Below are 112,459 nucleotides of genomic sequence, written 5' to 3' on the forward strand. Positions count from 1 at the left end.
TAGCCCAAAGAGGCACCGGGGGGGGGGGGGGGGGGGGGCCTTGACCACTGCCACTGCCAGGACACTGTGAGCAGCTCTATGTGCTACGCCAGCCAGCCCAGCCCTCAGCTGGGGTAACCAAGGCAGAAAAGAGAAGCAGGCTTCAGGCTCTGTGCTGCTACTGCTGCTACTACTTTTATGACAAGTTTAGTCCATAGCTGTCTACTGTAGTCACCTGCAGCCTCACACTTGGCCAGTTCTTGAGCTCTGCTCCCCTTAACAGAGTGGGTGAATTGACTGACTACTATAGTTATTAAGGACCAGCAATGAGAAGCGGTCTGGAATTTGTTCCTCGAATGACAAACTTGACAGCCTAATTTTGGAACCTGTCGATTTATTTTTTGGGGTTTTTATTTTTTTTTTTGGGGGGGGTGGGAGGTGCTGTCAAACTAAGGCCATCATAAACTTACCCATAGGATGGTGGCTGTTCTGCTGGCAGCTTGAATAAACACAGTCTATACCAGGTTCTGTTTAGTTCTCTGACTGCTGCAGCTCACTACTAAGAAAATAATTATCACATCACCAAAGCAGATTGTAGAACACCAGTGACACGTTCAGCACAGGAAAAAGAAGATAAGGGCATGCACAGGAATACCATCATCCTTAGACGTTTCTGATGGAAGATTGTGAGCGTCTCAGCCCTTTGTAGATAATGTGGCTGTCATAATTTGGACTGAGTGTCCATGTTCACATTAACTAACTGAGTGTAACTGAATGTTTAAAAGAATCAATATAATTATCGATTAGCCACTTACTGTCTATGACAAGCCTTAGCGTTGTTCTCCTGAACAAAGCATAGTAAGAACGAACTTCCTGTGTTGTGTGTTTATCCCCACCTTTAAATTCCCAGTTAAAGTTTCAGCTCACATGAAGAAACTTTTAGCTTAAGAGACACCCAGCCTCCTTCCCCCAGTCACAAATGATAAAACTAAGAAAGACCCATTCAAATGGATTAGCCAGGAAATAGGGCAAGACCATTGCGCTCCCTCTGAAAAGCAGTAGAGCAAAGAGGCACTGAGAGTCCTGGAGCACAGCTGCCAACCCCTCACCCCTGCACTGCCATTCGAATGGATTTTTAAGCAGGCCCACCTCTGCAAACACACCACTGATTTTTCTCTGCAAGGTTCGTATCGCAGCTTTATTTTGCAATAGCCTTTACTTCACCATGCAACAATGAGGCCCTCCCCTTCCTTGCCCTTAAAGAAAGAGGCATTAATGGCAGGAGAATTGATTTTCCTCCTGCAGAGGCCACACTGTGCCTTTCTATGAATAAAAGTGAGGCAGCTTGCTTGCCCCTTTTTTTTTGTTGTTTTTTTTTTGTTTGGAGGTTTTTTTTTTTGGGGGGGGGGAGGGGAGGGCAGAGGAGGGAGGGAGTTATCCTTGCTACCACGACAGACAGGCTTTATTATAGTTTGATCTTCACTACAGAGGTTCATCACCTCTGCCTCTGCTCATGAACACACTTGACAAACAAAGCCTTGCTTTCTTGCCAGCCAAGTCTACCTTTCTGACCAGCAAAAGACTTGGACCAAGAGCCAGTACACGGTACACGATGGAGATGGATGCAGCACTACTCCTGTTAGTCCCAACAGTCTTACCAGACATCATTTTTTCATCTCTGCTGACCAAGGGGCCTGCAGATCACACCTCTACTTCTCCTCTTCCATGTTAAAAAAACCTTACCATGGAGCGATCCCTGTCAGTGTACCCTTGCAAATTGGCAGCTACAAATGTACAAAAAGAAAAAGGCATCAAACCTCCTATCCCTAGGAGGGAGCTAAAATTTACACGTTTCCTCAGCCTATGTGGAAAACAAGATATGCAGTCATACAAGGCGATACTCTGTGCCACTGTTATGGACGGGAACCTCCTCAGAGGAACGCCTCCTCTCCACCGCGCTGCACACCACACTCGCTCCAGGCCCTTGGTGAGGCCCCCGCTGAATCCAGCTCAACAACCTTTTGGATGCTCAGGAGAGTTGAGCAGACCTCCCCTGCTTTCCCTGGCCTGCTTGGCTTCAAGGAGACATAACCAGAGGAGTACAGGGAAAAGGGAAGGTTCTTCAGATAAATGCAATAGCAGAGGATTTTTTTTTTCTCCTTTGTCACTATGCCTCCTTTTTAAATAGGATACCCATGTGCATGGGCTAAGAACATGAAACGTGGTTTTAAAATACTCATTTTACAAGTAATAAAATAGGATGATACTGGAAGCATTCAGTAAAGTTTTGGCAAACAAAAACCTACAAAGATATCTCTTCACTGGAAAAACAGAAATACTGACTTGGAGAGGAAAAATAACTATGAACTTGTAAATGTAATGCTTTGACCAGAAGTCCGTCCTCTGTCCCAATCACACAGCTATGTTCGGGTGAAGCACCCCTGCCTTAGGAGATCGGTGTTCTTTATCTTGCAGTTCTAGGCTGCTGGGAAAGACCACGACTCACCATAACGTCTCTTTACACTGACAACACTCTCTACAGCGTTTTCTAAGACTGTGATTCTTTCCTGTGTAGGGTTGTTAAGGACAGTAACAACATTGTTATTTGCTCTCCAATAACAGACCTTCCCCTGCTACCACTGCTGTGAACTGGGCACAAACCAGGCCCAGGAAACCCTGTGATGACTCTGCAGCATCCTCCATCTCTAAATCTCATGTCACAAACCGAGAAACAAGGTATCAGGTGTTATTGCCACTATCTGCAGTAAACAACGCCATTTCATTGCACTACTTCCAAGCGTGCATCATGCCAAGGCCCTTCCCACAAGCTTCCTCTGCCCACAGTAAGCACCTCCGTGCTTACAAGAGAGTCCACAGTAAATTGCTCGCAACTGCACCTTTTTGTCACAGCAAAGGCAAAATTTCACCATGCAAGCTTTTGGAAAAAAAGGAGGAAGAGCAGGTTTTTACAGATGTACAATAGTAATAGTAACAGCAAAGGTAAGATACAACAGATGCAACAGTATCCTTGGCTGAAATACCTTTCACATCTAAAAACAATGAAAGAGACTGTCCGCTAATAAAAAAAAGCGTAGAGATGCTGATGTTCATAAAGCTCCTCCACATCAAAAAAGGTACTAGGAGATGGTTCTAGGAGAAGGCTCAGGATGGAGAAAGGCAGAACAGTGATCTGGAAACCACGGAAAACTTTGCAGATAGATAGAGGAGGAAGGGCAATGTGCTTCAAGAGAAGCAGAAGAGAGGTGGCCCCAGGATCTCTTGCATGCTGTAACTAGCCCATGCAGATAATGCAGACGATTGTGGAGCACTACTCACAAAGTTGTCCTTTCTAGCTTCTTTCAAGGCCTATTGACAATTGAAACAATAGGGTGATGTGTTGAAACAATGACAGTGTTTCAGAGCACAATTGCTGTGTGCTTTTCCCCTGAAAGCATCCTCCTCTCTGTCTGGCAGAAAAGCACAACGGCATCTGGAAGCATCTTTCCTCGTTCGGTTCTGCATGCAGCCCCGATCAGCGTCACGATACAGCCCGACCTCCTGTTGGTCACATCTCGCACTGACAAACCCCAGGCCCCAGCGTCCAGAAAACGTGCAGGCTACTGCAGCCACCTACTAGTCTTATACATGATCCATTCATTTGCTCATATCAGTAACTTGGCTGTTGCTGTAACCACGCCCTGTGGGAGTTCGGAAATTCTTTAGCTGAGTTTTGCAAAAAGAGAGAAATTAGACCAACCATAAGGCAGACAAAGGTCATCCAGCAGCACACTCTCTTTCTCCCTTTCTCCAGGACCTTGTTTGTAGATTGCACGCAGGGCACCCAAACCACTGACAACGACGGGAGACAGGACTGGAAAATACTTCAGTAGCAGGCAGAGCGGAGTACAAACAGTATTCAGTGTTACTAGCTATTGCAGCATTATGGAATCGAATGACACCCGGCAGAGAGATGGTTCAGGGAGCCCCGAAGCTCATCGCTCGGCTGAGCTGTTCCCTCAGCAAAGCTCAGCACAGGGGCCGGAGGCCAAAGCCACACAGAGAACGGCAGCTTTTCCTCCTTGTATCTAAGTCTTCCTGAGCTGCTAGGAGTCAAATGGGTAAGCAAGCATTGTGGGGAAGTAGATCGATTACCGAGTAAAAGGTTTCTACCTTCAAGGACTATCAGTCAGCATCTTTCATAAACAGATTCTTCGGATTATCCAAAAAGATTATGTAATGCCCCTTCCATTTATTCCAGTTGCCCACAAAGCAGGATAATCAGAATTGCATTTCAGGAACGTGACATCTTTTCTTCCATTTTCTGCATATTACTGTTGACAAAGAGGGATTTTTACTCACTTTCACTATAATGAGTTCATATTTTAAATAATGAGATTTTCCTATGAAAAACAGAATCTACACTTCACTTTTCTTCCTGATGCTCTGCTAAACCACCTTTTATATCAGCAACCTAAATGACCTATATAAGTATACTTAAAATACAGTATATTTGTTTCATCTTTTGCTGGATTTGCTACCTATTCCGGGTGTTTTCCCTTCCTCTTCTCCTTCCATCCTATTCCCACTACAAATTGACATAGTTATGCTTGTAACACTTCTCTAAGCGTTGCTAAGAAAAAAAGCTTAAATAGGAGGACACTGATTCCAGCAAGCAATATTAAACTTATTATATGATTCAAAGAGGGCTTGTGCTGAGATTCCTGTGCTGCAACCAGCTGGAATTGTGCTTGCTTCTTCATCTCTCTGCGATCACCGTGATTAAAGAGAATTAGCTGAAGGCTTGAATTAAAAGCTATAGTTATGATGAGGGCCATAGAGTCCTTTCCTTACATGGTGTGTTGTCTTTGACAAGATTTCATCCAGAAAGTACTGAGCACTGCTGCTATTAAGGCACTCTGAGATAAAGCGTTCAGGAAGGAAAAGCAGACTGAAACCACCCCTCCTTTTTGATCAGACTTCTGAAACTCCTCAAGATCATTTCCTCTTAGGAAGGCTTAGAATTAAGGTATAGCTGCAACAATGATGTCTTAATACAAAAAGGCATGTGAACTAAATTAGTCAACAAAAGTTTAAAGCCTGCCACCATACAGGGCCTGTCACAGCAGCCCTTCAGGATGCTGAAAATCGCCTGCAGTTAGATCTGCCCCGACGGACCTGAGAGGTGGAGATGTCGCCTGGAGGGATCTGTCCGCCCAGCCCAGCTCCAGCCATCCGCCATCCTCCTACAGGCCCCAGGGTAACACCGCTCAGGCCCCGTCTCATTGCGATGGCCGGAAAGCTGAAGGCAGAAAGCTGAGAGGCCCAAATCGCTCTGTCCCGCCTCCCTTTGCAGTTAAGTGAAACCCAAGATCCTTGAGCAGCGTCTTTGTTCAGCACTTCAGGAAACAACTTCTTCGAGCACTGTTTTCTCCACTTGCTGAAATGCCCCACCACGGTGTCAGACACCGACTCTTTCCCACGTTACTGTAGCCATGGGAGTTTTCAGACCCCGGGGGAGCATTTCAATCACAGCGGGAAATACAAGCTAGAAGCAATAATTTTTGCACTGGAAGAGTCCCCTTCTCTGGGCACTGATCTTTGTGTCCTAAGCAAAAGGGTTTTAGCTCTCAGAGGGGCTCCAAGCTGAACCTGACACCCAGCATCTTTCTTGGTGATAGAAATGGTTTTCCTGCGAAGAGGCAAACCTAGGTTGTTTCTGTTCTCCTCCTCAACTGGACACTCTAGGGGAGGACTTGAGCCAGTTATGTTCACACCTTCTCCAATACCAATCGATGCTATGATACTATCCCAGTCTTACAGGGGACACTGCTATGAAGAATAATGTCACGAACAACTACAAGAGTCACAAGTCTGTGTATGTATCAAGGAAAGCAAACAGGATAGCATGTGATGGCAAGAGACAAACTCAAGTAAGTGATTTTCTTTAAATGCTCATTTGATGTCCCTCCATCCCCAAGTAATTACAGAAAACCTGAGCTTGTTTTTTTCCATCTTAAACATTCCAGTGAAAGAGAGGTGGTTTTCTCTTCCTAAAAAGGACCTCTTCATCTCTTCAAGATTTTTTTTTTTTTTAAATAGGACTTTTGATTCAGGAAATCCCCACAGTAGTGCTGAGAGCAAAGAGTTAACAATTAAGTTGTAATTGTTTTAAAGCAAGCGTGCTGTACCAAGGCTGAACAAAGGGAAAGGAAGGCCAGGGATCTCTCCGAAATGACAGAACGTGGAAGCCTTTGATAAACAAGTATTGACTACCACAGAGGTGACCTACATTTACTGATGCAAAGTAAATGCTGAGCACAGCGAGAGTCAATGCTTCGATTAGAACAAGAGGACTAAGCCTACGTTCCTGCGGCATCTTTGCTCCTACGAGGTGAAGTGCAAGCTGACGCACGGCAGAACTTGGTCCAGAGGCCGCTCGTGCTCGGCTCTCCCCCCTCTATAGGCTGCCCTAAAACTGCTTTCAATGTGCCAAGTACGACTAGCTCTGCTCCACCTTTATTCAAAGGGTATTTCTTTATGAAAAATTGATATCAACCTTCCTGAATGTATGCCTCCAGCATGTTTTAACACAATGTAAAGACCACCTCGCTCCACATGCAAATACTCTTCCTTCTGCGATAAAGGGAAGCGGAGAATTGTGCAGCATCCAGGATCTTTATTTTCCCCAAGATTCACACTACTAGAAAATACCACAGCTTAAATCGCAGCCTCCGCTTCTAGATAAGTTTGGGGTTCAAGAGCTGCACTGAAACGGCTTTAGTCATCACCTGCCGCCTTCAACCTCCGCGGCTTTAATGAGAACTGTAGGGACAGGGAGTTGGGGAAATCGGAAAAACTCCCACCGTTGTGTGGCCCAACCTAGGATGGCAGGTCACCGTTGGCTGCCTCATCTCAGACAGCTGCAGCTACACCTTGCCCTTTGAAGCACTTTTTCCCCCCTCTTGTTTCTAAGCTGATACTTTCGGTACAACAGCAACCGATTATATGGGGGGGGGGGAGGAATGGGCGATTCCCTCCCCCGTTGAAAGCAACAGTTTCAAAAATGATTTTCTTCCAACAAATCACCCGGGGCTTTTCAGACTGTCATCTGTGCACTGTCAGGGGAGACACCAGCAGAATGAACTCTTGCCCTGCTAGATTTCAGAAGAACAACTTGAGAAAAAGCCTGTATCATTTCCTTCAGCCACAGGAAAAATCTTACTCGGAGCGTTCACCCTTCTTAGACGGCCCAGCGACAGCTAGCCACGCGAGCCAAGCCTGTAGGAAGTCAGAGTTTGTTAATTCCACTACCCACAAAACCAACCTTTTTCAACCCAAATGACTTCCTATGTCAAAAGTGACTAATAACACTTCTCTTGCTTTCCACAGCTGAGGTAAGAGGGGAAGAAGGCGCGGGGGGAAGTGATGTACACCCAGATTGCCTAGCTGGAGTACAAACTGCTGTTGGCTTTCTTTAAAAGCAGGTGCAATTTCACTCAACTAACCAACTAACCAGCCTCAGCAGAATCAACCAATGGCTTTGTTGTTCGTCTGTTTGTTTTCCTTCTCTCTCCAGAGTTGTTACCCATATTTGCATTCACCTCTGGCATCAGTCAGAAACGCACTCAACAACGTTTTATGTAACCCTGGATTAATATCCTGCCTCCAGCAGTCGTGTAAGGCGCTTGTGGTAGCACGCGAGCGAGCAGCCAGGGCACCTACCCGCAGCACGCGGAGGAGACAGAGCTCGCGCCACCCTAAGGGTCCCTTTCCCCTTCCCCCCCTCCAGCAACACAACTTCCCCAGCTCATTGCAGTATTTCATAGGATTCAATCAGGATTTAACTCTCTGCTGCATAAAGCCCTTTAAGGAGCAGATTGCTAGAGACAAAAATACCAGAGGAAAAGCAAATACCAGCAATAAAAGAAAGACAGTCACAGGAGGGGTTCAGTGAAGACATACAGCAAGTAGTCCACCTGCTCCCACGACTGAAACTAGGTTAGCTTGCCTTGCTGAACTAGGCTGACAAAACTGGCCTACTCCCTGCTACAATTCAGCCTTTTCCTGTATTTACCCAAGGCATTAGTAAGCAGTGTTGCATGTTTCTCCAGGACACAGGAGCAGACTACTGTAACAATATTTATCATTGTTTTTATCCAGGAATTGGTTGAGCAATGACTATGAGAAGGTTCAGTTTTCCACAGGTATCCCAAAGTTCAGCCTGTTCCTACCCAAAGATTTGCTGGCACGATCGATCTTCTGAAAAAGCCTTGCAGGATATTCAGGTTGCGGCTGAGCCAGAAGTGTTGCAAAATAAGCTTTGATCTTGGTCATATCCAGAAAGCACAAAGGTGCATAAGAATATTTGCAACACAAAATTTGCCACATTTTCCAAACATAAAGAGAGGCCCATTTCTCATCACCCTGAATAGTTGAGTCAGTGCCCCTCACCCTTCCTCTTGCCTATTCCTGCCTCTCCTTGTTTGGCAAGTTAATACCATGCACGTTAGTTGGGAATGCTGCTAGGCAGCTTGGCCTTTGTTTTATGTGATGCTTTATTCTTTCTGAGTGGGTAGGTACTTTCGTACCTAACCTGTTTGCTTTGGCTGGAGAGAGCAGGAGTCTACATCTAACTGATTAGGTTTGGTCTGCCTTTTTACTACAGTCAGGGCAATATTACTCTCCTCGAACAGACCTTCCTTTTCTCATAAGCCAGCAGCAGACTTTAACTACATGTAGCGTACGGGGCATCAGTAGTACATCACGCACTCGCTCCTCCCCCTGTCGTTTCTAATCCATATTCTAATTTTCTCCGCTTCATAAGAAATTCAGGTGTTGGATCCACAGCACTTGGATCTCAAGCTTTCTGTAAAAGCTGCCAAACATTTACCCATGAAAAGGTTCCTCTGAAACTAATGACATTTCAGTCAGTGACCCAGTGTTTGCTAAAAAAGGACTGCCAGAGCTTTTCAAAGAGATATAATGTTATAAAAAGAAAATAGGTCAGACTCTCTTGGAGAAGAACAGCATGGTTTGCTGATTAGAGGTCAAGCTGAATCATCTTATGTCTTCCAGAACTCCACTTACTCAGATTTCAAAGCCGTCTGGTTGCTTGTGTCAAGGCACAGAAAACACAAGTCTCCAGTCGCCCATTAACATCCCGCCTAACTCCTGCAGAGGCACGCGTACATAAAAGCGCATTACAGAGAAGGTCTCTCTGTAGGTAATTGCTGGAACTGACAGTGTGATAGCATATATAGAGAATTAAATAATTATCTCCTTAGGAACAGCAAGTGCAACTTTCCTGCACGTACGTCTTGGGCCTTAGAAATTGTCCACTCTAGCTGAGCAAAAAAAAAATCCAACCAACCATGAATCAGGTTGTACAATACGAAAATAGATGCCTGTCATATGGAAGCGGAGGGAGGATACAGCAGCAAAAGCAATACTCTCAAGTCGTTAGGCAAGCGTGTTTTTCCCACGATTATCATAAATGGTTTATCCTTTTCAAAAATTCTGCAGCTCATAACCAGAAAGGTCGCTCCAGTAAGAATCTGCACCCCTTGCGTTGCCTCCCCTGCACGAGGGCTTAATGAACCTCACAACTTAGTGCAGCCTGGCTAAAGCTCAGCCATAAACAAGAGGGAAGAGTTGAATCATCTCTTATATTCGTTACCTTTGATTCTTGTAATCAGAAATGTCTCCCTGTTTATATACAGACATATCAGATAGCTATGTCGTCTGTAACACGAACACTTTAAATTATTTTAACATTACCTGTCTGCTTTATAAAAGGTGCTTAGGCTCTAAAGATGCAAATAACAATGGGATTCACACAACCGCCTTCGCCCTTTCATTTTATCACTCCTGTACTTACATTTTGCATGCTACTTGAGAAAAGATATCAGACTACTCAGTAAATTCCTAGAGGCAACAGCTTTGTCTCAGTTCTTTATACATAATGAGCCTTGCATAACTATGGCACTATTAAAAAAAAAAAAAAAAAGTGTCTCAATTAGCCACCAGACTCACCTTCAAATAGGAAGCAAACTGATGAAGTAGAGTGCATTGCCTCCGTTACCAGCATATAAACCTTGACAAAACCATGGATTTACGTAGTGCAAGAAATTTTAGAGACTTATCGTTCTTATTTCCAAACTACCTGCTACGCTATATGTTAAATTAACTGGCTAGTTTGATTTTCTGCATCTTCTCTGCAACATAAACAAGCCTTTACAAAAAAGGGAGGAGGGGGAAGGGAAAGGGGAGAACTCATCCCTTACTTTCTTCCACCTTACTTCTCAGCCCCAAAAAGTCAAATTTTTTGTTGCGTGTACGTTGCACAGTATAAGTTTGTAGGAAAAGTAATGAAAAACATTTCAGAAGAAGTTCCACGGCAATTTTAGACAAAAATTATTCTAAAAATGAGAATTAAACCAAGACTAGAATTTAATACTTTTATCTTTTGTGAAGAACAAAACAGGATCTTTAAGTTATGCCTCATCTTTCCAGCTTCTTAAAACTCCACAGTTAAATCATAATTTGAGCATTGACTCAGAAAGAGCTGTGTCGCCTCCTGAATCATCAATCATGCCACTTCCTGCACCGCCTTCAAACACCATACATACTGCAACCCTCACCATGCCAGAGCTAGCTGAGATGTCCGATTTACAGTTAGAGACTGTGTGGCTGTCAGCACGCGAAGACTTCAGACAGTAATGTCATATTACTTCTAGCTATTGCAAGTTTATACCTAGCAAATCACGTGCTACAAAGGGGAAGACATTGAAGCATCAAGGGCTCAAAGCTGAGAGTAGAAAGTGCTCAGAGTACTTGGAAACGTCTCCTCCTCAGCTCACACAGCAGTAGTGGGTCAGGTTTCCAGGAATAATGATTTCTGAGGACTGAAATAACTTTACCACCTTTCAAACTACAGCTTCATTTCTGTTTATTTAAAGAATTGCAACAGGAAGCAGGGAAGTAAATATAAATACACTGTGTGGCAACTATTAGCAGTACCATCCTTGAGATGCAGGCAAACCAGGAAATCTCACTGAAGAGTACATGGAAGTTTGGAAAGCCTATTTGTAATCAACAGGCAGGTTATTGCATACAGCCCTTCTTGTGCAACGGCGAGTACTCTGCTGTTCCGGGATAATTACAGATTCAGTTCAACTCCTAGATCTCAGTGACTATTTACACAAACGTCTGCTGTTAAAACAAGCTTGACACTCGTCTAACAGCTTCACATGGGCTGCGGGAGGGGTGTCCTCCTGTCATGTCAGATCATGGAGAAGTTGGGTCACTGGAACAAAGAGGGATGTGATGAACCTCCTCCAACCCTCACCGCTTATTTTGCCAAAAGTATTTCTTCCCTAGTGATTCCAGCTTTCTAAAAGTGAAAGGTATACACAGTCACCGATTGTGCCACCTAATTATTCCTACGTCTAACACACCTATCAACGTGATATTTAGTGACACAGCATCTCTCCACAACAATTCCAGGCTTTAAGCTACAGCTTAGTTGGAAACACCTTCTAATTTCTGCATGTATAAAATGCTTATCACCCTAGTAAGGCACAACTTTCCTTTCCTTTCCTTTCCAAAATACTTAAAAATAAGTCATTTTCTCCATAGTACTAAACACACACACACACACACAAAAAAAAAAGGCTGGAGAGAAATCCTCAGTGTCAATCAACATCACCTCTCTAATAAATATCTCAGGTCTTCCTCATCCCTTTTGAGGCTGTTGTAGTCAATTAAAATAGCAAAGACCTCTCAGGGCACCCTTTGCCACAGCATGTAAAGGCTTATTGTGCCTGTAACCAAACTGCCAACCCGGACAAAGGATCTTCGTGTTACACAGATTTCAGAAAGCAGAAGGCCGATTACTTTGGAAAGAATCATATCCAGCTTAAACAGAAAACAGTTCTTAGATGCAATTTCAGAGAGACAGTTTATTCTCTGTAGAAATTGCAACACTGTGCACATAGTTTGGAGGAATACTATGCATTATATTATATGCATACATTGGAGTATATATTGCTATATATTGGATTAAAAAACATAACAGGGGCCTCAACTCTCATCCCCCCTCTGCCCCTATGAGCAGGATGCATTTGCCACATTACTGGAGTGCCTTACGCTAACATCACATAGTCGTTTAAAAGAAGGACAAAAGCAAGCTTAAGTATTTCATAAGTCCCTGCTCCCCCACAGCTTTGTTTCTAGGGAGGTCAAATTACAGGGAATTTTAGTTCTCACTCTCTTCCCCCTTTCTCCTCCTCCCATCCCTGAGCTTGCATCCTAGAGACTGACAACCTAAGTGCTGACCCGGCCCAGCTCGTTTCTGTCTCGGAAGGTGTCCGTTGAGGCATACAGAACTGGGAGCCCTTTCTCCCAGCAGTCTCACTTTCTTTAGCTTGTGAGGACAGTTTAGGGAATTTTTGTTTTCACAGACAGGAGAGCAGCTCTCTGAGGCAGCAAAACAAGCGGGTGAATGCAGCAAAGGCCCATCTCCGACTACTAAGGCCTGCTGGGCAGGGGTGGGTGGAACGTCTCATTGCACAAGGGCAGGTCATGCGTCAGGGGAACGCTTTCCCCAAAACCTTGCTTGGTTCCTCCTCCTCCCTGTTGATAGCATCTCAGACACAGATCCTTCCTGGAACTCACATTAAAAAAAAAAAAAAAAAAAAAGGCAGTCGTTATCCAGAAAACCTGTTGTGAGCTACACAACAACAACGCAACGGGATTTTTCTGACACATCAGACAGATCCTGCTAGTCTCTGCTGTTTTTCTGACGTCACACTGAACTCTGTGCTTTCTTCAAGATTATTGAGAAACATGAAATCTGTGTTAAAACTGGGTCTGAGAGGACAAATTCTAGCTAAAGGGGGCTGGGGTGGAGCTGGAGCTGGGGACTCCCAGTCCCAAGAGCCCGAGGCGCTGGAGGGCTCCCTCAGTACTCTTCCTTCAGCTTCAGTATTGTACTTCAGGCAGCGGCACTGATGGGTTTGCAGTCCTTCCAGATGCTCAGCTTTATGTTGCTGCCTCAGTTATCCCTCTCACCGGCCAGCTGCCACCCGGGCTTGCCCACCAGAGTCTCCCAAGTGCACTGCCACCGTTCAGCAGCCAAGGGACGGACACAAGGGGAGCCTGCCCACGATGAAGGCATCGAGCTCCCGTCGAGCCATTCCCCAGCCACATTCCCATGACAACAGTAGGCATTTCTCTGAAACATAAGCTTTTTGGTTTAATACTTACATAAGGGGGAAAAACTTAGATAAATTATCTTGAAAATAAAGCCTCGCGCTTCTCTCCCTGCCAATCACTAGGAAGTAATAGAAAGTTACCATCTTGCGGCCGTTCGGGTGCACCAGCCACTGTCGAGCATTGATGGTATAGACTCAGTAATGTCTGGAGGACAACAGACTACTCTTCTGCAGGCAGGGTAATACATTAAGATTTTGCAACAGCTGCATTTTAAATGAACCCCCAAATCAGACTATCTGAGGACATATTCAAGTTGATTGGCATCTGGATCAACCATATTTTCAAGGATGCTCTCCGGCCTCTTCCATTTCTATTTTCCTTCCAAGTGAGACACCCAGGAACACCTAGACATGTCCCACTGCATAGTCACCTTCTGCTTAGATAATTTAGCATCCGGGGAACACACCCCAAATAGTTTTCCCTTCAATCACTCTGCAGGTGCTTCAATAAGCCTTCACTAAGAACGAGTAAAGAAACTTGCAGAAAGGAAAGTGGTATTTTATATCTTGTTTTGGGTTTCCTTTTTCCGGAAGTTCAGTCAGATTGCCAACAAAATCATGGTGGCATCATGTTATCAATAGAGCCCAAGGCCTGAAGGTTTTACCATACAGCCTCAGAACCAGCTGATGCCAGCTGGACTCACTGATGTTTGGTACATGACAGGAGTGGACCCTCTCCAGGATTTCAACACGGAGAAGAAAAAATTGTTTTCCTGCTTTAAAAGCTGTTAAATATTAATATATTTTGTAAATTCCTTGCATAGTCTGTGCTTACTTATTAGTGTTCCTCCTCCAGAATCCACTACCGCAGCGTTACCTGGATACCTGTCTGGGAAGTACATGTCCCATAGTAACCACGTAAAATAAACATCCGGCTCTGTCATCTAATAGAAGATATTTATCAGCAGTTGTTAGGCTCCTGCCTACTTAACCACGCAATGGACATAATTACTTTAGCATTTACCTGCACCCTCTTTTGGGACATGCATCATACAGCACCTCGTTCCGGTGTGTACAGAGGTCTTGATTCTGTCAATCTGTGCACTCACTGCAGAACTGAAACTTGTATCTATTCCCGAGCATGATTTCAGGAAGAAGATTCTCTGGAAATGCCTGGATGAGCGAGCGCTCATCAAGGTGAGTACGAGCAGCAGGCACGAACCCCGGCTTCAGCCGGAAAGTCTTCTGAAAAACTGAATATATTTTTGACAGAAAAACAGAGCCAAAGGAATGAGATTTGATGTTAATCATTATTAAAAGCCCAACCTGGCAGAATGGACACACGTAAACCTTGTGCCTTCTGCTTTGCATCTATGTTTCTCAGTGAAAAGATTAGCACAAGTTTCAGAATACATTAATAGGATGCACTAGCATCAGACCAATCTACAAACACTTAAGACGACAAGATCTCTTTTATGAAGATTTTTCAGCCTAATCTACTTAGGTAACAGAGGCAAGAACACATTTGAAAATAAGGACTAGTTTTATCTTTGATCTTCCGACTTAAATGGCAAACCACAAAAGACAGACAGATTTGCAAATAACTTCTCTACGCTCCGAAAGAAGTGGGGAGACCATGTTCCCTTGCTTCTCCTCAAAACAATGCCTCTGTTAACACTGGAGTAAATAATGCAACTTTTCATAAACGCAAAGGAAAAAGTTAACTCAGTTATTTAACCATAATTTTCAGAAACCCCCATTCCGTAATAGTATCATGCGCCAATACGGTGCCCTCAAAAATTCACACAAATATAAAAAATATTGGTACAGAAGTCAAAAGAAATACTATTTTGAAACATGTATCGTTTAGTTTTCTCACAGCGCATTTTCCTTCCTCTTACTCTGCTCAATTAAATTGATCAATCCTAAAACTTCTGGCCCAGGGTCCTCTTTTATACTAACGTAGCTTAGCTGACTTAATGGCTGATGTATATCAACACGAGCGGAAAGAAAAACTGTGGACATAATGCACTTGCAAGATAATGTCATGACAGAGGCTTGCATACACTCCCAATATATTGCTGAGCAGTAACATTACCACTAGGAAGTTGCTCTGAATTTTCCAATAGAATTACAAAAGCAAGAGGAAATATACTGAATACCAGCCTTCCAATAGTCCAGTATGAAAAATTACTTCAGGCACTTTTCAGCTGTAATATTATTCAATTAAATAAGCACTCAATCACCCAGGGAACATTACACTTAGAGAAACATAAAGGCAGGAAATGTACTCAGCTAGTCAAATATAGAATAGAAATAGAAGACGGGAAATTACTAACAGAAGCCAGGCCAAGTGGAATATGCCTGACCAAAATGATTCCCAGTACCCCTATACTGAAATTGGTGTACAAACACAAAAGATGAATTTGGTCTCCTGTCTTCATTAGTGTAACCAAATAAAAACACTGACTTTTACCCAATTAGCAAACATAGATAAGAAAGATTTAAAAAAAAAAAAAAGAACATGAGGATTATTTATTCTGTTGAACAAATATACAGCAGGCTTTACTAGAAACTATTAAACTAATCTGCACAAAAAAAAAAAAAAAGGGGTTTAAGTTCATTGGAAGAAAGGCTTGTGATTATGTTGTGCTAATGCAGTGTTCAGAGTGCAGATTTTCATGGTCTGCAGGTGATTTCTGGTGCGGTTTGTAGTAAATTCCTTTAACCTTATTGCAACTCAGCTTTGAGTTTTCTAAAATAGAGATAGTATTGCTTCCCTTTATCACAGAAGTGACCAAACCATTACAAATGCTATTAAACAAATCTCCAAAATTCAATGCTTAAGTGATACCAGTGACAGCTTTTAAATAATTCTAACTAACAGATTTAAGATTAGTGAAAATATCTGATGTTGTTAGTAGATAGTCATTATTTATTTTCAAAGGCAAATCAAACTCTTAATCAAGATATAATGATTCTTTGAATTCTTTCAGATCAACAGTCCTTCTAAAAGGACAGGACCCAACCAGCACGTCTTTTGCCTCACATACCAGGTGTGTTACTCAGTACTAATTAGCCAGCTGTACAACAGAGCAAGAACAGGTTGGACTTGTGCCCTCCCCCCCCCCCCTTTTATTCTTTAAATAAAGGACTAGGTGAAAACAAACAGGATTTAAAACCTACTTTTTATTTGACATATTGGGCAGGAGAACCAGAAAACACATTATTTTTAATGATATCAAAGTTAATAAAAAGCAGATCCAAAAAGGTGCCAAAATAAAAATGATGTCCTTCAACTAACCAGATTTTACTTCTGAGTCATTAAAGATCAGCTCAGGAAAAAAAAAATTTTCAGGTGGTATCTGTTGTGCAACTGCGATACCTATTCAAGTAAACCAATAAAAATCATTTGTCTCAGGTGAGCAGGACAGGAAAAATTATAGCAGAAAACAGTTTCAAAGAAGGCTTTTTCTTTTATAGTTTAGAAAAGTACAACGAAGAACATCAGTTCCTCTCAGTGCCACACACAGAGAATTAGGGATGCAAACACCGTAAATACTGCCTAGAAAAGGGCCTACTTGCAGCCAACTTGACCACCAAACGTCGCCATAAGACTTCTGTAAGCTTCTACCCTTCTCCAGTCCCGCTGTCATGAGCCAGTTTCTTTTTTTCCCCTAATGTCTGTCCCAAAAGAGAGTCCAGTTTTTGCACTTGTCTTTTCACAACTTTCTTTACCCTAGCACTTAACATTTCCTCAGTCCAGACCAAGCTGCCATGCCCTCCCGGTAAATACTTATAACCTCATCTGTTGCTTCACCTTCCCTCGGCTGTCAGTGTTATTAGTGCTATTTGTTAAATTTGGGCATTGTAGCCTGAGTGAGGCTGGCGCTCCCCCTCCCCTCCCCCTCCAAAAGCATACTCTCCTTTCTTCATATTTCAAAAGACACAAGACACAAATATGCCCTCATCAGAGGGCATCAGCTTAATTCAGCATTTGGAGACAAACCCAATGCTTGCTGGAGTAGGTAACATCCTCCTAGTGGCTCTGGCTCATGCCCTCGATCAACTACACAAACCATAACAACAGGTATTTCAGAAAATGCCAGGCTTTATCTGGCTCAATTATCCCCCCATAAGTTATTTGTTTCAAAGAGAGAACCAAGTATTTTCTCAAGCCACTGAAGCACTCGCTCTACTCTGCAGCATAAATTGGTGTGCAAACTCAGCGTTTCCAGCCAGCGGCCGCCGAGCGCTATACGCGACGTGCTGCCGCCACCTCCTGGGATCTGCGTGAGGCACCGGGGCGGCGGATGGGATGGTCCCCAGCACCCCGGCCACCGCTGCGGTCCTCCCCGGCCCAGCACAACGGGAGTCTGCTGACATAGTTCCCATCACACTAGAGACTGAGGTTCAGAGAATGGATTGCTTTCAATTGCTGTCGAGAGAAACGCGAGCACAGTTTACACATCAGAGATCGGTTTATTTTGGTCTCCTAAGGAGCAAATGAGCAGCATCACTCAGTTCAGTGGAAATAGCATGTCTAAATCACTGCAGGCAAGTAAAATCGACTACAAATACTGAGATTGCAATCAGCATCGTGTCAGCTTCTTTTTTGTCACATGCACGGCAGTTACAGAGAAATAACACATTACAATAGGTACATTTTAAGACCTAGTCAATACTTTGCTTTTGCTTTGACTTTTGTGGGGAAGAGGGTGCTGGGAATATTTCCAACTTGGCCAATTCCTGCGCTTGCTTCTTGCTCGAGTCTCATGCAAAAACGTCACTGACCTTCATCAAAGTGCCTAACCTGGACTAACGTAAGAAGACGCAGCCTCAAGCTCCTAGAGAACACAGCTTGAATCCAGACAGTAGTTTTCCAGTGTCTGACTTCTATTAAAATTGTACCCAATAGGACTCAGTTCTCCACTGCTTACCCCAACACACAGCCACATCCATCTATACAAACGGAAGTATAAACACAGCCATGCTGACCAGGTAACACTTAATATTCACTATGAATAAATAATGACTCAAGAGGCAAAACAGTGACAAACACTGTAAGAGACACATGGTATCCATGAAGACTGCACACGCGTTTCTCTTAGTCACCCCTACCAGAACAGCCTTACGGTACTTCCAACCGCAACAGAGAGTGGGAGAAGACCTTCCTAATCCTGGTAGAGCCACAGAATTTACTGGGTTTCCCAAGTCTAAACAGGCATCTTAATGATTGCACTATGTTTCTGGAAAAACAAAATAAATAAAAATCCACCCCTAATTATAGGAAGGCAGAGCCTGAAAACTTTGCTGTTGAGGTGTCCATGTATAAAATGGCAGTAAAACTACTTTCCAGCTAAAAGGAGCGTTGTTCATTAATATATGCAACTATTTATTCCTTCCACGTCACTGGGATGTCCAACTAACGTTATTTTTTCCTGCCAAATGTCTATGAAAGGATAAAGGAAAAGAACTGCGAAGCACAGAGCCCAGCTGGATTTCTAAATGCTTCTGTTAACCACACAAGTTCTCCGAAGTGCGTGAGGTTCATCCACTGCTAATCACAACAAAGTCACGTCACAGGCAGAATCCAAGGAAGCATAATATTTCACTCTGCAAATAAAACAATGCAGGATAATACAAGGAATTGTTTCTCATAAACCTATGTTGATTACTGTGCATTGTCGTTAAATAATTCCTATAGATATTCAGATTGTCCGTCCCTGTATGCCCTGGATTCAGCTAAGATCCCAAATATTCTTTCCCCTTTGGTGCAAAGCCAGCATTAAGTAAAGCAGTTTCTAAATTGCGCTAGTATTATTGGCTTTTGAACAGGATATTCACTGAACACTAATCAACCGCTAAAAATAGCTTCCAGCTATGCATGTGGCTGTACCATTGGAATTTGCTGAGTCAATGCAAAAAAAATTCTGGGGCATTTCTCCACCTTTTTTGCCTGTCTCAGAACTGTGACCCTCCTGCTAGAAAGGACATGAAACAATTCTTTACCATTAAACGCCAGTTCTGTGCCTTCCATCAGACAGACAGGGCTTAGAAAGGTACGTGCTCATTTCACATTTTTAAAGGTATTAGGATATTGCTTTGCTCAGCAATGCAAGATGGAGTCATTTAGCCCCCTTTTCAGAAATGACATCAGAACCAAGGACTAGAATCACAAAAGATCAGCACTGCAGTACTTAAATTCACTAAGCGCTGCATGGAGCTCACGACCCGCCCTTAAACGTTCGCCGGAACAGTAACCAAGCTTTCCATTTCTATTCCTCTTTCAGAGCTGTGTTTGTGCAAGCAAGAGTGACTGTCCCTGTACTTGCAATGAGGCGCTAGCAGAGGTTGAGATGGTTGTCAATAACAAATATGCACGCTTGTCATAGTCAGGCCTCAACCAAAGTGCAAGAAATTCTTGATGTGTCGAAAGCATTATGAGAATTAATTTCAGTACCGTCTTTAACGAAGCCCTGTGCACAACAAAAACCTTAGCAAGTGTTGGTGCTAAATTCAAGAGGTCTGGCCCGTCGCAGGGGCACGTGTCAAAAGCTTGACGAGTTACAACTCGTCAGCTACTGACAAGTTAGAACTCAGTAGCGTCTCCCCTGTGTTAGGATCGCTCCAGCCAAGACTGCATTGAGTACGCCCTGAATCTCGATTCTGTTTTTCTTCGCAGTTTTAAAAGGGGTATGTCAACGAACCTTAAGAATTGATGTTCCTTTACGTCCTACCAATAGTATAAATATATTCCAAGTATGTCCCTGAATTACTCAGCTGTTTTTCAAAAATCCCTAAAGCTTTTCTGAATTAAGGTAAATAACATGTACAATTCAGGTTCTGAATACTTGGACTCATTTTTGTTCTCCCTACATTAACAGTCTGTTGGACTGCGTTTATTTTTAGTCACAATTTCTCTGCATAGGATAAAACCCTGGCTGACGAACGTCCCATTTGGCTTCAAAAGAGCCAAAATTTCATCCATTTAATTGAAATCACCATCAAAACAACTTAGAAAATTAAACAGAATTCCAAGTATACTGTCATAGAAGCGTGTGTGCATGTCTTTACACACATGTGCATGTGGAGGTTTTTGCACAGTTAGATAGCAATATTTAGCTACTAGATTTCCAGAGTCTCACTTCATGTATCTAAATTCAGTGTGCAAATGTGCAAATATTCAGATATTCTAAGTCTGTAGATAACTGGTACATATTTCATTTATAAATATATACCCTAGCAGTAGGATTCCCCAAAAGACTTAAGAGATTTAGGAGCAAAAGTTCACTTAAATTCAAACTCCATGGCATAAAATACAATGAGACTTGTCCTTCCAAGTTATTTGGGCTTGTACATAAATTCCAGATTCTTATGATTTTTAGCTAGCCTAGAATGCTTAAGGCAGTACAACCCTCAAGGCAGCTTAAAAGTGTGCTTATTCTGAAGTCAAAGATAATAGGACTAGAAAACCCCTCAGAAGGTTATCCAGTCCATACCTCTGCCCACAGCAGGATAAACGATAATCACATCACTCCTGACGGACATTCGCCTAACGCAAGTCAGTCAGTGACTGAAACTCCACAATCTCTCCATTTCTTCATTTGACTGTGCTTGTATCTGTGAAGGTCCTTCCTAACATCCAGCTGACGTTTGACAGTTTCAGAGAGATAGAGACTTGGGTTTCAGTCCCACTGGATTCTGGAAAAGGCAGATAGCCTGAGTGCATTTGAGGTGTTTGGATCTAGGCATATTTTAAAACGATGCTGCTTAAAATGTAGCTTTTCACCCAGGTTCTGGGTGGCGTTGTCTAGCTGAGAACGTGAGAGCTGGGATCAGCCTTTGTGGTCGCCAGTTGCAAGCCATGACTGGCTCCTCATAGCAATGAGGAAAGGGGGTGTAATCCGTCCGAGGGGGCCGAGCAGCCGGGCGGCCCTTCGACTTCTGCTCTGCTCACCTCTCGCTGCCAGCACTGCTTATAACACCCGGCTATCAAAGAAGGGCAGGGCATGGATATAACCTGTAACCTCTCCTGCAGTTTAAACTCATCAGACCTTTTTCTGCTTTCAGTCTGCTTCTTTGCACCAGTCTTTAGTGCCCTTGTCTTCCCTCAGTTTCCCCCCACCCCTTTCCTCTCTCTCTCTCCTTTTTTTTTTTTTTTTTTAAGCTGACTAAACTAGTTCTTTAACTACTTCACTCTTTTTGGGAGGATTGTGATCATTCCTATCACTTGTCTCTGTGCTTCAGCAGACCCACAACCCCCCTAAAACACAATGCTTAATACTGGAAAAAGTGCTAGAGTTGAGACTTTACTATCTGTTTTTAGCAAATATTTCATTTCTAATTTTCGTTTTGGTGACATTTCTAGGGCTGAACTTAGTAGCTGAGAAAAAGGTATTTGAAAAAAAGCTTATAGAGCTATATTTCACACAGCGATGATGTTGCAGTCATCAGCAGTGCTTTTTGAACAAAACTGCAGAGATTACAATGTTTGCCAGGATATCACTTTTGCTCTTAAATCTGGACCCTTCTGGCTCTCAGGAAAAAATTTAATCCTTTTGTTGTAGGCAATGTTTTGGCTGCAGAGATGATCCTTCATGAAGAAGATACATGTTAAGTACACTTTTCAAGCCTGCGTAGGATCGAGATCTTAGCACATACATATCATATGCTGAATACCATTTAACATTTGTACACACATGTTTTGCACAGAGTTAACAGTACATTTGTCCTTTCCTTGTTCCTTATGTTTGTGATGCATTTATACTCATTTTTATGGTAGTGGTTTCCCCCCAAAGAAGCATACTTTCCCATTTTTGCAAGAGGTCTAAAAGTAATGCCAGTAGCCCTACCAGGATTTCACTGAAGATTTGCTTTGCTCTTTCACAGTAATAACATCCAGAAAAAGAAATAATGTAGGACTGCGGTATCACTGAAGTGGTGAGAGATGAGCCTTCCACAGGCCCATCAATTATAGACCCTTGAAACACACACAAATACAGGCTATGCTTGTCACAGATCAACAAGCTCCAGGACACCAGGCACCAAATAATCAAACAGCCCTGCTTGTTCAATAGAAATGCTTATCCCTACAATATGAATTGAAACATTTTAAACCAAAAGACACAAGGTTTTTCTAGTCACTTTATATAGCTTTCCCACAGTGCACACAGGAAAGTCCAAACTCATCCTTGCAGATTCACACTACGTATTTAGCATCACAATAACCTCACACGTGAATAGCTCTCCAGCATCCTGATTTTCTCCACTGTGTCTACAGTCTCCAGATACAATTATCCAGTGAATAGCAGCCCGAGACCCTCTCCCATCTACAGTTCAGGTCTCTCTTCCTTGAGGACTAATAGCCCAGTCATATTTCTCTATCTCCACTCAGAGCTGATGCTATCCAGTAGGCACTCACAGAAGGCAGACATCTGCAGATCATTTGCTCAGGTGTATTTTTTAACCCTAACCATGCCTATCAGGGCACCGACCTGTGTTGTACAAACAGCCATGAGTAAAGCCTTCCCCAGCTCTCTATAAAGAATGAGTTACCAGCCTATCATTTGGAAATACAACAAGTATAGCTGATTGGGATTTCAGTCAGTTCTGGAGGTTGTCACATACATGGAAAATTTGTTGGAAACTTATTTAAGTACCTGTATTTCCTAGGCTGCCATCCACCAGGATTGCTGACTCCTCAAAGGCACACTTAGGTCATGCCTAACCTTTGCTCTAGTTTCAGACTGGGCAACGAGGTCCTACAACCAGGTGATAGCTGTTCCCACCGCTCAGGCCCACCTGCTAATGCTAACAAGCAGATAATCCCATAAGAATATCTGTTCTCAGAAGGCCTCCTTTTTCTTGTAAATAAGAAAAAGGAATGAAGAGTAATACTGAAAGTTGGAAAGGGGAACACGTTATTTGGCTTAGGATTTTCTAAAATGTGGCAAGCATGTGTCTGATTCCTGGCAAGTGACTGTGGTATGGTGTGCAAAGAGGATCCAGCTGCCTGAATCTTCTTTCTTTTCTGAGGCCTACAAAGGAAAGGATGGAGCTCAAAGCATGCATTTTTCTGCACGCAATAGCGCAATTTTCCTTCTACAATGGTGGTGCTACAGCACACTGAAGTTGGGAAGTCCTGTTTTGGATAAAGGTACAGCTCCTATCAGTATCTGCCTATCAATTAAAAATTCAATCGACTGAAAAAAGGTGGGGTGAGATCTGGTGCTTTTTTCTTCCCACACTCATGAAAAAGAAATTGAATTTATTTATGCTTTTTCTGTATTAGCCCTTGATGGTTTAAATAGTTAAAATGTGATTGGGCTGCTTATATTCTGTGAACGGCCCAAGTTACTTCAAGGAACTTTCTCACCGGTATAAACTGTGTCCAGTTCTGGGCTCCCCAGTATGAGAGAGACATGGACATACTGGAGCAACTCCAGCAAAGGGCCACAAAGATGACTAAGAGTCTGGAGCATCTCTCACACAAGGAGACGCTGAGAGAGTTGGGACCCTTCAGCCTGGAGAAGGCTCAGGGGAGAATGTTATCAATGCATATAAATATCTGGTGGGAGGGTTATAAAGAAGACAGATCCAGACTCTTCTCAGGAGTGCCCAGTAACAAGACTAGAACCAATGAGTAGACACTGAAATACAGGAAATTCTATTTTAACTTAAGAAAAATCTTTTTTACTATGAGAGTGGTTAAACAACAGAACAAGTTGCCCACAGAGGTTGTGGAGTGTCCATCCTTGGAGATACTCAGAACCCTACGGGGCCCTGAGTCATCTGCTCTAGGTGACCCTGCTCTGAGTAGGGGGTTGGACTAGACAACGTCCAGAGGTCCCTTCTAACTTCAGCCACTCTGCGATTCTGTGAAAATTAAACATGGGGACAAGGATCGGGGATTCTTAAGCGGCAAACTGATTTAGCTCAAGAGAAAGTGAAAAAGTGGACTGGGCAGTTAAGATCATTATGTCTTGACTTAATGACTGACTTAAAGCAAGATCTCTGTCTTCTGAGTCACAGGTTTTATCAGGTGTAAAAGTGGGATATATCATTCAGAGAGCCTCAAGTGAAGGGAGATTTATAGAAAGATAAAGCTTTTTTATCTGGGGAAGATGGAGTTTCCACCCAATGTGGACAGCTTCTATGCTGTCTACCTCATTTGACTTTTTGTATCTCTAGCTAGGTGTCTTCTATGTGCTACCAGAGGCCTGGATAATGTGTGAAGAGTACTTCCACTACCCCAATGCCCTCATAAAAGGGGTTGGCTAAATACCTCTCTGAACCACAACCTAAGCATTGCAGTTGTAGACCTTTAATAGTATCTAGGAACCCTAAGTTCCATCACTCTGTGCAGCACTTAGATAAGAATATGGTTCCTGCTATAAGGAAAAAAATTATATATACATACATATATACAGAAAATCATAGAAGAGTGTAGTAATGCAAACATTCTTTTTAGTCCTTTGATAGGAAACTATGTAAGTCAAGGTATTTAGCCTGTTAAGTCAAAAAGAGATGTTGGGGGAAAAAATCAAAGGAAATAGGAAATAGGTGAGCAGTGAGTGAGAAGAAACAAGCTCCTTACCTCTGGCTTATCTAGAACTGGCCACAGAATGAATGCTCCAGGCAATTACAGAATACAATAGTTGAACTAAATGTTAGACTCAGTCTGCATAGCAGCAGTTTGAAATACTGAGTACAGTCATTCACCGTACCTATAATGCTGCAGCTTTACGTTAGTGAGTAGACAGATGGTATAAGATAGGTTCTACCTGGAAGAATGGTCATGTGGCACCAGACTCATGGTCATGCTGAGGTTCTCACCTGCAGGTGCAATGATACTCTCACCATTCAATATCTGGAGCTTGGACAAGATTTAGCCCTAGCTACCCAAGTTTAGCCGGTTACCCAATTATGTCTCTTACAATTTTAAACCTCGAAAGAATTTTGGTCCATCCAAGAAGTTCCAAAATTGGAACTTTTTCAATTCTAGAATTGGTACTTCGAACCCTTTTGGTTCTTAGTTGATGTACGGGGTAAACATAGATGCTTTTGAAACTGAAGCAAGTCTGTTCAGCTGTTCAGGCACTTTTGGAAATTCTAGGCAATTACAGGCACTCATTATGGAAGGTGTACAGCTACAAATATATACACATAAAATACTTTATTTTTTTAACTTCTAGGATGGAAAGTCAAAAGATGGATCTTAATTAACTTATCTGCAGGTTTCCTGATGTTTATACTCTTCCCTCAAAGGGATTTTCACATCCTGCAACACGTGAGGTGGCAGGTAGGAAAGGCATAACAAAAACTCTGTAGGAGGAGAGAGGCAGACAACAGTGACAGCTCACCTTCAGCCAGTGCATTAGTTAATAAGCAACTACTGCAGATCTTGTATGAAAGTTCATGCGCTGAAAGTATACAAGATAGTTAAGTGTCTTCCTCTTTCTAAACTATTGATTTGTTCACCAAAATGGAGTTTTAATAATAATATATAGACGTTAAGTAGTGTTGCTTTAAAGTGTATGATCTTGTGAAGAGATTACATCCTTCTGGGGAGGAGTTTTCGAGGAGGAAGGCACTGTGCAGCTCATAAATATCTCGGACTGAGATTGCTGCTTTTGTCTCATCTGCCTCTGAGCCCGTTGCTGAAGTGCAGCGTTCCTGCTCATCTTTAAAAAGAAACATGGCTGACTGGTTTGTGAAGAACAAAATCAGAGATGACAAAGTAACTGTTTTTATAAAGCCAACTTGCTCTTACTGCCGTAATACGATGGAGATCCTCACACAATTTAACATCAGGCCAGACTGTCTGGAGTCGGTTGATATTAGTGGGAGGGATGACGTCCAGGATTACCTCCAGCAAACAACAGGGCAAAGAACAGTAAGTTCTCAAATTCTTATTTCAGAATTTGCTAATCTTTTCTCAGAAATAAAATAGTGTTAGCTGCTACAGAGACTGAAGTGAGGTCTCTTTCCCAAGTAATTTTAATTCTTTTTGCAATCAAACTAACCACTTCACAAGGAAAAGCCACATCCTTATTCTATTATTAAAATGTTTTAAATATTGTTTTCACTTTTCTGCTTCTTCCCTAAAAAGTGCCTTCTCATAGTCAGAGGAACTGCACAAATCTGTGCTTCCGTATCTAGAACTGCACACTAATCCCCCTTGTAAGAACCTTGTTACAAAGCTTCACTCTACGCGAGCTGCCTCCTGGGGAGCTATGACACCATGACACCTCTAAGAATATTTTGTACCTGTTTGGAATGTATTGGCTGTTGTAACATGTGGAAGCACAGAAGTAACAGAGCCTCACATTAACTCTTAGTTCTTGACCTCGCTAGTTAGAGAAGGATTAATGTAAAAGGTAATCTTCATATTTCTAGGATCGTGATCAGAAATTCCTTCAAAGATCTTTCTATAAAATTGTCCTAGTTAACACACAGGCAAAGCAAAAATGTGTTTGAGCAGTCTGAGCAGAGGAGAGAGAAGACAGAGCTGGGAGTTTGTCTGAGCTTTTACGCTTTCCTTCCCTCTGGCTTTGAGCAGAGAAAGCATTCAGAGTTGCCTCATTTTAGCTGGCAGTAAAACAGATACTGTACTTACAAAATTTAAAGGCCATTTATTTTGAAATTTAATTAAATAATTGGATTTGTATCAGTGTATCAACATTATAAGATGTATTTGAGTTTCAGGAAGTAATTTCTTTAGAAATGCTGTCACGCAGGTCAGATAGTTGACACTTCAGCCTTAGTTATGCCATTGTGCAACTTTTTTTTTTAATACAATCTAGTTTAAATAGCAAGGTACAATAGGTTTGGCTCTGTAAAGCGAAACTGAAAAGAAACGCTGAGGACACAGTATCCACACTCTCTGAGTTTCGGGGAATTTACTCTAGCCTGATCTGGTACCGTGGACTGAATGTCCTCACCAGACATGTGGTTTGAATTACTCCAGGGTAAATCCAAGTTTGTCCTTCTGCTTTGAAGACAGCAGGCTCTTTAGCTGGCCTTAGTGCCGTGGTGTCTGTCTCGCACAGACGATGACAATACATTGCCGCTTTTGCTATCCTCTTGTGAAGTCCTCACTCACGGAGTCAGGTCTGTTCCTGGCTTGTTTCTGATCCTGCCTTCTCATTTTTAACCTCTTACAAGTGACAGAGGGAACCTTATTTATTGCATGCTTAACTCCCGGTCCCCATACTGAATGTGGAAACTGAGCACACCTGAGGGCCAGCAGGTGGGGACAAGTGGATTCACTGATGCTTCTATGGCTCATAGTCCAGGAGGGAAGTCTTGAAGTGGTAGGAGGGGAGACAACTATAAGACTTTGCTACTGTGACTGCTGTTCTCAACTGACCAGAAATGTTAAGCACAAGAAATGAGCTCACATTGAGAGCACCTCTTCATCTTCAGTACATAGAAGGACCAACAGTGAATTCTGTGCTTTCAGTGTGTAAGCACAGTGGAGCCTGTTGCTGTCAGCTGGACACAGCTTTGCTATCATTGCATAAAGCTTTGTGATCTCATACCCGTCTTCAAGAGGCTGGGATTTGCTTTCTAGGGCCTTGTGCCCGTCAGCTCCTATCAGTATATGGCTCACCAGTTTGAGGTGAATAACTCAAATCATGGATGAGTTCATCAGCAAGGTGCTCAGCCTTCAAATCCCATTCTAGCAGATCGTTTGTTTGCACAAGATCATCAAGGCTTTTACTCTCTGGGGTTACCAAACTGTCTACATCTACTGCCTGATGCCTAGCCTGGCACCTAGCCTGGTATGATTATGGTTACATTAAGAGCAAGGGCTACCCGTTACATGGCACACAAGACCAGGGGAGGCATCTTGGTCTGCCGCATGGGAACCCAAGCATTCTGAAGTTTGGGCCTCAGGCCACACCCTGGTACCTTTATTCCACACATGGAAATGGTTCTTTGCAGCATTCAGGCGTCAACCTGCAACATCAGGAATACTGGTCACCTCCTTCATTGCTGGATCATGACACTTTACCCCAACAATGAAGGGGCTTAGTTCAGTTGCATCCTCAGTATCAGCCAGTTCAAAGTGAAGAATACATTCAGTCAAGTCACTGCAAGATAGCACAGTGAGACAGACAGGTAAGATACAAACATTCTCCAAATCCTTCAGATAATGTAACTCCTGCTGTACTCTCTCCAGATGAAGATGCAGATGGGCTTTTTGATCCCAGCTGGAACAACAAAGACCATTTTCTCAAGCAGCTGTTGCATGTAGCCCTTTGGGCCTCATGGAAGCAGTCAGGGCACAAAAGGATGTCCCCGTGGCAGTATGCCAGCTGTGCCTTAGGGGGCAAAGCGGACAGCAAAGCTAACAGGTGTGTCATGGAGTGGGCTGACTGGAAGGGGGAAGGGGCATGAAGACGTTTGCATGAAGATGCCTTCTGCTCTGTGGGACTCCATTAATGAAATTAGATGTCAATAAATGTCTTCTATGTGTCTTCCCTCTGCCCCAACCTTCCGTGGCACTTGACCCATCACACCTTTTAGGCAAGCATGGTTAATCTGACTATGTCTTCCCTGGCCCCAGCCCCTGTACCATTTTTGACCTTTGTGATATACTGCTGTGTGCCTATGGCTGTCTCTACAGACCCAAAAAAAACCTCGGTCTTATGTCTGAGAGTATGCTAAATCACAGCAGTGGTGTTGAGTGATACTGGAAAATATAAGCAGTAACTGGAAAGCAGAAGTGTTTTCCCAGCAGAGAAGGAATTGGGAGGGAGGGAAAGGATGGACAGCTTTACTAGAGAAGTAAGATACTGAGAGTAGTAGGTCATTTCCCAGCAGGACAGGGATTGATAGCCTTACTAGTGAGAGAAGCCACCCAGGGAAAGTGGAAGCAAATTTCCTAGCAGACACGGAATGGAGTGGGAGGGGGAAGTTAAAGAGTTTTGCCAATGAGAGAAATAACTTACTGAAAGCAAAAGGTAATTTCCCAGCAGAAGAGGAATGGGGGAAGAGGGCTCGCTTGCTCCGTGCTTTGCTAAGTAAGGACAAAGGGTGATGGGTGCTTTTGGGGGCTAGATGACAGAAAAGGCTTGTCTCAGCTGTGCTGTGGTTTGGGGGATTTTGATATGGTCAGGGAAAGCTTTGTTCGCTAAATTGGCCTTGCAGGATGAAAAACAAACTTCCCCATGCTTTCTTAAAAGAAAATTTTTCTTGTTCTTCCAACCAGTAATACAAGAGCTTTTGTTCCTTTTCCCTTCCTTTGCCCAGTCCAGCCAAAGGAGTGCCTCTGTCCTTTACCTAGGCTTTTGCCACACCAACCTTCCTGACAAGCCACAGGCATCCCATGCTGCAGACAGGCTACCAGCCACAACGAGTTCTTGCAGCAAGACCTCCTTAGTACCAAGAAGTAACTTCGCCGCCAAAGACCACTGAGCTAGAAAACATTGCTCTCTACCCCCTTTACAAAGACCTCAGGCAGCCATGTGGGAAAGGACCGTGCCTTGCCATCCCCAAAGTAGGCCTTCTTCCCACTTCCAGTGCAGGCAAAAAAAGCCTGGGTTAAAGCGTGGGTGGGATATGCACTGGAAACAAAACATAAACAGCCTAGGGCAATTGCTTAAGAACAAGAACACTTAATTCCTTCCAACTGGAACACAGCCCTTAACTGAAAAGGAGATGAGAGGAGGTGGCTAACAGCATCACAAAATCCAGGAAAGGGTTGAGTGACCGGGAAAGGAAGAAGATAAAAATGTTCCTAATGGGCCAATATGTCCCTGAGCTGCAAACATCAATAGAAAAAGGCCAAGGTGGCTCACCTGACAGGGTATACACCATGTTGGTGAAGGGAGGGCAGCAGAGGTCCTGAAAGCTACTGCTCTTCTTCAGCCTACTGCCAAATGGTCCTCCCTTCGATCAGCATGGATGCCTAGGGAGGGAAGGAATAAACAGATGGGGGAGAGGCAATCTGTCTTCAAGTTATGATGTCCTTCTCCTTCCTCCACTGGCTTCTCCAGAAGCTGGACCTACCTATTGCTGCACAGGAGCAGGGGATAGGGACTCTAGAAGGAGGTTGCAGACTTAGTGCAGAAACTGCTGCTCCTACCCACTGCCAGGAGCCTGCTTTTCTTTGTGCCTCGCACAGCCACATATCTAGCTGATCCAGAAACTGTTGTCAAGCCTGTAGCACTCCCTTACTGGATCACATTTGTTTGCAAATCCTTTGCCATGTGCAAAGAGGCTCTGCAAACTCGATGTACACCATTTGAAAGTACAAAAAAACTTGTTGACTGATATGCACAGCAGATAGCTATGACTAACATGCTATAAGGTAAGCATTAATATACCCATTATGTCGATGAGAGACCCAAAGAGTCTGTCAGCCATGCAGTCATCAGTCAGGAAGGCAAGGGTTGGCCTCTGTCCACTGCTCCCTAGAACAGGCTCATCTTTGATATCTCTGAGTTACTGTCTTCCTATTGTCCACTTTTTCCCCTAGAATTTTTACCTCTTCATATGCAAGTTTTCTTTACTGAGTCCTTGAGCTATTACAGGCTTAATAATTTCACTTCTGCCTGGGTTCTTCTTTTTATCTTGCCTGGCTTTAGCAGATGCACTGTTTCCCAGCTCAACAGTTTTTACTTCCGACTGTAAAGAGAAGCATATGGATGCTTTTTAGGAAGTCTCAGAAGCTGAGTTTTGGTAATTGTTCCTGGTTTTCAGAAGTGTCTTTTTTTTTTCCTTAAATTTGACCCCGCTTTGATTACCAGTTCTCTTGTACCCAGATGACAGTCACCAGATGATTGGCAACCTAGAAGTAGGAAGGCAATCGTTCTAGATGAGAAGTTTGCCCCTCTCATGTCACAGATTTAACAGGCTAACTGGTTGCTGCACCCACCATGGGAGCACCAAACCGTAGGTTCTGTAATTTGGCAGGGCTTGAATTTGTCTTTGCAATGAGAGGAATTCAATCAATGCAAAACAGAGGAAGTGAAAGAAAAGGCAAGGCATTCTGAAAAAGGACTAACACAGTGAACAGTAACAGATGGCTAGGCTGATAAAGAGGGGAGAGGACAGAAGGCAAGAAAAAGTGTAAGTGGAGAAGGGATTGTGCCAGAAAATAGAAGTTTGCTACACCAGTGACTTTCATAGCTGTGGCAATCAGTCAACTGGCAACCAATACGAAAGTGCATGTGCCACCTGGCACCTTTATATAGTATAGGAAGCGCTTTAGAGGATGGTGTGATATCTCTGTATTTTGAGAACCTCCTACTGGCACATAGATGCTCAGTGCATGCTGGTAGGTCTTAGCACTTGGAGCTGCTCACTCACTGCCTTAGAATCATCAGTATTTGAGCATATTTAGTGCTATCTTGGAGTTCAATTCCTAATTCAGTTTCATTTGAAAAAATCCTGTTTGCATACTTTCGGACTACTTCTATCTGTGACTTAAAAAGGGTTAACCTGGATTAACTGAACATTTGCTTCAAAAATGCCATGTACTAAAATAATAATACAGATGCACCCAAAGACTAATAAACAGATTTTTTTTCCCTATGAAGAATTTGCACAGTGACTTCTAAGTCAGTTGCTGTTGGTCTTCTCACAGTCATAAACATTTCTGACTTCCTAAATTCTTTGCAAGAAATCAGTGTTGATGTTGTGCGAAATAGAACAGGCTTTAAAAAGTCACTTTGGCCAGCAGAACAATTCGCCTAATTTGGAACCAGTATGTGTCTTACAGGGCTAAGCAGGTGATTCCGTCATGGCACTACTCTTCTCCTGACACAAGGTTTGTTATCCTAAAAACAGTTGTGAAATTTAGGACCAATACTGTTTAAACCATCAGATGCTTTTACTGTTCTGCAGCCTCTACAAAAAAAGGGTAGAATATTCCTCTACCCTTTTCTCTTTCCTAACAGTAGATTTCAGACAGATTTGCAGGTGGTGGGGAAGGGGATGGAAGAAGAGAGAGATTTTCGTAAACTACAGCCTCCTTAACATGAAGTTTGCTGATGAATACTCTGCTCACTCTTTGTCTTCAAGGACACAGCTGTACAAATGGTCTCTCTCTTCACGGACTAATGCATATCGTTTTCTGTCTAGGTCCCTTGCGTGTTTATCGGGAAAAACTGCATTGGTGGACTTTCAGATCTGCAAAATTTATATAGACAACTCCCAGGAATGCTACGTCAAATTCATGCTCTACAGCAGTAAAGTGTAAGTAGTGGGAAACACTCTCTGGCCAACAGTAATGATTTTTCAGTACTGTAGATGAAATGCGAGTATAGTACTGAGCAATCTACCTTAGGCATCCATCACATTGGATGTTTGACTGCATATTGTGTTGGTATTATGTGTATTGCAACTTTATAGGGGACAATGCAGTTAATTTTGATATGCAGTACAAAGGCATGTGCCCCTTTTGCTTCCTTTGGGCAAGGCTTATTGATCAACAAGTCAGCTCTGGCTACCAGACTAAAGGATTGTCCCTTGAAGGATTGTCCCTTATCTAAAATCCTTAACTTTAGTTTTTCCTATATCATCTTTTTCTGATTACAAGCTACAAAATTCTTGCAGCTAATTTTAGTGAGGGGTTTTTCCATTTTTAATGGTAATGGATGACTTGATGGAGCAATGCTGTCTACCATTACATGACAGTGAGGAATGAATTCATTTTTGGGATTCTCAGTTGCAGTATCTTCACTATGAACTTCTTACTGCCTACTTGAGAGAAATGTCTTTCTAAAATGTTTGACAGTATAGACCTTAGTTGCTTGCTTGTAAAAGGATCTAGGCAAAATGGTTCAGCTAGATCTTTTTTTTTCTATATATAAGAAGATTGAGTCTGTTAGTCTAAAAACAAAGTCTCTACATTTTAATCTGACTGTTAGTGGTAGAGAAGATAGGGCCTTATATTCTCCTTGGCTTTAAAAAACATCTGGACACTCTGGAGGATCTACTGCACTTTTCTGCTACCATGCTAACGTACTCGTTACAGACAGTGGCATGGATATACTTTTTCAGTCATACAGTATGATGGTTTCCATTTCGGTTAGCACAAGAGCTCTGTAGAACCCTAAGTACAAACTGGTAAAATATGAGTTAAAATTTTCTAATCGGAACATAAAGGCCTGTCTACATGACACAGTACAAACCTTTAGAAATCCCTTAACTAATTCTTAACAGACTGAAATAACTTTTCAACAGTAGTTCACAGAGATACTAACTTAGGATTCTAAAGAAATACTGTTATATTAGTTCTAGTAGAGAATGTGGAAAGACTAGAGCTGACTCCCAGTGGGGCTTTTTCATGTAGCTGGACACTGATTGTAGCTATGCTGCTTTCTAATTCCTTAGTAGTTTGGTCAGACAGCTTAGGTATTCTTGTATGCCATTTTGTTACACAGCATAAGCCTGACAGACTCGTGCAGTTACAGGAATGGGCAAACGTTGCAGCAGCGAACTAGGGAAACAATATATGGATTAAGTTTGTAAGGGTTCCATCAGCTGTGTAATACTTTTTACACAGTGGAACAGCGTGCAGATCAATAATGTGGCTAAGGTGGTCTAGACACCCGGGTTTGCAAGTACACCTGAAAGACTAGGCTTCTTGGACTAATTTCTGACAGATTAAAGGAGAATCAGACACCAGAATTACTTAAGTCAACTAATGCCCTGAGCCAGGTTCATATTTCTCTAAGTCTATTATCTTCAGTAAAACCCTTGGAACGAGGAGTTTGGATCTGTTGGTGGAAAATAGGCATTTGCACATTCTTTATGAAGCCAGGATATGTTTGAATGCTTCCCGGCCTTATGAAACAGTTCAGACCACTGGCTAAGGTGTTAAGGTAGCCCAGACAACAGGCTGCAGACAGATTTACTCAATATCACATGCGTTAATTCCTGCCAGAGGAGAGGAAAATTTGCACCATCTTATTTATCCATAAGATAAATGCCTAGAAGTAACAGTTTCTCTTTATATGTATATAGTTGCCTTCCGATGTTTGACAATCATTTCCTAACGTGATAACCTCTAAGAGTTTAATTTGAAATTTCTGCTCCTCCTGTGTTATAAAACCACAGGAAGAGCTTCTCAGTCCCAAAGGGTGCATCTGCCGCTCTTAACTTGACTGACAGAAGAAGGGCAACTGATGGCATCATGTAGCATATCTTGGTACTACCATAATTAATGTCTCTCCTGCACAAGAGGGGATATAATGGCCTAGGCCCCTTTATGGAATTTACAACACGAAGCCCCAAATCTCCACATCTGAGTGACAGCCAGATATAGCCCTGCTGTGTTAATGTACATGCTGTGTCAATTATCATGCAAAAAGAAAATACCAGCTTCCTTTTTTTAAATGTACAGATGAAGAGACATTTAAGACATAATTTCTACGCTGACCAAAAAGGACGACACAGCTGTGAAATCTGTTAACCATTCAACATGACTTGAGACATTTGTTTTGATTGGTCCTCTATCAAATCCTGCTTACTTCCAAGTTAAAATGCAACCAACTCTGTGAAAACAGACAAGGATGCCCATGCGTGCGTGTGTGTGCACTTCACATATTATGTGCTCTACACAACAACAACCTTACAATCATTATAGTAGTCAGTATCCTTGACCAAACATAAATACAATCATGTGGCAAACTTACTGGTTTTGTACAATGATTTTTAGCAAAGATGGCTAGACTTCCTTATAATATGTATATATAAAAACACAAAGATACACACATACATGTGTATGTAAATAAACTTATACGAATACATGTATATACATACATTATTTAAAAGGTCTCCAAAGTCTCTTCTCTAAACATATCTTATCAATAAACTAATTCCTAACAGTAGGAATCTGTGTCCTTCACATCTACTGTTTCTACTTTCAGGAGGAAGACGACCATGAGCTACAACCTCCTCACTTTGACGCACATGCTTTTTGGAACAGCTTCCTTTTAACGTCCTAAAGCAGCAGAAGCAGGTTCAGAAGAATCTTTTTTGAAGAATGCAATTTCTTTTGATTTCATTGATTAGTGCTTCAGTATGCTACATCTCTTCATCCTTTCTGTAATGCTGGAAAGAAGTTCAGAACGAGATCTGACCTGGCCAAATAAAATATGCTTGCACTCAGTGTGGTCACCTCTGTCGTTCTTTTTTGTATTGATCAATTCATACACTCACCCTAAATGTCTCTCTCTTTTCTCTCGAATCTTCTTTCTGCCTTCTCATCCAAATGACCTGCTAGCAATTCCCAATGTTTCTATGTAGTGTAAAGAATTTCTTTAAATAGACTAAGCTGGAAGTATACATAGACAACCATAACATCGGTATTCTGGAATGCAATCTTGAAAATAACCACTGCCGCTTGTAAGCACTGTCCCTACCCTTACAACCTATGGTCTTTTGGCTCATGTCTCACAGCAGGGGCATGGAGTCTAGTCTGAGCAGCACTTTTTTTTTTTTTTTTTTAAATAAATATTGTGTTACAACACAGCCGCTGGCAGGAAGTTATATATCAGATCTTTCACGTCTGACTGTAATCTTTATGAACTAAGGGCAAGGCTACTTGGAACAGAAGAATGCCTGGGACTGTGTAGCCCGTTTAAGAGGCTGTTAATTGAAGAATACTCCACTAAGACAGCACTGGTACTTGTGTTCCCAGCAACTTGGTCAGAAGCATCTGTAAGTTGTACACTCTGGCACATAATGATCAATGCTGTCAGTGTGTCTAATGCCACAGAACACACAAACCTTCTCTCCAAGAGAAGTATGTCATCAATGAAACATAAAGAAGATGGAAAACAGGACACCTCAGTTGAAGAATCAACTTGGTATTAAAGTACTGTGGTAAGACATTATTCACATTCCGAGAATAAGAGGGTTCAACTTCGACAGGTTTCCATTTTTTTGTTTTAGGTCTGCCCACACATCATTTCTCAGGCTCATCACGTTCCCCTCAAATAAAATGGCACACAAACTCTTGCCCATTTGATTATAATCTATAATCAGAATCACACTATTTATTATGAAAATACATGTACAGTGGCTTACCATAGCTGTTTCTGAAGTCTCAGATTCTCGGTTTGAATATAGTTAAGGAATAAATTAACATTGATAAGATTTACATTGAAATCTGGGTTTCTGAAACAAGAGGTTTATTTAGGTGCATGACAAATGTATAAAGACTTGCATTAAACTGTAATTGCAAAGCATATCGTTGTTTTTCTGAATATTCAATTAGTTCCTAAATCATTTATTATAGATGAGGCACGCAGGGTATTAATCAGAATTTCTAATAACCAGGAAAGAGAAATCAGTGGTGAATATATGAAATCTCCACGCTCAATCATTTTTACCTTGATGGATGACACTGGCAGGTAGCTGGCACATTAATGAATCTACTAGAAACAGACAGTTAAGAACACACTCCAGTATCTTACATATCCCAGTAGCCTCAATTGGTAAATGATTTCAAGCAAAATTACTACAAAATCTCTCCCTTATTTTTCTTGCCTCAAAAGAGAAATGTCCACCAACAGCAAAGCAGCTTGAGTACAATCCCTACATGTAACTCAGAAAATAACTCACTCTCGAAACACTTAACTAGCAATGAGTTAAACAGAAAAGGAATGCCATCTTCCAGAAGCCTTACAGTAATTTAGAAAGAGGTCCAGCAACATAACCCTACCTGGGAGGTAAAACTAATCCTAGATTTGCATTTGCCATAGGCTCCATTATCTTTCCAGAAAAGCCAAATGTAAATTTCAATAGTTTACCAGATTTTAAAACCCATCGTAGGACATGAATTTTGTGCTCTCACTGGACGGCCTTCAGATACATTCCTGTTTAACAGCTACTTATGCTTTAGTCTGTAGGTAAAAATCCCAAACATCCCAAGGAGAGAAGTAGAGAAGAAAAGCTAAAAGATGATTTTTGAAAGAAGTTCTTAAAACTCTGAGGTGTTCACAATCAATACACAAAGATGAAACAGTGTTTTAAAATGACAAATATGTGTAAAGAATGTAACCCATGAGAGGAGAGTATCGGCGTATGAATTCTATAGGTGTGGATAGACTTATATGGAAACTATGGAACAGGCAGATTCAAACATGAAGAATCTTTAGAATTGCACAATCTTTCACATTTTCTGGTCCAATCTATTTCCACTTAAAAGAAAAATTCTGTAAAATTTCCCTGCTGGGCACTTTAAGGATAACAAAATGTTCATAAGAGTAAAAAGATACAATCCTCGCTCACTAGCTCTGGCAGAACATCACTTCAAGACCAAAATGTCCTTCATTTTCTTAGTGAATTGGGTAGAATGCAGTAGAGTGACCTGAATTTATTCCGTGAGCGCTCCTGAACAATCCATGCCTAGCCGAGGCTAAATATGCCATGAATAATTTGACCGAAATGCTTACACTCAAAGGATTGTAACTTACAAGTTTAGCACAAAAAGCACTTCAGTAATTGTTTTTCTTTTCTTTTGCAATGTCTTTCCATACTTTATCATAAGGAAATACAAAATGCTGCACTGTAAATATCACCTTACTTACTGCAAAAGAATCTGAAATATTTCTGACTTTTAAGTTCTGTTGTAAGTCAGGCAAAGCTGTACACAGATTGCAAAAAGATTTCTTACCTTTTCCCCAGCAGCATTCAACACTCAGAGCAGTTAAGTGTCCCATCGCAGATTCTAACACCAGGCTGCAGCTACCAGGACATACTGCATTCTTCTTCAGAGATAACGGTTTCTGGACAGATGCTGCACCATATACCCCACACAATTTAATATCCAATAAAAGGACAAGATTAAGTATCAACACAAACTGACTTATTTTGCTTTTCTCAATTTGAGGGACAGGAGAATCGTGCAATAAGAATGTTAAGCAAGAGATCTAGGGTGGGTTTTCTTTCCATACTGCTAAATCTACACGTCTACATAAAATGACATGATGCTTCCTCTGTCCCACTTCGGCCTGAATTTCTCCTGTCATCCTGCCTCATATTTCTAAAACTGACTTTCTCTCATTATCTTCTGTCCTCGTTTACAGAGTAGATTTTGGCACCAGAGTCACTGTACAGCTGACACTGAAAGGAAAGGAAAGGCAGTGAGCTAGTGAGCACGTGAAGTAACGTGATTTAGCCATCTGAGCAATTCTCCTGTGATTAAGTGCAGGACAGTGGGCCAAAAGAACTGCCTCATGTTTTCTCGTTATGTCCACCAGCCACAGAACATCTGCACCAAAATGTAACTTGGGTAACACCAGTTCCTTCTACAAGTTGCTCTTCCACACTGAAGTAAGCTCTGCTTCTTCATCATCTTCTTCAGCCCTCATACAAACCAGTTACTGCGCTCCTTTCCTTCCTTTTTCTCATGTGACTTTAAAAGAACTGTTTGGCATTCTTCCTCAATTTCTGCTCAGTATTTTTCTTTCATACTGCCTTTCACTTCTGGAAGGCCAAATTAGTTTCCTGTATTTTTTCAAATCCTTCCTCTACTGGCAGGGACTACAACTCAAGTATCTCCCACTCATTCTCTCTCCTTCCTTTTTCTCCTTTGGTACTGCATCTCTCCATGTCCACCACTTTCTGCCTAGTTGCAAGACCTGTACACCCACTAATTCATCTTCAGAAAAGAGTTCCTGGCCCCACTTCTCAACGTGCAGAAGAGGAACTGCTTTTAAATTTCTCAAACGAATAACCTGGCTGACGCCAATCAAATAAAGATCAGCTGAATGAGGAAGAGGCTGTAGTCTGTGTGCTAGCCTTGCATGTGCTTAGCAGTATGCCAAGGGGAATGAAGCAAGGTAAGCCTGAGTGAATTTTTCTTAAATCAAGACACTAGGGCAGGTCAAAGAAATTGTTTTGTGGGCTGTGCGGTATGCAGGCCTGTTCTACAGACTCTCTCCGCTACTACTTTCAAAATGCAAAAGATATTTTCAGCCTGGCATAGGACTCTCTCTAACATAAACATCCTAAATGCTTAGATTTTTCTTATGGAGGTTAAATGCTGAGACCTTGCTGTCTTTTATCCAAAGGTGTTTGGCATAATTTTCCCTTACAGTTACTCAGCCTATCTCCTTTCATTATTTTTGAATAACAAGCACTGCCAGGAGCTGACGACATAAAGGTTAGCTGCTCTTTGCTGCATCACTAACAAGAAAAGGTATCCATCTTATATTTTTCTTTTCTTTTTCTCCTTTATATGACAGGCTAGAGTAAAGACTTTCTCTCTCTATGTTAGAGGAAAGTTAAAAAACTGGATGCTAATGTCACTCTGATTTTAGACATGAATAAGTACCTAAATCCCCTTCATTCAATACGGAATATTCCACTAAAACTAACTTCTAGAATTCATCTAGAAGTCATGTGAAGAAGGAGAAAACACTAGAAAAAAACCACTTCCCTATACACCGTCTGATTCAGTGTGCCTTAATTTAAGGACCTGGGGAAGTAGTGCAGTACAAACAATTATTTATACTTTTTGCTCACTCTCACCTTGTAAATAAATTTTAAGTTAATAAGCTGCAAAAAAATCTTTGTGGCATAATGCTCAAATTTTCTAAAAAAAAAAAAAAAAGGGTAAATGATCACATGAGACTGACTAGAAAAAACTGTTTATTTTTTAAACAAAATATTAACTGCTGAATCTAAAAACATATAAATTTTTGTCAGACGGTATTAAAATACAAACATGTGAAAGGCTGAGTTTCAACACACCCCTAATAAAATTACTGTTTCTTCCCTCTAATGTTTTTTCACATCAAATATATCAAGACTAAAGGACTAAAGCAGAGAATCAGTAACTACCATGTAGGAAACTTCATTAATGCAGAAAGCTGGATATGTTAGCCCTTCAATATAAAGCTCTGTGCTAGCTTGGGACAAGCATTAACATGCATCAAATACAGCAAAAATGATATGGTGCAATCTGTGACAAAATATCTTTAATTATCCTATAAAAGTAGATTTTGAGACTTAGATCTAATAAAGTACTTGGAAGTCTAAATTACACTTAAATGTTTGTCTAAAATTATAACCCAAAACTAAAGGCTGCTTAGCTACTGCCTGATAACACCCAAATTCATCACCTTGACCTTGAAGTTCCCCATGCTCTAGGAGTTCTGCTTCCAGAGGTATTCAGAACTGCAAGCCTCAGTAGCTTGGAATTGGGGAAGCAGGGGCATCTCTAGGGCTGTATATGGTAAGCTGACTCTGAGCGTGCCCAGTACAGAGGGGAATGGGCCTTAATATGAAAACAAGGCATGTTTTACAGGAGGAAAAGTGGATGTGATTACAGCCATGGGATCTGAAAATTCAACCCAGCCACTGGGTTGAGAAGCCTGGAAAGAAACCTGTAGTCAGAAAGGGAGATAGCACTGAAGAACAAGCATGATTCAAAGGAATCCTTTCCTCAGAAAAAAAAGAGCCTTTTTCCATGACCTGTTCTTAGGACTGTTCCTGCCAGTAAGGCTCAACAGATATTCAGTCAAATATATTAAATTGCGGAGAAGAAAGAATCTCCCTCTGATTGGCCCAAAAGGTTCCAGAATCATGCTCCCTTCACTGCTTTTTCCTGTGTAAATGGCACATCTGGAAAGAAAGGTTGAAGAGCAATTAACTGATCACTTAACAGTCAGGGTACCATACTTGGATATAAGAAATGCAAGTTTGAGCCCCATTAAATTAAGAAGGTCATCAATTTTCTGGATTCTACTTTGAGGTCAGGCAAATCCTAATTCTTGCACAACAAAAAGCTCTTTTGGCAGTTATGAAACTAGAAAACTAAATCCCTGGATTATATATTAAACTGTCTTTCAAAACATTGAAATCTTATTTTAAAGAGAAGCAGAGGTTATTAACAGTTTCCTGAACTAATGTGTAAGTTTTCCTCTTCACACATTTTACTTTGAAGAAAAGTTACTTGTTTGAGTAATTTTTTCAGCTACTTCCTACTTTTTACTTTATAGCCTAGCAAAGGTCCTAACGTATTACGCATACAAAATTTGTCACAAATACCAAACTCAATAATGCTCTAACTCCTGAACATCCATGATCTGTAGGTTCCGAAAGGTTAATAAGATAGTTTGTTAACAAAATTTATCAATAGTAACTAACCAAGCATTATGATATACTTTCAGTTATGTTTTTGAATGCTAAAGTATCCATTTTAAAAATGGGTTACGATAAATACATTTCTACAGAAAAACATCATATAAAATAAGAATGGAGAAAACTTTTTTCATAAATTTATCACATACATTCTATGTTTGCAAGAGTATCATATTTGTGCCTGATACAGGTGGCACTATGAGGATACCTGGTAAAATGGAAAGCTATTTCAATGTCTGAATATTAAGTTAAATAATAAATATTTTTACATTGCCTGCCTTCTCTGTATAAAACCTGTGATTACAACTGACTGAAATATATAATATCAAAATACTTCCGCTGCTCAGATACAAAGTGTTGATATTCATTAAGCCTATTCTTAAATGCTCAAAAAACATTTATGCAAAGTTAAAAATACTATTTTGTTTTGTATCTTATCTACACCTAAATTACTGGCAACAGACTAATTTCTAGTAAAACACCTACCACATATTGGGTGAAGTTTTCAAAATACTAAAAATTTAGGACTACATGCAATACAGGCAAACATTCATACATAACTTTTGTAATCATTTTTGTACTAAAAGTTTGTATGAGGCATATAAACTATAACTTAAAATAACTGAGCTGCCTACTGATAGCAGCATAGCTTGTGATCAAGCATGCTGTCAGGCATCCATACAAGTTACGGTTCCAGCTCTGTACTCACTTTTGTCCATGGTCTTATGCTTCAAAAAACTTTAAGTTTTATTCTTATCTATCCAGTTAATTTATGTTTAGAACTTTTAATTTCTACTGTAATAAATATCGTAGTCTTAGAAAATAACTTTCTACATTTAGTTTCTATATATATTACTTTTCTACTTAATGCTCTACATTTAAGTCTCCTTGTATGTGAGATACAGATAACTGTCTCATATTTTAAAGAACTTTATGACCTCCAGACGACAAGTCAGAAATGAAAATTGATTTCAATTATCATTATTCTTATACAAAACTAACCTTAGAATTTTGAACCTGCAACAGTTCAGTTGAGTCATAATCTCTTTTTTGGTCCCAAAATAGGAAAGGAAATACCATCCTGATCTCTGCAAAATATCACCAGAAAATCCCTATGATTCTAGTGAGGAATTTGAAAAGAACAATTGACCTATGAAATTTTATTGAAATATAGAAACAATTTTTATATGCAAAAAAAGATTCAGTTCCAGCAATTTGCAGTTTCATCTTCACCTCACAACTATAGTTCCCAGGTACTTTTGAAATGGTCTGCTGTGGTTGTTGGAGAAATATTAAGTAATTCTTTCAGTATTTTTGTGTGTCTTTCTAGGCTCAGAGACTACATAAATGAAATTAAAGGCAGTTGACAAAACAGAGTTGAAATAAAAGTACAGTAAGACTTATAGTGAAGGCAAGTATCAATTACAGCAAGTATTTGTCCTTAGATAGACACCCTAACGTGCAGGTTGGGTTCATTTTGTCCTCATCAGTATTATTAAATACATATAATGTAATGGCTAGTTAAATGAATGACTTAGACCTGTGACCTAAAGAATACTGTCAATAGCTGCTACAAGGATCAGCCTATTCATAATATTCAAGATTTATCACTTATAACCGAAAAAATACACACATTCAGAAAAATATAATCAGATTTGCATAATATGTAGTAGCTTATGAACACTTTATGATCATCCATTTTATACTGACTTCCCACCAAACAGAGTCAAGCTAAATGTCATGTTACAATAGCTGAAGTTCTTCATAGGACTGGCATGCCTATCTGAAAGGTCACCTCCCTCCATGACCACATCTATTTGAAACTTTAATGATATCAGCTACTAGAGGAAACTTCTTTTTATGAGACAAAATTTTTCTGAAGAAAGCCACTAGTGCCAGGGAGTTTTCTCCCACAAAACATAAGAATGACTGTGGACCCCCTTCCTTTTGCCTCCCTATCTCTACCAGTACCGAACAGATATGGGAAGTACTGAACAGCATAGCGATGATGCCATATATGCATTCTGCTGGAATTAAGAATCTCTGCTCGTGTAACTATAAAAGTCCTGTTAATGAGAACTACAAGCTTCACTTGAAGTAGAAAATGAACAGTTACTCAAATGTTTATTAAGCACACCCTTAATTTTGCAAGTCAATGCAGGTTGTGGTAAATGCTTGCATTCTGAAATATTCAAAGAGCTCATGAGTTATCTACCCAACTCTCCTGAACTACTACTGTGGCCAAACACAAGATTTACAAAAACATCTGTTTTCAACCTATTAGCAGCTGAAAATAACCATAAAGGCCAATAAAATAAGCAATAAAGAAACTGAAAGGGGAAATAGGTAGCAATTATGCCACAATCCCATACTGGGTTTAATCCTAATCGGTGTAAAATCCTCATGTTTGAAATAAATCCTCATGATACATTTTTCACCCTTCTAAGAAAAGAGTGGTTTATTATCAAAGCAAAGAATATTAGTAAGTGCACTACAGCATAGCATACAGTGTTCAGTATTTTTGCTCTTGATATGATTTTTATACTTTAGATAATTCTCAATCTGAAAGTTCCCAGTTGAGATATACTTTTGAGTATGTTCAGTCTTCTCACATTACTGTGCAATAGCATTTCTGAGAATGGATATAATTCCTGTAATCAGCAAGCTGCTTCAGGTACATATCGGAGGGCCATCTGTGCATCTCTACAAAATTGCGTTCATCCGCTAAAGAAAGCGATAAATGAATTAAACATAGTATACAAACACACAGGCAAAGGTGCACTAGCTGGAAAAATAAATCTTTGAAAATAGGTTTAGAAACATTAAGGATATAAATACAACAAAAAAGTAAAGTTAAGACAAGTGCTGTCCATTTTGCCTAAGTCTTGTACATAATGTAAAAATTTACTATATGACATTCCTTTGCTATTAAGCCAGCCATAAATTATCTACTTTTTAAAATGAATACAAGACACGTTAAAGAGAGCAAAGAGATCACCTTAGAGGTGCATGTTCTTTATCCACAGAAGACAACCAGGAAATCAACAGTGAGAGCTTCTCTACGCTGCAACACTACCAAGGAATGCAGTTCAATCTCTATACCAACGGTTTGTGTCAAGATCATTACAAAAAGCAAGGGGAAGAATTAAGAATTTAGTAAGATTTGTCTTTTGATTCCACATGTTTTTGTCTCTGATAAAATAAAAACTTAACAGAATTTTAAGTTATGTTATTTAGGTGAATTCTGTCTGACTTTATAAAAGTAAGCTTTTTCACCCCTATGCCCCAGCCTTTTCTGAATCAGTCTGCAGCAGCGATTGCCCAGTCTTTTTAGAGATTCAGACCATCCAGAACAGAGAGTAAAGGACAGCAGAGAGACCTGCAGCTTGAGAAATGGTGAAGTCAGGCCACTGACTGGGCAACAGGCAGACTATTTCATTTGTCTTATGCAAAATGCAGAGTTGCACTTGAAGATTTTAACTTTAAGAAAGTAACTGTACAAATCACCTACAATGTACCATTGTTCTTCTTGAAACTTAATGGAAATGAAGACTAAGCATCCTTTTTAATGAAAAAAACAAGGTCACCTACCAATAGTTGCTGTTCTTTGAGAAGTACGCTCTGCATCTGAATTCTAACTGTGAGAGTATCTGCGCTCTGACAAACCAGAAAAGAATGTTTTTTCCCTATTGTACACATATTTACATATGCACTTTTATTTCTTTGCTCCATCTTGCCCAGTGCAAAGCCTATGCAGCAGAGCATGTCTACTTCTCAGTAAAGAATCATCTGGAAGAGCCTCAGAGAAAAAGAGAAAAGCAAAGGGCAGACTAACGTGCATGTAGACAGCACATCCCAAAGAATACCAATTACTGGGAAGGTACCCCTTCTCTTTGGGTGAATCCACACATGCTTTCTACCGGTGGCTGACTCCAAACAGTCCCTCTGGTAACAGTCACCTGGCAGAGATTTAAAAAACTTCATCAAACAACCAACAACTGTAGTACTGCTGTGCATCAGCCCTGGGTGCTTCAGGAATGGTGAAAGCCTAGAGGAAACTCCCTGTGATCACACAGCAAATATTCAGTATGGAAATACTGTACAGCTCATCCCTTAGGTCACTTGGGCTCTGTTAGAACACATTCTGATCCTTATCGGAAACATCACTTGCACACTTTCATAAGAGGTTCATATGCAACCTAATGTCCATCTGGATAACTGCAACATGGAGATAAAAGAGCTCTTAGAACTTTTCATAGTAGAAACAAACAGCTTAAGAAACAAACTTCTTAAAAGGTCTGGATCTACAAAGAGAAAAAAAGAGCTCCTTGCTGCTGCTGCTGCTGCTGTGAAGCAGTTCAGCCCTAAAAGTACAAGACTTTAGGAAGGCTACCTAAAGATAAATCTTCTGCCTGACAGAAATCTGGCACAACCAAGATATAAATTTAAGGTGAGCATGAAGAGACACGCTGTCCTTGAAGAATGCAAAGTACATTAGAGGTTACCTATGAAAGCCTGAATCTCTCACATTGTTCTGACAGAAGTGATACCACCTTTCTAGACAAGAGGAGACAGGGGAAAGTTTTTAAGAGAGAGAATCCCATGGAAAAAACAGCACAAAACTGATACCCTACTGCGGAAATGGAAAACGAGTAAGCAGATGTGCCTACATCAAGCCCTGGAAGAATCTAGAAGCCTTTGAGTCTCTAGTCCCATACCTCCCAAATGGGAGACAGAGACTTTACCAGACACCTGAAACTTTACCAGACTGAGCGGAAGACCTGATTCCTTGAACTTCAAGAGAGAACCTCAGGATGGTTGAGATCAAAGTCCTGAAGGAAGGAAGTTACCAAAGAGTATTTTCAAACACAGTCCACCACCTGAGCCAACAAGGAAGTGAAGCAAACCAAGTTCTACATGGACTGAACCTACTTGTAGCTGACATCCATCAGCAGAGGTTTTCTGATCTCTCATTTGTAATCCAGATTTGCAGTCCAGCTCTCCTTTATAAAATGGGCATTTCAGAATCTGGGCAGACGGACCACTGAGAGGCAGATAACACTGGAATTGCCCTATGTCCCAAACAAAGCAAAGGGGACAAAGCTCTACGTTTTTTGTTTGTAACAAACAACCACAAAGTCATCCGTCATCACATGCATACGTGAGCCTTGGAAATGAGGAAAGACGACCTTTAACATATTTTGGACTGAATAGCGTTTCAGCCCACTGATAAGAAAATTCCGTTTTGAAAACACTGGCCCTGTACCAACAGTCTGAATACTATCTGCAGGCAGAAGTGACACATCCATTGAGATCACCTTCATCAGAGTGATGAACAAATATTCCCCCACAGACAATGGGCAAAACATTCTAGAATTACACGTCAGGAAATAAATATACTCTCTTCTGGAAAATAAACATCAATTCCCTGGAACAACTTGGATTTATTTACTTGAATTGGCATCCGTTAGCTATTTGATTTCTTAAAATCTGCTGGAGAATACCACAAGAAACCTCTTTCCTACCTAAAAAAAAATACCTTAATCAAAAGCTATTGGAAGTATCTCATTATCTTGAGTCAAATGTATAAACTAAACAAAGTACATGCTTAAAGGCATGGAAGTGTTGAAATATAAGAAGCAAACTGCCCTAGCCAATTCAGCAATAGGTGGGAACCTAGTCTTCAGCATAGGAACCAAAAGACAAGTGGATGCAGTGCTAGCTGTGTTACTCTCCCTTAGAAGGTTGATGGACCATCTGGCTCAGAATGACTTTGGACTGGATTAGACTGTATATCCTAAAAAAGTCTTATTCATTTCCTTATGCAGAAGTAGCATTATTCAGTATCTCATTTCTAATCCAAGTAGAACTGAAAGATATTTCTTTAAAAAAAAAAAAAAAACGGTAAACTACCTGAGAGATCTTGAAATTCTGGCTTTTGACTGAAGATGAGGTAGTTAGTGGCAATAAAATGAAGAAGCCAAGTCGAAAGGCAATCAGAATTGTGAAACTGCAAGAAGAAAGGAAATACAAACAACATTTGAATACTATCAGATCTAAAAGTAGGAGAGGAAAAAAAAATTAATACAGCTTACATGCCAAAATATATTATTTTGGATTACAGCTGTCCACACAGCAGTTTATTAAATAAAGTCTTGACAGTAGGAGATAAAGAAGAAAAAGTGATTGAAGGAAATATGTAAACAGATGCAGACCCATGAACAAATTCTAAAACTTCCCTCCCCCTAGCTGTGTGACCTAACCCCAGTGCTACAGATTCTTGCTTTTCTCTATGTCTCCTTTTGGTCCCATGAATCTGGGATATACTTTGCTTCTGCACAGCAGCAGAACTTCAGAAAAAGAAAGGTGAGGCGTGTCACCTTCCTCCTCTCTGTCTTGGTGAGCTGCATAGTCTCAGAGCTATTGTGCTTTGAACTCTCTTGGGCACAAAAGGCACTCTGGGTATCCTATTTTATAAGTCAGGTTTTTCATGTCAGGTTATTACATTAAGGACACCGTCACTCTAACTCCGACATGCATTTTAAAGGAAAATGGCAGCCAGGACTGTATTTTTGTAAAAAGCTTAATACTGGCAGGAGTCTTTTAGAACCATTATGCAAACACCAACTGGGTGAAACCGCACACAGGTCAGACAGTACACTCAGTTTTGGATTTTTGGATCCTGATTAGTATATTTGGCATGAATTAGGTTCTGCACTGCTCAGTCCTCTCACAACCTTTTTGTATTAGTACTGCGTAAAGCTTTCGCACCCCTGGGGAATCTGAGGCCATGAAATATGGTAACTGGAACCCTGTGGTACCCTATAGTGCTAGGCAGCAGTTGTGTGAAAGTTTTAGCACACATCTATACTGCACTTGAGTTATTTAGCTCAAGGTGGATTTTGAAAAAGAAGTAAACAAAATACAGTGATATTCATGGTTAAAAACTTGGTAAGAAATTATATGGTGTTGCCAGTGAAGGAAAGATCACGGTCTACGCATTTACTGCATTTACACATCATCTCTGACAGAAGTTATCATTACGCTGAACTACCGCAGTGTGTTTTTGATGAACAAAATCAGATAGAACATGCTATGACTGCATACCCTACAGTAAAGTTTTTACTTCTTAAAGAAATGAAGGGCTGCAAAAGTCTCGTCAGGCCATATTTCAGCCACTCATGCGACACTTAAAATCTTTGATTAACAGACAATATATCAATGTTGGTCCTTGAAATCTGAAAGATCATCTTAAAAATCTTAACAATTATGTTTTAAAAACAAAAAAAATCTATCATTTAGAATCAACATATATAGTCTTATGTAATGTAAAAAATACGTACCTTAGCTTTTCTGAGCAAGCTAACAATACTGAGTCTTGTTGAGGCCAATTCTCTGCTAGGCATACTCTGAAGCTGTGTGATAATATAAAGCTCACAAATATGTTGGAGTCTCGTTACTTGGTACATCTCAGCACAAATCAAGAGAGACATAGCTTGGAGAATACTAGCTGAAAAACAACAAAACAATAAAATAAATTACATTTATTTTACTTTTTTGACAAGATGATGAAAGCCACTTTTCATAGTTTAACAATGCACACAAAATCACACTGCTGTTGATTCCCTCCTTTTTCACTATTATTAGTGTTTGCTACATCACTTCAACAGATAAACTAATGTGCAGCAAGAGAGTAGTTAGTGGCTTTTCAGAAGGCAAGTGTAACAGATTGCATTCTATTGACTACATAGTCATATATATCTTAAGGATGCTAAGACAAATGCTGCTGGTCTATTTAAAGGGAGTGATAATTCATAAAAGGATTTAGCCTTCTAACTTTTCTTTCAAAAAAAGAAACCTCTCTAAAATATGTAAAAGAAAATAGAACAGTAAGATTTAAGAGAAACAGAGTAATAATTCTTTTTAAAAATACGATATACTGTTTCCATATTTAAACTGATGGACAAGGAAATGTTAGATTAAAAAAAGAAAAGATGGAAAACCTAAGAGCAAGATAGAAATTTTTAAAAAAGAAAACCAAAACAAAAATATGTATCACACCACCATTCCTTCTATAAAAGGAAAATTATCTGAATTTAAATAAGATTTCAGATTTAGTTTCAGATTTTTAGATACCGTTCTCACTAAGAAAACCAATGTTTAAGAAACTAAGAGTATTTTAGCTCAATTATTCTTGCCAAATACTCTAGTTCATATAATTTCTCTGGTGTTATATATAAATAAGATATCCATTTATATGAATAAGGTATTTTGGCAATTTAAGCTTATTTATATTAAACTTCACAAAATATATGCCAAACTAATTGACAAATTTGAAATAAAACCTAGAACTAAGATTAGAAACTGATATTCTTTCTCTTGTAGAAAGAGAATTCCAGAAGATTGAATGGCCCAGAAAGAAAACCACACATTTTTTAGAGTCTTGCTAACTAAGCAGAAGATAACTACAGTGTTTTATTAGTTGTATTCATACTGGCTGCTTGCTGATTTTACTTGAATAATACAAATTTTCTAACTGTAAAATATGAAAAAAAATCTTTTTCCTGAGGCAGATCATACAGGAAAATATTGGCATGTTTCCATTAAGTAACAAATATTTTCAGAATATACCAGATCTTTAATTGAAAATATTTCCACTAATGTAAAGCAGGTTTTCTAGTGACTTTACAGTATCTAGTACACTGGGAGAAATTCTGCATTACAACATTTTACACTAAAGATAAATACTTATCAGGGGACAAGAAAAGAAGGGGAACTAAAAGATCCTGCTACTTTGGTCTCTATCCCTTCTTTCTCCATGCCTCAGTGGGAGAAAAATGTGTAGCAGATGCACGTGTACTTTTAAATTTGCTTACCTGGACAACAGGAGTCGGTATAGAGATACTCCAGAAAGGAGAGGAAAGTGTCTTTGGAAACCCCATACACTGGAACCAAAATATTATTTGCTTCTAGATAGTTACCATTAAACATAGCTGCCATTACCTCACAGCGAGCCACCAGAACTGCTCTGTGGGCTGGTACAGTTGTACCTGCAAGATTTGTGACAAAAGTTTAAGATAAACTTATACACATGGTAAGATTTTGATATTAAGGTTCATATAATTTTTACACAACACAGAGCTTGATTTAAAACACTTTTATAGAGTGTTTGAAATAAAAATATCAAATAGATAATTAATAACACATTCACTCGGTACCAGTCAATATCTACATATATACAGTAGCCACCAACAAACAAAAATAGCATATTAACAGATTAGACCTTAAAAAGAAATACCAAATTTATTACTACAACCTGCTCCCAACAGCAGGTGTTCCAAATAGGGTAAGCTTTATCAGACAGAAACAGGCCTTCAACTAGCATAACATCTGACACTATTGGAATTACAGCAGCTTACACTAACTCAACTTCTGATCTGGTATAAATATGCAATCTTGCTAATGCTTATGTGTATGAATTATTCATGTTCATTAGGGATCCCACTGGTAATGAATGTGAGTAGCATTCTAGAAATCAAACGTCCATGCAACCACAGAAAATAGAGAAAGGCAAATTTTCACAGATGAAATTCCATTAAGTCAGGAGTATTTATCTGAACTTAAGTATTTTACCCAAAAGGAATTTCTTGATGTTCTCTTACAAATAATGCACTATTCCAGAAGTTATTCCATTTTGTAATATTTACAAGTAAACCATTTATTTTACTACAGCACTTCGAAGATCTAATAAGGTTAACAGTCCAGTGCAGTACAGTCTTTTCATGAAAACATTTGCAGACTAAGAGGCCATTCCTGACTCCTTGAGCTCACACGGACTTCTGCAGAGTCCAGCTGAACTCAATAATCCAATCCAATACACAAAAAACTGCCAAACTAACATTAGACAGACCAGCAACTAAAGACAGAATGAGAATTTACAGTCAAACATAAAAAATCATAAAAATTATTATAAACAGATTAACTGACATTTAAGATACTACATATACTTAGATATAGATTCTAATCTAAATTTCCTCCTCAGTCACATCCCTGCCACCCAGCTAATTCCTTGAAGGCAGCTGTCACTTTTTCATTTTCGTTCCATTTCTATTCATCTTTGTTTCTACTTTCAAATTGTCTAACCTGCATACAAAATCAACATTTCTATATACAGAAAACACAGGTAAATAGTATTATGTATTTTTATATTATGTAATATGAACACTGTGCAATACAGATGTTATATAAAATAGGTGTGCATTTTTGTATCTGCATGCAATTGTATATTCACCTACTAATTAGGAGGTTCGATCCCATTATGAGTCTTTACACAAGCTTAATGGGCTCCCATTTTTAATGGTACACAACCACTTTTGGTACACAACCAACTCCCAGCATTCAAGGAATTCGGCATAGACTTTAAAATCTATTTGCCAGACCAAGACTAAAGTCTTCAATTTGTCTTAGTGATTATTCAACTCATACAATTATTATTGTGCCTGATGAAGTAGGAAAAAAACTTGGGAGAATTATCAAGCATTAAAAAAAAAAAAACAGCCAACGTGGTGAGTGGATAGGCATACTTTTTTTTTCAAGTAAATGTCAACTGATTCAACAGCAATTTTTTTCTATAAAATATACAGTGGTGCTACGATATCATCAACTTCCCACAAACCCTCTCTCAAGAATGGGACATTGAGCTGAATTGTTTAAGTCATCAAACTCGGCCTTAGTACTTTGTTCTCTTTTTCAAAGGTCTTTCTGTTTTTCCTGCATATTAAACAGAACATCTAGAAAGAATCTGCTTGTCCCCATGTGCTTATTTTTGAGGGATTAATGCTCCATATTTGGCTCTGAGATTTAAAGCTGAAGATAATTAAACAATTGTCTAATCCTAAAAGACCATTTCTGTACAGAGGCTGGGTGTGGACAAATCAAGAAAAACATTAGCATTTAAAAAACATCTCATTCTTATTCTCACAAAGCATGCAATGCTGTTTTTCCATCTCTCTTTTTATTTTTAAGGGTGAATGCATGTAATTTCCAGCAAATTCATCCATGATAATCTAATACATTGGTACATTCTTTACAGACAAAAAAGGAACAACAAATAGTTTCACTTGTGCGGTTCCTTCCTGTACTTTTGCCAAGGAGTACTTAGCAGTCTTTGTAAGTAGATTTATGAAACTTCACCAACAATCTCTCTAAGTTAACAAGGTAGAAATATCCTAAAGACACTAGTATTAGACTAAACTGTGTAGAAGGCTAGATCCTCCAAGCTATTTCAGTGGCATGAAGAAAGTGAATGCTGGCTGTCTCTCTCCAATTCATAATTTCCTCAGTAAAATGTGAAAGGATTTCAAGTAAAAAGCAACTAAGGGAAGCTAGCCTCTGCTCCCCAAAATCACTTTAGTATACATTTTACTCATAGCTGTGAAGAGGAATAGATGCTTATTGTTGTCTCTCAACAGATTTTTTAAAAACCATTTTAAATGTTTGTTTTCACACTCATAGTATTAAGCAGTAGGCAGCTATAACACAGGGTTTCACAAGGATGAAAGCTGCTCTCATAAGGAGTCGTCTGTCATAAGGCAATTGTGGAGTGCTGTACTGTAGAGAACTGTAATAGAAACGTTAAGATTGATATACAAATATCTAGGCATGGAAACACCAGAAGCAAGGGCAACAAAAATGGCACGTGTTGATGGCCCCAAACTAGCAGCTCATCAAAATCCCAGCACACCTAAGCGCATTTCTAAGGACAGCCAGGTTAGGAGAAAAAGGGCAGTGAATAAATCCTAAAGACACAGCGGTGAGACATGTCAGCTTCTAAAGGGCACAGAAAGGCACATCCAAAGCCAGCACCAACCAAAGTGGTATATCGGGAAACGGGATCAGCAGAAAAGAGCCAACATTCCTTGTCCTGTCACTGCAAGGAAACTAGACCAGACCACCTGAATACATGCGTCACAGAGCCTGAAAGGTGGACAGACCACTTGCACATGTCTGGGTGCTTTTATGTATGTAGACACGAGAATGCGAGTGAGTGAAAAAAAAATTTTAAATAAAATCACCATACATCTACTATGACATCTCTCATTTAGCATTGCTACACTGTTGCTATACTGTTGCAACAGCATTTCCTGCAGTAGATGCATCACTTTACTAAGCCTGTAAGAAGTATGCTTGAATTATAGGGACACAAAGTCTACCCCTGAAGGCAGATACCATTTGTAGAGGCTCATGTCTGATAAACTGCGTTACAAGTGGACACTGCTCTAAAGTACCAGTACAGAGCAGTGTTATCGCTAAGCAAATAACTGGTTTTCACAATGATAAATAAACGTATACATCTTCTTAGTTTTGACTTTAATGCAGATGCAACAGAAAATATATAATCAGCTCAATTTTCCACTTTCTTACAGAGAGGATAAATGTTGGAGACACATATGCATCCAAAGCAACAAGAACAGATGTACCGCACCTTGTATTTTGAAGATGACATCAGCTAGCACAGATGTATTAAAGAAAAGCCTGAGAGAAGTATTACACATTCGTTTTATCTGGTGAGATCTGCAGTCCTTTAAATTGTTGAGCTGCAAAATAAATAATTAATAAAATACTGTCATGTATAATACCTCACAGGATAAATGACTACGAGATATCATTTATAGGGGGAGACTAAACAACAGCCTTTCACTTTATCTTTTACATTCTTTTGCTAGAGCTACTCAACCACATCTCTCATGCATATAATTCTGAAATGATTGTTGACTTTTCCTTTCCTGTTTCTCATGGTGTAACAGATCTAAAGCATGTCTGCCACACCCACACATTCTGAGTCTTGTCCTAATATTCTTTGACCTATTACAAATTCTTCCATCTGCCATCTCTGGGCAGGTTTACGCAGCATTACAAATTTGTTCAAGTCCAAACATTATTCATACACACACAGTTTGAACATAAAGCTGTACTAACACAAGCTTTGAGATACTGCGGGAAGAGCATTAATGTCCATGTGTGAGTTGTGCAGATATAAGCACACACATTTCTGCACTGTGCCAGAGCTGCCCATACTGTGGCTACATATTCCCTCCATAGCAATGCCACACGCTGATTTGAGGCAGCCAAAAAGTCAGGTTTGTTACTAGACAAGTCCTGAGATTGCCTGCCACAAAGGCAAACGGATTTCACAGGCCTTACCATTGACTTCTAATAACGTGGGCATGCCAGAATTGAGATCCTCAAAGCTTAGTATGTTAAGCTACTTTTTTTCCAATTTTTTCTTCATTTAAAAATGGAGTTTAAAACTACCATTCTGTATCTAAAAAGAACAATATCAAAATCATGTTGCTAGATTACGGGAAATGAAATCCAGATGAAGTTGAATTAACTCTTAAATTAAACAGTTAAAAATCTTTTTTATGTAATAAATATTTAATTTTACCAAGAAAATCACAATTCATTTATAGTTCTCATGCCTTTGAAGAAAAACTTTTAAATGCGAAATAAATGTATGCTGAAGACATGATGAAAACCCAAAGGAAAAAACCCCTTCGACTTACTATCTTAAGTTTTCAGGCCTTTTTACATCTGGTCTTTTGAACTTTTAGCTTTGGACCCTTAGGACTAGTAAGGCTATAACCGAAAGATCAGAAGCTTAAAAGAGCTAAGTAACTTTTGATCTTTATGTTATCTCAAGACCGTCCCGGACTATTTCCCATTTAAACTCACAAAAAGACCTTGTACAGTCTCTACGGTACCAGTCCTACCTGTAGTTCTACCTGTAAATAGCTGTTTAAACTAATTCTACTATGTAACTATTTAGTCACATAATTAATGTGACATAAATACATTTTACTGTGAAGTCATTTTCTGAATTGAATATGTTAGCCAATAGACTGATTCCCGTATCACAACATTTATAAAAGATGAGATATAATCTCTTACAAGCTACTGCAGAAGCAAACCTTTTGGGCATATATCCAGGACAGCAAAGGTTTCCTGGGTAGCCTCTATTACACGAAAATTAGGAATAGATAATCATACTGTCAGACAATGTGTAAAGCAGGAAATGTAAGTAATCCTTTTAAGAGACCTACTTATGTGCTTTTTACTGATTATATTAATTCTGCACATTAGATCACCATCCTTCTATTTTGTAAATGTGTACGGGCATCCTATCGATAAATAAAATCGAATAAATAAAAGACTATGTAAACCAAAATAAAGTTAAAACAAAGACTGACAAGGAAACAATGTCTACAAAAGAATTTTCTAAGAATTTAACTAACTAATGCTAAAAGTTACCACAGAAGAGTTAGATGTACCTTCCCTGGAGTTTTCAGGATACATTTAACTTTCTCAAGTACATGTTCAATTTTTTCAGGATCCTTTAGCTTCTTCTTTATATCTTCTTCTAACCGTTCCCACTGGAAAGCACCTGTCACAAGAGCAAATACCGTTGATTTATAAATAGAATAGGCACAGGATTTAGCAGGCAGAGGAGAGATGACATCAATGCCAAATAGTTCTTACAGAAATTATATTTTTAGCACTTTTGTCAGTGGAATCTTTAGGCTTAGAAAGTTAAAGATGCAATTCTGCCATGATCAAACTTTTGCAGTAAATCGGTGATGGCTTTTACAAAGATTCTACCAAGTACAGACAGTATGTCTGAATTCAGACCTTCAGGGCTGTCTAGAGGATTCAGATATGTTAATTTAATTGAGGAAGAAGAAAGAAGAAATGCATCTAGCTGCTCTGGATTACTTTAGAAATATGAACATTTAAAATTAGTCAAAGCCATTAAGAAGAAGACCAAGAGCACTTAAAGGAAAAACTACTGTTTCAGAGCATAACATTAGGTATTAAATAATGTTATTATAATTTACAATATTTAGTATTATAAATAATTCCATTTTAGTAGAATATTTGTGATCAGCTGTTCAATGAAACACTGAGATAAAACCTGGAAAGAAGGACGTTTCCACCAGAATCTATTAGTTTAGAATCTATTAATCTATTAGTTAAATAAGCTCTGCTGAATCTGTTCATAGCAGCCAAAAGGTGCTGCACTGCTCTTGCACTGGAGGGTACTGCCTCATGACTGCTGGTAAACACGTAAGTGTGCTAGCATGTCAGCTACTGTTCACAGGTCATCGTGCTAACTTAAACTGCCATTGGATCCTTCTTTACAAACCAGCTTTCTCTCATTTTGATTCTACATGAAAGTTAAATCTGTATTTCATGTTTCAATTATTTACCAAATGCACAAAGGTAATGCTGCAGACATTTATTAAAAGCTTCTTGCAGGGCTGAATAGACTGAGAAGAACAAAAGTCATTGCTCAAATCATGGACCTTATGAGAAAAAAAAAAAAAGCTAACAAAACAATTTTATTGCCCTGAAACATTCTCTGGCGAAATTTAAGAATAGCATGGTAAATATGTCACCCCAGTCTTCAAAAAGGGCAAGGAGGAGGAGCCAGGAAACTACAGGCCTGTCAGCCTCACCTCCATCCCCAGAAAGGTAATGGAACAGCTCTTCCTGGAGGTCATCACTAAGCATCTGGAGGACAAGAAGGTGATCAGGAGTAGTCAGCATGGATTCACCAAAGGGAAATCATGCTTGACCAACCTGATAGCCTTCCATGATGGAATGACTGGCTGGGTAGATGAGGGCAGAGCAGTGGACGTTGTCTCCCTGGACTTCAGCAGCCTTTTGACACTGTCTTCCATCACATCCTCCTAGGTAAGCTCAGGAAGTGTGGGTTAGATAAGTGGACAGTGAGGTGGATCGAGAACTGGCTAGATGGCAGAGCTCAGAGGGTTGTGATCAGCAGTGCAGAGCCTAGTTGGAGGCCTGTAGCTAGCGGTGTCCCCCAGGGGTCAGTCCTGGGTCCAGTCTTGTTCAACGTATTCATCAACGACCTGGATGAAGGCACAGAGCGCATCCTCAGCAAGTTTGCTGATGATACAAAACTAGGAGGAGTGGCTGATACACCCTCTGGTGCTGCCATTCAAAGAGACCTGGACAGGCTGGAGAGTCAGGTGGAGAGGAATCTCATGAACAACATGAGATTCAACAAAGGCAAGGGCAGGGTCCAGCACCCAGGGAGGAATAACCCCAGGCACCAGTACAGGCTGGGGGTTGACCTGCTGGAAAGCAGCTCTGCAGAGAAGGCAGAGCTTTCCCGGTGGACAACAAGGTGACCATGAGCCAGCAGCGTGCCCTTGTGGCCAAGAAGGCCAACGGGATCCTGGGGTGCATTAGGAAAAGTGTTGTCAGCAGGTCAAGGGAGTGATCCTGCCCCTCAACTCAGCTCTAGGTGAGGCCACACCTGGAGTACTGTGTCCAGTTCTGGGCTCCCCAGTACAAGAGAGCCATGTCACTCCTGGAGAGAGTCCAGCAGAGGGCTACAAAGATGATGAGGGGACTGCAGCATCTCTCCTATGAGGAAAGGCTGAGAGAGCTGGGCCTGTTTAGCCTGGAGAAGAGAAGACTAGGAGGCAATCTCATCAATGTATACAAATATCTAAAGGGGAGGGTGTCAAGAGGATGGGGCCAGACTCTTCCCAGTGGTGCCCAGCGACAGGAGAAGAGGCAACGGGCACAAACTGAAACCCAGGAAGTTCCATCTGCATATAAGGAAAAAATTTCTTTCCTGTGAGGGTGACAGAGCACTGGAACAGGTTGCCCAGAGAGGTAGTGGAGTCTCCTTCCCTGGAGATATTCAAAGCCCACCTAGACACAATCCTGGGCAATGTGCTCTAGATGACCCTGCTTGAGCAGGGGGTTTGGACTAGATGATCTCCAGAGGTCTCTTCCAACCTCGGCCATTCTGTGATTCTGTGAAATATCTATAAATATAATCATATAACAATGTAAAATTTGGAAATGATTTTTAAAGAAAAAAAAAGAATCCACAGCTTTTCTCCTATATCATCCTTAGGAGGCATATCAACTGTCCAGTCACGACCTCCTAAAGGTATATTAATTTGAGAGAGAAAAATTGACCTGTTCAGAGCAGAAGATTAAGGTAATCCTCATTTCCCTTGCTTTCAGAATCATTTGCTGTGATTCCTCCCTGCTCAATTACTACATACCGCAGTTAGACATTCAGAAAAAATACTGCATGTCTCACTATTTATCAGAGTTCTTCAGAATGCATATCACTGGTTACGTTGCTTGGTAGGTATCTGAACCAGAAAAGTTTACAGCACAATTGAATATCAGTAATTAAAAAGAGCACAACATTTGCAATGGAATTTCTTTCTTGTTTTCAGAGTTACAATCATGGCCATCTCTTAGTTCTCAATGTTTTTTCTACAAAACAGAAAGTGTTGTCCAGCTTTAAAAGGCATTTCCACTGATCGCCTGAGAAGGCTTCTAGTTGACTTGAATAGCAGTAGAATCTAGCCCAAACAGTCAAGAATTTCTTGACAGCAACTCAGGTGACAGTAGTCAAGGAAACAGCACAAAACCCCATAGCTCATGCGTATACTCTTTGCTGGAATAAGTCTCAGTTACACGTGGGGTTTTTTTAGTATCTTTCAGTCCTCATCCATAGGGCCACAAAAGCCTGTAATAACGAAGATTCAGAGACAGAATAAAGTTCAGGATAAAGGATAAACTAGCATAGCTCTTAAGGCATTCTACTGTACAAAAACTAAAACAGCGTTCAGAAACTGATACAGCATAGGACATCTTAAGCTCTATCAGCTCTTCCAGAATGGATGGTCAGTCTTTATAACCTCATAAACAGAATGTAAAGGCAGTAAAAGGCTCAAAGCAATGACACTCTTCTCACGATCTGATCTGTTCTCAACCTATGCCTCAAATGTCAACTCTCAAATGTACCAAATAGTGCAATGACTTTGGGCAATTCTTATCAGATTGCAAACTGTGACTCAGATCAGAGCTTAACCTACACCTTAGTAGTAGAAGTTAACAGAAGTCTATTTCTCAGGATAATAGACATACACTTTAGTAATACATTTGCTGCAAAAGACGGAATTAGCTGGAACCATTCTCACAGGATACCTGAATAAATGAAGTGTAGAATGTCTGACAAACAAGAACAGAAGATGGAGTCTTTAACAATGACTCTTACTGGTGGGTCGCATGATGAGCCACTGCTAGGAAACGGAAACACAGCTTCACTGTTCACTGCAAAGAGACTTTGCGCAGTCCGTATGATAGCAGAATCATGAATATCAGCTGGACTCTTCACTTTGAAAAGTAACATGAAGACATGGCTTACAGAGCACAAAATGATCTTGTGAGCTTCTACTACTTTCTTTAAGTCTTCTGAGTAAAATATCACATCCACACACTGGCAGCAGGACAGCAACTTGTGTAAATCAGAGTCATAATGTGAGGCTTCACCTCTTAAGATTGGCATTTTTTCTATAAAAGATAATAAGTTGGTCTGTAAATTTTAAGTAAGCATTAATTATAGTACATTTTTTCCCAGAGATCTGATCAAAAGACCAATTTTGGGGGGGAAAAAAAAAGTCTTATGTATTGCTTGAATATGTTTAGTAAAATATTCTAACAACGGAACTGGTTAGTAGAACTAAACTATTTAGTAAAAAACGTCCATCATTTTACAAAACCTCTTATGGTGCTTATGTTTAAAAAAACCTTAGGCTATGATTACCAAGCCTTAAGGATCTGAGTGAATTTCTAGTAAGAGTGAGAAAAAACAACTGCATATTTAGAACTAAATACTTGTCAGTAATCCTTTCACTGAACATGCAATATCAGACATTCAGAAATCAAATGCAGGAAAGCATACACCTCCCCTGTGTTTTATTTACAGCAAATTAAAAATATTACTTCATAACATTATATCATAATAAAGCATCATGTACTGATTTTTCATAATTCATCTGCAAAGCTTTTATATACAGCTTTTATTAACTCATACACTTGCATTATTTCATCAAAAGGACCAGAAAACCGCTATGATTTTTGTATAAAATATATTAGAGACCCATTGTGATGTTACATACTGCTACAAAAGTCTCCCAAAAGACATTAAAGCATCACTAAAAGATTATACAACTTCAGCAAGATAACCAGAGTAGCTGATAATAGATAACACTGAACACAATAATTATGACAAAACAATACTTGCATAAAAACCATCACATATACAACAAACAACATAGTAGAGATCAGATGTTAGTGAGCACCTGGTTGTTCAAGCTGAGGGGGTTTAACTCGATGGTACTTCTGGGTCTTTCTTCTTTTCTTCATTTTTTCAGATGACTTCCGATTCAAACTTTGGATCATAAAATATTCCAGCTAAAACATGAAGTGGATTTTTAAGAACTACTAGTTATTTAAGAGCAAACTTACATCAAACTAAGGAACAATGAGTGGATATTATATGCAAAGCTGAAGCTACTGCCATTATGAACAGTAATGCGGGTCATCAGAGTCCTAGTACTTCTTTATCACCAGAAGGTACTAAATGTAGTTGGAATTAGCATAATTTAAAGGACTATCAATTCCAAATGTGTACTTAGTCTTGGCAGAAATGACAGGTATGTGACCAGAAAGAAAGTCACTTTAGCAACCTTAGTAGATGCTAGCTATAGAATTACAGAGAAAAATAAGACTTGATGAATACTGATCAGGTGGAAGTGATGGAAATAACAAAGCAGTATACAAGCTCTTCAGTTTGAAAATAACCAAAACTACCACACAATACTATACTATCTTCTAAAAAAGTCACATTAAAATGTGATGTGTTTGCACAAGGTCTGTTTTACTGGAAGCAGAAGAGAAGCACGATCACTGAGGTGAAATGATCCATTTTACAAGAACAAAGAGAACATAAAGGGTAGTTCAGTTCTGGTTAACATTTGTGATGAACACTTTTATCACATCAGGTATTAGTGTAGCATAGAGTGAGCTTCATAAAAACTAAAAAAAAATCTTCTGGTTCGACAAGGTATGGAGCGGATTCCATATTCTTAAGCGGAAGCAAATAGATCCAATTAAGATTGTCTAAGTGTTGTGCCAGCTTTTTCAAGTTATTGTCAAATCCCGTGGAATGCACGCTATACCTATATGCCAGGGACAACAATAAAGATCATGTGAAATTACTATGCCAAACAAACTACATTTTTTTCTTCAATTCCAAATTCTACCAGGAAAGTAAAGGCAAGGGTCAACAAGATACTGAACTTTTAACACCTCATAGTATTGAAAATTAAGTATTAGCATAAAGATCAGAAGTAATTTTATTCAGAAGACAGTTAAAGGACTAAAGTCTGAAATTGCACAGCAGACTTCCCTGTTTTCAGAAGAGGAGAGGAAGGGTCTAATCATAGATGATGCATTTTAACAAGCTTTGCAGTTCCTGCCTAGTTCAATTTTACTGCAGGTGACTACATGTTCTGCTCAGGGTTCTAAACTGCTTAGTGACTGCAACCCAAGCAACCACAGGAACGCATTAAAAAAATTAAGCACGTTAACATTCTCACTTCACAAGTAGAACAACTGTAAGAGATTGAGCAATTAAAATCGAAAAATATCAGAAAACTATAGAACAATTCAGATTGGAAATGACCTCTGGAGGTCACCTAGTCAAACCACCTGCTAGAAGCTGGGGTTATCTTCAAAGTTGGATGAGGTTGCTGAGGGCCTTTTGCTCTTGAGTTGTGATTATCTCATCTGAGCAAAAAGAAAGGCCAGGAGTAGGGGAAAAAATTTTCTTGTGTACTACAGCTTTCCTAAAATTTCCTAAAAGGTAGTTAAAACTGGAGCAGTATTAGTATTACTAATTCTGCTAACACCAGTGGGAATTCACTCTCAGTGGGAAGCATGATGGACTGCCTCTACTTATTCTTTTAAGGGATCACATTAGTTATGTACTTTCCATCTGCGCTACATTGTTTTAAACTGAAGCCAAGACTTGAACTATCAGTAAGATTTGTTTTATACTGTAGTTACAACACTACAATTTCTCACTTACCACTCCTCCAAAGTATTTTTGTATATAAAAGTCATTAAGAGTGTGCAATTCAAGATACGTAGCTCCTAGTTCTTTAGCAAGCTGAACTCCTTCAGAAGAAGTAACACAGCTCCTTCTGTCTGAAGTGCACAGTGGGCAGGTACAAGGCACTTAAGGAAAACAAATGACTTGGATAAGTTGTTTTTATTAAATAATTCAAAATACTTAACTTTCTAAATAATTATAAAGATGTATTGTAAAGATATTACTCCTATAGAAAGGAAAAGAGAAACAATTTTATAGCAAGAAATCTATCAGTATGGCAAAATAACTTCTTTATAATCAGTTCAAATTATTAACTACTACATAGAATCAGTTTGTATTACATTAGCAATATTTAAAATTAAATTTTGTCAAAGTAGAAAAGTCAAGCAGACTTCCGGAACCCAGGTTTGTTGTGGGGTCTAAGTATCCTTACATTCATATATATTAGTTTTTAATTTTTAGATCTGTAGGTGCTATTCATTAATGACACCCTTAAGATTATTTTATCATTACCTGTCAATGGAGGAAGTATACAAAATAATAGAAGAGAGAAACTGCCACTACAGTCCTGGCCACCTACATACTACAGAATATGATTTTATTACACATTTTATATATCAATTTTTATCCTAGGATATGTATTTTTGAAGATTACTCCTAGTTAACTGAAAAAATCTAAATGTGAGCCACAACGACACAGCTTTGCTTGACGCTGCTAAGAATCTGACAGCTATGAACACGATTTAAAATATGGCGTACATGTTATACACAGATCAGATTACAGAACCGTAATGTAAAACATGTATTAACATAGCTATTCTGGGAGCAGAACCTTTCACTGCTCTGAAGGAGTAACATCCTAATAGTTTGTAGGAGTAAACTGCTGTGCTCACACATACCTCATCAAAGAAAAGGGCTTTGTGTGTGCATAGCAGTCTACTCAAACATATCACAAAGCAAAACTATGATCAGAGAATACTGACTTCTCTCACAGTGACATTACTGAGAAGAAAGTCAAAAAACAAAAAATAGAAAAGAAAAATGCCAGTAGTAGAGTCAGTCAGATTGGCGGTATCATACGCTTAAAAGAAAAAGAAAAGGCGTAAGTAAGAAAATGAGCTGGGGAAACCAAACATGAGTTAAGCAAACCTTGACTTCATTATGTCAATCTCATTAGAATGGCATATTCAGTACCCTTGTATAAGTCAGAGCGGTTACATTTTATCATTATCAGTGAATTACAAAAAGAAAAAAAAATTTTTACAGAGTTATTTAACAGTCCTTTCTGGGTCACTGACCAAAGAAATATATAAATAAACCCTGGTAAAATGGAACACTATGTCCAGAGATGATAAATCTACTATAGCTTAATATTTATTTGCATGTTACAAAATAAATATCTGTACCTACATTCATAAATCCTGTCCCATATTCATAGCAGGAGGGATGCTCAGAAATGCCTGTTTTTGCCAAACTTTAAAGGTAAAAGACAACTCACAGGTACAAGTTTGAAATTCATCATTTTGCCTTAGAAGCAAAATTAAACATCCCTCTCCCTCCACCCCCAAAAAATTAGACCCCAAGACTAAATAGAATTGTTTGAAGCACAATATAAAATGCTTCAAAATACAGAATAAAGTTTTTGTGTTTCTTCCATCAATCTATGGTGGTTTTTTAAAGCTTATTTCCTTGATGTAAACAGACCAAAAGTATGAATGTCTGTCCAAACCATAAACATGTTTTCATCAGAATTACGCCAGTCAATTGTGGGCCACTTTAAAATTCACTCAGTCTTTCAGTTCTAAGAATCACTATCCATGGTTGTGTGACTATGATACTTACTTTGAAAAAATTAAAAAGCCAAAAATCAAAAAAACACTTTGTGCTAAGTATATAATCAGTCTAAAGTAATTTTCATTGTTCTCATACCAGATCTACTAACTAGCCTGGACAGAACATTGTGTTAACACACAGCCATACCACAGCTACTCTCCTGTGACAGCTTAGCTGTATTAATACGGCAGCACACTGTGCTTTGTGGTTATGTCTGCAGAGCATCCAAAGGGTAGGCGATTGCATTCTGCTGACCACGTTCCAGAGAATTTATCCTCCTATCCAGTAGCTCCAAGCCAGTGGACCTCATTTTAATCTCTTTCACTAGAGGTCTCTTGTACTAGAGATAATGACCAGAGAGAACTCAAAACTATAGGATTCATCTCATACACTCAAACTTGTGTTTATAATTTTAAAGCACTAGGATTCCAGTGTATGATAACTCAACAAAAGGAGTGATTGTAGAGGTCAAAGTAGAATGCCTTTCATTGCCAGTGTTAATTAAGCGTTGTGTTCTCACCAAAACACCAATCTCCAGAACCATAATACATTAACATATTATTGTCATTCTGACAGACTGTGGAAGAGGCATACTAATATCTATTTCTGCTAGCACTCTGGAAAAATAATCAGCTTCTACTGAAATCCACTACATATTTAACTTCCAAATGATATTTTCATAGTTCACTACATAAGATTGAATACATACCATTTTTTCTTGCACCAATAGCAGAAATTATTACTGGAACTGAACAGTGGTTTAACGCTTTTTTTATCATTGGGACATAACTGTCCTTTAATTCTTGAAATGAAGTCTTGTCATTGACAGAGTATTTAATCACAATAATATCAGCTCCTCCAATGAGACTGCGAGAAGTATACCAGTCACTGTCAAATATATCCTAAACAGAAAAAATACTGATAAAGAATCCTCTCTTGTTTATAAATGAAAACACCAACTATGCAATATTTTTTTGACACAAAACTTCACAGAAGCATCTCCAACGGACAGTTCAATCTCTTTTTGAAGAGAGGTAACACAGAAAAGAGCAGAATTCGTGCTTTATAATTTTCTTGTGTGGAAAACAAGTTATGCAGTATAATGGATAATAAATTGCTGCTTAAGAATTCAGAAGTTGAGAAGAAGAAATAGTATTTATCTAGGAATATACTTTGCGTGGGAAAAAACCTTTAATGTTTTAATCACTTAACTTTCAAATGTTTTTATTAAGAAAATAAAAGTAACTTCAGTGGCAAACATTTGCAGTAATTCATATAAAACCACTATTTACCGTAATTTTTTAGGAAGAGGGCTACACAGAACTCTGCTAGGTACTCAGGAATCTTTAAATAAAAATTCTAGCTAACTGACAGAATTTGCTTCTGCTTCACAAAAGCTTCCATGTAGTAACAGGTGTTAATGCCATCAGCATTAGGACTTTAATCACTTAACTAAGCTTTCTTTTTTGACTTCCTACTCACTTGTCATTGATCTGCTCTGTAACAAAGATTTATACTCTAAAATTATTTTATATTTAATTAATATACAGCTGAGCTTCATTTACATGTAACATATAGTTATTACTTGTATATTTGTCATTTGCATGAGAACTGTAATTTCACAATGTCTGCTTTATCTGAAGGTAGCTCATAAATACCAAAGAAAGCCATGGTTTTGCAACTATGCTGAATTGAAAACTCTGACAGAAATCTAAAACTGATCCAGAGAACCGAAAATGAACTCAAACCCGTCTTAGAACAGTCATATAGAGCATGAGGGGAAACTAAAAGAACCTGGGATGTCGAGAAGACACTGGAAACAAGCAATGATATAAACAAAACATGGAAAAGAGAGGAATAAATGGGCATAGAAGAAGTGACAAAAGGAAATAACTCAAAGTTCCGTGGCAGAGTGGGGGAGGGAGATCAATGTGATTTGTGAAGAACAGATCACAAAAATATGAGCATTAAAGATTGGAAGCAGAAATATATACATATGAATATACATAAAGATCATTACTGTCAGCAACTGAAGCGGCTTTCATTCTCAATAGAGTAGATATTTTTCATCACTTCAAACCAACCACTGTTTCAGATCTCTGGTGAATCAGCTGCAGTACTCTTAAGTGCAAGAGAACATTAACTTGACAGATATATGTCAATGAGCAAATAGTTGTCTAGACCGTGAGTGCACTTTGCACCCAATTTAGGCCTTGTCTCTACAAAGACTTAAATCAGAAAGCTTATCTAAACTTAAAGCAGAACAGGCATTCCTCTGAATTACTTTAGTAGATGTTCTGGCATAAAAGAATCAGATTTAATTAACAAGAATAGCTATTCTAAAGCTACTCACCATGTTGATAAGGGCTTTAAGAGCAGTGTTCTTTGTATATGGTTTTCAATTAACTTAGTTAGAGACTATTATAAACCCAGGCTTAGGAAAATCTCCACCAGCGTTTAAAAGAATCATTTAGACTATGTTAATTCAGCTATATATCAACTTCAGTCTTGATTCACTTCTCTACACAACTGTTTTGCAGTGTGGTTTTATCAAAAGGCTCATACCATAGCTGAAACCTATGTGTCTCAGCTTCTGTCTGCCTCCTATTTTATGAGATCTGCATAGCTACTGTCACTAGAAATTGCACGGTATTTTACAACCTCATGCTTGGAATTTAATCAACGAATTTTTCTCTCTTGGGTTGCTCTCAGGAACCAGCACAGCACCTTTAGACTCCTAACAATCAAAGAATGCTTGCTCAAACAAATAAAAAGGTCCACTTTAATATCCAGGAGAACATACTTGCTTCTTAGTAAGTTCATAAAATTAATACATAAACACAAGTTTAGCATCAATAGTAGTAAGATTAGCAGCTACCTTAGCTTGAGAGAGCCAACCGGATGGGCTTTCATAGAACCTGATCATACAGTTTGATAAGAATCAAGAATATCTAGGGGCAGCTCTAATACTTTAGCTGGTGAAGTCCTGAACAGAAAATTTGGTAGTAGACTGGTGTATGTTTAACACAACTAAAGGCATAAGGGAACAATACAAACCCAGAATAATACAGATTATTTATAATCAAGATAACATGAATAAGGGAAGAATATTTAGTTGTCATATGTTGGAAGATAGAATAAGTAGCTGTTCCTTTGCAGTTTTCTCCTACATGCCTGCTTTCAAGTTCAGCCCAAGTCTGTACATGCCCATCTGTATGAGTTTGGGGAAAACCAGCAAAATCCCCACTAAGGGCTAATGCACAGGTGCACAAACGTGCAAGAACTCTGCAACAAGTCTGAGCACTACTAATAAAAAATATTTATGGAAATTTCTTACAGAACATAACATGCCATTTTTACACTGAATTAGACCTCCACGCTATGACATATTTTCATGTCACAGAATCACAGAATCGTTTAGGTTGGACGGGACCTCTGGAGATCATCTAGTCCAACCTCCCTGTTCAAGCAGGGTCACCTAGAGCATATTGCCCAGGATCACATCCAGACGGGTTTTGAATATCTCCAGCGAAGGAGATGTCATAAGACAGAACAACAAAGAAAGGTCCTGGTAAGACTTCTAAGGTTTTAGTGGGTATGAACTCCACCACGTGCAAGTAAAGAACCAACCCTAACCCTAGTCCTAACCTGTATCAGAGGACAGGAATCCTAGAGACCAACGTGTACTGAGATATGGCTCCATCCTGACATAAGCCATCAAGCTACTTCTCTGGCTGGAGCAGTATTCCGGTACTCACTGGGAGGCCCTCAGATCCCCAACCCTAGACCCCGGCCCTAATCCTATCTTCAGCACAGGACAAAACTCCCATTTTCTAACACCTGTTGAGATACAGGCCCCAATCTCACATCAGACCCCTTCCTGGCTCTCCCAGGAGAGCGGTCGTCTAGCACAATTCCAGCCCAGAAGGCCCTCAGCTCCCTAATGCTAACCAGTGGCAGCTCAAATGCTCTTCTAGCTGATGGGAATCTCAAGAGACTATTTTGTAGAAGACTTGTACTGGTCTGGGTGTGCACACTCATGCACATAACAACAGTGGCCTAACAGATCCATATTGTACAATAAAAAATGCAAGTTTTTCTTAATCAGATGAATAGTAATAAAGCTTTCTTACATAAGTAAAAATACAAAAGTTTTTGTAATTTGGGAAACAAAATAACAACAGCAAAAGAAGAAATGGCCATTATTTGCAAGGTTCTCCTATGCAGCCCTTTTTTGTACTTAGCCCAAGTTGCCATATTCCCGTCTCTGCACATGTGGGAAAATCTAGCAAAATTCCCACTGAAAACAACAGCACAGGTGCATGAACACACAAGAACTCTACATCTAACTATTGTGGAGGGAGGGAACTACGGAAACTTGGTACATGTTGTAACAGGTTCTTACGTGCTACCAGTTAGACTTCATAAGAAGTTTGGAGGAGGTCTGTAGTTTTCTCCATTAGATTGTGCTACCACTGCAAGTCACTTTTAAGACAGAACTACAAAGACAGATTTTAGCAGAGTTTTTAAAGTTCTAGTAAGGATGGACACCTATCCCCCCCCATTCCTAAGATAAGAGCCTTGAGAATATCAAGCTGCTATAGAGACAGGCGGAACACAACAAGCCAAGTCTCACAACACCTCTGTTTTCTGTTACTGTTATACAGTTTCCCTATGCTCTCATATATTAAACTTAGCACTCCCAAAACCCCAATCTTGAAGATGAATATTACATTTACAGACATAAAGGAGAAAGATACGCTCCCAGAGGTCTTACTGTGATTGTTTTCATGTTGCAGCAAATCTGCAGTAGCTTGTTTAGATTACTGCTCATGTACTGGGAAAATTCTCTGAAAATGTGTCTTGACAATGAAGGGTTACTTGCCCAATACATCATGGTGACAGAGCATCTGGAGCCTTAGCTAAGTTAAGCATGCCTTGCTTATCACCTTTAAGGCAGCTTTCATGCAAAAACAGTGGAAGGGATTTCTTCAGATGACAAAATAACAATTCAGATTCCAGACACTATCTATGAAACCTGTCTAGCAGCTACTTCTCATCACTTCCTGCTCTCAGCACAATTCACTTCTCAAGATAGCCACTGACAAAACCATTGACAAAAGAAACAAACAATGGTACAAGTAAGGGTCCTATAATACAAACTTATTAATTTTAATCATAATCCTGTTTCTTCCTCTCAAGACTTATTAGGAAAAAAAAAAAAAAGGGCTTTTGTTCTTTTCTTACACGTCTTAGATACACATATCTCAGAACATATCATACTCATCAAGGACTAAAGTTTAAAAAAGCCTTGACAGGCAATGGAGATGTGACTTCCCAACAAAATCATACGACTCCTCTAAAGGACAATATTTCTATTGTTAAAAGTAATTTATGAATGCCTTTTTGGAATCACAATGAAATCTGCTCTGCTCTTGCAATACTCACACTCTTCCTAAAAGCTGTTCATAGGAAGGTAAGAAATGTCCTAATGGTTCTTCTAACTCAGCACTTTATTTGCAACAGTAGCAATAGCAGATGCTCTCTAGGGAGAGCATAGAATCCTGGCCACGTTCTCAGTTCCATTCTCCTTGTCCTTCCCCAGAATGCAAAACTACTGTGATTAGGAATATTAGAAAGTCGTCTAGAATGTCTGAACAACTTGCTGAAAAGCTACAAAGCTGTCCCGAATCCATTCATGGACTCATTCTCCATTAATTCATCAACTCTGAGCCTGCCATCTGCCTTCTCAAACTCCTGTAGCAATAAGCTCCAGAAGTTAACTACGTGCTGTATAAAGAAATATTTTAACTGTTTTAAACTGATCATCTACTAGTTTTACTTAGTGTCCTCTAGTTCTTGAACTGCAGGTTTTGGGGGAAAAAAAAAAAAATCTTTCAAACAATGCTTTCCACATCAGCTTCTACGAGCCTTCCCTGCCCTTTGAAGGTGATCTCTGCAAGTTTGTCAGGCAACAGAATTTCTAATCAGTCACTTCCACTAGCTGGCAAGACAAATTTTGTAGGTGCACTTTCTGTAACTTACTAGACTCCTCAACAAATTTAGCTAAGTGACATGCAGCATACAAGTATCTTCTTCACAAATCAAGGCAATTCATACCACAGCCCTGAAGAGCCACATTTGTTTTTTTTACTCAGGGCTTTCCAAAACATTTGTATCTTTAATGGGCTGAGCTGACCAAAAAAAAAAAAAAAAAAGGCTAGCATTGCTCTGTTACCAAAAAAAAAAAAAAAAGGAAAATAACAGGATATGATCAATTATGATCAATTATTGTAAATTGTAAACTTCAGACAGTCAAGCTTTAAAATGAGAAAGGACGACATACCAACAATGAAAAGTTGCAACCTATGGTTTTATAATGAAGTAGTAACGTGAATGGATTTCTAAAAAATAACACGTAAAATAAAAAAGAAGATTAGATTCTTTTTTCTTCAGAAATGTTGATGGGCCTGAATGGGCAGCCAGCCTAGCCAGGAACCTGAGCATAAGGATGCTGCTGAGGGAAAAAGTACACCATGGATAGCATCACTGTTAAAAGAAAACTCACGGGATTCAGGGAACTACTACGATTGGTACAGTAAGAAGAAAAAAAAAAAGCAAACAGAAAAACCTGGAAAGATTCATGGCAAGAGACTGTGGAGAGGGAGAAGTTCTTTAAAAAGATTCATATAACACCTTTTCAAAACTGCAATTAATATATTTGAACACTAGTCAGTCCCATGGAGGTCTGCAGGTCAGTGCAAGTCTCTAACTAGGCACTGGCAACGACCCAGTAAAGGTTCTCATAAACATGGCTCCCATAACATGCCTCTCTAGAGTGCGTAACCAATCACAAGGTATTCTCCAACCTCTAGCTGTTCCACTTGCTCCTGTTTTAACGTACGCACTACTCAGAACATCATGATGTCAGTGGGTTCTCTGGAAATTGAAGTTATTAACTTGGGGGAAACAACAAATTTCTGGAGGTATGTTCCCTGGGAAAGAAAAAAGATGGTTCACAAAGGAGAAAAAAAAAAAGTGAAGAAAGACAGTAAAAGTCCAATCTAGGACTGAGACATTCTAATGTCCACATAGCACTGTTTCAAACCATAGAAAAAGGAGAACAAGAGAGATAACATAACTGGGAAGTATCACTACGAGTGAAGCTTTCATTCTGCCATGAAGTGTTCAGCATCATAATTAAATGAATCAAAACATGAATTATACCTTCCATGCTATGTTTTTTTCTGAAGTTGATCAAGATTTACTTGCCATTAGCTACAACATTTCCCTCTACTTTTTCTGCAGTTTTTACTTGTACATATGTACAAGCCTAACAAAATTCAGTATAAAGTGAATGAGGCTGCAAACTACATGCAAGCCAATGAAATGGCACCTCAGCTCCCAAGGCTGTCAAATCTGATGTACTCATATCTTGCTAAATAAATCAACTCTTACCAAAGTAATTCATAAAATTAATCTTGCAAATTATTCCTTATAAGTTACTAGCCCCCATACTGAGATTTACCAAAAAAAAAAAAAAAAGTGGTATATACTAGTTCAGCATACTGTATGGCATCACAAATTGAGCATGCATGAGCAATTGATCAGTTATTAAAATCACAATATGCAGCGATAACGATAGCACATATGGTTTCCCCAGTTCTTTATAGCTCCTCTCAGCCTGGGTCTGTATGTTGTGTCAGAATGTTTTCCAGCTATGTCAACCACTAAGAAATCTGTCCACTTGTGGATCTGTGCACTCCACATGGAAGATACCAGCACAGAGCTTTATTAATCTGGTTCAGGACACAGAAGGCCATAGTGATATACTCAGTGCTCGATACACTGAGATCAAAGCAATTTTGGAAACAGTGATATTTTGCCTTCAGATTTTGAAAAGTAAGCTCCACCACTATCTCTAAAACTCCACGTCATCTCTGTAAATGATAAACATGCTCCCTAAACTCAACATTTCTCTCCTGTACTCTGTAAATGTCACTGGGAAAGAGTCTTCTCAAAAGATGGTGTGAACGCTATTATTACTTTCCACTTTGATAATCATGAATTCATTCCCTTAATTCTTCAAGCCCAGCAATATCAAAGATAACACCTTGCACAGACAGTTACCACATTTACAGTTCTTAACGGGGGGGAAAGGAGCAATTGTGTGAAAATAGCCCCACTGCAGGTTGGGAATACCATTCTCCAATATTTATCCATAACACCTGTCAGACACTACTTGTGAGTAGTCAGCATCAGGAATCAGCATTCCCAAAAGCACTGTAAACTGACACAGTATCAACAGCTGAAGTTGCCAAATCCAGCTGCTTTACTAAGAAAACACAGTCATCTTGGACAGCCATTTTTCAGCAGCCCATACCAATCACTATAGAAGCAGGCTACTACCTCAATGATGGCACTAGAAAGACAAGAGACTTAAACAGGCTCCAAAGGAATACTGCTGTTTGGAAGCCATGTTTGGTCATCCAAGGCTTACAAAGTAATGTGAACGTGTGATTAATTTTACTGTTATTTTACTGATCACGTGCACATGAGAACAATGCACTTGTTGTAGCATTCCTCACACATTTCAGACTTGTTTTATTTTTCCACCCCGTCAGTGCAGGAGCATTTTCAGAACTTCCGAAAGATCTTAATACATCTATTTCAGAGAGACCTATGGAGCACAGTAAAATGCTCTGTGTCATAAACATGGGGTTATAGTCAGGACAGTTCATCCAACACACTTGAGCTTCTGACCACTGCTACAGACTGAAGAAGTTAAGCAGCATTCTAGGCTGACAAAGACACATGCAGTGGCAGACTAAAGAAATGTTCTCCCAGCATCAAAAAGGAAAAATAAGTAAACTCACCTTGTATCACAGTCTTTCTCACAAAAGGGCCTACCATTGGGGGACTTTAATTTGCAAGTATGCATCCCTCTGCTTTTCCACACTTAGCTAAAAGGAACTGTGTAGAGGATGAAGAGCAGTTTGTCTCACTTGAGGCACAGCTATCAGTGTACACAGTTGCCAAATTTGTGCCTAGGACTAGTTCACCTTAACCACATGGATTTAATCTAGATAAGATACAAACTGATATAAGATGTAAATCTGTCTTTAAATTAGCTCAGAAGATACAGTCCTCAAGGACTCAGTAACGTGCATGAAACTTGGCAACTAAACAGTCATTAAAGTATGCTTTAACATATTCAGATATCAATGTCATTTCTTATGTAGTAATTGTTCTGCTCATACTTAAACAGCCTCACTTACTAACAAGAGAGCTGACAACGTGGAACAGTGCCAAAATTATGTTAATATTATTTCCTACATCAGAAGGTAAGTAAAGATGCGATTATTCATTATAACAGAAGTAAAATGTCTCCATATACTGTATTTTGCAACAGATTAAATTATAGTGTCTGTCATTTCTCAAAGCTGGAAAACGGATTCCCTTTTCACTTTTGAAAAAAAAAAGTATGTGTTTTCCTTTTTTTTTTTAGATAAATAGTTGGAGAGATTGCTTATATTCGAGTTTCACAAAGAGGTTTTTGTTTACTTCTGGATTATTGTCAATAAAGTTTTCACTAAACAACAAATTGAAAATCTCATTGTCATACATACGAAAGACATTGGCTTGTTAATGAGGAACATTCTGTCATACTCCCCAGAGAATTTTTGGTATGTGCCTTAGTTACATTTTATATGTTTTTATTACTTTCAATGAGTAAAATATGAGTAAAATCCCACAATAATGAAAATCATTCAAAATAAAAATATTTTTTCATTTGATTAAGACAGCCTACACTGTCAAGTCCAGTTAATAAGTTTCAGACCAATCGCTTACCCAAAGAGGACAGTCATGTACCACCAATCTGACATTTCCAAACACGCAGGCTTGATATTCAGTAAAAACAGGATTTCTAATGTGATTGGCAGAATTCAGCAACAGACCACTTTCAGTCTCTGAAATGAGAGCACTTCTCCCTAGATAGCTCCAGATCAGACTTGACTGCTGATTGTCTTCAGAAAATCCATCTCTTTCATTTCCAAAGGCTACAATATTAACAGACCTAAACAAAAAAAAAAAGTAACAAAGACATAGCTGTGTTAACAAAGATCAGCAGAAGGGATAAGAAAAAAAAAATCCCTTTAAATCAGAACATATTAATCCTTCTGAATCCTCTTCTTTCATTAGATTTGAAAACCCCCAGTAATCAACAGCAAAACACATACATGATCTCAAATCCAATAGCAGGATGAGAGCAAAGTGGAAAAGAAACCTGGAAATGCTGCCTGCATTATAAATCCCCAGCTTGCTTGGCTTTTTATTTGTCTGTTTCCATATTCAGTCTCACTGATGTAACCTCCAGAATTCCTGTCGCATATCCTCTTGTATTTGCAATGTGTTCTAACTTCTTGCTCAGTGCTTCAGCCCCCGCAAGTCAATGAATGCAACTGCCTGTGACAGTAGCAACAGCACAAATGCTTGCTACTGTGCTAATCTGCTGCTGCTGTAGGTGAATTCAGCATGTAAACTGAGCAGCAGGCAGCTCAGTCACAGCCATTGCATCCTGACGTCAGTAAACTCAGTCTAAGAGCATAATACACGCAACGGGGACGGAGATTCGACATTTCTGCAGAAGCAACATAATGCAGCCAGGTCAGCAAAGAGAGGCAAAGGCACTTCAGCAAAGCAGCATCTGACTGCACTAAAGGCATTTACATGGTGCAATTCTACTGCTGCTGTGCAAAAAAATATAAATATACAAAATCGCTGCCAGCTAATCTGCATTAGCAGTATGCTGAACCATACGAAATGAGAGAAAAGCAGTAAAGGACAGTCTCAGCTAAAGAAGAGAACAATGTGAAGGAATGAACACTCGTAAAGAAACTCAACCTTTGTTTAATAATATTTTAAATTTTTCAATATTAGATCAATACATTTTTATGTAAACCACGTGGTTTTTTTCAGTGTTAACTTGCTTTTGGAAATACTGTTTTGAAAGGGATAATTTTTAATTATAATGAAATAAATAAAATTATATTTGTATCTGTGACCAAATTCAGTCTAAAATGGCACCTTCTCTATCAGATATCACTGTACACATTAGAATTAAAAAGAGAGTCAAAATACTTTGGGTATATTATACGATAAATAGAACACTCTCTATTATGCAAATACATTCTGCTGTTAATCCCACAGGTAAAGGTACTAAATTACGTGAACCCACTTAACACAGGTCTTGATAAGACAATCAACAGAATAATTAACAGAGTGACCTTTGCCTTGCAGCAATCCATACTCTTAGAAAGGTACTGTTCCCCTACTAGTAAGATGACAAGAGGACAAGCTACATGTGGGAGAATACCAATTGACACTGGCGCTGAAGTTTTGTAACAATGTTGTATTGATTAGCTGGATTATTTTTAAAAATCACAGGCATTAATAGCTGATGCATGCTAATGAAGTCAAATAGGGTTTTTTTCTTAACTTTTTTATTATAAATACTACAGGACTTACTGTAAAACAAACCAATAGAACATTTACTAACTGTCATTTCCCTCTCCTGTGTTTTACCACATTCCACTTTCTACCACTTTTCAATCCAGCTTTCCTTAGAAAACTAAAAGACTAATGACAGATGAGGGAGGAGGTTCTTTGGGAGGGGAGGGGAGGGGGGTGTCCAAAAAAAAGCCTGAATCCATCTTTCCTAGGTAGCTTAAACAAGACCAAGCAATCGAAGGAATCACCCAGATTGTCATGTGTTGTCTGGCTCCCACATTTCAATTCTTCAATAGTGTCCAAACACTGCATATAAATTTACTGCATTAGAGCCAACATACTCCTTCACTTGTGTCTATTAGCGTACTTTTTAGAGAGGAATAAACATAATTCTTGGAAACATCAAGACTGAGCAGAGGAATTGGGGATTGTAATGGTCTAAACTTTGAAAATGAGGGAACATTCTATGAGAGGAGAGTTCTTTAAAACACTAGCAAACATAACCTTGTGTAGCTAAAGCAGAAATCTGCTGCACCCATAAAGGCAGAGGCACACTAAACAGCCTTTACTTGTTTTGAGTCCTGACATAAGCACACTAATTTAGAATAATGGTATACATATTTCCATACCCAGTGGCCCAGTAAAAACAGTCATAAGCCTTATGCTAGCCGTGCAAGGCCCCAGTCCTGTCCTGTTTGGCTTGTTATCAACATGTTACGATAAGTTGCTGCGTGAACCGGAGTTTGATAACGTCTTCCGCTATATAGTTTAAGTATGGGATAGCAGCAAAGGCACGATAAATACAGGCACAAGTTGAAAGCTGGGATCCAAGAACTATTAACAGCCCACTTATGGCCAGTTACTGGTCATTGTAAAAGCACAACCTCGAGAACTTGGGAAAAGCTGCTCTTGCTCTAGCAAAGGAAGAATCCTCTAAGCAAGGGGCAGGGGGAGCAGCTGAGCAACAGCCTAAGACACCTGCAGAGGCCTGGGAAATTAACCTCCAACACATCTTTCAGTACTCAGGCCAAAGGGTAAAGGCCAAGGGCTAGGAATGGTCTAGAAATTCTTTCGTTTTATAAAAGGATAAAATCCTAAATTGGGGAAGGGTAGATGGGGAGAAAGAGGTCACCTCATTTAGCGCCAATTTCTGCTGTCAAAGAGCTCTCGAGCCTGGCCACCTCCACAACTAAGACCAAGCCTGGAGCAATCGGTGCTAACTTTACACCATCCGCTCTGTGGTACTGCATGCTCACAGCTAATTTAGGATATAAAATGAGTGGCTGACTGCTTTGTAGGAATAATGATTGATAGCGTGCAAGAACTGATATGTAGTAATAGTGATAATGATGAATAATGTGCAAAAACTAACTATTAGCAAAGAGTGTATTGTTAATGAATGCCAATCTAGTAAAGTTATGTTTTACAGTTTAGGACTAGTCTGATTTATCAGTGTTCTAATTCCTGCCATCACAGTCAGCTCTGATTCCCCAGCTGAGATAGACAGACAGATACATACACACACACATATTCAGTTGCAACACCAGGAAGGAAACTGGATTGGTAAATAAGGCAGATCTAGGGAAAGTGACTCAGTTGATAAAAATTCCAGATGGCATAGCCAAGTGTTCTAGACCTAGTCCTGCCCAAAGAGTGAGAAGGCCTGGGGTATTGGTAGAGCTGAAGAGTCACAGAGAACACTTATTTTCCTCTCAGTCCTTCCTTGAACCATCTGGGAAACTAATCGGAACTGCCAGAAGCATTAATTTTGCAGGCAGTGTATTCTGCAGACAGTGGATGTGGGATTCATCTCACCTGATACACACCACTTAAAGCTTCCATATTAAAATACTGTACTATGTCAGTAACTTTTTAACAACCAGAAGACATAAAATAACATTTAAAAAATAAGTACGAAAATAGGACGAAAATACTGCCTGTTCTTCTACGTAACTGGGTCCGTAGCCCCACGTTTTTTCCTCTGCATTGCTGAGTGATTACATAATGCATTTCAAAAGAAAAAAAAAAAAGTTAACTGTTCCATTTTAATAAACATCATGAATTGAGAAGCTGCTTGGCACCTCTACCTCAGATGCAGTTATGTGGGCACTGCAAGTGAAAGCAATAAAAAACTGTTTAACTAAAAGAATAGAATTATAAAAGACTGCTTGACTGTTTCCTATTTTGCAATCTGGAGGCTGAGTATCCTAGGATCAGCAAACACTTCATCCAGCAGACATTTGCCATTTACTGCTGACATACAAAGACAAAACTGCAGAAAACAGAGAGAGTCTTTGACAGGATTCAGAAAACAATGACATATTTGATGTCATGCACTTTAATACTAGAACATTATTACATTGTTTCAAATGATTTCTGACGAAGATTTCCAGTGACTATCTCAGACAGAACAATGAAAAGAAACATCCAGTCTTTGCTGACAAAAGGGTAATGCCATTTTCTATGGCAAGGAGAGAACTGCAGCCAAGTCAGCGAAGAGGATTTCCTCATCGTGGAAGCTGTAATCTTACTTGCACTGATTCAAATATGATTAACTATCCCTTATTTTCACAAATGTGAGGAGATTTGATGCTCCTGAATTCAAAGCTGTTGGCAGTCCTACCTATTCATCAATTCTGTACTTTGGTTCATTGACTCTAGGCTGATTTGTTGATTCTGATTTTGTTAATTCATCGAGCTTCCGCTGACTTTATTAATTTCTTGTGTACCCAATGCTGTTAAGTATATTGTTCTGGGACAGGTAAAATTTCAAGTTGTTTTTAAAAGAAAACAGAAGATCATGTCAAAGAACAGTACTATTTGTTGGTGAATAGAGTTGTTTTCTCCTAATGACACAAAATGTAATCTTTCTTAGGCTTGATTTTATTGGCATTTGTTTATACTACAGAGATTGTTGCTATAGGTTCTAACAGCCAAGATGTCTCGCACAGATAAAGCATAAACCAACAAAAGGAGTTTTTCTTCACTGTTGCTATCTGTCACATTCAAGCCAACAAAAGCACACTGTGTGTGGGAAAGAGGAACAAATGATGGCATGCTGTTAAGGCTTACTAATATTTTTCAGTACAGCCATGCCAGAAAAAACTTTGTAGGGTTAATCTGACTTGGAAACACAGTTCCACATAAATACTTAAGTAGCAGAGCCTATTCAAGAGATTGCACAACCACTGCTCCCTGCCAGAGCTTATTGTCCCTCCAACCCTCAGGATTGCAGTGCAACAACTCAATAAACTCTGATCTGACAATGCTGTATCAAAACCACCACCACAAATGGATGCAATGTATTGATCCAATATAAACTCATTCTGTTGGTTCAAAGTCATTTAAAAATATTAGTGGGTTAACTTTGTATCAGCTTTATCAGCTGACATAAAATGCAGCCATGTACTACAATTTAGTAGCCCTGCATAATCCGGAGCGCACAGATCCAATGTTAATGATAACAGTGACAACAACAGTCTCAGTGTGCCAACTCGGCCATTTGTGTAGTTGCATTTGCATGGAATAAAATACAAGACACAAAACACGCCTTCTTGGGTCAAGCTACTGTTCTAATTCTAATCCAACATTATATCCACCTGCAGCTACAGCAGGGGCTGTTTAGGGAAGGCATGAGAGCTGCGCTTCTGTCTGAAGTCCATTTCCCTCACACTCCTCCAGCATCCGCAGCTATTGCATTAGGGAAGTTAAAGGGTGCATCCCTGCATAGCCCCATAAGTACCTGTTTAAGACCTGTTGTCCATAAACTTGTCTAATCCCTTTTCCAGCATGCTGGTGTTGCCTGCCCCAAGAACCTCTTAGGGAAGCAAGGTCACAAAGTTTACCACTCACCAGGTAAAAAGAATATCCATCTGTTATAAACTACCTCCTCCTAGTTTCATCAAGTGGCTTCTAAATCTAGGACTGCAAGATTTGATGAATAACAGCTCCACCTTTACATTATCTACCACTTTCACAGTTTTGTAAACCTTAATCATAACCCCAGAGCCTTCGGCTCCCAAAACTGAAGAGCCCTACATTTTTAGGCTCTCTTAGTAAAGCAGCTGCTCCATGGCCTTGATCATTTTATATCATATTTATCTACCAAATATCATTTATCACTCTTTCAATACCATGAGGTCCTTCTGGAGTTTCTCAGCATTAGCATCTGGCCATGTGAGAAAAAAAAAAAAAATTAGCGTCATCTGCAAACCTGAAGATTTCACTGTTCACTACCTTCCTCAAATCACTAATGAAGACATTAAAAATCAGTACAAATCCCAGGACATTTGTAGTATGGTTGTAGAATCTCCATCCTTGAAGGCGTCCAAGATGTGACCGGACAAGTCCCTAAGCAATCTCACCTAATTAGACCTGATTTGAGCAGGGGTTGGACTAGATGACTTCCAGAGGTCCCTTCCAACCTGAACTATTCTATGAATTGTCTCCCTTCTGAAGCATGACCATTAAACCCTATCCTTCACTTTCCAGTCTTGAACCAGCTTTCAGTTCAAAAACCAACCTCTTGTCCAATCTTGTGGCAACTTAGTTTCTTTATAAAGCTTAATAAGCTCTATAAAAAACTTGTCAAAGGCTTTTTGAAAATGCAAGTGGATTATTATATTCACAGAATCCCCTTTATTCACATACTGCTCTTCCTCCAAATTCCAGCAGGTTAGTGAGGCAGGACTCCCCTGTACAGAAGCCACATCGATTCCTTCCCAATAGGACTGTGTTTATCCGTGTGCTCTTTGATCTTGTTATTTATTATAGGCTTTACCATCTGATCAGAAATGATACCCAGTCTCACTGTTTTGAAGTTCCCCAGATCCCTCTAAAGCAGTTTTTATACGCAGGGGTGATACTGGCAACCTGCAAGCCTCTAGCACAGTGACAGTTTGTAACGACACACTGCAGACCTTAGCCTGCAGTCCTCCAGTTTCTTATCTGAGTTTCCAAAGAACACTGGCAAATGCTATCCAGTCCTAGTAACTTATTAACATCTACTTAATCTATTGGGTCTAACATTAATATCAGATTAAGTAATGTAATAGTAACACAATATTAAATCATAAGTATGAAGGGAACTGGAAATGATCTGATGAGAGAGAAAAAGAAATAAAAAAGAATGTATATTTTAACACAAACATAATCTAGGCTATAGCAGAACAGAATTGTGAAAGCAAATACAGATTTGTGAAAACCTAGAAAATGGTGTGGATAATTAATGGACTAGAAGCCAGCTCTGTTACTGGAAAAGCTCGGCATAACAGCTGACCTCCAAGTGGTTGCTGTTTCACCATAAGCATCATCTGGTGCATACATGCCCCCAGCTTGCAGCAGTGTTTTAAAATGCAGAGATGAAGGGCCAAAGCAATATTAAATGCTACGTAAGAAAGCATACCCATTCACACTGATAAGAATGCACAACTATAACGACAGATGTACAAATGTACCTTATAATGCTCACATCTTCAGCAAAATTTATTAATGGTATTACCACACAGCTCAAAGTATTAAAAAAGTAGGTTTATACTTATTTGTTATTGTTTTAGAAAGTGAAACAAGCACAACCAAGAAAAAGTAAGTCTGAGAAAAACAGTTCAAACCAGAGAGCGCTCTGCTGGCGAGGGACTGCGAGCGCCGGGCGGCCCACGCGAGATGAACCCAGCGCCTCGCCTTGCAGCGCCGGCCAGGCCCCACCGGAGCCCACAGCAGAGCTCAGCTGCGGGTCCCCTTCAGCGAGGGAGGCCTCCCGTCACCGGCCGCCGGCAGCAACGGAGCAGCCAGCAGCCCGAAGCAGCCGCCCGGGCCTGGGCCACGCAAACGCGGCAGCCACGAAGGAGGAGACGGCCCACAGGCGGCGCCAGCCTGCGCCCGGGGCACCTACTCCGCCACCTCTGACTCCTACCCGCCCCAGTGGAGCCTCTCGGCGGGGGCTCGCAGCCTTCCAGTCACCTGCATGCAGCCGACATCCCCGAAGTCTCAGGCCGCCGCCGCCGCCGCCACCGCTCGGCGAGGCCAGGCCAGGCCTCCGAGCAGCGCCACGTGCCGCGCCCCTCCCACCCTGCCGGGGCGGGGCGTAACGTAACGCTCCCAACGGTCGGCGGCGGCCGGGCGGCAGAGCGCGCGCGCACGCGCCCGCGCGCCTCGCTCAGGGCTGCGGAGCGGCGCGCGCCCTGGCTGGCGGCCCGCAGCCTCGGCGCCGCCATGCTGCGGCCGGGCTGCCTGCGCGGCCTCGGCGCCTGGCGGAGGCGGCTGGGCCCGGCGGGGCGCCGCGCCTACTGGCGGAGCGTCGGGATGACGGAGGGCATCGTCTCGCAGGCGGACACGGACCACCATTTCGTGCACAAGAGCACGATCCCCACCATGCACTTCCAGGACAGCCTGCCCAGGTTGGGGGCCGCGGGCCGCCTCTCCCCTGCCGGGGGCTGGCGCGACGGGTGGGTGGCCGGGCCTCGGCGCTGGGGGCCAAGGCTTTTGCTCTGCTAACCTTCCCCGAGGATCCGAGGTGCCTTTATACCGACGTGTGGGGAGAGTGGGCCTGGGCCGCGTTCTCCTCACCGAGGCTTGTTAGCTTGGTCCTGTGCTGATGCGGAGCTGTGGGGAGAGGTGGATTTGGAGCAGTCACCAAGGGGAATGAGAAAGGAGTTGGGTGCTAGGGAACCAGGGAGGTGGGGAAACTCGCTTTTTGGATGGCCCAAACAGAAGGACCGATAATCACCGTTCAGAGGACCTTGGCTGTGCGGGTGGCCTCAACATACTCAAGGAGGCATGGGAACGTTTTTCCAGAAGAAACTGCTGTAGCCTGGGGTCAGGGAAGAGATGGCGTACATTCAGCATATTCTGAAAGTTCTAGACCATTTTAATCCACTTTATGATCCCGTGGATAAGCGCTTAAGTCCGGGTGACCCAGCACATGAACTCCACAGAGAGAAGTGCTTCAGAACTGCATAATGCACTTTTGTGGAAGCTCTGTTCTTCACTTGCCTACAGTTTTGTTCAGTAATGTATAAAGTTTCTAGGTTTTGTTACTAAAAATATATTACATGGGTGCAGATAACGTTCTTGATATCAGGTAAGTGAAAATAGACTATTAATACCAGTTAATATGAGGTGATGTGCATTGTAAGAAGAGAAAACTAGGGATAAAAGATTATACCTAGATAAATGAAAATCCACTATGTAGTATATGCATAACAAAATGACTTATTCGGCTGTCAGTGTCATAGGTTCTCAGTAAGTCATAAACAAAACTTTGTCAGGAGTAAGTTTTCTGTTTAAAATTACCTTCTAGTTCTTTTTATAAAACAATACTTCTCCAGAATTAAAATACAGGGTACATTAATAATTAGCCATCTTTGGTCAAAAAATAAATAGCTTCCAAGCAGTTATTTGATGACCATTTTGTATTAAAAATTTTTTTTGGTTTCCAGAAATTCCAGGGTACAGTTCAGATCTATGCTTTTAAGTGGGCTGTTGATGCTATTTCTTCTTAACGACGATTCCTGGTCCACTGTCGACGTATCTCTTACTACAGAAGCATACTTTCAGGCAGCATGAGAGAGGATGAGCTATGTGCGCCGAGATAGAATGCTTCTTGTGGATTTGAATGTTGTCATTACTGCCTTTTCCATATCAATAGAAAATTACTTAATTTTTGTCTAATAGCCTTCTGTATACTTCTGTACTTCTAGATTACCTATTCCAAAACTGGAGCATACTCTCAAGCGGTATTTGGCTGCTCAGGAACCTTTGCTGGATGATAAACAATACAGGTGTGAGAAGTGGCATGTGATAAAAGAATATAGGCGAAAATGGGTTTAGAAATGTGTTTATTTTAAATGAGCAGAACTCTGTGAAGCCTAGTTTTCCATGGCTTTTTGTCGGAGAGTTTGGATTATTGCTTCCCTGGTAAGATACCACTTCTGATCAAAGCCCAGGCATTCATAAAGCTGCTTTCCTGCCTGAAATTTCGGGTGTATAGTGTGTAATTACGGAATAGTTACCTTTTTTGGCTGTTCTCTCAGTAGGAGTGTTAATTAAGGTCTCTCTACTGAGCAGTGTATTTTTCAAAACTTATGAGAGTTTAATATCTTTGAGGCTTTTTCACTGTCACGTGACTGTAGCCAAAGTTCACTACTAATAGCTGACAGACAGACAGATATGGACAATGTGACTGTCTAAGCTTTGTTTACTTTGAAAATTAGGCTAGCAATCACTCCTCCTTAAGAAGTGGCAAACAAATTCTAAGCCCAGAGTCATTTTTTTTCTTTTCACAATATTTTCTTGGAATGTAGGTTGTTATTATTTTACTTAAAGTGCACCTCTGCACTTAAAAATAAAAATAAAAAAAAATCATCTTTGAAAGCACTATGGCAGGCCGGGTCGAATTTCTAAGTTTTCAAGTAAGAAGATACTTCCAAATGCCAGCTCTGCAAGCTTAGGATGCAGTCTTGACACAGTCTATGAAATTCTAAAGTACTTTACCTATGTGCTTTTTTCCTCTTAAGTTGAGATGGATAAATGTAACCTCAAATTACCTGGCATTTGTTGATCTAGAGGTTGCACAGATATAAACCGTCTGACTAGAACTTGATGTTTTGTGTTGCTTGCTTCAGTGTCCACTGCTTTATTAATTGTATTGTAGCTGCAACTAAAAATGAAGTCAGAATGCCAGAGTGGTCAACGTGAAACTTGGTCTGCTCAGAGGTGATTAGAATAGATTAGCTTTAAGGGCCTAAATTTTTATTTTGCAAAAAATGATCATTTAAAGAAATGAGCAAGAAGAAGAATTTTGCTATATTGTAATAATGTGCTATTCTCAATACTGTAGAAATACCAAAAGAATTGCCAAAGAGTTTGAAAAAGGAGCTGGCAAGCGATTGCACAGGGAATTGATGGAGCTAGATGAAAAGAACACACACACAAGCTATATATCAGGTTTGTTTTCCACTTAATATCCTACTAAAATGTATCAAAAGTTGGAATCAACAAGCTACCTAAACTTACTTTTGGACTATTTGCATTTACTTTTTCATGGCAAGTGTGGTGCTTTTATGTTGAAGCACATCATAAACTTCCTTCCATCTCTTCATCTTCTATGAACCTCGTAGTAAAATGTCGTGTTTTGTTAATGCAAGATAATGCAATTCTGTTTAAATTTCATATATCTTCTTTTTCCCCCTCCTCTCTTAATGTTAACTGTTTCTCTACTGAAAAAGAACAAAATGGTACTTTTTCAAAAATCACACTCAAACCCTATTAATTGGGTTTTGAACCTGTCTTGAGAACCTGTCAGTTTCTAAGAGATGAGATCTCACTTTCCAGTCTAAAACTGAAGATGGAAACAGCGTACAATAAATAGCATCAATTTTGTAAAGGCAAAGGCCTTTTTTTCACCTTATTTCCAATTAAGAGGCACTGTGAGTAAGGCTCCAGTCATTCATATGATCTGATATATTTACAGTGGAAGGAAAAATAGTAAATACTACTAAAAGATAACATGAGACACAAATTAGACATGCTTTTTCCTTCTCATTTACCAAAAAAAAGAAGAAAAATCAGGATTTTTCTCCAATAAAAGATTTGGAAATTCTTGGGGCTTTTTTGTTTTACTTGAATCATCAGAAATCTTCATTCGGTTTTCTACAGTGAAGAGTCTTAAATTACATGATGATTTTCAATTATGTATTTAGCAGCAACTTTAGCTATAGTCTTGAGTGTAGATTCTTATCTATGGAAATCTTTAAAGGGTTATCCAAACAAATATTTTGTCCTCCAACAAAAATAGGAAAGTAAGGGAATGATGTTTGAAAAGGTCCAAGCAGAGAAAAGTATTTGGGAGAAAGGTAAAAGGAAGTGGGTAAACAAGTAAAGAGAAAAACACGATTTTATTCTTTACTAATTGTGATAGTTTTCATCTGTAAAATTTAGGTGTAAACACTTTCCTGTGTATTTCACAAATACTAGTTTATTCAACAACAGTTTTTCAACAATAACAAAAGAATAGAACTATTTTGTATATCTCTCCTTTGGTATACTTTTGTGAAAAATGTATTCTGCTGGAATGGAATATTCTGATCTTACTGTTAGTTACCCTCTCCGAAGGCCAATGTTTAGTGAAGTCTGTGTGAAATGATGTGTACAACTCATGCCTATTAACGAAAAGATTTTTAGATGAATTGAAAACACAATGAGACAGAGCGTAATGAACATATCATGAAGTAAAAATAGCTTCTCTAATTCCGGGAGTGGAGTGAGTTACTGGGGAAACTTACCTCTTTTATGCTATTTGTTACATGAAAACATAGCATTTTTTTTAAAAAAAAAAGTTAGATTTATAGTGAAAATTCAACATAAAAAAGGGAAATGGAACTTAGTGTAAAAGCTTCAATCTTTAAGAGAATTTTACATTGTCTTTATATCAGTCAAAACACTTGTACGAATGTAAAGCTGTGTCAGCAAAGTAACAAGTTGTTATCTAGAAATATTTTGTGTGATGTATTTCTACAGATAGCTAACAGGGATTTAATTGAGTTTTAATCTTGTTTTTGTAGATCCTTGGTTTAATATGTATCTTTCTGCTAGAGAACCTATTGTTTTGAACTTCAACCCTTTTATCAGTTTAAGTCCTGACCCGAGAGAAGCCTACAACAACCAGTTGATAAGAGCAACAAATCTGATAATATCATCCATAAAATTTCTGAACTCTCTAAAAACGAATTATTTAAGGCCAGATATATACTATGGAAACCCCAAGTGGAGTGAGAGTAGGCTCTTCAAAAACTTTATTCGTCTCCTTCCAACCTCTGTGTCATGGTATGGAGCATATATGGTAAATGCATATCCATTAGATATGTCACAATATAAACGTCTCTTCAGAAGTTCCAGAATTCCAAAAATAAACAAAGATGAACTGTTTACAAGTGAATGCTCAAGACACTTGCTAGTGATGAGAAATGGACACTTTTATATTTTTGATGTGTTGGATTCTGTTGATAATATTCTGCATCCATCTGAAATTGTGGCTCATTTAATTTATATTATACAAGAGGCAGATCGTTTACCTGAATTTGCGCTCTCATACTTGACCACCGAAGACAGGAATATCTGGGCAACAGTAAGACAACAACTTCTTGAAGCAGGTAATGAAGAAAACTTGAAGAAAATTGATAGTGCAATATTTTGTCTCTGCTTAGATAATATTTTTCCAAAGGATGAGGATGAGCTCTCCCATTGCTTGCTTCATGGAAACGGTTTCAATCGTTGGTTTGATAAATCTTTTAGTCTGATTATTACAGGTGATGGTCATGCAGGAATAAACTTTGAGCATTCTTGGGGAGATGGAGTTGCAGTTCTCCGTTTTGTAAATGAGGTTTATAGAAACAGTACACGGCACCCAGCTCTTTTACCACATTCTAGGTCAACAGAAACTACTGTCATAACGTGTGAGAGACTGAAATTTAAATTGAATGACTCAATCCAATCTGCTATACATGTTGCACACAAGAAGTTTGATGAAAGGCAGAAAAAAATGTCCATGAAGAGGTTTCAGTTCAGAAAGTTTGGGAAAGACTATATTGTAAAACAGAGGATGAGTCCTGATGCTATCTTTCAACTTGCATGTCAGATTACTTTTTATCGACAGTTTGGAAAAGTTGTTCCTTCATATGAAGCATGTAGTACTGCTGCTTTTAGACATGGACGCACAGAAACCATTCGACCCACATCTATGCTCACAAAACAGTGTTCACGGGCAATTGTTGAAGAAAGAGGTAAACGCAGTGTAGCAGAACTGAGAAATATGATTGATGAATGTTCAAAGTATCATAGACGATTGCAAATGGAAGCTGCCTTAGGTTAGTTCCATGCCAATGAAGTCTTTAAAATTTTATTAATGTTATCTGATCCTCTTGGTGTTTGAAGGCCTCCCAAGACTCACTGTAACGGGAAGGAGGTATCTAGATCTCAGTCCTTGCTGTTACAAACTACAAAAGAGGCTTTAAGAATCAGTATTCTGCCCTTTTGACTGCTTTATAGTCTGTATGGAAATTTTGAAATTGTGTTTTAGCAAGGGTGGATTTTACCTTAAGAAAAAAAAAAAAAAAAAACATTAGAACGTCAACCCTTATTCTCTAGCAGATATTAAGAGTGTTACTCTCTCTTATAACTGTTACATATATAGAATGTATACATTAAGATATCAAGCTAGAGACCTTAAATCCAAAGACTCCTTGTTTATATTGTTCTCTTCAAACTGTTATCAAGAAAGGTGGGTTTTAAACTCCAATGAAGAATTCCTGTGATTCTGAACTGCCGATCTTTCAGTTGCTCTCTCCATGTCTCATTTCAGTTGCCATGTATTCTTTGATGACAAGACTTCAGTTTTTAATAGCTGGGGGAAAAAATTCTCTACCCTGGCATGCAGAATCTCTACTCATTTCTTAACAGTTTGAGACACTTAAAATAACTGAAAATGAGAAAAGACATCAGTTTCCATATATATCTCCCTTCTAGGGCTCCTTTTAAAATGTTATATGAGGATTAGAATCAAAAGTCATTTTTACTTTCACACAGTATAATGGACTGCCATCACAGCAAAGCAGCAGCAATGTATGAGCTTTCTTTTCAGAACATCCATACAAAAATTTTGGGCTGGAAAATTCAGTTTGCTTAAATCTGCTATCTTTGTAAGTGCAGGATGAAAAGAAGCCACGTTAGTGAAATTGCTAGGAGGAGGGGTTATGTAAATTAATGTGTCCATTATGAAACCTGGACTTTCAGAACTGGATATCTAAATTAGGCATCTGTATAAATGATATGCATCTGATGTTGAATAAGTACTTTCTGTTGATTTCAGCTGAAGTCTTGTTACCTGAATAAAGGCATAAGATCACACATGCCAGGTATCTCATTACAACTAATAAAGATGCTCAAAATTAGTAACCTAGGTATCTTATTAATCTAGTATACTAAAGGAAAATACCATTTCTAGCTATTTTAGCTTTGGTATTTGCCTATTACAAGTTTAAAGAAAATCTCTGCATAGTATTGCATCATAATTAGTAAAATACATATTCTCAGGTCTTAAAACAGGTTGTGCATTTTTGTTTTTTTAGGAAATGGATTTGATCGCCATTTATTTGCATTGAAACATCTTGCAGTGTCCAGAGGTGAACCTACACCTGATTTCTTTCTTGACACCGCCTACCAGAAAATAAATCATAATATAATTTCAACGAGTACATTACAAAGTCCTGCAGTTAATCTTGGTGGATTTGGGCCAGTAGTATCAGATGGCTTTGGAATTGGATATCATGTGTCGGACAACTGGTTAGGATGTAATGCAACTAGCTATTTAGATGAAGAACTACAGGAATTTCTGAGATGCCTTGAATACAGCTTAAATGACATTTTTGATATTTTAGAAGGAAGACCTCTTATGTAATACCATAAATGATAGCAAAATTTTGTTTTTAAAGTAACTTCTGATTATTAAAAATAATTGCACAAAAGAACATTAAAAATACAATAATGAGCATTAGTACTGGAAAATGCCATTGTAAAAAACTAATTATAAAAGAAAGCGAAACACAAGCAGACTGATATTAAAGTGTTACAGTGGACCCCATGTTGTTATTTCGCGTTCATTTGTTTTCAACGTTAACGTAAGCCTTTCCTTCCCAGGTTTTCTCCAATCTTTCTGTTGTAGTAGCATCAGCTGATGTAAACTTGTCTGTTTTTTCTGTCTTTTTTTTTTTCCTGTCCTTTTTTTGGCCGTGCTAACCTCTATCTTCATGGTTTTATATTTTTGAGGAAGGTTTTTAAAATAAAAGTTTACCTACTTGAGCACAGGAGAGAAGACATTTTGCTGACTGAATTCAATTGTACATTTAATTGTTCATTGTATACCTTGATTAAGATCTGTTAAGGTTTAGCAGCTTTTGGCATTCTAAACAAGCACGTTTTCCACCAAAGCCAAACTGTGTCTGTGACTTCACGAAATGGTATCTCTCTTCTAGAACACCTGCAGAAGGCAAGCTGAAGTTTCATTCATACCCTTTACAACACTTTATTAGAGGAATGTAGGAATGATACTATGCCGAGGTTTTCACTCACAAAGAACTGAAATCGAGTTCCATGAAACTGAAAGTTCTAGACTAGACTTGGAGTTGCTCCGTGGTTGAAAGGCATGGCGATTGTCACTTGATGCTGTCTTTACATGATTTAGACATAACATTCACTTACCACCTTTTTTCTCCTCTTTCCTCCAGTGGTTTACTACTCTCTTTATATCCCAGATTAAGAGGAACTGAGGATGTAGAGACATTCTCAAATCTGTATTGCCAAGGCTGTAGCACAGGGTTGCAATAGCACCTGTGAACACTGGTAACGTTAAAAGGATTCTTGTCTCAAATGTATGTAGTACATTGTCATTTAGCGCTTGTATCTAAGTTTATTATATATGTGAAAAATTTTCAGTTACTATTAAAGAATTCTTTTCTTGCTAGAATTTTAAAATAAATCTAGAAAAATCACTTGAAAAAAATTTAATTGGCAATGAATAATCTATTTCTCATTTTCTTGAGACCTTATGTTATGATTTATGTAAGTACAGGGTGCTCACCTGAAACCACCGTGAAGGAAGCTATTTATTCATATAGAAGAGCTGTATGTTATTATGTACTCTGGAAAAACAGGCTTTCAGTATCTTGACTCAGTTATGGGACTAAAATTAACAAGCACAGTTGATTTTAATTTTTGCCTCATTTGCCAGGAATAATGAATAGGGATCGTTATCCTTTTATCTTGCTAGAAAATTGTGGTAGTTTTTCAACGAAAACGCAGATACTACAGTGTTCCTGTCCCAAAGGCATGCATTGTAAATGTGGCATAGATTACATATAGAGCAATTAAGATAAAACAAAATACTCAGTAATTCTGTTAGAGAATATTGAACATATAAGTCCAGAAGTGAACTACTGGACATATATACTGTTTTTTTCAGGATTAAAGATCTATGTCTGTCTTCATTCACCTATTGTCTTTATTATATCAGCGAGGACTTGCAAGGGATCAGTGTGCGATTCCTAAATCCTGTTATAAGACATCCTGTAAAAAAATCTCTTGGCCCCTTTTGCCGCTCCAGAGGTTCTGCCCCTAAATTCAAGGCTGTTGTGGTTTTGTATTTGAAGAAAAATGGTATGAGATGCTACTCTTCTGCCCTAGTTGATAATAGTAGGAGAGAATGCATTGTGTGTATTAATACAGTGGGATACTAATACAGTTAAGATTGTATTTCACAGCAGTATAAAAGCACTATTGCAAAGAAGTATTGATAAGTCATGCCCTCATAAAAAGGCACTGGTTTGAAGCTGCTACAGTATCCTTATATGTTATGTTTATGTATTTGAGCCTGGTTCTCCAGTTTTTAAACGATGGACATCATCTGAATAAAGAAATTATCTTGCATCTCATTTCCCATTCGTCATGAGTTGCAGCCTATCAGAGCTGTATTTATGTAGAAAGTTTGTATGTAATCATGCACCTTAGCTTCTCGTAATGACAATTAAAAGAAGCCTGTATCCTGTGGCTAAGTAGCATTCCCAGGTACCATAAAGTATTCTGCTAAGACACTTAAGATCCCATCTCAGGTGAGTAAGCAACATGCCCCATTTTCTGTGAGATAAAACTAAAGTTAATTCGCAAAGTGCCTGCTCTGAAATGGTTTTTAAAAAATCTTCCAAACAGGGCTCCTTGTTTTGGAAACTCGGTTCTTCCACTTGGATATTACCAACCTTAACTCTGTTGCTTCTCTGGCACGTTGCCCTCTATTGTTTTGTTTCCCTGGCTCAAGGGAAACTGGGAGATGGGCAGCATGTAAAAGATGTCGGCAGTGATTCTGTTAGTAGTATTCGTTCCTTACTAACGTTCATGTTGTTCCTGAGGTACAAATACAAAGTTGCAGTGGCCTGTTTTACATTAAACACTAAGAGTTTGTCAAAGGTCCCAAGCTGAAGTTGCACTCTCTCTTTTATCTGGAACAACTCTGAAAAAACAAATGGGCTGAAAGTCTTGCTGCCATTCTTCCCCCTTGCAGCACCTTTGTCACGGGACTTACTGGGACCGTGGGAACACAGTCCTCCTCCATTACATACCTGGTAACAGATAACCAGGCGACCCTTCAGCAGGTCCACAAACAGTACTGCCTCTGTATCTAACCTAGCCTTGCCACACAGCTATCAAAAAGCTCTTTGTAAAACATGCTGATTGAAGTCATGCAAGGAATACCTAAACTGTCCACACACATTTCCAGCTTTGTTCTCTGGTGTTGATGACTACCTAAGTCAATATAATTATATAAGGAACCATTTGAATTTAAATTTATGTTGGTAATTTACTGGTTTCATTGGTCGTCAGTGATTAGTCTGTGATGGAGTATACCATACCCTCAGAGTCCAGACTACAAAGCTCTGGGGAGGACTCTGAGGAACCAGGCATAGGTCGAGTTCATTAACTTCCTGGCAACCAGCCTAGTGCATATAACAAGTGGCTAAATATGTCATTGCTTAAGTAATGGAAAAGCTAATCATTACAGTGAAAGTAATGGCAACTGCTGCCCTTTGTGAAGGGCAACAACTGAGTTGTGTTCCTTATGTCAAATCTCAGGAAAGGGAGTTAGAGCCATTCTGTTTTTCTCTCTCTTGAACTTAAAAACCACAGGAAATCATATTTATTTTGTTTAGCCTGAAGGAATTTTGGTCTCTGTTTCCATTTTGTCATAGGGAGATATGGGGACAGTGTTTGAGTAGATGCCAGAAATCAATTTTGTTTCATTTTTAGTACTTGCACTCTTTTCTAGAGGAATACTCATCTAGACCAAAATTAGTGAACACTTCAAATGTTAATTTCTGCTTCAGTTTCACAAAGTATGCATAACTTTGTTCACAAAAGAATTGACTGATAAAAGTTATCCTTCTGAAAATGCAGAACTGTAGAGGACATTTGGATATATGTAACAAACAGCTTAATTGTCCAGATTAAGAGCCTTGTGCCTGCATCTTCACTAATAAAATATGTACATTGTTTTTTAGTATCTTCATACAAAATTATGAGAGATGTAGACACTTACCTGATAATTTGGGATTTTTTTTTCCTATGGGCTAATACAGTGGACACAACATCAAATGCTAAGTATCTAAGAGATGCACTATGGTAATACTTCATCTGAGTTACAGGGCTTAAGGTGTGAAAGGTACATGTCTCTGAGGAGTGAAGAGAACTTACTGCAGACACAACATGTCCATGAACCCAAGTGGGTGGCTCTGTGGGCAAGTGATAGAGTTTCTGGACAAGGTATGTAGTCCTGAATCCCCAAAACTTCCCTATTCTACTCATTCTTACACATTCCCATTGTTTTTATGGGATGCTGAACTATGTCTAAACTACTTAATTTTATCTCAGCTTACGTATTTCAGAGAACAGCTATGGACATTATAGGTGAGACTCGGGATGAATTTCCAGCTGTAGTAAAACTGAAACAGTCAAACAGTCACATGAGTGTTCCTGGCTTGTAGTAAAACTGAAACAGTCAAACAGTCACATGAGTGTTCCTGGCTTACTGAATTTTACTGCCATGAATGTTCTCACAAAGGAGTTTTCCATTCTGGATATAAACTACTGTAAGTAAGTGTATTCTAGTCACCATTCATTGCAAAAGCATCCTCCTCAAAAATTGTTGGGGGGGGGGGGGAGAAGCAGAGGGGGGAAGCCATCCCATCAACAATCAGGAAAATGAGAGTAAGGTCCAGATTCTCAAAAATACTTAGGCAACCAAATTTAGGGACTCTGGCACCTAAGATCAAAATACAAACCCTCAGAAACTCTTCAGGCTACCATAAAAGCCCTAAAGGCTTATACCCCACCAATAAAGCCCTTTCTCTGGCTAAACTCTGGCATATACACTCCAGTCTCACTGCACAGGTGAGACAGAGGAAGAAATTCCAGTTGGAGGTTCCAGCCGAAGTTTCATCCTCAGCCTCCTCAGTGCTATTGGGATCAAGTAGCTCTTGCATTGCTCCCAAGCAGAGAGTGGGTGGGTGTGTTCAGCAACAAGTGACAGCCTAGTTGGAATTTTCTGCATCAGCACCAACTATGTGTATATATCCTAACTGAAAAAGAAAAGCAGCTGTTGCAACGGTGAACGTACCATGCCCTGCAGAATATTACTAGCTCCATAGGGTGCTGAAGGGCTGGGTAGCAGAATGCGGAAATCTTTGTTGCTGATGTTCCTTGTGGAGTGGGTTGGCCTTGGCTGGAGTTCAGCTCCCTCTCCTCCCACCACATCTGAAATGCTGGACTGGGAGCTAGCTCAGCTGGCTAATGGAGGAACAACTAATCAAGGTTGTGCTTAAATTCTGCTTTGGGCTTCTAAGTAAGGCCCTTTATAGATCCAGTTCTAGCGCTTCATGCTCTCCTTTTACCTCAGAGGAGAACTACAAAGATTAGTTTGTTGTATTTTCTTTAGTATGTTTGGATACTATTGTATGTAGGATAGCAAATCAGGCTTCTACATGATAATAACCGAAAGCATATGAGGAATAAAATTTCCCATGAAGCTTCGAGTTGAAGGTTGTTCGTAGGGACAACAGTAATGGACAAGCAGCACCACCTTCCCCTATGCTAGACACTATATGAATATAAATAGTTCTACTAAAAAATAAGCATTCTGTACACAAAGCAAGTAATACGTGAGGAAAACAGGGACCTTTCACCTGGCATCGTCCACTGATAAGTGCTGGAATCTTGCAAGTTATCCTGGAAGAAGGGGTTGGGAGTAAGAGGAAGGAAACAAAGCAGATTAAAAGTGCCATGGGTCAGTAAAGAAGCATCTTGTAAAAGATGTCCACAGAAGTGAACAGATAATTCCCATTATAGCTAGCACTGTCCAAGCGACAGGAGCAAAGCCCACTGTGATTAGAAATGAACACAAAAGTAGCACGTTTTTAATTATTAGTATGTTTAGCCTCTACAGTTTAAGCATTTCTAATACGCCTGTCCTTACATTAATCAATTAGCAATATTATTTTAAAAAATGTATTGTTAACAACAATGGATAAAATCACCAAGAGTCAAACATTACATGGGTTTAGTTATGATCAAGCACTGTTTCAGCTTAGCACATGCTCTATCAAGCCCTTTACGCTCTGAGCCGATAATAAAAATTCACATGCACACCTGCATCTGATAGTGAGCTTCAGGTTTTCTTTGGATGCTGAGTCTCTTGGAAAATCCAGTGAGCGTGACAGTCTCCTGGCAGGTGCTAAGCATCCTGAGCACCTACTACTTTTTAAATTTGGATGATAGTGGCAGTTTCTTGGTGCTGAGCCAGTACAGAGCTAGGAACACTGAAAGGCAATAAAACAATTACAGGGAAGGCTACCACTGTACTCTATGCCTGGGCCAAACAGCAGGTACAAAAGTATGTTATTTCCCTGGAGCCATCTGTGCTAAATAAGCATAGAATTTTTTTCAAGATGTTAAGTATATAGCATCATAAAAAATGTGATAGCTATTACTTGAACGAGGACAGGACGTGTCGGTAACTTGGGTGTTAACACAAAGCAGGTAATTTGCAAGCAACAATAATATCTTTCTTTAAACAACTCGCATAGATGGAAAAATTAGAAAAGCTTTCAGGCACGAGAGCCCTACTTCAGTGTGCTGAAAACCTTCAGGAGTTTTTCCCAACTGCAGTGCTTGGCTTAATAAAAAGATATAACTTTTACCTATAGTCTTTGTGTTGCTTGGGTCCTTAGTCCATCACAGCCTCAGCAAAATACCAGCAGAACATGGAAAGCCACAAATGAAATTGTTTAATTTCTTCGTGTTAAATGAAAAATTAATCACAACTAATTAACAGTTAAACTAATCGCAACTAATTTTTGTAATAAAATGGCACGCATTTTACCATAACTTTCACATAAGATAATTATTTCTGGAATAGTCTTTCCTCCATAAGCCTTGATGCTTTAATTACTAGAGTTTGCAATAATAAACAGTATTTCTCAAGCATTTCTTTCCTCAAAACAATCCCATTGTTCAAGCATCACGGTCAGTGCCTGTCAGGGCACTCTCTTTATCTCACACAGTAAGAGTCATTAACGGGCTAAGCAGAATATTTGCATCTTCAAAATCTATTGCCAAACTCTTGCAGCCGTAAGTGCTACAAAAATTTGCAGGGCTAAATACCATACCTGGTCACCTTGTGAAAAATATTGGCACACCAAAGTGGCCTCTCTATAAGGTTCAAGTGAGAGATCATCTTTGAATGCTAATGAAGACCCCTTTGGATGTTCTCTGTAAGTAATGTAGGAAAGTAGATTTTCTAACAGTATTCCATTTCCCAGTTTGTGTTACTACAAGTAAAACTGTCAACTTCACCATCTGTAGCACAGTTTCGTAATTTATAGATGTCAAATGTTGAAAACTCAACTTAATGTTTGTTCAAGTAAGAAATTCCACTTAATAGGTTTGCATGAATAAATCCTACAGGAAACAATATTCGATGGGTAAAATTACATAGAACTGATCTAACGCATCACACTCCCTTGCTCTCCACGCATTCCTTCCGCATCTGCTCACTACTAGTACTGTGCTGTTTCTGACCCTCCTTACACCATTCTCTGATCTGACTGAATTTTTTGACCCAGTAGAAAACTACCTGCTATTTTTTGCTGGAGAACAAGTCTCCTGAGTACCACAGCTAAGGACCTGGGAGAGGTGGAAAGTGGTGAATATGGCTGGTCACCTCATGCTGAGATCAGAGACCTGGCCCTGCTGGCTGCTCAGGCCCACCTCCTCTTTGCTGCCAGCCAAACCTTCCTTATGCCGACTCCAGAGTTCAGTGAACCCTTTGCTCAGCCAAAAAAGCGAATAGTTCTCTGCAGGGTTGGTGTGGTGAAACGTATTGGCAAAGGAGACAACAAGCAACGGAGCAGCGAAGGGGAAGGAGGTGAGTACACGCAGCTGAGGAGGGGGAAGCACCTACCATTTAGATCAGCTTAGGCTGTCTCAGAGCTGCAGCCGACTGTCCCACAAAACTGCAAGTAGAAGGGAATCTCTGCATTCATAACCCCTCTTCCCCCACAAGAAGAATGCCCTAGCACCTCTTCAGCAATATTACTTCCATTCCCCAACTCCTTCTTCCTCCAATAACCTTCAAAAAGTGAATCAAGTGGGCAGACTAATGGGATGCTTAGAGAACTGGTGAAATCCGACTCCCTAAGCCAATGTTTGCGTGACCAGCAGAAGTAACAACATGAATTACTTTCCCTAGTCGTATCAAAATAAAATAAACTTCAGAGTTTATTTCATTTCAAAATTAAACATGAAAATAAGGAACCGTACAGTGCTACTGAGAAGGGTTAGTACTTTGAGAATAAATGTTTGGTTTGAAAACTACTTTACCTACAGACTAGACATTTTTCCCTGCTGGATGTGATCTCCTATCCAGCAAAGACTGGCTCTCACCAGTATACGTGCTTCATATGCTGCACCTATTAATGGGGTATTTTCATAAGCTTTTTAGGCCTGGAATTCTGGACCTGACTTCACTAGCTCTTGTTACACTGAAACAGGACCTTATTTCGAGTACACCGGAGCAAAGTCAATGGGACATTGCAGAACAACGTATTACATGCAGCAAGGAAAACTTACAGCATCCAGCCCTGTGATTAATAATGTCTAATTAATGTTTACAGTACAGCAACCTCAGGTCAAGGCTCAAACTGGAGTTCAAACTACTGCAGTCTTAGGTTTTATCTGGCTTTTTCAAAAAGATGGCTTTATGATAGGATAAATATAACTGTTGTTTATTCTGTTCAAGCTGCTTTTAGAAGTAGCTTACAGCACTTAAATGTCTTGCAGAGTCATCACGAAAATTTTCAAGCCAAAGCATAAAATACGTTTCTCTGTTCTTTGCTAGGCTGATTAATGACGGGAAAACAGATGGTGTTTACACATTTGTCAAAACTAAACTAAACTCCCGAAACTATCACCAACAAAACACTTCTACTGAATGATCTGGAGGGTAGATTTTGCAATTCTGCATCAACATATCTCTCCAGAAAGCTTTAGTTATGCAACCAATGACTTTCTGGTCTCTTGCCCACAACTATTATTCTTTCCATCTCTTCCCTGTCCCTTAAACATCTCAGTCCCACTCCCTTAACTTAGCCACTCCTCATCTCCTTATTCAGCTGTTAGTCTCTCCTCTCAAACAGCCATTCTCCAGTCTTCACTTATTGCTACCAGTGTCAAACAGCCATTCTCCAGTCTTCACTTATTGCTACCAGTGTTTCTCCTGATAGTCGTAGATGCCCCATCCTTTTCAGTCTCCTTGCTCTTGAAGTATCTTCTGCTGCATTTTCTGTTTTTCCTGAAGTCTCCTTTCCCCCGTGACTTCCAATCATCTTCTCTTTTTTACCCGACAACCGAATACCTGTCCTGATATTCCTAACTTCTTTCCACTTGGCCTCAGCTCCTCATCCTACTTTTGCCAGTCTCAGGTCTCTCATTCACATTCTAGCTCCCTCGGTATTCTCTCTCCACCCATTGTCAGTCTCCTTATTGGTTCCCTTCTCAAGCTAACTTCAGTCTTTTCCGTTTCTTCATCGAATATTTCAGTATACTTCAGAACTGAACATGAGCGTATGCATCACCAAACGTTCCCAAATTCAGGAGTACATTGGTTAATGTGAAGATGTCCGAATTGCACCTAAAAACATGGGTTGGCAGGACAAAAAACAGCATGCAGAAATGGGTCTTTTGTGGCAATAGTGACATAAGCAAATCTGGAGGTATGCTGCCAACTGTAAAACACCTAATCCTTGCACTTCTGGAAGTGCCATATGATACTATGGAGCTGGCCTTGGCTACAGACTGAGACATAGCTTGTACTTCACTCTGGAAAAGCATAAGCATTGCTCTGAAAAGAAGTTAGGAGGAATAACTATCAGGCAAGTGAAATATTTATATTTCTTACATTAGAAGTCATCACAATCTGTCTTCTAGCATTTTTCCACATCATCTGGCTACAACCTTATTAGTACTTTACACAGCTGTTGCACAGAAGTGTAATATTATTATGGAAGTTACACACAGAAATATCCAACTCTCTGACCCTAAAAGGTTACAATAACTTAAGTTAGGTGCATATTTTAATATGCGATAGTAAACAAAATGGAATTGAACATTTTTTTAAACATAGCAGCCTTAACATTCTGCAGGTTTTCTTCTTTGCTGTCAAAAAACCAGAAACCTAACAGCCACCCAACTCTCCCTCCTTTGTCCATAACCACTTAAGTTAATAATTCTCTATTCTTTATGTGACCATCAACAAGAGAATTGAGGGAAAAATAAACTGATTGACAAACTTCAGGAAATAAATAAGTGCCATCTCCCTGTAAATAAGAGTGTATTTAAAAGTAAAAGCAAAACCTCTTTAAAAGTTTGCAAATAGTATAGTAGAGAAGTACTTATTACAAGTGACCTATCAAAGCACTTAAATATGAACATGACGTTCCCCTGATTTCATATGGTTAACAGTGAGTGCACGATCAAGCACTTCACTGGATTTTAGCTAGAAAATTCAATGCTGCAAAAGACTGAGCACTATTCCACTGACACGAACACGCACGTGAAACTTTTAGGTAAAACTTCCTACTGCTAGCGTTCTACTGAATGTCAACATATTACTCAAAATCATAACTTTCTTACACTAAACTGTATCTTTGTTAATTTAAATAGGCAATTTTTATTAAAGCAGTACTTGGAAAAATGAAAAATAAAAAATATTGTTCAAGAGGAAAAATCCTCAAGAGAAAACACTAAGAACGACAGTGATGAAAAGGACAGAGATGGAGAAAGTTCCAATTAATACCCTTTGGAGAAGCAAGACTTTCCTGAATTTCCTGTTGAAAAGTCAATTAGCAGCAATATTCACATCCTTCATTCCGCACTGGATCAGGAAGTGGACCTACAGTTCTAAACAAAGCTCAGGCAAGACTGAGAGCTACTTGCTGCTGTAGTTGAGTGCTTAATTTGGGCTGTACGTATTTTACGGTCTTTACGACTACCATACCTGTTGTTACCATTAATGTCTCCAGAGTTTCTTTATACTGGAAAAATAAAAAATCAAACAAAAGAAAGCCCCTATCGTAGCAGTCACACAAATCACTGGTGGTATAGCTGAGGACTGTACAGTATTTTTCTGTGATGCATATTTTTCAATAGCACAAGATATTAATGTTTAAATTTCATCACAAGTGAAATTAGGTGGGGTAGAAGAGAAGAAAGGGAGGCAATATTCCCTCCCCCTCAGCGTGACCCAAAGCAATGTATGCTCCAGGTCCTCTGGAGTAGCAGCTGTATCACTTCACCATCTTCCTTCCTTTCCTTCCTTACCTTCCTACCACCTACACTGTGGCTGCAAGGGTAAGAAAGAAGAATATACAGAAAAAACACACAAAACTGGTCAGTAAATAACAGCAATTTCTAGCAGATGAGCAGGATGTGATTCATCTGACAGAAGGCAGGCATTTACATCTGAACTATTCAGCACCAGTTGATTTAATGGTGGACGAGAGGAGCAGAAGGAATGCATTTCTATGGCGTAGTTCTAAAATACACAACTAAATAGGTCAGATTTACCTTAAAGTTTAGAAATGGGCAACCTTAAAGTTGCCAATTTCTCTCTACTGGCCACAAAACCAATGTAAGGGGACACAATCAGATGCAGACATCTAAATTTATATCACTATATGAAGGATTCATCATGTTTAAATTGATAACGTGCTTTCCTTTTTTCATCGTGATGAATCAGACACAGATGTTTTCCTTTGATATTCCTCTACTCCCCAGTACTTTTAAATATATTTAAATGAAAACATAGGCCTACTTATTATTCACATACATTAAGACAATCCAATGCACGAATGAGGGAAACTCACAGATGAAGACCAGTTAGCTTGAAACTGAACCTGAATAGGACAGAATTTCTGCAAATAGCCTACAAAGCACCAAAACTGCATTCTAAAGAACCGGAGCTATGATGCAGCCACGTTAACAGGTAGACAAGTCAAGCATTCCAGGCTGATGCTAAGCTTTACAGAATGTCTCCCATGAACTTAGAAGCAGCATGCTTGACTGCACGGGCTGGGTAGGAGATTCCACCACATCTCAGACCACGGCCTGCTCTTCACGCAAGACAACATAGAGGGAAACTTACCCTCTCCTGGGAGCAGGCTTATCAGGGCAGATCTGATATCATACAGTAAATTCACATATAGAAACTAAACTTTAGATCTAAATAGAAAGTATATTTTTTTAAATGAATAACGTATTTAAAACAAGTTAAAAAACACACACACACACACGAGCAAAACAAAAAAAGAACCGCTACATTATGTACCAATTTTTTTTTTAACCCAACAGCTTCTTTCTTATCCAACAATAGAATCAGGAAAAATGAATTATGCATGACAAGTATTGGTGACATTATATGATGTACTACCAATAGGAGTTCAGGGAGGAAGAAGAAAATAAGTACCATGGAACCAAAGTAGTGACATACGAATAGGCATAGAGAAGCACATTAAAACATATTCACGTTATGTACTTGTCTTTGTGAAAATCTGGCTCTTTAGATTAATAAAGACCAGAGATTACTTGCATATCTAAAAAGTTTAAAATTTCAATGTCATTTATACAGAAGGTATTATAAGCATAAACTGTTAAATATATAAATATAACCTTTATACCAGACTATTTAACTTAAACTTTCCAATGTGTTTTATAAGCAGTAATATACTATACTACTCTCCCTACTACTCTCTCTCCTGAAAATTAAGAGAATTCCAGCAAAATAGGATTTCTAAAATGTCAAGTATTATGAAGCAGTCTGCTGTACATAACACTTTTTGAAAGGCGATAGCAAAAACATTTCACTGGCACAAGGTCAGTCAATTCTGAGAACATAGGAGCTTCTATTTTTATCTTTTCATTTCTACATCATTCAGTGCTTTAACGTAACATTAGCATTAGAATTTCATCTGGAAACAATCTTTACAGACACGCTAAATTTTTATTTGATGACAATGATTCTTCAAATGGACATTCACTTCAAGGATTCTACTTTATAGCTGTCACTTGTTCTGTTACTTGCAGTTTGCTTTATTTTTCCATAGTGAAATCACCGTTATTGTTGTACTTGTCAGCATAATAGTCTGAGTCAAAGCTTACAGACAGGTCTGGAGGACTCACATAAACGTTTCCGTTGTCTACGGTAACTTTATGAATCCTTTGTTTCACTCCTTTTGATTGCCACCGTGGTGTTGGTGATGGTTCCATAGGGTTTATGGCTTGATATAATCCTTCTCCTGTTTCCAAAGTAATTTTATACTTATGCCAAGGACAAATAATACATGGTTGACCATTGAGATCCTGAAAATAAAAATGAAAACAAACAAAAAAACAAACAAAAAAGGGAGAAAAAGTGAGCCACTGACTTCTGACTCTTCCTCTCCTTGGAAAATATTTTATGCCAAAAGATATGCCTAGTGATTTACCTGTACTGCACTGCACTGTTCATGCAGGAATATAAAGTTTGATTTCTAAGAGCACCATTGTTTTAGTAGCGAACTGGACTGGTGATTCATTTGGTGCTGGAGAACTGTGTCCAAGAGGTGCACAGTATCAGCCCTTCCTTCCAACGTTCATAGTACGACTGCCTTATAATAATATTCTACCATTACGGGATGCATCCATACAGCAAAGGGAATCAGATTCTAACCCCATTTCTCCCTTCATTTAAGCTTCATGAGATAAAAACATGTATAAAATGTCATCTTAAATAGGGTGAGAGGCAATGCTATTCTTACAAAACTACCTGTTTCTTTCAACATAACGTTCTGATAAAAGTATTCAAAAATGCATTAGAAGATTTCATTATTCATGCACTGTTTTTATTATGCTTACATACCTCTATTTCTCCAAGATGTAAAGGACCTCCTGCATCTAAAACATGGTAGAAAATGATATTAAGTTATGTAACAAATTTTATACGTAATTGTTACAACATCAAGATCATATGTGCAAATATCTTACGGTAGCAGCGAGCGTCCATAGCATAAAATTTCCCTTCGTGGTAGAAAACAACGACTTCTCTGTCATTGACCTTAGTGGTTATTCTTTGGGACTTTTTAATGTCATCTTCTTTACCAACATATACAGGTGCATCAGGCTCCGTTTCAACTGTTCCTTTGCCTGAGCTGTGCAAATCCATGTCCTTAAAATGCAAAAAATTCAAAAAGACACCTTATAAAACAATTCGTGTTTGGATTTCTACATATAGAATGGATGCCTTAGTCACAGAGAAGCCACTAGCCATCTAACGTGTAACACGAAAGAAACAGAAGTTTTCATAAAAGATTATCAATATGCACATGAAACAAAGCACAGGAGTTTGATAACAGTGTTTAGCCAATGTGTTCATTAACAGAACTGGGAGTGGGAATGCTGACTGTTGCAAACTGATGCCTGAGGCAGAGAAAGATAAATTCTAAATCTCTATTTATTTACTCTACACTTTAATCACCGTCTTCTCTCAAAATCTATATACAAACAAACACAAAGATGCTAAATGCAAAATACAGCATTTGCTGTAAATGCAAAAATTAGCACTTGCATCTAAATCCAATATTGTTTAAATAATATTACAACTAGAAATACAAACTGATACAAGTTGATAAAAAAGTAAAAACATTGCCTGCAAAAGGGAAAAAAACCTGTCCAGCGAGACGCTTTATCCATACGAGCTTTTTAGCAAATGTATTCTGCTTTTTCCTTCTTCTCCCTATTTACTTCAAATGTCTGACACAGGCTCTCTCTTTCAATAGGGGGCATAAGTAGGTCTCCCTCTTTTAGCACAAAACCTATATGAAAGTCTTATCTTCGAGACTTTTAATCTTCCTCTCAAATTTGGTTACAATTAGCTGCTGCGTTCCAGTTACCTTAGAACTCCTCATAGGCACATAGCATGTTCATAGCACAACCACATTATCCTCACTTCCTCAGAAAGTCAGGCTAAAAAAAATCTTGGTACACATTGAGAATAAAGAGGAACCGCAGGCAGACATAATGAAGTTGCAAAGAGGGTTAAGAGTTACAAAGAGTTGTATAACTTCTCAGTCACACAGCTAGCCATACAGTACCTTAGATCCACACCAGATCACAACAGAGATGAGAAAACACACGAAGAAATGAAGGCTCAGAATAATGATTTCCAACATTGGCTCTCTTCAGTATTCCTACCACAGCTAGGCCTGCTTTGTTCACACGCGTAGCAGCTTTTATCAAAGTGCTTCTTTTTGTGAAAAGCTTTTTTTTGTGAGATAGCGGGGCTGGCCCTAATAGCATAAAAAAAGCAGGCTTTTCACAAGGCTCAGCTTGGCTGGAGTGATCTGTGCCAGGACTGATAAAGCAGAGAAGATCTGGGACTGCCCTGATAACAGACCAGCACAGCTCCAAGTTCGATTTACTGCGTTTCTCTTTATAAGCAACACTCCATGACTGCCTCCCATCAAGTGGGTCACATGAATTTAAAACCACGTTTATAAGTCATTTATTACCCTCCCATGAGTATTCATGCTCAACAACCACATGTTTCCTAATAAGATGTTATACCAAGAAGACTGGGATAACACCATGGTATTTTCAAGGCCAGTTGTTTTTTGATTTATGCATGATCAGCTCTAAGTACAGATTCTTTGCACTCCAGATACAGGTGCTCTACCAAATCCTGCCTACAAAGCAAAATGTCACAGTTTTCAGACTTACAGAACTGCCTGATAAAACATTCACATTTTTCTTATTTTCTTTAGAAAATAAGCATAGCATGTAGCAATCTAATCATGAGAGCTGGAATAGGAAACTCCCAATTTTTACTATCACCTTTTGACTAACTCTGTGTATAAACTTCCCAGATCAGCCAAAATCTTAAAATACGGGTGCTTGTAGTTAGAAACATTCTTGTGAAGACAGCAATCAGAAATTATATATGTAGATAGGCAGATAGATAGATACAGATATGTCCTGACCAGTATTAAAATAACACTTAGCACCAAATCTCCTGTTCATTTAGTGAAGACATTTCTACAGCCAGCCCACATTTGTATACATATATTATACAACTGCCCAACACTGAAACCCGGCTGAGATTGTTAGCGTCTTGTGCATCCCATATTTATTAACTGGAATAAGTAACAATAGCAAACTGCTTCGTTTTACAGGTAGACTGAGATGTAAACACTTCCATGTTTATCTATAATCAACCGTTTAAGAGCAGCCCCAGCAAAAGCAGGTCCTACAGAACAAAGCCCTCAAGGCAATGTGTACTTGTTAACACAGTACTGAGTTTAAGAAAAAGCACTGGCAGAAGACTGCCTTCCCTTAGGAAAGACAACTAATTAAAGACTCAATAACAAGAAAAGCCTGCAACTAAACTCTTTTACTGCAGTTCTGCTGTTGGCCACTTTCTCATTCACTTTCTCATCCATGAAGTGGAAACATACTTGCAAAGCATTAACAAAAAAAGAGGAGAGATTTCAAACCAAAACAGTCCAGTAGACACTGAAAGCCCAGAAGGAGGCAGCGGCTTCTTGCCTACAGCACCCTTCCCAGTCTGGGAGAGGTTGGGATGGGCAGGGGAACCTTATGGAAGAGAAGTCCGATAGCCCTCCAAGCCGGTTTTCATTTTACATGCTTTTCCACTTTTCCAGCAGGCAACTCTCAGCCCCTGGTGTGATGCTATTTCTGCAGCACTGCCTCTTGTGGCAGGAACCTACTGTAACAAAGATGGGCTGTTGCTTTCCTCCCATTCCTGAAACAGCGAAAGACTGGCATTAGGCCCTTATCATAGAATTTCTGAGCTAGTAAACAGTCACCTATTAAAAGCACATGAAATTGGCATTTTATTTGTTTGCCCTCTTAGAGCTCCTTGGAAAGTGTAGTTTCCATTGCATGCTACGTAAGGGGAACTAAAAATCCATTTTGCTCGACTGCTTTGTTTCCAGGTCACTAGCCAAGCTAAAATCCCTCTGTTTAAACAAGACTCATAAGGTACAACTGTCGGCGCAAGCCTCTCAGACCTCACTGCATCCCAGCAGAGCGGAAGCGCAAGACCCAGAGCGCGTCCTGCCAATAATCCCGGGACTACTGAGGGGAAGAGGAGCACAGGTGCTCGGAAACAGGGTACAGCCCAAACCAAACCTTCCCCCTGCTTCAAGCCCCGCCGGCAGGCCCGGGCTGGCTCGGTGGCACTGGGCTCGCTGGACGCGCCTCGCCCGGGCAGGCCGACAGCGCCAGGAACAGCCAGTTTCTCTTCCCGGCTCTGACGAAACGCGGTTAACCAAACACCAGAAAATCCCCAAACATTCCCTTTCCCCGCAGCCTGCCCGGCGGGCCCTAGCAAGGCTCCGGGAAACGCCTGACCACTCCACGCCCTCCCGCTGGCACGCCGCGACGGAGGGAGGGAAGGAGGGAGGAAGGAGACGGTGGCGGGCAGCACCGCCGCCGCACTTTCCTCCCGGCCGCGGCGCGGCGCCAGGGGGCTGCCCCGCCGCCGCCGCCCGCCCGCGCGCGGCCACGGGGGCCGGCGCGCGCCCTGCGGCCGTTGCCGCTGCCCCGCCCCCCGCGCGCCTCCCACACCTACCGAGCCGCTGCCCGCCTCGGGGCGAGCGGGAGCGAGACTACAGCTCCCGGCGGGCACTGCGGGCCGCCCCCCCGCGCGCCGGGGGCGTAACGGCCGCGCCGCGCGCTCCGCCTCAGCCTCAGCGGGCGGGGCCGCGCCACAGGGCGCGAGGGCTCAGCCGGCCGTGCTGCCCCGCGGCCCGCCGCAGCCTGCCGCGCTCCGGGGTCGGCTCGGGCTCCGGCTTCGCCGGCGTCGAGGCTGGTCCGGCGGCTAAGGCGGGCGGTGTGTTTTTCGCGGGCGTCTTTTCACGCTGAGAATACGCGTGAAATCACAGCCGTCGTCCCGTGGCTTTCCGTATAAATTCGGCATCTCCTGCGGTAATCATCGAGCCTGAAAAGCAGCTCCGCTCCGGTGCAGTAAGGTACAGCACAGCTGGAGCAGCGCAGCCCCCTCCCACAGCCGACCTGATCCTGCCAGGAAGGCAGCCGCGTTCAACTGCACGGAAACGTTGCACCCTTGGACCTAACCGCGGCGGCAACAGAAATACGTAGTCCTGTGTTCTGGGGCAGCACACTCTGAATAATCTTAGCATAATTAGAAGAACAGGCATCATCAGGTAGCGTAGAGTAAGTGTTGGGGTCAATATGACAGTCCCTTTCCTTAGGACATTGGGCCAGCAAGAGTAGCTTTCTTTTTTCTCCGTAGTGCCCCAGATGTGTAGTTGTCTATCTTCAAAAGCATGTGGTTTTAGAACACTGAATACATACAATAATATGTTCGAGAAGCGAGGGATGCGTGGAGCCACTAATAAAAATGTAAATGTAATAATTGTTTTTTTCCCAGGTCACCGAGTTATCAACGTGTGGCACACTAAGCACAGCTTCATTCCTGGAATTAGCAAAACGGATAAAATCCTATCTGCCAATTGAGATAAACGTATTTAAAAAAGACAAAATATCCCTAAGCTACTTAGTTATCAAAATATGGCAAAGAAAGCACAACTTAATTCCTGGAATTAACCTAAGTTAAAACTGTATCTACCAACTGAATTAAAAAATTTTTGATCAAAAAGAGGAAGGTTATCCTCCCCCCTAAACTTTAGGTGGATTTCCTGTTAGTTCCATTTTTCTTAATATTTTCTTAAGAGCTTGGCTTCCTCAGTGCATTCTGAGTCACGTTATCTGATGCTGGATGGAGGCGTCCCTGCATCCAAGTGCCATCTGGTGGAAATTACGATAAAAGGGAGTTGGTGTAGCAGAAGGATTCATCCTGTGGATCAAAACACAGTTCATTTCATGAGTGGTAATTCATTAATGTAAGCTTTGCTAATTCCTTCTCTATTCTTCGAAATATGCCGGGGGGGCGGGGGGGGGGGGAAGAAACTACTGCCAAGTGCCGCTGGCGCGTCTGATCGCTGCCTCCCGCAGACTAGGGTGTTAACCGCACACCGCGCCCGTGCAACAGGATGCTGTCTGGCAAGCGGGCTCCGCGCACAGCCTTCGCCTCGCTTTGTTCCGAACAGAACAAGACGCGGCACGGCTGTCGCTTGCGCCGATGTGGTTAGCACCTCCGCGCCGCGCCGCGCCGCGCAGCCAGGCGGCGGCCCGCCGCCGCGGGACGGGGCACGGGGCGCCGGCTGCCGCGTAGCATCTCGGAGGCGCGGATTACGCCCTTGCAGGTACGTGGAGAAAATACCGGGGCTGGAGGCTGGGGAGAGCACGGGGGCTGGGTGGCGGCCGGCGACGGCGCGGCCCGGGCCGAGGGGGCGGCCGGGTGGCCGCCGCGGTGCCCGGCCCGCGGGCGCGGGGCGCCGCCTGAGCGCGGCTCCGAGGTAGGACGGCGGCAGCTCCCGGGCGTGGGGGAGGCGGTCGCCGGCGGGGAGGCGCGCTGCCCGCGGGGGTGCGCAGCCCCCTCCCCGTGCGCCCCATGACGGGCTGAGCCCCTATATAGGCTCGCGGAGCGCCGCCGCCGCGCGCTGCCCCTGCCGCCCGAGAAAGTTTGTGCCCGGCGGCGGCGCCGCGCCCGCACGGACCGGGGCTCCGGGACCGCCCGGCGCAGCACCTCTCCTCCTCCTCCTCCTCCTCCTCCTCCTCCTCCTCCTTGCCCGCTGGGACTTTGCGGGAGCCATGGAAGACCCCTTCAGCCCGAGCAGCCTGGCAGCCGTGCCCAACCTCTCCAGCGTCCCGGAGCCGGGGGGCAGCCTCAACCTCTCCGCCCCCGGGGGGCAGTGGCCGCTGCCCAGCCGGCGGGCGCGGGCGGCGTCGGCGGGCGCCGTGCTGCTGCTGGCGCTGGTGGGCAACTGCCTGGTGCTGCGCCGGCTCTGCTGCTGCCGCTGCGGCCGGGGCCGGCGGCGGCGGCGCAAGATGGACTTCCTCATCGCCCACCTGGCGCTGGCCGACCTCTGCGGCTGCGGGCTGGCGCTGCTGCCGCGCCTGGCGGCCGAGCTGCGCGGCCCGGGCTGGCCGCCGGGGGCCGCCGCCTGCCGCCTGCTGCCGCTGCTGCAGGGCTGCGGCCCGCTGGCCTCGGCCCACGTCCTGGTGCTGCTGGCGCTGGAGCGGCACCACGCGGTGCGGCGCCCGGCGCGGCCGCCGCTGCCCGCCCGCGGCCTCGCCGCCCTGGGCTGGCTGCTGGCGCCGCTGCTGGCCCTGCCGCAGGCCTTCGTCTTCCGCCCGGCGCCGCGCCCCGGCGGCCCGCGCTGCCGCAGCGTCTTCGAGGAGCTGCCGCGCTGGCACGGCCTGGCCTACGCCGCCTACCGGGCCGCCACCGGCTTCGTGGCGCCCGCCTGCCTGCTCTGCTGGGCCTACGGCCGCATCGTGCTCGCCGTCTGGGCCGCCCGCGGACACAAGGCGGCGGGGAGCGGGCGGCATCGCCTGGGGCCGGCGGCCGGGGCCGGCGGCTGCGGGATGCCCCGCGCGCGGGCGCGGACGCTGCAGCTGACGCTGGTGCTGATCGCGCTGTTCGCGCTGTGCCGCCTGCCGCGCTGCGCGCTGGAGCTCGGCCTCGCCTCGGCGCCCGCCCGGCCCGGCGCCCGCGGCCCACGCGAGGCGCTGGCGGCGCTGGGCATCGTGGCGGCGGCCAACAGCGCCCTCAACCCCTTCGCCTACCTGCTCTTCCAGAGCCACCGGCCCTGGGCGCGCCGCCTTCAGCGAGGCCTCTGCGGGACCGGGCCCGGCGCCGCCTGCTGCTGCCCCGGCCTCGAGGCAGAGCCGCGGCACCGGGCGACCCACCGCGCCCTGCACCGGCCCCGCCGCCGCCCCTGCGCCGACCCGGCGCCGCCCACCGCCCCTGGGGCCGCCATCCCAGAGCCCAGCGACCCCGGGACTGACATCTTGGGACTGGACACCGCTGGGCACGCCACCGCCGGCTCCAGCATCTCAGGGTCCGCCGACCCCAGGACCGCCATCTCAGGGCCGGCCATCCCTGGGCACGCCGCTGCTGGCTCTGCCATCTCAGGGTCCGCCGACCCCGGGGCTGCCATCTCGGGGCCGGCCATCCCTGGGCACGCTACCGCTGGCTCCAGCATCTCAGGGTCCGCCGACCCCAGGGCTGCTATCTTGGGGCCGGCCATCCCTGGGCACGCCACCGCCGGCTCCAGCATCTCAGGGTCCGCCAACCCTGGGACCGCCATCTCGGGGCTGGCCATCCCTGGGCACGCCACCGCCGGCTCCAGCATCTCAGGGTCCGCCAACCCTGGGACCGCCATCTCGGGGCCGGCCATCCCTGGGCACGCCACCGCCGGCTCCAGCATCTCAGGGCCTGCTGACCCTGGGACCGCCATCTCGGGGCCAGCCATCCCTGGGCACGCCGCTGCTGGCTCTGCCATCTCAGGGTCCGCCGACCCCAGGACCGCCATCTCGGGGCCGGCCATCCCTGGGCACGCCGCTGCTGGCTCTGCCATCTCAGGGTCCGCCGACCCCGGGGCTGCCATCTCGGGGCCGGCCATCCCTGGGCACGCTACCGCTGGCTCCAGCATCTCAGGGTCCGCCGACCCCAGGGCCGCTATCTTGGGGCCGGCCATCCCTGGGCACGCCACCGCCGGCTCCAGCATCTCAGGGTCCGCCAACCCTGGGACCGCCATCTCGGGGCTGGCCATCCCTGGGCACGCCACCGCCGGCTCCAGCATCTCAGGGTCCGCCAACCCTGGGACCGCCATCTCGGGGCCGGCCATCCCTGGGCACGCCACCGCCGGCTCCAGCATCTCAGGGCCTGCTGACCCTGGGACCGCCATCTCGGGGCCAGCCATCCCTGGGCACGCCGCTGCTGGCTCTGCCATCTCAGGGTCCGCCGACCCCGGGGCTGCCATCTTGGGGCCGGCCATCCCTGGGCACGCTACCGCCGGCTCCAGCATCTCAGGGTCCGCCGACCCCAGGGCCGCTATCTCGGGGCCGGCCGCCCCGCTACCGGGCGACGCCGGCTCGGCCGCCCTCGGGCATGCCACGCAGCGGTCAGGCCCCGCCGGTGAGAGCCGCTGCTAGCCGGGTCCTGCCAGCGAGCCCTGGGGGCGGATGCTGCCAAGCAGCAGTGCCCCACGGCCCTCCCCGGCTCACTGCCGCCCCTTTGACGGATACCCAGCAGGGCGCCCCAGCGGCGCCTCCTCCTGCGGCCTGGCTCTGCATGTGGGAGAGGCCCGGCCAGGCTTTGCATGGCACCCCACTGGTGGGGTGGCCCCGGCCCCAGCCCCAGCCTTGACCCCAGCCCGGTGTTTTTCTAATGCCCCAGGTACTGCGTGGTACGCGGGAGGTGTAAATGTGGGGACGTCGGCAGGGAATCCTCCGGGCAGGATGAGAATGAAAAGGGTCAGGATGGGAGTGTGCAATGAAAAGCGTTTTATCTACGGTATAGTTGTGCCTGTGTTCCTTTAGCATTGACTGTTTTGAAGGGGTTATTTATTTATTTATTTATTTATTTTTTACTGGTTTGGTGCGTACTCGTGTCAAGTGCTTTCAGAGGAGTAGAATCGGCAGGTTGGCTGTTGTTGCAAACTGCCCGAGTGTGGTTCATCTTCAAAGTCCTACCGTTTGTAAGCTTTACAAAGCCCTCTGAATATTTTGGTCGTACTTTGTGAATTTGTGATACCTCATTTGTAAATAAAACCGATCAGGATCCCAAGGAATGACTGTTTTTTGTTTAAAACCATTGCAAAGCATGGATGTGACCCTTTTTTGTTTCGGGCAGGCTGGTGGAAATTCCTGCTCATTAGCTCATTATCTGTGCAGACTGAGTGGGGGGCTGGAGGGGTACACTGCAATGGCAGGTATGTACATGCACATGTTCCTGTACAGAACATACCCTGCCTTACAGCAGAAGTCTTCTAAAATATTCTTAGATTTACTCCTGTCTGCCCTGTTTTAAAGAGGAGCAATCAAGGAATACTATACTCAGACCATTTTCTTCTCATTTAGCTCCATTCTTCTACTTGCTCAAGATTTCAATTATACCCACTTCACCAGCTGAATGTTTTTTGTCATGTTGGCACTACAAATTAATTTAAAAGCTAAACCTAGATTTTCCTTTGAGATACAAGGGTTCAGTTTCTGTAGAGCTCAGCATGTATAAACATGTTTAATGTTTATAGCTAGTAGCATATGCATATCAATACTATTGATATGTTGATGACAGCTCATACATATGAAAATTACTCACAAAAATTCAGAGCAGATAACAGCAAGAGTTTTGTAGAGACAGAAGCCTGGTTAGATGCCACAGCTCTCCCCGAGACCTTCCTTGAGACCTCGCTGAGTGGGAAGACACAGCTGGGTTTCTGGCTCTGGTGGCTGTGACGGGTTCACAGTCCGATTCACACCCTGCTGGCCTTGAGCCGTTGCGATTTTGAATGTCAGCTGAAATCTGTTTACACTGTGATTGCATGAGTCTCTTTCTCCCCCAAAGACTCTGGTTGTGGTTACTGTGGTACTACTAGGTACTGCTAGTGATAGTGTGATCGTTTGTATAGATTTCAGTGGCTGCAGCTGTTAGTATTTCTAATAGAAATGTCTGCTTTAATAGGAAGCTGTCAGGTAGGGTTTTTTTAGTTCTTGC

General features: G+C 40.9%; 4 protein-coding genes and 1 long non-coding RNA gene across 14 annotated transcripts; 3 read left to right on the forward strand and 2 right to left on the reverse strand.

Moving 5' to 3' along the window:
* Nucleotides 1-39,826: 39,826 nt before the first annotated feature.
* On the reverse strand, nucleotides 39,827-81,661 carry LOC104150361 (rho-related BTB domain-containing protein 3). Of its 3 annotated transcripts, none has more exons than XM_068925899.1 (12): nucleotides 81,628-81,661; nucleotides 74,011-74,236; nucleotides 64,868-65,060; nucleotides 62,302-62,450; nucleotides 60,512-60,623; nucleotides 59,355-59,720; nucleotides 55,640-55,752; nucleotides 53,794-53,905; nucleotides 50,186-50,359; nucleotides 48,653-48,819; nucleotides 47,223-47,319; nucleotides 39,827-44,033 (listed from the first exon to the last, which is right to left on the reverse strand). In XM_068925899.1, exons 1-12 carry the CDS (start codon nucleotides 81,642-81,644, stop codon nucleotides 43,918-43,920), a joined length of 1,842 nt encoding a protein of 613 aa, XP_068782000.1. In that variant the 5' UTR covers nucleotides 81,645-81,661; the 3' UTR covers nucleotides 39,827-43,917. The 3 variants fall into 3 exon arrangements, with proteins under 3 accessions (XP_068782000.1, XP_068782001.1, XP_009682878.1); XM_068925900.1 differs by lacking the exon at nucleotides 81,628-81,661 and adding an exon at nucleotides 74,447-74,824; XM_009684583.2 differs by lacking the exon at nucleotides 81,628-81,661 and adding an exon at nucleotides 74,400-74,759.
* A 193-nt stretch (nucleotides 81,662-81,854) lies between these two features.
* LOC104150563 (carnitine O-palmitoyltransferase 2, mitochondrial) lies at nucleotides 81,855-90,704 on the forward strand. Of its 2 annotated transcripts, none has more exons than XM_068925997.1 (5): nucleotides 81,855-82,064; nucleotides 83,367-83,447; nucleotides 84,506-84,612; nucleotides 86,229-87,530; nucleotides 88,791-90,704. In XM_068925997.1, exons 1-5 carry the CDS (start codon nucleotides 81,880-81,882, stop codon nucleotides 89,117-89,119), a joined length of 2,004 nt encoding a protein of 667 aa, XP_068782098.1. In that variant the 5' UTR covers nucleotides 81,855-81,879; the 3' UTR covers nucleotides 89,120-90,704. The 2 variants fall into 2 exon arrangements, with proteins under 2 accessions (XP_068782098.1, XP_068782099.1); XM_068925998.1 differs by having other exon boundaries at nucleotides 81,856-82,064; nucleotides 86,229-86,816.
* A 6,792-nt stretch (nucleotides 90,705-97,496) lies between these two features.
* On the reverse strand, nucleotides 97,497-106,549 carry RFESD (Rieske Fe-S domain containing). Of its 7 annotated transcripts, none has more exons than XM_068925712.1 (5): nucleotides 106,442-106,464; nucleotides 103,944-105,610; nucleotides 102,838-103,018; nucleotides 102,713-102,747; nucleotides 98,686-102,174 (listed from the first exon to the last, which is right to left on the reverse strand). In XM_068925712.1, exons 2-5 carry the CDS (start codon nucleotides 104,019-104,021, stop codon nucleotides 101,905-101,907), a joined length of 564 nt encoding a protein of 187 aa, XP_068781813.1. In that variant the 5' UTR covers nucleotides 104,022-105,610; nucleotides 106,442-106,464; the 3' UTR covers nucleotides 98,686-101,904. The 7 variants fall into 7 exon arrangements, with proteins under 7 accessions (XP_068781815.1, XP_068781813.1, XP_068781814.1 ...); XM_068925713.1 differs by having other exon boundaries at nucleotides 101,034-102,174; nucleotides 105,576-105,610; nucleotides 106,442-106,498; XM_068925716.1 differs by having other exon boundaries at nucleotides 101,034-102,174; nucleotides 105,342-105,610; nucleotides 106,442-106,480.
* Nucleotides 106,550-106,564: 15 nt separating this feature from the next.
* On the forward strand, nucleotides 106,565-107,919 carry LOC138064182 (uncharacterized). Its single transcript, XR_011137477.1, has 3 exons — nucleotides 106,565-106,841; nucleotides 107,264-107,735; nucleotides 107,848-107,919. It is a non-coding gene; the product is annotated as an uncharacterized lncRNA (long non-coding RNA).
* A 55-nt stretch (nucleotides 107,920-107,974) lies between these two features.
* On the forward strand, nucleotides 107,975-111,533 carry LOC138064330 (apomucin-like). Its single transcript, XM_068926372.1, has 3 exons — nucleotides 107,975-107,979; nucleotides 108,017-108,098; nucleotides 109,537-111,533. The coding sequence occupies exons 1-3, from the start codon at nucleotides 107,975-107,977 to the stop codon at nucleotides 110,893-110,895; spliced, it is 1,446 nt and encodes a 481-aa protein (XP_068782473.1). The 3' UTR covers nucleotides 110,896-111,533.
* Nucleotides 111,534-112,459: the final 926 nt, after the last annotated feature.

The sequence above is a fragment of the Struthio camelus genome, chromosome W (genome assembly GCF_040807025.1).
Source record: "Struthio camelus isolate bStrCam1 chromosome W, bStrCam1.hap1, whole genome shotgun sequence".
NCBI classification, from domain to species: Eukaryota; Metazoa; Chordata; class Aves; order Struthioniformes; family Struthionidae; genus Struthio; species Struthio camelus.

Excerpts from the sequence above, each read along its gene's own strand:
- RFESD (XM_068925712.1), bottom strand. The coding sequence starts at position 104,021 with ATGTTGGAAATCATTATTCTGAGCCTTCATTTCTTCGTGTGTTTTCTC. Across the intron at positions 102,748-102,837 it reads TATGGACGCTCGCTGCTACC|ATGCAGGAGGTCCTTTACAT; the intron begins GTAAGATATTTG and ends ACCATGTTTTAG. Across the intron at positions 102,175-102,712 it reads TACATCTTGGAGAAATAGAG|GATCTCAATGGTCAACCATG; the intron begins GTATGTAAGCAT and ends TTTTATTTTCAG.
- LOC104150563 (XM_068925997.1), top strand. The coding sequence starts at position 81,880 with ATGCTGCGGCCGGGCTGCCTGCGCGGCCTCGGCGCCTGGCGGAGGCGG. Across the intron at positions 82,065-83,366 it reads TTCCAGGACAGCCTGCCCAG|ATTACCTATTCCAAAACTGG; the intron begins GTTGGGGGCCGC and ends CTGTACTTCTAG. Across the intron at positions 83,448-84,505 it reads CTGGATGATAAACAATACAG|AAATACCAAAAGAATTGCCA; the intron begins GTGTGAGAAGTG and ends TCAATACTGTAG.
- LOC104150361 (XM_068925899.1), bottom strand. Across the intron at positions 65,061-74,010 it reads TACATGACTGTCCTCTTTGG|GATATATTTGACAGTGACTG; the intron begins GTAAGCGATTGG and ends TTTTCTGTTTAG. Across the intron at positions 55,753-59,354 it reads TCTACACTTCATTTATTCAG|GTGCTTTCCAGTGGGAACGG; the intron begins GTATCCTGTGAG and ends CTCTTGTGACAG.
- LOC138064330 (XM_068926372.1), top strand. Across the intron at positions 108,099-109,536 it reads CGCGGATTACGCCCTTGCAG|AGCCACCGGCCCTGGGCGCG; the intron begins GTACGTGGAGAA and ends CTGCTCTTCCAG.